The sequence below is a fragment of the Pristiophorus japonicus genome, chromosome 4 (genome assembly GCF_044704955.1).
Source record: "Pristiophorus japonicus isolate sPriJap1 chromosome 4, sPriJap1.hap1, whole genome shotgun sequence".
NCBI lineage: Eukaryota > Metazoa > Chordata > Chondrichthyes > Pristiophoridae > Pristiophorus > Pristiophorus japonicus.
The window spans coordinates 274942547-275086725 of record NC_091980.1 but is presented as its reverse complement, the minus strand read 5'-3'; the positions used below and the strand labels follow the sequence as shown (position 1 = coordinate 275086725).

General features: G+C 44.7%; 2 protein-coding genes across 5 annotated transcripts in view; one reads left to right on the top strand and one right to left on the bottom strand.

The window, feature by feature from the left end:
• Positions 1–30354, bottom strand: part of golga5 (golgin A5) — a 42547-nt gene extending 12193 nt beyond the window's left edge. For 2 of the 3 annotated variants that reach the window (XM_070879501.1, XM_070879503.1), the window contains exons 1-11: positions 30164–30354; positions 24738–25350; positions 21417–21638; positions 18305–18524; positions 16243–16366; positions 7130–7333; positions 5443–5613; positions 3786–3914; positions 2708–2806; positions 1526–1748; positions 78–183 (exon numbers count right to left, since the gene is read on the bottom strand). In XM_070879501.1, the coding sequence (XP_070735602.1) occupies positions 78–183; positions 1526–1748; positions 2708–2806; positions 3786–3914; positions 5443–5613; positions 7130–7333; positions 16243–16366; positions 18305–18524; positions 21417–21638; positions 24738–25308 (2069 nt within the window). In that variant the 5' untranslated portion in view covers positions 25309–25350; positions 30164–30354. Of the gene's footprint in view, positions 1–77; positions 184–1525; positions 1749–2707; positions 2807–3785; positions 3915–5442; positions 5614–7129; positions 7334–16242; positions 16367–18304; positions 18525–21416; positions 21639–24737; positions 25351–26732; positions 26825–30163 lie in introns of all 3 variants that reach the window. The other variant, XM_070879502.1, reaches the window with a different exon arrangement.
• Positions 30355–59761: 29407 nt separating this feature from the next.
• On the top strand, positions 59762–135304 carry lgmn (legumain). Of its 2 annotated transcripts, XM_070879498.1 has the most exons (15): positions 59807–59863; positions 69446–69520; positions 86263–86428; positions 90333–90430; positions 90636–90717; positions 91755–91840; positions 94074–94149; positions 95143–95205; positions 98397–98463; positions 99761–99879; positions 103298–103387; positions 114692–114889; positions 127304–127474; positions 134316–134383; positions 134856–135304. In XM_070879498.1, the coding sequence occupies exons 2-15, from the start codon at positions 69516–69518 to the stop codon at positions 134896–134898; spliced, it is 1332 nt and encodes a 443-aa protein (XP_070735599.1). In that variant the 5' UTR covers positions 59807–59863; positions 69446–69515; the 3' UTR covers positions 134899–135304. The 2 variants fall into 2 exon arrangements, with proteins under 2 accessions (XP_070735601.1, XP_070735599.1); XM_070879500.1 differs by lacking the exon at positions 69446–69520 and having other exon boundaries at positions 59762–59863.
• The last annotated feature ends 8875 nt before the right edge of the window (positions 135305–144179 follow it).

Sequence of the window (144179 nt, the reverse complement as noted above, 5' to 3'; positions counted from 1 at the left end):
TATATATATATATATACTCGTCACAATTACATGCTGTTAAAAAGAAATCTAAACAGGATTTAGCAGCAGAAGTTTACCTGAACCGGTCTATTGTATTTGCTGCTTTGCGGACTTTCCCGTACATTCCTGCTGTTGTGCTGTCCGTTTCACTGAAAAGAACTGGGACATTCCTCATTCGAGTACCTAGTTCAATGCAATATATTCAGTAAAGTATTTCATCAATTCACAGATGTATGATGAAAACATTAGCAAGAATTTCTCTCTATGCCAGGAAAAGATCACTGATTTACGGTACAGTGGGGCAATATTTGTCTGCGGCATGCCATCCAAAATATCAGGATCAAACGACTTGCATCTTCTACAACATCTTGTTATACAGTGAAGCCATTTCCTAATCATCTTTTAGATGGATAATGGTGACAGGTGGATGCTAATCCTTCAGTTGAGGGAAAGCATTAAAAGATTATACTCATTCAAATTAAGTCATTAAATTTGTTCACTATTGCTACTGAAAACTCACAACGCAACAGGGAGAGCAATCCAGATTTTTATTTGACTTGTGAAAAGACCTGGATAAAGTGTGGGTTTTACAGTTGTTTGACAAGTGAGATTCCAGTCAAGTCCCCACTCCTAACCAAGCATCAGCCACTATTACTTTGAACTTGCCTTTATTAGTCGATACAAGAGCAAAGAGGTTATGCTTGAACTGTATAAAATACTGGTTAGGCCACAGCTGGAGTACTGTGTGCAGTTCTGGTCACCACATTTCAGGAAAGATGTGATTGCACTGGAAAGGGTGCAGAGGAGATTTACAAGAACGTTGCCTGGACTAGAGAGCTTTGGCTATAAGGAAAGATTGGAGATGCTGGATCTGTTTTCTTTGGAACAGAGGAGCCAAGGGGAGACCTCATTGAGGTGTATAAAATTATGAGGGGCCTGGAAAGAGTGGATAGGAAGGACTATTTCTTTTGGCAGAATGGTCAACAACCAGGGGGCATAGATTTAAAATAATTGGAGGGAGGTTTAGAGGAGATATGAGGGGAAATTTCTTCACCCAGCGGGTGGTGGGGGTCTAGAACTCTCTGCCTGAAAGGGTGGTAGAGGCAGAAACCCTCACCACATTTAAAAAATAGTTGGATGTGTACTTAAAGTGCCGTAACCTTCAGGGCTACGGACCAAGAGATGGAAAGTGAGATTAGGTTGGACAGTTCTTGGTCGGCCGGCACGGACACGGTGGGCCGAAATGGCCTCCTTCCATGCTGTAAATTTCTATGATTCTACGAACAGCAAACTTGAAACATCAAATTTTACATACTGAGCTAAGAGCAAAGCTGATTTTACACTGGAAATAATAAAAATATATATAGTGTGGTTGAATTAAATTTAAAATCTTTATATTTCTGAATAAGTCCATTTAAAATCAGAAGCGTAATCTTAAGTTAATATAGGCCGCTCTTGAGCCTGGAAGTCTTAAACCAGGAACTTTCCAATATAGCTCCCGTCACTGAAAGGGATAGTTGCCTACCTTCATTGTTTTCCAATACAGATACATTAATAGCAGTGCCATTAACGTTGCTGCCCTGTACACTCTTAAGCTGCTGCTCCAGGCGTTCTAGCTGGAAGACAAGCGAGTTCTTCTCGGTGCTGAGGGCCTCCAGTATCGTCTGTTTCTGGATCAAGGTCTCGGTCAGCTGGTGCAGTCGGTTCTCCAGTTCAGTGTGGCTGCTACTCAAAGCTTTGTTTGTAAGCTGGAGGTGGGAGGAATAGAGAACATTCAGCAGTGAGTAACCATAGAAGTTTACAATACAGAACAAGAGCATTCAGCCCATCAACGCCAGCTCTTTGTTAAAGCAATCCAAAATGAATCCTACTGCACTGCTCTCCCCATAGCCATGCATCATTTTCTGCTTCAAAAATGTATCTGCTTTGTCCTGAATTTAAATGAAATGCAATAGGCTATGCCGCAAACACTCCCTGTGACAAAGCAAAACAATTGAAGAGTTGAAAATGCACTGACAGTTTTGTGAGGAATTGTGTGTTTAATATGTGCTTCTCCAATTGATGATAATGGTCTCATCTTAAAAGTATATAAAAGATAAACAAATTAGGAACATAAAATGCAGACTTTTCTGTAAGTGGGTCCGCCAATATTCTGCACTTAAAAATCACAAAATGTCATTTGGCAGAGGATTGTACCTTTTCTTCCTGAATAGAAGCTGTCTCTCAATTCTGTTGAAAGAGTTAAACTATTTCACAGTGAGGCTATCTGGTAATCCACATGGTTGTGTTCATGACTTTCAAATGAAAAGCCACAAATGCCCCCATTAGCAGGGCAGCAGCAAATACTATCTGCACTTTTACTGTACATATCCCTCAGCAAAAGGATTGCCTAGTCTCCAGACTTGCAGCCCCCTTGATCCAAACTTCATTTCTCTCAGCCTCCCACCTAGAACAGTCAGAGCTTCTGGATCCATATTTTCTTCCTTTTCTACCTTCTAACTCTCGAGTCCCAGATTCAAGCATTTTGAACTGCCTCAACTATCAGCTTGACCATGGCTCATCTACTTCATGGCTTCAGATTCAATACCCCAGAATAACCCCTACAAGGCAGATTACATTGCAGTCAATATGCAAACATTTTGAAGTTGTGATGGTAGAAAATCAAGTTTCACACTAGTGAATACCAACCAGACATTTGAAACAATACCTGGTTCCTGAGTTTCTGAATTTCCTCCTCTCGGTCCTTTATTCTAGTCTGCAGTGTGTTCTTCGTCCGGTGAAGTTCCTCTTCTATGTACTGAAACTCCTGCAAATCCAACCCAGAGCGATAAATGTAAATAGCACGTTATTAATAGTTTCATAAAAATAGATAAAAACTTCAATAGTTGAATAACTACTCTAGCAAGTCCTGGTACAAAATCTCCTACTATACAAATTAACTTTGAAAACAAACACCTGAATATCCGCACACCTGAATGTTACAACTACCCTCTTCCATATGGTTTATCGAGCAAATTCCATCAGACTGAGACAGCTTGCTAACTTATTTTTATATTCAAGCAATGTTCCAACTGAACACAGCTCACTTTTTTTTTTTAAGAAAAGCTCTTTTCTCTCCAAAATGCATGTAGTGTGCTAAAGAGCCACATGGAGTCCAGTGACGCTTTACGAATGCAAGTCTTGAAATAATCATTTTAACCAATCGAATGAAAGCTGTATTTTTCGCAGTTTGCTTGAAAAGTGGGAAAGTAGCAGTTTAAGCATGTGCCCATATCTTTAGGATTAGAATTTTTAAACTTACTTCTAAACAGCTCAATGTTTAGTAAAAAATTAGAAATTTAAAAATATATTTAGTTCATAATACTAATGAGCTTTGTAATTGTTAATGAAAGATTGACAAAACTGCCATTGATCCAATGCTGTAGAGCAACTGCTAAATACTATGTCACGTCATATTAGAGAAGGTAACCTATTTTTTCTTCATTATATCAAACAATAGTTTAAAAAATGTTTTTACAAATTTCTTTCCATCTTACTTTCTCTATTAAACACATTTGCATAGAATACATATATTTATATTTCATGCGTGTTTAGGGAGGGGGTTTTCAATATTTCGATTGTTCCATCAACCATAATGTAGTGCAGTTTTGTGTAATAGAAAACAAACCAAAATAATATAACCAGATGGCAACACCATAAATGTTGAGATCACAGCGGTTTAATAAAGTTAAGGCAACATTAGCAATTTATGTTTTGGTTTGAAAATCCATGGGAGAGGCACTTGCCTGTTTCTGTCGCTCCAGTTCAGCCTCCAGTTCCTTTCTGGTCCCCGTTACTGCATTTATTTGTTCCTGTAGCTCTTGGATTTGTTCCCTGGATGACTCTGCCTCACCCAACTGCTGTGTCTCTGTATCCTGTCAATGCATTCAAGTTCATAAAGTTGATTCAGTCAGCAGAATTTCATTTTTAATATATTATTACACATACCCAGCCTCCACTAAGAAGTAACTAGAACAATTACTCAATTTTTATTCATGTCATTGTAAAGCCTATAGGAATGGAACAGAATTACAAAATTACTATTTATAGCAAAAATAAATTGCATCCATAAAAACAGGAAAACAGCAATAGTGCATAAATATTCAAACGTTAAATTAGCCTGAACACTTTGATCGAGTATGTGCAATAAAACCTTTTGAGGTAATTTTTTCCCATCTCATTTATTAATCTTCTGTATGTTACTCAAGATAGTGTGCACTGAAAATGGGCATTACTTGAAGTCACTGACAGCTGTAAATCAAGCTCGTTTTTTGTTGTTGTTGAGGATTTTGAGCATTTGACCCTTTTCTCTCATCAGTAAACGTTGTTATGGATGTTATTTTCTTTGTAAAATGTCCCTCTTTCTTTTCACCAACTAAAATCTGTTTGCCCAATGTTAATTGCTGGAGCACTCAATTAGTGCTACTGTTGCCATACTATAGAAAATTTCTATTTTGAAATACAGTTTTGCAAATTTCTATTCTATTTTGAAATACAGTTTTGCAACAGTGCATTTTATTGTAGTACCTGATTCAAGGCATTTGGTCATACTGTGTAAACCAGTGCATGACAGAATATTGCTGTACAGAACCCCAATCAGCTGGCTTCTTTAAAAAAAAAATTAATTCACAGGATGTGGGCATCACTAAGCAAGGCTGGCATTTATTGCTCATCTCTAGTTGTCCTGAGAAAGTTGTGGTGGGTCTTCTTCATTAATCACGACAAGTATTTGATACAACCGAGTGAATTGCTAGACCACTTCACAGGGCAGTTAAGAGTCAACCATGTTGGTGTGGGATTGGAGTCACATATTAGCTATAACGGGTAAGGATGACCGGTTTCCTTCTCTAAAGGGCATTCTATATGGATCTGTCAGTAGAGTGGTCCTGTTGCAGGGGTGGGGGGACCGGTTCCTGAGGGGAGGTGTAGAGCGGCAATGGTCTGGAAGATTTTGTGGGACCAGGAGCCAAAAACTTATCTCTTCCTGAATGGCCTGCAGTGGTCCCTTTAAGGATCACGGGTTAGGTTAGTCAACGCCCGGCACAACTGAGATGAGCATGCAAGGGGCATACACCGCCCATTTGCACATCACCATTCCAATCGAGGATCTACAACCAGCATAGGGCCCCGGTTTTCATATTTCAACAGCCGCCCGACTATTTTGGTCAGGAGTGCTAGGCGCCCATTTAAAGGCTTGTCTGAAAACTGAATAATGTGGGCAAATGGGTGTCCAGCGTGACATTTAGATTTTCCTGTGGGAGCCACCTGTTTTTCAGCCGAGAAACGGGTGGACAGCAGTTGAAAATTCCACCCCCCACCCCCTAGTTAGAACGTGGTCAGTACAGTTTTGTTCAATCACTTCTAAAAGCGAGCAACAAAAAACATTCTTTTTTTGAGAGTTACCTGTAGTTCTGTCCTCAGCTGTTGGATGTGACCCAGCAGTTTTTGGACCTCTTCACGTTGCATGTCACGCTCATGCCGCAGTTCCTCCAGTTCCATGGCGCTGAGGGCGTGGTTCTCTAAACCTTCAATCCCAGAGCCCTCTTTTAGGCTGTTAATCAGTTTCTCTTTGGACTATGGGAAACAGGTGTATAAATACTTCATAATACCAAATTTGTTTTTAATTATTTTGGAATATTCACTGAGGAAAAAAAACATGCATAGCATTTCATGAATGTCAGCTGTGGCTCAGTGGGTAGTACACTCGCATTGAGTCAGAAGATTGCAGGTTCAAATCCCACTCCAGGGACTTGAGCACATAAATCTAGGCTGCTACCCCAGTGCAGTGCTGAGGGAGGGCTGCAATGTTGGAGGTGCTGTCTTCTGGATGACACATTAAAGCGAGGCCCCATCTGCTCTCTCAGGTTGATATAAAAGATCCCATGGCAATATTTTGAAGAAGAGCAGTGTCCTGGCCAATATTTATCCCTCAACTAACATAAAAAACCCAGATTATCTGGTCGTTATCACATTGATGTTTGTGGGAGTTGCTGTGCGCGAATTGACTACTGCGTTTCCCACATTATAACAGTGACTACACTCAAAGTACTTCATTGGCTGTAAAGTGCTTTGAGACGTCCGGTGTTCATGAAAGGCGCTATATAAATGTAAGTCTTTCTTTTATTTATAGAATCCTACTTTATAATCACCAGCACTATTGATCCTAAATCCACAACAAAGCACATTCTTAACTTCAAATGAGAATTATCATATTTACATTTTAAATATTCTTTGATATAACTTTGATAAGTTTTATTCAAAATAGTCAAAGTGGATCATTAAATCAGTAATCACATCAAATGCAATATGTTGATTTTATATTTATGAGTTTGACCTAAAATGAGCAATCTCTGGTTACAAACAGCAAAGACTTAAAATGATAGTGATGATACAAATATGGAAATTGGCTCAAGCTACCTAATTTACCTCATTTACTTTTTCCCCACAAGGCACAATTTTGTCATCTCGTGACAAGATTCAAATACTGCAAAGCAAGAGTGAAATGTACAAGTTTTTGTTTTAAGTACACATTTTACTCTCCAGTTTGATCATGAAAATTCAACATTTTTTTTTAGGTTTTAGGTGTTCGCCTCGACATGAAAGGGCACTAATCACAGAATCGAAGTCTCTCAGCAGAGGAGGCCCTTCAACCCACCATAGCTCTTCAACTGCAGCTAATCTAATCCCATTTTCTTGCTCTTTTCCTTTTATATTGTTTCTTTTCTAATACTTATTCAGGGCTCTCTAAATGCTCTAATCTCTGCCTCAATAGTGTTGTAAAGCATTCTGAAATAGTCCTAATGAAAAATTCTTCTAATTCCCCTCATTGTTCTTCTAGTGATAATCCCAAATTAATATTCCATTGTTAATGATTCCCTATTCAGCAGAAACTTGCTGCTATCGAAATAAGTGTCTAGATTGGGGGCTCTTTTGCAGATCCTGGGGCCTGGGACTTAAAATGTATACATTTATGTCTGGGGTCACTGGTTGCACAAAATATACTCTACATATGAAATACCCATTTTACAGTACATTCTAAAGACAAACAAACGGAGAGGTTTTCTGTACTTCTCCATAACCTTGTCCTCACTTGAAGAATTCTGGTAGCCTTTTGCTTGTAGTCCATCAGTTCCTGTTTAGCAGATTCCAAGCTGGTCTTAGCAACTTTGAGCTGTTGCTGATGGTCATCTGCCCTTCTCTTCTCTTCAATAACCTTTCTCTCAGATGCTGTCAGTGTTTCCGCTAAACTTTGACGCTCGAATTCAACCTTACTGAGTCTACTTGCAAATTCATTCTGAACAGAAGATACAGAAGAAGAAGTGTTTCAGATCATCTCAAAACATTTAATATATACTTAGGAAAAGATCAGTAAATTTTACCATTTTCTTGACTTATAGGCAAGCATAAAAGACTGCTAGACAATGTTTGTAATTATAATATAATTTTGTGTAACACACCTAAATACTGCACACTAAGTCCTAGCAATTGCTCACCCTCAGTCAGGTATTCATAGGAAGGTGGCGTTGTACCTGTTTCTTACTCACTGTCTAGGTCACACATGAATGACAGCCCCTTGGACAGTGCACTGGAGGGTGCCCAGCACCCATGGAAGGAGGGGAGAAAATTGGCACAGATTTTTTTTTTTTTTAAGTTTAATTTTATGCTCATTACACAAGGTTTGTCTGTCAATTGAGAAGACAAGGAGCATGAAAAGGAGCTTGGAGCAGAGGCTATATGAAATAATGGCATTCCATGACCTTCCTTGAAAATTCAATGAACAGAGATCTCCAGAAGGTCAGCCATCATGGATGGTTAACTAATCCTTTCTAAAGTTAGCTTTGAGAGCTGGGGCAGGAGTAACTAGAATTTGCCCAAAAATACTTAAGAGACATAGTACTTTTCTTAATGTATGGGAGTGGTTATGTTACTGGACTAGTAATCCTGGTTTGGTGTAAAAACCCATCTGGTTAACTAATTTCCTTTGGGGAATGAAATCTATCGTCCTTACCTGGTCTTGGCCTATATGTGACTCCAGACCCACAGCAATGTAGCTGATTCTTAAATGCCCTCGGCAATGGCCATGCAAGCCACTCAGTTGTACATAACCGCTACGAAAAACAATTAAGAATAAAACCGGACGGATCATCTGGCATCGACTTTGGCACCGGCTATGGACACCCAGCCCAGTAGCCCCTGCAAAGTCCTTCTCACCAACATTTGGGGATTTGTGCCAAAATTGGGAGAGCTGTCCCACAGACTAGTCAAGCAACAGCCTGACGTGGTCATACTCTCAGAATCATACCTTTCAACCAATGTCCCAGACTCCTCTGTCGCCATCCCTGGGTATGTCCTGTCCCACCGGCAGGGCAAACTCACCAGAGGTGGTGGCACAGTGGCATACAGGCGGGAGGGAGTGGCCTTGGAAGTCCTCAAAACTGACTCCTGACCCCATGAAGTCTCATGGCTTGAAGTCAAGCATGGGCAAGGAAATCTTCTGCTGATGAATCAGCACTCCTCCATGTTGAACACCGCTTGGAAGAAGCACTGAGAGTAGCAAGGGGACAGAATGCTCTCTGGGTGGGGACTTCAATGTCCAACATCAAGAGTGGCTTGGTAACACCACTATTGACCGAGCTGGCTGAGTCCTGAAGGACATAGCTGCCGAGTTCTGAAGGTCATAGTGGATAGTGGTGAGAGAACCAACACGAGGGAAAAACCCACTTGACCTCGTCCTCACCAATCTACCTGTTGCGGATGCATCTGTCCACGATAGCATTGGTAGCAGCGACTACCGCACAGTCCTTGTGGAGACGAAGTCCCGTCTTCACACTGAGAACACCATCCATCATGTTGTGTGGCCCTATCACCGTGCTGAATGAGATAGATTCAGAACAGATCTAACAGCTCAAAACTGGGCAGCCATGAGGCACTGTGGGCCATCAGCAGCAGCAGAATTGTATTCCATCACAATCTGTAACCTCATGGCCCAGCATATCCCACACTCTACCATTACCATCAAGCCAGGGAACCAACCCTGGTTCAATGAAAAGTGTAGAAGAGCATGCCAGGCGTATCTAAAAATGAGATGCCAACCTGGGGAAGTTGCAGCACAGGACTACATGCATGCAAAAAAGCGGAAGCAGCATGATATAGACAAGGCTAAGCGATCCAACAACCAAAGGATCAGATTAAAGCACTGTAGTCCTATCACATACAGTCGTGAATGGTGGTGGACTATTAAACAACTAACGGGAGGAGGAGATTCCATGAATATCCCCATCCTCAATGATGGTGCAGCCCAGCATGTGAGAGCAACAGACAAGGCTGAAGCGTTTATAACCATCTTCAGCCACAAGTGTTGAGTGGATGATCTACATCGGCCTCCTCCTGAGGTCCCCAACATCACAGAAGCCAGTCTTCAGCCAATTCGATTCACTCCACGTGATAACAAGTGGCTGAGTACACTGGATACAGCAAAGGCTATCGACCACGACAACATCCCAGCTGTTGTGCCGAAGACTTGTGCTCCAGAACTAGCTGTGCCTCTAGCCAAGTTGTTCCAATATAGCTAAAACACTGGCACCTATCTGACAATGTCGAAAACTGCCCAGGTATGTCCTGTCCACAAAAGGCAAGACAAATCCAATCCTGCCAATTACCGTCCCATCAGTCTACTCTCAATCATCAGCAAAGTGATGGAAGATGTCGTCAACAGTGCCAACAAGCGGCACTTACCGACCAATAACATGCTCACTGATGCCCAGTTTGGCTTCCACCAGAATCACTCAGCTCCAGACCTCATTACAGCCTTGGTCCAAACATGGACAAAAGAGCTGAATTTCAGAATTGAGGTGAGAGTGATTGTCCTTGACATCAAGGCAGCATTTGATCGAGTGTGGCGTCAAGGAGCCCTTGTAAAACTGAAGTCAATGGGAATCAGGGGGAAAACTCTCCACTGGCTGGAGTCATAACTAGCACAAAGGAAGATGGTTCTGGTAGTTGTAAGTCAATCATCACAGCACCAGGACATCTCTCAGGAGTTCATCAGGGCAGTGTCCTAGGCCCAACCATCTTCAGCTGCTTCATCAATGACCTTCCCTCCATCATAAGGTCAGAAGTGGGGATGTTCGCTGATGACCGCACACTGTTCAGTGACATTCGCAACTCCTCAGATAATGGAGCAGTCCATGCCCGCATTCAGCAAGACCAAGACTTGGGCTGATAAGTGTCAAGTAACATTCGCGCCATACAAGTGCCAGGCAATGACTATCTCCAACAAGCGAGAGTCTAATCACCGCCCCTTGACATTCAATGGCATTACCATTGCCGAATCCCCCACCATCAACATCCTGAGGGTTACTATCGTTGACCAGAAACTTAACTGGACTAGCCACATAAATACTGTAGCAACAAGAACAGGTCAGAGGCTGGGTATTCTGCGGCGAGTATCTCAGCTCCTGACTCCCCGAAGCCTTTCCACTATCTACAAGGCACAAGTCAGGAGTGTGATGGAATACTCTCCATTGGCCTGGATGGGTGCCGCTCCAACAATACTCAAGAAGCTCGACACCATCCAGGACAAAGCAACCCACTTGATTGGTACTCCATCCACCTTAAAAATTCACTCCCTCCATCACCAACATACCATGGCTGTAGTGTGTACCATCTACAAGATGCACTGCAGCAACTCGCCAAGGCTTCTTAGGCAGCACCTCCCAAACCCACAACCTCTACCATCTAGAAAGACAAGGGCAGTATGTGAACACCACCACTTTCACATTCCCCTCCAAGTCTCACACTATCCTGACTTGGAAATATATTGCTGTTCCTTCATCGTCGCTGGGTCAAAATCCTGGAACTCCCTACCTACCAGCACTGTGGGAGTATCTTCACCACAGAGACTGCAGCAGTTCAAGGCAGTGGCTCACTACCATTTTCTCAAGGGCAATCAGGGATGGGCAATAAATGCTGGCCTTGCCAATGACGTTCACATCCCATGAACGAATAAAAAAAAAATTCCTACTAATTTCCAGGAATAAAAATGCAAAAAGTGTTTTTTTTAAATAAATGGTTGATATGTATGTATTTCTTTTACATTTGTTTCCCTACACCATTATACAGTGATGAAATATGGAGCTTAAATCAATGCAAGTCCTGTTACATCACCAATAGGGAGAGTGGGTAGCTGGCAGGTGGCAGCCATATGTTTTCACTACTCCAGGCTTTGCCAGTATTCCCACTCTCACACACTCTGCATTTACAGCATCCAGAATAAATGGCACTTGCAAAAAAAGTCTTATGAACAAAATTGTCAAACCCCTTTTTTGTGATTTGGCTTCTTTTTGCAATTATAACATGGAGCACAAAGACGACAAGAAAGGATAATCCACTTATAAAAGTCTCAGACTTTTTTTTTACTTAGTTCTCAAATTTTGATTTCCACATTACAACAACTGACTACACTTCAAAAGTACTTTATTAGGACTTCCTGAGGTCGTGAAAGGCGCAATAGAAACTAAAATGGCAGGGTGATGGGAATCTATGCAGGGAGGCAGAGGAAAATAAAAAGGGGGCAGAAGCAAAAGGTAGGAAGGAGAAAAGCAAGAGTGGAGAGCAGAGAAATTAAGGGCAAAAATCAAAAAAGGCCACATTACAACATAATTCTAAAAGGACAAAGAGTGTTAAAAAAACAAGCCTGAAGGCTCTGAGTCTCAATGCGAGGAGCATTTGTAATAAGGTGGGTGAATTGACTGCACAGATAGCTGTTAATGGATATGATGTCATTGTGATTACGGAGACATGGCTCCAAGGTAACCAAGGCTGGGAACTCAACATCCAGGGGTATTCAATATTCAGGAAGGACAGACAGGAAGGAAAAGGAGGTGAGCTAGCGCTACTGGTTAAAGAGGAGATTAACGCAATAGTAACGAAGGACATTAGCATGGATGATGTGGAATCTATATGGGTAGAGCTTCGAAACACCAAAGGGCAGAAAACGTTAGTGGGAGTTGTGTACAGACCACCAAACAATAGTAGGGAGGGTGGGGATGGCATCAAACAGGAAATTGGGGACGCGTGCAATAAGGGTACAGCAGTTATCATGGTTGACTTTAATCTGCATATTAATTGGCCTAACCAAACTGGTAGCAATGCTGTAGAGGAGGATTTCCTGGAGTGTATAAGGGATGGTTTTCTAGACCAATATGTCGAGGAACCAACTAGAGAGCAGGCCATCCTAGACTGAGTCTTGTGTAACGAGAGAGGATTAATTAGCAATCTGGTCGTGCAGGACCCTTTGGGGAAGACTGACCATAATATGGTAGCATTCTTCATTAAGATGGAGAGTCACATAGTTAATTCAGAGACTAGGATCCTGAACTTAAAGGAAGGAAACTTCAACAGTATGAGACATGAATTGGCTAGGATAGACTGGAGAATGATACCTAAAGGGTGGACGGTGGATAGACAATGGCAGACATTTAAATATCACATGAATGAACTACAAGAATTGTACATCCCTGTGTGGCGTAAGAATAAAAAAAGAGGTGGCTCAACCATGGCTAACAAGGGAAATTAGGGATAGTGTTAAATCCAAGGAAGAAGCATATAAATTGGCTAGAAAAAGCAGCAAGGTCCCACACAAGAGATTAATGTGCAAAGTTAAAGCACATGGGATTGGGGGTAGTGTGCTGACGTGGATTGAGAACTGGTTGTCAGACAGGAAGCAAAGAGTAGGAGTAAACGGGTACTTTTCAGAATGGCAGGCAGTGACTAGTGGAGTGCCGCAAGGTTCTGTGCTGGGGCCCCAGCTGTTTACATTGTACATTAATGATTTAGACGAGGGGATTAAATGCAGTATCTCCAAATTTGCGGATGATACTAAGTTGGGTGGCAGTGTGAGCTGCGAGGAGGATGCTATTAGGCTGCAGAGTGACTTGGATAGGTTAGGTGAGTGGGCAAATGCATGGCAGATGAAGTATAATGTGGATAAATGTGAGGTTATCCACTTTGGTGGTAAAAACAGAGAGACAGACTATTATCTGAATGGTGACAGATTAGGAAAAGGGAAGGTGCAACGAGACCTGGGTGTCATGGTACATCAGTCATTGAAGGTTGGCATGCAGGTACAGCAGGCGGTTAAGAAAGCAAATGGCATGTTGGCCTTCATAGCGAGGGGATTTGAATACAGGGGCAGGGAGGTGTTGCTACAGTTGTACAGGGCCTTGGTGAGGCCACACCTGGAGTATTGTGTACAGTTTTGGTCTCCTAACTTGAGGAAGGACATTCTTGCTATTGAGGGAGTGCAGCGAAGGTTCACCAGACTGATTCCCGGGATGGCGGGACTGACCTATCAAGAAAGACTGGATCAACTGGGCTTGTATTCACTGGAGTTCAGAAGAATGAGAGGGGACCTCATAGAAACGTTTAAAATTCTGACGGGTTTAGACAGGTTAGATGCAGAAAGAATGTTCCCAATGTTGGGGAGGTCCAGAACCAGGGGTCACAGTCTGAGGATAAGGGGTAAGCCATTTAGGACCGAGATGAGGAGAAACTTCTTCACCCAGAGAGTGGTGAACCTGTGGAATTCTCTACCACAGAAAGTAGTTGAGGCCAATTCACTAAATATATTCAAAAGGGAGTTAGATGAAGTCCTTACTACTCGGGGGATCAAGGGTTATGGCGAGAAAGCAGGAAGGGGGTACTGAAGTTTCATGTTCAGCCATGAACTCATTGAATGGCGGTGCAGGCTAGAAGGGCTGAATGGCCTGCTCCTGCACCTATTTTCTATGTTTCTATGTTTCTATGTTTCAAACCTGAGGACTGGGAGAAATTTAGAACTCAGCAGAGGAGGACTAAGGGTTTAATTAGGAGGGGGAAAATAGAGTATGAGAGTAAGCTTGCAGGGAACATAAAAACTGACTGCAAAAGCTTCTATAGATATGTGAAGAGAAAAAGATTAGTGAAGACTAATGTAAGTCCCTTGCAGTCAGAATCAGGTGAATTCTTAATGGGGAACAAGGAAATGGCAGAAATTGAACAAATACTTTGGGGTTCTTCTTCACTAAGGAAGAACATAAGAACATAAGAATTAGGAACAGGAGTAGGCCATCTAGCCCCTTGAGCCTGCTCCGCCATTCAATAAGATCATGGCTGATCTGGCCGTGGACTCAGCTCCACTTACCCGCCCGCTCCCCGTAACCCACGACGTAAGACACGAATAACCTCCCGAAAATACTACGGGACCGAGGATCTAGCGTGAAGGGGGAACTGAGGGAAATCCTTATTAGTCAGGAAATGGTGTTTGGGAAATTGAAGGGACTGAAGGCTGATAAATCCCCAGGGCCTGATAGTCGGCATCCCAGATAATTAAGGAAGTGGCCCTAGAAATAGTAGATGCATCGGTGATCATTTTCCAACATTCCATGGACTCTGGTTCAGTTCCTATGGATTGGAGGGTAGCTAATGTAACCCCACTTTTTAAAAAAGGAGGGAGAGAAAATAGGGAATTATAAACCAGTTAGCCTGACATCGGTGGCGGGGAAAATGCTGGAATTAATTATTAAAGATGTTATAGCAACGCATTTGGAAAGCAGTGACAGGATCGGTCCAAGTCAGCATGGATTTATGAAAGGAAAATCATGCTTGACAAATCTTCTAGAATTTTTTGAGGATGTAACTAGTAGTGGACAAGGAAGAACCCGTGGATGTGGTGTATTTGGACTTTCAAAAGGCTTTTGACAAGGTCCCACACAAGAGATTGGTGTTCAAAATTAAGGCACATGGATTTTGGGGGTAATGTATTGAAATGGATGGAGAACTGATTGGCAGACAGGAAGCAAAGAGTGGGAATAAACGGGTCCTTTTTAGAATGGTAGGCAGTGACTAGTGGGGTGCCGCAGGGCTCGGCTGGGACCCCAGCTTTTTACAATATACATTAATGATTTAGACGAAGGGATTGAATGTAGTATCTCCAAGTTTGCAGATGACACTAAGCTGGGTGGCAGTGCGAGCTGCGAGGAGGATGCTAAGAGGCTGCAGGGGGACTTGGACAGGTTAGGTGAATGGGCAAATGCATGGCAGATGCAGTATAATGTGGATAAATGTGAGGTTATCCACTTTGGTGGCAAAAACAGGAAGGCAGATTATTATCTGAATGGTGACAGATTAAAAGGGGAGGTGCAACAAGATCTGGGTGTCATGATACATCAGTCATTGAAGGTAGGCATGAAGGTACAGCAGGCAGTAAAGAAAGCTTATGGCATGCTGGCCTTCATAGCGAGGGGATTTGAATATAGGAGCAAGGGGGTCTTACTGCAGTTGCACAGAGCATTGGTGAGACCACACCTTGAGTATTGTGTGCAGTTTTGGTCTCCTAATGAGGAAGGACATTCTTGCTATTGAGGGAGTGCAGCGAAAGTTCACCAGACTGATTCCTGGGATGGTAGGACTGACATATGAAGACTGGATCGGCTAGGTTTATATTCACTGGAATTTAGAGGAATGAGAGGGGATCTCATAGAAACATATAAAATTCTGACGGGATTGGACAGGTTAGATGCAGGAAGAATGTTCCCAATGTTGGGGAAGTCCAGAACCAGGGGTCACAGTCTAAGGATAAGGGGTAAGTCATTTAGGACTGAGATGAGGAGAAACTTCTTCACTCAAGAGAATTGTGAACCTGTGGAATTCTCTACCAGAGAAAGTTGTTGAGGCCAGTTCTTTAGATATATTCAAAAGGGAGTTAGATGTGGCCCTTACAGCTAAAGGGATCAAGGGGTATGGAGAGAAAGCAGGAACTAAAGTTGCATGATCAGCCATGATCATATTGAATGATGGTGCAGGCTCGAAGGGCCAAATGGCCTACTCCTGCACCTACTTTCTATGTTTCTAAATGCATGTCTTTTTCTTTTAAAGTTTCAGCTTTAGATGTTTGTAAAGTAGTCTGACGCAGATAATGTTGGTATGAACAGCTTTATCTGAATCTAGATCTGTTTCCGGCTTCAGTCTGCGTCATATGGCAAACTATTTAACTTGTAATGAACTACATCCACATGTCCTGATTTGATGCACTTTACCAAGCCAAGTTAAACCCCTACTGTAAGCAAGCCAAATGCCGCATGCTAGACAGTCAAATTTCATTATTTATGATGTTCAGCTGCCAAGCCAGAAGCATGAACCGGATACTGTTTTTTTCAAACAAACCTGCATTTGATTGTAACTGTCTTGTTCTCGTTTAAGTGATGATTCAGCTTCCAGAAGCCTCTCTTGCATTGTCTGGTAGGCTTGGTTGTGCAAGCTGCTCCCTTCACTATGATCTTGCAGTATTCTTTCAAAAGAAAGAGATACATTACAAAACTGTCTCTGGGATTTCTAGACGTAACATGTAATATTCAGAATGCCTAAATGGATTGGGGCTTTTATATTAACTATATTCCTTACTGTGTCTACAGTTTCCAATTTGTCTACGGAGTGTAATATTGTTAATTAGAAACATAATCAAATTCTAGCCACAGCACAATGTTTTGCTCCTTCAAGAAGGCGGTATGCAAACAACAAGACTTCAGTAAGTGGGTGATTTAGGTGGTGCAGCAATGTTCTATTTTAGGCCTCGAGTCTGAATCCAGTGCAGACTGATTGAATTAAAGCCTCTCAGTCCCAATAGCAAGGATGACAAGGGAAATTATTTTGGCTGATCTCAACCCAGCACATTGTGTTGTAATTGTAGTTTTAACATGAGCAAAACTATTGATACGATAACAAAATACATAAGTTATACCAATCTTGTTTGCCCAATGGGAGAAAAACTAGTTAAGTTAGGAAACCAGCTTATTAACTGCCATAATTGATAAGTATGGACTATCACACGAGTGAAATATATAAAAAGTCGCAGTTTGAATTTGTAAAGGCCTAAGATACTGAGCTCAGAACTGTGGCGCGTTTAGTCCCCAACCAAACCATCATCACATATGGTTGCAAGTATGATCTTTTCAGTGTATGTTTAAGTACTACTGTATTCTTAATAAATCTATGACACTTGATCTCAATGTTGAAGAACCTTATTGATTTGAGGAGTAGATGGAACATCTAATCATAAATAAAACCATCCTAACAATGTTCACACTGTGAAGTTCAAAGTCTGGGGTTAAGGCAGAGTAAAGAGTGCGTTACCCATCTAGTTCTGCAATGTTCAACTTTAGAGTGTTTGTTGACAACGTTGGGTACCCTAAATGGAAAAGTGCTTCATTCACTACTACCAACAATCCTCAGCTTAAAAAGCACAGAAGAAATCATCACCAAAGGACACTGACAAATCAAATTATGCCATAATTAGCTCTAATATCACATATTATTCTTGAGCTGATTGTGTGGGGTGACGCAGATGCTAGGGTGGCAACCTGTGACACAACCATGCCAATCTTCAGAATCTGGAATTTCAACTGGCTAGAAAAGTGCTCTTTAAAGTAGGTTTGCAACCCTCCTTCTTGAAGTATTGCTCTCATCTCTCAAAATCAACAATGGGAGGAGGGAGCCAGAACAAGAAAACTAAGTTAAACATTGGAGATGTTGGAGAGTAAAGTTTTCTTTAAGATGACAAGAGTGAATAGGGAAGTGACAACAGAAGGGAAAAGGAATAGGGAAAGTATAGTTCAAAGTGTTTAATTTTTCTTACTTTAATGTAAAATTATGTTTTGGTGTTTCATTTAGTAGTTTAGGGTCAATATTACAGTCATAAAGGTATTCTTGATGTTTGAGTACTTGTTACTACAATATTATTTATTACAGCATCACGCTGAACAAAAAAACTAAATGACATCCAGGGAAATCACGAGCTTCCTGCAAGTCTAAGAGTAACTGGTTAATGATATATTTTCAAAAATACAAGGACTTTCGTAATTATACAACAGCATAAATCTTTGCTTATGATGCAGAGCACCTGGCAATGGGATAATTTTTTGACACGCAGTTCGTTTCAAGGAATCCTGAACCGGGCACAGCCATGGTCAAAGGCAGATCAGAAATCCCCCTGACAATGTGGCACAACCCCAATCTTTAAAGAGCATCCTTCGATGTACTAATTCATTTCACTTAGGACCTTGTCAATGGGAATTGATGAGTTTATCCCACTTGTCTTAAGCTAAGTTTGAAACAAAAATCTAGTTGAAAAAATCAGTGTTCATATTCTTTCCACCATCTAAACTAGTCACTTTTATGGGCTCTGTGCCAGATTGGAAATTAGTGCCCATGCCAATAAATTCATTAAAACCTGTTTCTTTCATTCTGCAGTGCGTCCATTGCTTCAGTACGCGCCTTCAGAAGCTGATCTGCCTCTTCCAGTCTCACTTTGAGTACAGCCAGCTGAGAATCCTTGGCACCCAGCACCTCGTTCAGGTCATCCACCTGGGAACGCAATTCCCTGCCCATCCTGTCAGACTTCGAGTTCTCAGTATTCCATTTCTCAATCTGCTTTCTGGCTTTATTTAACTCTAGAACCACAAATATTTCAAAAGAAACAGACAATTAGACCAAAATGCAGATGAGGAAGGCCACTCCCTCATTTCCCACATTACAACAGTGACTACATTCCAAAAGTACTTCATTGGCTGTAAAGCGCTTTGAGATGTCTGGTGGGCGTGAAAGGGGCTATAAAAATCCAAGTCTTTCTTTTCATCCCATCATAGCCCAGCCAAGCAAACATTAGTGTACCCCACATCATCTAACTACATCTTGAATTAATCCAGGGTTTTGGGCTCTACCACCCGACGTAGAGGGCCATTCCAAGTCTGTATTACTCTTTGCGTGAAGAATTTGTTCCTACCTTTTGTTCCTTCATCAGCTTTAGTCTATGCCCCCTTATTCTATTGTCTTAGTTTACCTTGCAGTAGTGCTCCTGGTTTACCACATCTATCCCATTTAATACCTTGCATACTTCTTATACAAGATCCCCTCTCAGTCATCTCCTTTCAAAACTAAAATATAAGCAGTTTATCTAATGTTTCCTTGTATCGAAACTGCCTGGTTCCAGGGATCAGCCATGTTGTTGTCCTCTGCACAGCATTGATTACTTGCACATTCCCCAGATATTTTGGAGGCCAAAAGTGAACACAGTATTCAAGGTGTGGTCTGACCAAGTTATTGCACAGTTTTAGCATGATATGCTGCAACTTATACTCTACAGATCTAACAATATAATTCAGCCTTGCATTTGCTTTGCTTTTGGCTGGTGCACGGCAATTTGGCACAGTGAAAACATAACTTCAGTCAAACCTGTGAGTAGCAAATTAATTTATCAGTGTATAGAAAATATTGTGACACAGACTCGAGACTGCCATTGCCCTACATTCAATTTCCAATTCTGACTGCTCCATCAGGGGAAAGAAAGCCCACCGTCAGTAAAATTCCTTAATTGTTTAGTATATTCTGCCAAGCTATTGCTTCTCCCTGCATTTTTCACAGATCCAATGGTATTTTCACTCTCAAACAATACAATTGGGAAGCATTACTTGAGACCATAATAGACTCTGGAATTCTGTTTAATTCATAGTGACTTTGTCACCTCCCTCTCTCAGATTTTGACTCATGTTGCGCACAACTTTTAAGATGCCAGCAACATTTTACGACTTTACCATGGTGATTATTCTTCACTTATAAGTGAGTATTGACAGTGAATAGCTGCTGCCTATGGGGAACATTGTAGCTGAGCTCAATCCCGTCTTCCTCACCTGATCCATATTTGTGCACTTTATAGAAGAGGCCACTGGATAAGCTATCAGAATCAGCAATCGTGGCTGTTTTTCCTCTCCCTAGCCCAGGAATACGGAGGTCATTGTTGTCACAAGGCTAGCAGTGAAGCAAAATGGTGGTGGGGGAGGGGGGAGAAATTTCCAAAAACAACCAGCAGTACAAATAGAAACTCAACGCGGAATGTGTCTGCAGAAAGCTTTTGACTTATATAATAAGTGAAACACACAGTCACACGTCCACCACTTGTGGCTGTCAGCATCAGAACAATTTAAAGGTGGCCGATTACACAAGAGTATTACACAAAAAATGTATTGCACAATACTAAAGCTTATTGGCTTATCGGCTATTTTTCCATTGTACACTGTTACCAATATACCAAATCAGCCTATGTGCTGACAAACAACATTAGCTGAAGCCAATAATGGTACTTAGTACCATTACCCAAGTTGAGATCAACCAGCTCAGCAAGGATCATGGCCCGATATTTACTTGGAGCCATGGAGAGAGCCAGGGGGGGGGGGGGGGGATTGGATTTATGGATGGGGAACCCGGAAGTAAGAGTTTCCAGGACGTCCTGCTGAAATGAACAGCCTGACAGGCTGTCGGGCGGGAATACCTGCGGTTGGGGAGCAGAGAGGAGAGGAGAGATTGGGGGGGGCGGGGGGTGAAAAGAAATCGTGGAGGTGGAGCAGGGGGTAGATTGTGGAGGTGAGGTGGAGGGGGGGGGGGGTGGGGAGATCGTGGGGGGGGCGGGGAGATCGTGGGGGGGGCAGCCGATCACGGCGTCTGTGAAGGGGATTCTTCGTTGGGCCTGGAGGAAACACTCCTGCTCCTCCTGGCCTGCAAGCTATACTGTAAAATGCACTTACCTTATGGCCTTCCTCGCCTCCTTTTACCTGCCGGGTTTCCCTGAGGCCCGGGAAACCCAGCCGAAATTAGTTAAAAATAAAAATCATGTAAAAATGGAGGTACACGGCCTCCTTAAAAGATTTCGAAGACCCACCTGCCCCCTGAAAGCGAATTGGTTTTCTGGAAGTAGGCAGGTTGGGAGCGGATTTGACATTTTTACAATTGTTACTTTCCACTCGCCCCAAATCCACCCGTTCTTAGGGGTTAAAATTACCCCCCATAAGTCAAATCTGGGATCTTTCTTGTCTGTATGGCTCAGTATAACGCCACGTGAAACACTTATTAGCCAACCAATTTTTTAAAAAGCTTTCCTTCAAACATGATCCATGTTTTTTTTTCCCCCTGTTGTAATACAAGTCGCCGAGTAAACTAGCCTTCTTTCTGCCTTTAGTTTTAGTCCTCTGCTGGAATTTGAACAATTGTTCCTGAAACATAACCCAGAAATAAAAACACCTAACTTCGTAGGAGCAAAATACTATTTTAGCTTTGAATTTTTAAGCTCACCTTTGATTGTGGTTCAAACATGACAGCTAAAGCATTTCCTTTTCCTAAACCTAAATTATGGAGTCAATTTAAAAAATAATTTTGTGCAGTTAGAAACACACGAGCCTGGAATCCCAATGATATAACTAGTATCTATAGGGGGCTATTTTCCCGCGGCAAGTTATGGATAAAGATAACCAGTGCATCCCGACAGGCCCTAAAGCTTCATTTTCCTGTCCTACCTTCTTGCGTTTGCTTTGATCTCTGAATCAGTGAAGCCATTTCTTGGTTCAAGGAAGAGACCTCACTACGCAGCAGCTGGTTCTCAAGGCGAAGGTTCGAAAGCTCCAGTGACTGACTCTCATCTTTAGCTGGAAAACTTAGGCTGGCTGTATTGTTCAGTGGTTCCTCCGTTGAAGGCTCCTTTTGAGCTCCTTGACCCATATTAGAGCTTTCTGAGGCATCTGAATATATTAAAAACAATAATCAGTAAATTAAATAAGAGCTGTGCATGAAAATGGATTTTATACTTTTGAAGACTAGTCTGATTTCCATACATATAAAGTTAATATCTACAGTATCAATACAGTATCATTCACTTACCAGATCTGTACATTTTGCAAAACATTTGCAAGGGTCCTGGTGCAAGTCTTACTCAATAGGACTGTGAATTGGATAATTGGAGTGTGGGGGTCTGCATGACTGATTGTTGGCGCTCCCGATTTTATGATCAATTTTATTGCTAGGAAAATTATGTGCAACGTTCAATCGGGAGGGCTGAGCTCTGTGTCCGGTTCTCCAATCTGCTCCCATTGAGCGAGGCTCCATGGTGGGACTGAGGTCTTCCAAAATTCACTGATCTCTAATGTTCAATTAGACAACATAGAGCAACATCAAGTACCAACTGCATCCCACTAGGCATGCATACACGCTTTAATTTGGCCTGCCAGGATCCAAAAAAATAAACAGAATAGGAAATCATATTCTTTTATAATACCAGTATTTAATTACTTGCATAATCAAATTTTGCAAATATTTTATATTGGTCCTCTACAACACTTCAATCGGTAAGAGGAATTCTGTTTTATTTCAAAGGCTGCAGGTCAGAAACACGTTACGACAGCATTCCAAAAAATGTAGCCCTCCCGCTATGAACATTTTGGCTGCTGCTCTGAACCAGAGTCCATTACTTCTATCTCCTTTTATTTTCTCTTGATCCTTTTCAGGCCTCTCTCGTATCCCCACCCCCCCCCCACCCCCCCCCCCCGACACCCAGACTTCCCGTCACTCCCCCATCCAATCCCTACCCCAACCTAGCACTACTGCTCCAGCTTCCTATTCTCTCGGCATTATCCGAGGCTTGAATCCGCCTTGGAAAAGCCCACAGCCACCCTATGTACCTCTCACAGCATTGTCCGAGCAGATGATTGGCTCCCTACAAGCAACAACTCTAAACGCCCCACCTGCTTCTCTCGCCGACCTTCCCACCCCACACGTGCGCTGGGGGCAAATCCTATCAGTGTCCTTTCAGTTACGCTCACCTTACTGTAAATAAGGCCCTTGCCATCACAACGGCTGCATTGACATCATGTCTTTGACTGACACTACCCTCATGGGTGGCAATAAAGTGCCCTTCACTGAATGCTCCCTGCCTGGTTATACTTCCATCATTTGCAGCCCCACCCACACCCCAAATAGCTGCAGTGATGATGTGGTCCTCATTACCAAATCAAACATTATGCAATTAAGAAACTGGTCAGATTTATGGGGAACAGTTACTCCATGGACTAGGTAATTTCTAAGATGCTGGAGCTGGGACAAGTAGAAGCTACATCAAGCAAACATTTGGGGTGTCTGAAGTGTAACAGATTAGCACAATACAACTTTAATCATAGAACTTTTGACAGCAATACTACGGTATCAATAATTATACAACGGATAGGACCACACTGTTAAATAAGCAGCAAACAACTGGATCAATTGCTCCGTTCTCCTGATTAGTGATGAAACCAGAGGCCTTTAGTTCTTGACAGTCAAGTGGGAATTAGTTCTTGATAATCTTGATTTTATCACATGTCCACATTGAGAGTTACTGTCAGTAACTGGGAAGACATGGGGTTGACACACACCTTAATAAAAGCCACCCCAGGAAATTTCTGGTAGACCATTATAGATATTACAAACTCTGAAATGATTTCAATCCTGTAAGCCAATCTCAGCATCCAGGTGAACTGCTCTAACTTCACTGTGAAGTTGATGATATCATCTAGACCCCTTGATCAGATTACCGCCTTAGAAGTACAGGACGATTCTGTTCTTATCTGGGGCCGGTGCTAGAGCAATCCAAAATTAACCTCTCTCCCATCCTCTGCTTCAAACATTTATCTAATTTTCCCTTAAAAGTTGCAGTTGGCTTAACGATTCCTTGTGGCAAACCATTCCACACTCTAACAACTTTAATCATAGAACTTTTGACAGCAATACTACAGTATCAATAATTATACAACGGATAGGACCACACTGTTAAATAAGCAGCAAACAACTGGATCAATTGCTCCGTTCTCTTAATTAGTGATGAAACCAGAGGCCTGTACACAGCCAGGATTATACCCAAGTCACCTCTTAATGGAAATTATGCATAAAGATACTTCGACTTCAGACAAAATAAACAGATATGCAAAGGATTGGTACTCATCAATAGTATTCCCTTTTAAAGTCATGCTGTCTTTTACAAACTAAAGTGAACTAAATTATAGGTAGTAGTTTGTCAATTTCAGAGTATATTGCTCGAAGAGCAAACGATACGGTGGGAAGAGGTGACAAACAGATAATGCAACAAATCCGTTTCAGCACTCAGGCTAAGCAGGAACTAACATTTACTGTTTTTTTTCCCCTTTCCAAGGGAAGGAGGGAAATAAATACGTTTAGAGCAGTATCCGCAGTCTTTTAGCTCCGATGTTAGCTACATAAATAAACCAAAACCTCACAAAGGATAACGGATCTTCTCAAAAAAGCTGCCATTCAATTTGTTTCATTACTTCTAAAAGTTTGAGGAATGGAACATTCTCACTTGTGGCACCTACAAGGGGATAGAGCTTAGGCAGAGAGAGAGAGAGCAATAATGCTCCTTTAATGCTTTAACCCCTACCTTCGATCATATCTGCCTTAATTTCCCATATCAGCCATCCTGATAGCGCTCGAGTTAGATTAAAATTTGCAGTTTTATGCTATATAAAGTGGGAATAGGGTAAAACTGTCTGAACTCATTTGATGCAGGAGCTGTCCAACTAAACAGCAAGAGGCTTTCATTCAATTGGTTTTGGATTAAATTTGGATCCAGATTCCTTTAAAAAGGCAATGTGCAAACCATTAGTACCATCCATTTTACTCACGCACAAAGAACGCTATTTTCTAATTTTGAAATTTGGCAAAATAGCATTTAAGTGATAGTGGTGTTCAACCACGAGAAATCCAAACATTTTGCATGTCCGTACATGTAGAAAATTGAAAGTTATTGGTAAAGAGAAACACAATGATTTATTTTTATTGAAACTATTTCATACCAAGTCCAGCAGCAGAGTCATCCTTGACAACGCTCTCTTCAGCTGTCTTGATACCAATGGTGCCAATAGATACTGAACTGAGACTGGAAGTTCGAGAACGACTTTTTGGTGAGGAAGGCTTTGCTGTCTCTCGTTTGTTGTCCACCCTTCCATTTAATGACTTTTCCGAACTATTTAGGAAATCAAATAGCTGGTCATCATTTGGCTCAGTTTTTTTTGGTCTTACAAACTGTATTGCAGGTCTGCTGAGAGAAGAGCCTGCAGCCGTAGTTTCAAAGGTCCGTGATGACGAGGGTACATTGGAAGCCCCAGCAAGCAGGGTGGCCTTTTGTCGCTTAATGTTACCCGCAGCAGACGAGACATAACTAATATTAGTGTTGACCTGGTGATCAGATTTACTGCTCAGCTGATTCAGGGCAGAATATTGGCTGGAAGAACCAGCTTCAGTGCTGAGAGTGTTTGTGGTCGTTGCGTTTTCAGTGGGTGCAGTTAGCAGTGCTGCTGCTGCCCCCTGGTCCACTTTATTCAAGAAGTCTTCTGCCTTCCCTGCAAGCTCAGCCAACCATGACATCCTGAACTGGTATTCGAGCTGAAGGTTGAATTACAACATGACCTATTCACAAAAGAGCAAAAAGCATATTTTTAATCCAACGACCTAGAGTACATATACAATAAACGGTTAATGGAAAATAGAAAAACAAGCCACTGATCAGCATTAGTTGTAAAAGTGCAGAAAACTACATGACATCTTCTGTTACCCTCAAGGTTATACAAATTGCTGCTGAATTGTGAGCGGCATACTAACGCTTTCAGTACTAAAGCATACTTGGGACAAAATAAAACAACATTACAGAATACAAGTTACACAATGATCATGGTATTAATGAGATTAGTCTCATGGGGTAGAGGGGGAAGAGGGGATCTACGATTAATCTGACCCATTCACCATAACAATGAAGTGTGTCAGAGCACGTCACTGAATTTTGGGTATGCCTAAAAACAAATATATATAGATATACACAGAGTATAAGATTACACTTCTTGCCATTTGCATTATTTAAATAAATGCGTGTATATTTCTTTCACCACTATCATTTGGCACTTAAACATTGCAAAGTACATCACACAATTAATTGCTTTTTGGAGACATTTTGCAGTAGCAATGTCTCACAAGCAGACAGAAATGAGATTAATGATTAATCTGTTTCTTTTGCTGGGAACACTTGAGGGACAGATATTGGCCAGGACAATGTGCCATGGGATCTTTAACATCCACCTGAATCGGCAGATAGACCTCAGTTTAATGTCACTTGAAGAATAGTGTCGCCAATAATACAGTAACTCCTCAGTAATGCACTCAAGTGTCAGCCAAGAAAGAATATGGCCTCTATTTGAACCAATAGCCTTCTGACCCAGACACCAAAGTAGTACCAACTGAGTCAAGCTGGTCCAGATCCAACATCACATTTTATACGATGGATATCAAAACAAGGAAACAAAAATAGCGCAATTAAAATAATGTAGTAAGGTAAAGCAAATCAGTCATCTGGGAAGATGATGCATTTAAATCAAAATAACATAGTAAAGAATAAATATTCAGACAGATTCGAAAAAGGAAAGCAAAGAACCAAAAGTTGGCTCCAGTAAAAAGGTGAAACAATGAAACAAAAAGAAAATAATTGTAATAGTCAACATAATGAAAATTACCTCAAATTCCTAATCCTTCACCTGATAAATGTGGATTCATATCATGAATTCAATATATTTTTAGCATGCTAAAAGTTAAATGATGACAAAGACTAGGTGCTTTCTGGATGGTTGTATGATTTACCCAGAACAGCAGAGAACAGAGCCTGGATGAGTGCAACTCCAGCAACACTCAAAACGTTCAACACCATCTAGGATAAAGAAGTGTGCTTGATCGGCACCCCCTCCACCACCAGCGCACCATGGCTGCAGTGTGCACCATCAACAAGAAGCACTGCAGCAACTCACCAAGGTTACTTCGACAGCACTTCCCTCCGCTGCAGTTCATGTAGTGGAAGCACTCCCAAAATGCTGTCAAGTAGAGGTCCAGGATTTTCACCCTGTAATGATGAAGGAACAGTGATATATGTCCAAGTTAGGATGGTGTGTGATTTGGAGGGGAATTTAGAGGTGATGGGCATTCCCATGCACCTGCTGCCCTTGTCCTTTTAGGTGATGGTGGCCACGAGTTTGGGAGGTGCTACCAAAGAAGCTTTGGTGAGTTGGTGCAGTGCATCCTGTAATAATATACACTGCAGCCATGGTGCACCAGTGGTAGAAGGAATTGATGTTTAAGCTGATGGATGAGGTGTCAATCAAGTGGACTGTTTTGTCCCAAATGATATTGATCTTCTTGAGTGTTAGAGCTGCACCCATCCAGACAAGTGGAGAGTATTCCATTACACTCCTGACATATCTTGTAGGTGGTGCAGAGGCTTTGGGGAGTCAGGAGGTGAGCCACAGGAGGGAAGTCAGCAGAATAACTAGCCTTTAACCTGCTCCAGTAGCCACGGCATTTATATGGCTAGCCCAGTTGAGTTTCTAGTCAATGGCAACCCCAGAATGCTGATGGTGGGGGATTTGGTGATGAAAATGCCACTGAATATCAAGGGGAGATGGTTAGGCTCTCCTGTGGAGCTGGTTAGTGCCCAGCACTTACATAAGAATATAAGAACATAAGAAATAGGAGCAGTAGGTGGCCATACAGCCCCTCAAGCCTGCTCGGCCATTTAATACGATTATGGCTGATCCGATCATGGACTCGGGTCCACTTGCCTGCCTGCACTCCATGACCCTTTATTCCCTTATCGTTTAAGAAACTGTCTATTTCTGTCTTAAATTTATTCAATGTCCCAGCTTCCACAGCTCTCTGAGGCAGCAAATTCCACAGATCCACAACCCTCTGAGAAGAAATTTCTCCTCATCTCAGTTTTAAATGGGTGGCCCCTTATTCTAAGATTATGCCCTCTAGTTCTAGTCTTCCCTATCAGTAGAAACATCCTCTCTGCACCCACCTTGTCAAGCCCCCTCATAATCTTATCTGTTTCGATCAGATCACCTCTCATTCTTCTTTCACTAAATATATTCAAAAAGGAGTTAGATGAAGTCCTTACTACTAGGGGGATCAAGGGGTATGGCGAGAAAGCAGGAATGGGGTACTGAAGTGCATGTTCAGCCATGAACTCATTGAATGGCGGTGCAGGCTAGAAGGACCGAATGGCCTACTCCTGCACCTATTTTCTATGTTTCTATGTTTCTGAATTCCAATCAGTAGAGGCCCAAATTACTCAACCTTTCTTATAAGTCAACCTCCTCATCTCTGGAATCAACCTTGTGAACCTTCTCTGAACTGGCTCCAATGCAAGTATATCCTTTCATAAATATGGAAACCAAAACTGCACGCAGTATTCCAGGTGTGGCCTCAACAATACCCTGTACAACTGTAGCAAGACTTCCCTGCTTTTATACTCCATCCCCTTTGCAATAAAGGCCAAGATACCATTGGCCTTCCTGATCATTTGCTGTACCTGCATACTAATCTTTTGTGTTTCATACACAAGTACCCCCACTGTACTGTAGCACTTTGCAATCTTTCTCCATTTAAATAATAACTTGCTCTTTGATTTTTTTCTGCCAAAGTGCATGACTTCACACTTTCCAACATTATACTCCATCTGCCAAATTTTTGCCCACTCACTTAGGTCTACGTCCTTTTGCAGCACTTGTGTGTCATGAATGATACTTCCCATTTTGCCTGGACATTGCATGTGGACATTGACTACCTCATTATCTGAGGAACTGTGATCATCAGAAAACTTCTGACCTTATGATGGTGGGACGGTCAGTGAGGAAGTAGCTGACGATAGATGTGACTACAAAGCTGCCCTGAGGAACTCCTGCAGTGATTTTCTCAGGCTGAGATGATTGGCCGTCAACAAACACAACCATCTTCCCTTGTGCCGGGTATGACCTCTGCCACTGGAAAGTCTCACCCTCAGATCCCCACTGACTTCAGTTTTACTAGGGCTCTTTGGTGCTACACTCGGTCAAATAGGTGCTTACAGACTGACTGTATAATCATCATTATAGGCAGTCCCTCGGAATCGAGGAAGACTTGCTTCCACAATTAGAATGAGTTCTTAGGTGGCTGAACAGTCCAATACGAGAGCCACAGTCCCTGCACAGGTGGGACAGATAGTCTTTGAGGGTAAGGGAGGCTCTTTCCGCTGCCTGTGCTTGATTTCTGCATGCTCTTGGCGATGAGACTCAAGGTGCTCAGCGCCCTCCCGGATGCACTTCCTGCACTTAGGGTGGTCTTTGGCCAGGGACTCCCAGGTGTAAGTGGGGATGTTGCACTTTATCAGGGAGGCTTTGAGGTTGTCCTTATAACATTTTCTCTGCCCACCTTAGGCTCGTTTGCCATGGAAGGAGTTCCGAGTAGAGTGCTTGCTTTGGGGGTCTCGTGTCTGGCATGCAGACAATGTGACCTGTCCAGCGGATCATGTACAGTCCGCACCTCAAGTCGCTAGACACTTGATCAGCTCCACTGACATTATAGTGCCATGTATGGCAGCAGAAAGCAGGTGTTTGAAGAGTTACTGTACATCCTGCCACGTTTTATATTGCAGGTGGTTTATTTACATACTGTAAACAAATCACTCAAACAGGTAGCCGATGTGCCTACTAAAAGGGCTTTTACACAATCCTCAAAAGCTCCTGCATAGTCAATTTGAATACATAACAATATTGATTATATGCAACACAGTGGGCTAATTCACAGAAGATTCAGGTTTTTCAGGATTAATAGGGCCTAATCTCTGCTGAATACAAGTCACACAACGGTGATAGCTGTGGCTCAGCATCTAAAAATCTAAGCTGACACTCCAGTGCAGTGCTGAGGGAGTGCAGCACTATCAGAGGTGTCATCTTTTGGATGAGACATTAAACCTGCTTTCTCAAGTGGATGTCAAAGATCAGATTACACTATTTTGAAGAGCAGGGGAATTAGCCCCAATGTCCTGGCCAATATTTATCCCTCAATCAAATTCGCTAAAAAGTTTATCTGGTCATTATCACATTGCTGTGTGTGGGAGCTTGCTGTGCACAAACTGGCTTCTGCGTTTCCCACATTACAACAATGAGGACACTTCAAAAATACTTCATTGGCTGTAAAGCGCTCTGGGACGTTCAGAGGTGGTGACAGGCGCTGTATCAATGCAAGTCTGTCTTTCCTTGCAGTATATGTGAAGTCGGATGATACTGACGGGCAATACATTGCAATCCGCTGCCCGGGAGACGCAGACTCACCGCGGCTCGATACCCCAGTGAGGGTAACACAGCGAGGCCCGGCCTTGGGGCCCAACGATGGTGAAGAAACCCGGCCCTCCCGGGACACTTACCCGCTTTGAGAGAGACTGAGTCCGCACAGGGGCGGACTGGCGGGGAGGGAGGGAGTGGTGGACGGAGTTACCGTGTCCGAATGCCGCTTTTTACAGCTGTCTGACCGAGGTCCAGGGGAAATACAGGCTGCCGCGCCGCCTCCGCCTCGCTGGAGACGTGGACGAGGACACGGAACTGCTCGATCAGGACCCCAGACACGGAGCGGCCGCGCAACTCGCCTGACAGAAAATGGGGCGCAGGAGGCGACGTGAGCGCGTGATGACGTAATGTCAGTGAGGAGGGATTGAAATGGCGCTGCGCTGCTGAGCTTCCCGGAGGAAGGATAGACATGCATTTCTATAGCGCCTTTCAAATCGTCAGGACACCCCAAAGTTTTTACAGCCAACAAAGTACTTTTTGAAATGTCATCATAGGCAGTCGCTTGAAACGAGGATGACTTCTGAGTTCACAATGTGGGACCTAATATTCCAGGTTCTGAACTACATGTTGAAGGGTGGAAGATGCCTGTGCGTGGATTTTTTTAACGTGTGGTGGCCGTTGCACAACATCCACCACATGGGCTTGACAGAGCTAGGTCTTGGTCCAGTGGCAAGGATTAGGTCTGCTGCACGGATCTAGTGCGCACACATATTGCAGTGTGGGCTGGCCCGTGCTGCCCCTGGGCCCTCGCCTCTTCCGGGCCTCGAACTCTCGCCTCTCCTGGGCCCCAATCACATCCCTCTACGAACTCTTGCCGCTCCTTCGCCCCGACCTCGCCACTCCTGCTGTACCTGCCTGTACTGCTGTCAGCCATTGCCCTCCTGCAGCAGCAAGCACTGCTCCCTGAAGTGGCATGCCGCCGAATGTAGTCACTGTTGTAGTGTAGCCACTGTTGTATTGTAGGAAATGTGGCAGTCAATTTGTGCACGGCAAGCTGTCACAAACGGCATTGTGATAATTACAATCTTTTTTTTAGTGATGTTGATTGAGGAATAAATATTGGCCTGGACACCGGGGATAACTCCCCTGCTCTTCTTCAAAATAGTGCCATGGGAGCTTTTACGTCCACCGGTTTAAGGTCTCATCTGAAAGACAGCACCTCCAACAGTGCGGCACTCCCTCAGCACTGCACTGGAGTCTCAGCCCAGATTTATGTGCTCAAGTCTTTGGAGTGGGACTTGAACCCGTGATATATTTACGACATCACTGACAAACACACTCTGCTAGATGGCTCTTAACACAGAAACTGTCTTCATGTGACTTTGCCACATGATCCTTTTATTATAGGTGGAGCAGTAGTCCACTCAGGAGAGCGATATTACACTTCTCCCTCCTTAATGAAGAAGTAATCATAACAAAATAATCATCATACATAACTTGCATGGTTATACACAACAAAAGACACAGACTTATTTTGCCATATTTATAAATCAAACTTAACCACTTGTTTTCTGTTTCGAAGCGGATACCTTCGCTCTCGAGCAGAATTTTCCAAACTTGGTGTCGAACGTAGATTCATTCTAGGCTGAGCCTTAGGAGAGTTTTTCTCCCAAGGGCAACTCTTGATCTACATTTTGACTCTACAACTTCAGACTATTTGTCTGCCTGACTCAGACTTAAATTCTGACTTTCTCTTGAACTTGTTTCTAGTAGATCTGATGTAGGATTTGCTACTGGTATTCTACTTGTAATAAGACTATCTGTCTCATCAGAAATAATCAAATCATTCCAATTTTCAACTCCTTCCACATCTGTCGGTAAAATATGATCAATGTGAACAAATTTAACCTTTCCATGATCAAACACCTGGACCAAATATGTGCGAGGGTCACATATCTTCTCTTCTTGGTAACCACTTTAACCATTTATGGGGATGGTTCTTCACTCTCACCTTCTGATTCAATTTCACACTTCTCTTTCTTACTCTACCTCTATCATGACTCTCTTTCTGTCTTCATATTTTCTCTTCTACAGACTGTGCCAAGTTTGGCTTTAACAACAAGAATCTGGTTCATGGCTGTTGTTTGAGAAACAACTCTGCTGGTGTTCTACCAGTAGTTGTATGAGGAGTATTATGATAAGTAATTAGAAAATTTGCCAATTTGTGGTCCAACGACAACTGCCATTTCTTTAAATTTGGATCTAACATTTGTTTGATGAGAGCATGTTTTACAATTTGTACTGGGCGCTCTGCTACACCATTTGAAGCAGGGTGGTACGGTGAAACTTTGGTATGTTTCACACCGTTTCTGCTCATGAAGTGTGCAAATTCTTCTGATTAAAATTGTAGTCCATTATCAGACACAATTTCTTCTGACGGCCATATGAAGAAAACAATCTTCACAAATTGTCTAGTGTTTTACTTGTTATTTTCTGCATCGGAAACACCATTTCGAATGCCTATCAATCGCTATAAACAATTGTTCTCCCTCTAGCTCAGCAAAATGTACTTGTAACCTTTGTCACACCCTGCGAGGCCAGTTCCATTGCTGTAATGGTACTGATGGTGGATTCTTGCTTATCAATTGACATGTTGTACACTGACTGACGGTGTACACGATATCTTTATCTAAACCTGGAAACCATAAGTAACTGCGTGCAAAACTCTTGGTCAAGCACATTTACAGGTGCTAGTCATGAAGATCCCCTAACAATTTGGACCTGAACTTAGTTGGGATAACTACTCTTCATAATTCATTCCTATGGATGAAGTATGGATGAATACCTTTCTCTATTTACAATCTATATTAACGACTGGAAGAAGGGACCGAATGTAACGTAGCCAAGTTTGCTGACGATACAAAGATGGGAGGAAAAGCAATGTGTGAGTAGGACATAAAATAATCTACAAAAGGACATAGACAGGCTAAGTGAGTGGGCAAAAAATTGGCAGATGGAGTATAATGTTGGAAAGTGTAAGGTCATGCACTTAGGCAGAAAAAAAATCAAAGAGCAATTTATTATTTAAATGGAGAAAGATTGCAAAGTGCTTCAGTACAGTGGGACCTGAGGGTACTTGTGCATGAAACACAAAAGGTTAGTATACAGGTACAGCAAGTGATCAGGAAGGCCAATGGAATCTTGGCCTTTATTGCAAAGGTTGTGGAGTATAAAAGCAGGGAAGTCTTGCTACAGTTATACAGGCTGTTGGTGAGGCCATACCTGAATACTGCGTGCAGTTTTGGTTTCCATATTTACGAAAGTATGTACTTGCTTTGGAGGCAGTTCAGAGAAGATTCACTAGGTTGGTTCCAGAGATGAGGGGGTTGACTTATGAGGAAAGGTTGAGTAGGTTAGGCCTCTACTCATTGGAATTCAGAAGAATGAGAGGTGATCTTATCGAAATGTATAAGATTATGAGGGGGCTTGACAAGGTGGATGCAGAGAGGATGTTCCCACTGATGGGGGAGACTAGAACTAGAGGGCATAATCTTAGAATAAGGAGCCGCCCATTTAAAACTGAGATGAGCAATTTCTCTCAGAGGGTTGTAAATTTGCCTCAGAGAGCTTTGGAAGCTGGGTCATTGAATAAATTTAAGACAGAAATAGACAGTTTCTTACACAATAAGGGGTTATGGGGAGTGGGCAGGGCAGTGGACCTGAGTCCATGATCGATCAGCCATGATCGCATTAAATGGTGGAGCGGGCTGGAGGGGCCGTATGGCCAACTCCTGCTCCTATTTCTTATGTTCTTATGGACATTAGCTTGGATGATGTGGAATCTATATGGGTAGAGCTGCAGAACACCAAAGGGCAAAAAACGTTAGTGGGAGTTGTGTCCCGACCTCCAAACAATAGTAGTGATGTTGGGGAGGGCATCAAACAGGAAATTAGGGGTGCATGCAATAAAGGTGCAGCAGTTATCATGGGTGACTTTAATATGCATATAGATTGGGCTAACCAAACTGGAAGCAATACGGTGGAGGAGGATTTTCTGGAGTGTATAAGGGATGGTTTTCTAGACCAATATGTCGAGGAACCAACTAGGGGGGAGGGCATCTTAGACTGGGTGTTGTGTAATGAGAGAGGATTAATTAGCAATCTCGTTGTGCGAGGCCCCTTGGGTAAGAGTGACCATAATATGGTGGAATTCTACATTAGGATGGAGAATGAAACAGTTAATTCAGAGACCATGGTCCAGAACTTAAAGAAGGGTAACTTTGAAGGTATGAGGCGTGAATTGGCTAGGATAGATTGGCGAATGATACTTAAGGGGTTGACTGTGGATGGGCAATGGCAGACATTTAGAGACCGCATGGATGAATTACAACAATTGTACATCCCTGTCTGGCGTAAAAATAAAAAAGGGAAGGTGGCTCAACCGTGGCTATCAAGGGGAATCAGGGATAGTATTAAAGCCAAGAAAGTGGCATACAAATTGGCCAGAAATAGCAGTGAACCCGGGGACTGGGAGAAATTTAGAACTCAGCAGAGGAGGACAAAGGCTTTGATTAGGGCAGGGAAAATAGAGTAGGAGAGGAAGCTTGCAGGGAACATTAAGACGGACTGCAAAAGTTTCTATAGATATGTAATGAGAAAAAGGTTAGTAAAGACAAACGTAGGTCCCCTGCAGTCAGAATCAGGGGAAGTCATAACGGGGAACAAAGAAATGGCAGACCAATTGAACAAGTACTTTGGTTCGGTATTCACTAAGGAGGACACAAACAACCTTCCGGATATAAAAGGGGTCAGAGGGTCTAGTAAGAAAGAGGAACTGAGGGAAATCCTTATTAGTCGGGAAATTGTGTTGGGGAAATTAATGGGATTGAAGGCCGATAAATCCCCTGGGCCTGATGGACTGCATCCCAGAGTACTTAAGGAGGTGGCCTTGGAAATAGCGGATGCATTGACAGTCATTTTCCAACATTCCATAGACTCTGGATCAGTTCCTATGGAGTGGAGGGTAGCCAAATGCAACCCCACTTTTTAAAAAGAGAGGGAGAGAGAAAACAGGGAATTATAGACCGGTCAGCCTGACCTCAGTAGTGGATAAAATGATGGAATCAATTATTAAGGATGTCATAGCAGCGGATTTGGAAAGAGGTGACATGATAGGTCCAAGTCAGCATGGATTTGTGAAAGGGAAATCATGCTTGACAAATCTTCTGGAATTTTTTGAGGATGTTTCCAGTAGAGTGGACAAGGGAGAACCAGTTGATGTGGTATATTTGGACTTTCAGAAGGCTTTCGACAAGGTCCCACACAAGAGATTAATGTGCAAAGTTAAAGCACATGGGATTGGGGGTAGTGTGCTGACATGGATTGAGAACTGGTTGTCAGACAGGAAGCAAAGAGTCGGAGTAAATGGGTACTTTTCAGAATGGCAGGCGGTGACTAGTGGGGTACCGCAAGGTTCTGTGCTGGGGCCCAGCTGTTTACACTGTACATTAATGATTTAGACGAGGGGATTAAATGTAGTATCTCCAAATTTGCAGATGACACTAAGTTAGGTGGCAGTGTGAGCTGCAAGGAGGATGCTATGAGGCTGCAGAGTGACTTGGATAGGTTAGGTGAGTGGGCAAATGCATGGCAGATGAAGTATAATGTGGATAAATGTGAGTTTATCCACTTTGGTGGTAAAAACAGAGAGACAGACTATTATCTGAATGTTGACAGATTAGGAAAAGGGGAGGTGCAACGAGACCTGGATGTCATGGTACATCAGTCATTGAAGGTTGGTATGCAGGTACAGCAGGGGGTAAAGAAAGCAAATGGCATGTTGGCCTTCATAGCGAGGGGATTTGAGTACAGGGGCAGGGAGGTGTTGCTACAGTTGTACAGGGCCTTGGTGAGGCCACACCTGGAGTATTGTGTACAGTTTTGGTCTCCTAACCTGAGGAAGGACATTCTTGCTATTGAGGGAGTGCAGCGAAGGTTCACCAGACTGATTCCCGGGATGGCGGGACTGACCTATCAAGAAAGACTGGATCAACTGGGCTTGTATTCACTGGAGTTCAGAAGAATGAGAGGGGACCTCATAGAAACGTTTAAAATTCTGATGGGTTTAGGCAGGTTAGATGCAGGAAGAATGTTCGCAATGTTGGGGAAGTCCAGAACCAGGGGTCACAGTCTAAGGATAAGGGGTAAGCCATTTAGGACCGAGATGAGGAGAAACTTCTTCACCCAGAGAGTGGTGAACCTGTGGAATTCTCTACCACAGAAAGTAGTTGAGGCCAATTCACTAAATATATTCAAAAAGGAGTTAGATGTAGTCCTTACTACTAGGGGGATCAAGGGGTATGGTGAGAAAGCAGGAATGGGGTACTGAAGTTGCATGTTCAGCCATGAACTCATTGAATGGCGGTGCAGGCTAGAAGGGCCGAATGGCCTACTCCTGCACCTTTTTCTATGTTTCTATGTTTCTATTAATGATTTAGATGAGGGGATTAAATGTAGTATCTCCAAATTTGAGGATGACACTAAGTTGGGTGGCAGTGTGAGCTGCGAGGAGGATGCTATGAGGCTGCAGAGCGACTTGGATAAGTTAGGTGAGTGGGCAAATGCATGGCAGATGAAGTATAATGTGGATAAATGTGAGATTATCCACTTTTGTGGTAAAAACAGAGAGACAGACTATTATCTGAATGGTGACAGATTAGGAAAAGGGGAGGTGCAACGAGACCTGGGTGTCATGGTACATCAGTCATTGAAGGTTGGCATGCAGGTACAGCAGACAGTTAAGAAAGCAAATGGCATGTTGGCCTTCATAGCGAGGGGATTTGAGTACAGGGGCAGGGAGGTGTTGCTACAGTTGTACAGGGCCTTGGTGAGGCCACACCTGGAGTATTGTGTACAGTTTTGGTCTCCTAACTTGAGGAAGGACATTCTTGCTTTTGAGGGAATGCAGCGAAGGTTCACCAGACTGATTCCCGGGATGGCGGGGTTGACATATCAAGAAAGACTGGATCAACTGGGCTTGTATTCACTGGAGTTCATAGAAACGTTTAAAATTCTGATGGGTTTAGACAGGTTAGATGCAGGAAGAATGTTCGCAATGTTGGGGAAGTCCAGAACCAGGGGTCACAGTCTAAGGATAAGGGGTAAGCCATTTAGGACCGAGATGAGGAGAAACTTCTTCACCCAGAGAGTGGTGAACCTGTGGAATTCTCTACCACAGAAAGTTGTTGAGGCCAATTCACTAAATATATTCAAAATGGAGTTATATGTCGTCCTTACTACTAGGGGGATCAAGGGTTATGGCGAGAAAGCAGGAATGGGGTACTGAAGTTGCATGTTCAGCCATGAACTCATTGAATGGCGGTGCAGGCTTGAAGGGCCGAATGGCCTACTCCTTCACCTATTTTCTATGTTTCTATGATATCTGGTTTGGCCAGTCATTTGATATATAATCATACACCTTTGACATAACTGGGTCACGTTTGGTTGCTCTACCAATCACTTCAGCTGTGACTGGTAGCTCATTAACATATGAAAGATAGAACAATTCTTCCCTATTGGGTGTAACTTGTGATGGGGATGGCAACCTGGACATAGCATCAGCATTACTGTGATCAACTGATCGTCTGTACTCAATGTCATTTGTATCTGCTGGCAAAATGAAAGCCTATCTCTGCATTCGGGCTGCAGCTAAGGTTGGAACTGGAGACTTTGGATGGAGGATTGCTGCCGGGCTTATGGTCAGTAACGATGGTAAACTTACGACCATACACGTATTTGTGGAACTTCTTGACCCCAAAAATCAATGCCAAAGCTTCCCTTTTGATCTGCACATAATTACGCTCACTGGCACTGAGAATTTGTGAAGCAAAAGCAATTGGTCTCTGTTACACTCATAATAAATGGTCAGACTGAGTACTGTGTGTAATGAGCAAGTGTGACCTTAGCTCCTTTATTAAGATTCCCGAGTGCAGGTACCTCGTGGGTGGCCTGCTTATATACTGTGCTCCCAAGGGATGCTGGGATCCCTTGGGACTCCAACAGGTAGACCCTCTGGTGCTCAGGTGTGATGCAGGTTACAAGGGGTTAAATACATAACATCACTCCCCGTGACGTCAACAGTACATTTATTTACAAGGTGAGACGATCTGGGGCTTTGTACTCCCTTGTCGATCGTCTCGGTACAAAAGCTGGTGTGGGTGGGTTGGTCAGTTCTTCACTGGGGATGTTGGGCAGCCAGCCTTGCCGGGCTGCTGGGGATGATGAGTTCGGTTTCGTGGTCAACTGTGATGTCAGTTGCCACTTGTGTGTGTGTTGGAAGGTCAAAGTTGATGGTGTCCTCTTCAGGTTGTTCGTAGCTGTTGGTGAACCGCAATTTGATTTGGTCCAAGTGTTTTTTGTGCATTTGTCCATTGGTCAGTTTGACCCAAAACACCATTTTTGGCTGTGACCATGCCAGCGAGCCATTTGGGACCATGTCCATAATTGAGCACAAACACAGGATCATTGCTCTCAGTATCGCATGACAAATTTGCGCGGTCATGGTACAAACTTTGTTGATGCCGCTTGTCCTCCACGTGATCAAATAGATCAGGGTGGACAAGCGCCCTTTTCATGAGCAGCTCAGCTGGGGGAATCCCGGTGAGTGAGTGGGGTCTGGTGCGGTAGCTGAGCAGTACTCGGACAACCGGGTGTGGAGGGAGCCTTCCGACATGCGTTTCAAGCTTTGCTTGATGGTGTGAACTGCCCGTTCTGCCTGGCTGTTGGATGCGGGCTTGAACGGTGCAGATGTGACATGTTTGATCCTGTTGTAGGTCATGAATTCCTTGAATTCAGCATTGGTGAAGCACGGCTCATTGTCGCTGACTAGGACATCAGGCAGGCCGTGCGTGGCAAACATGGCTCGTAGGCTTTCAATGGTGGCTGTGGATGTGCTTACAGACATTATTGCACATTCAATCCATTTTGAGTAAGCGTGCACGACAACCAAAAACATTTTGCCGAGGAATGGGCCCACATATTCTACATGGATCCTTGACCACGGTTTGGATGGCCATGATCACAAACTTAGCCGTGCCTCTCTGGGTGCATTGCTCAACTGAGAGCAAGTGTTGCACTGGCGCACGCATGACTCTAAATCTGAGTCAATGCCAGGCCACCACATGTGGGATCTGGCTTTGGCTTTCATCATTACTGTTTGTATTTGTAAAGCATGCACTCCCATGTTCTGCCACCAGGGAATGCATGCCCTGAAGTCCCAAGGGATCCCAGCATCCCTTGGGAGCACTGTGTATAAGCCGGCCCCTAAGGCCTGTTAGTCACTCTGGAGTGTCTTAATAAAGACTGAGGTCACTGTTACTTTAACCTCCATGTGTGCAGTCTCATCTGTGTTAGGAACACAACAACTGGCAACGAGGATACGAATCCAACGCAAAGATGCAGCAAACTGTGGGCATCCTGGAGAAGTTCTCGGAGGGTGAGGACTGGGAAGTCTATGTCGAATGGCTAGACCAGTACTTTGTAGCCAACGAGCTGGACGGAGAAGGAAGCGCTGCAAAAAGGAGAGCGGTCCTCCTCATGATCTGCGGGGCTCATGAAGAATCTTCTAGCTCCGGTGAAACCCACAGATAAGTCGTATGAGGAGCTGTGTACACTGGTTCGGGAGCATCTGAACCCGAGGGAGAGCGTGCTGATGGCGAGGTATCGGTTCTACACGTGCCAGCGATCTGAAGGTCAGGAAGTAGCGAGCTACGTCGCCGAGCTAAGGCGACTTGCAGGACAATGTGAGTTTGATGGCTACCTGGAGCAAATGCTCAGAGACTTTTTGTACTGGACATTGGCCACGAGACCATCCTCCGAAAACTTTTAACTGTAGAGACACCGACCCTCAGTAAGGCCATTGCGATAGCACAGGCATTTATGTCCACCAGTGATAACACCAAACAAATCTCTCAGCACACAAATGTTCATAAATTAATTGGAACTGTGTTTGCGAGCAGAAATGTACAAGCCAGAAACCACGAGTCTGCAACTGCCAGCAGGCCTCAGGTGACCCAGATGACTCAGAGTCCACAACAAAGGATGAATGCAAGACAATTCACACCTTGTTGGCGTTGTGGAGGCTTCCATTCAGCCTATTCATGCCGCTTCAAAGGATATGTTTTCAAGAGCTGTGGAACAATGGGGCACCTCCAATGAGCTTGTAGATGAGCTGTAAGCTCTGCAAAACCTAACCAGCATGTGGTAGTGGAAGATTGGTCCATGGTGGATCAAAGCAATTTCGAGCCTCAGAGAGAGGAGGCAGATGCTGAAGTACATGGGGTGCACACATTTTCGACAAAATGTCCACCTATAATGCTAAATGTAAAATTGAATGGCTTACCCGTAGCCATGGAACTGGACACAGGCGCTAGCCAATCCATCATGAGTAAAACAATGTTTGAGAGACTGTGGTGCAACAAGGCACTCAAACCAGCCCTGAGCCCCATCCACACGAAACTGAGAACATACACCAAAGAGCTTATCACTGTCCTGGGTAGCGCCATGGTCAAGGGCACCTACGAGGGCACGGTGCATGAACTGCCACTCTGGATTGTCCCGGGCGATGGCCCCACACTACTTGGAAGGAGCTGGCTGGGCAAAATTCGCTGGAACTGGGATGACATCCGAGCGTTATCACATGTCGAGAGGCCTCATGTATCCAGGTTCTTAACAAATTTCCTTCCCCTTTTGAGCCTAGCATTGGAAACTTTTCCGGGGCGAAGGTGCGGATCCACTTGGTCCCTGAGGCACGACCCATTCACCACAAGGCACGAGCGGTACCTCACATGATGAGGGAGATAGTGGAAATCGAGTTGGACAGGTTGCAACGCGAGGACATCATCTCCCCAGTGGAATTCAGCGAGTGGGCCAGCCCGATTGTTCCAGTACTCAAAAGTGATGGCACGGTCAGGATTTGCGGCGATTATAAGGCAACTATTAATCGTTTCTCGCTACAGGATCAATACCCGATACCTAAAGCAGACGACCTATTTGCGACGCTGGCAGGAGGCAAGATGTTTACCAAGCTCGACCTGACTTCGGCCTACATGACGCTGGAGCTGGAGGAGTCTTCGAAGGGCCTCACCTACATCAATACGCACAAGGGACTGTTCATCTACAATAGATGCCCATTTGGAATTCGGTTGGCTGCAGCGATCTTCCAGAGAAACATGGAGAGCGTCCTCAAGTCGGTACCACGCACGGTGGTTTTTCAGGATGACATATTGCTCACGGGTCGAAAATAGCTCGCCACTTCCTGGCCCTCCCATCGTTGACAAAACTTGGAGGAGGTCCGCCAGTGACTGGATCGCGTAGGGCTGCAGATGAAGAGGTCAAAATGCATCCTTATGACAACAGAAGTCGAGTTTTTGGGCAGAAAGATCGCGGCGGATGGCATTCGGCCCACAGACGCCAAGACCCAAGTGTAGAACCGATATCTCGCCATCAAAGTGCTTTCCTTATAACTTAGATGCTCCCGGACCAGCGTACACAATTCTTCGTAGGATTTCTCTGTTGGTCTCTGTTACACTCATAATAAATGGTCAGACTGAGTACTGTGTGTAATGAGCAAGTGTGACCTTAGCTCCTTTATTAAGATTCCCGAGTGCAGGTACCTCGTGGGTGGCCTGCTTATATACTGTGTTCCCAAGGGATGCTGGGATCCCTTGGGACTCCAACAGTTTGGCCCTCTGGTGGTCAGGTGTGATGCAGGTTACAAGGGGTTAAATACATAACAGTCTCTCCTCCTCACTAACTAGTACATGAGAGATCACTGTCCAAACTCCATACAGAGCAATGTCACAAGCTAGCTTGATCACCTTAGATATGTCATAGTGAACTAACATGGTACTCTTTACCAACTGGCTTTTACACTCTTCAGTCGGCACGCCTTTGCAAGATGCCTAGTTTTCTTGCATCAGAAACACTCTTCCTTCACATATGGACAGCTTTGAGCAATGTGCTGTCCCAGGTACCGATAGCATGACTTCAATTCACTGTTACCTTGGCCAGTTGCTGATACCTTGGGGCCCAACTGCCTTTTACTTTTAACCTGCAGGCGATTCACCTCACTTGCCTGACAACTGGAAATGGCGTGAAATTCTCGGGAGTATTGGTCGGCCATATCCATCGACATAGCTGTCTGACAAGCTAAATCAAAAGTCAAGTTAGGTAGGGGTTGTCACCAACTTTCTTTTAATTAATTCATTTTTCATCCCACAAACAAAGCGGTCACGCAGTGCTCAGTCCTGAAAGTTTCCGAAATGACAGTGAATGGATAGCTTTTTTAAAGCTACAATGTACTCACTGATACCCGCGTCATTCAATTGATCTCGTGTTCCAAAACGATAACTTTCGGCAATTTCCAGGGGCTCAGAACTGTAGTGCTGTCTCTGTCAGTGGCATGTTCTTTGGCTTGATGGGAACAAGCAAATTTTTCAGGGTTTCATACACCTTGGAGCCTGCTTTAGCCAAGAATATAGCCAGTTTCCTTTCTAAAACCTTTCGGTTATGGTTTTCATCATCAGGGACTTCGACGATACTATTCGCGGTTAAAAACATTTCTAGCCCCTCCCCATATGCTCCAAAAGAGTCTCGGTCATGATGGAACTCACCCAAGGCCCCTATTATTCCCATAGGCGCGGCCATGTGGACTCGCAACATCGACAGTTCAGACAAGTGTGCTTGGATTTTTAGCTGTTCTGCAAAACAAAGAACCTCTCAAAGTCTCTCTGATGATTGGCTGGATCATCCACCAACAAAAATTTTAGCTAAGGAATCCAGAAATCCTATCATCGTCAATGTGATATATTCTTTACATCACTAACAAACACATTCTACAAGGTGGCTCTTAGCACAGAAACTGTCATCATGTGACTTTGCCACATGATCCTTTTATTATTTACATCAGTAGTTGCATTACCACAGTAGTCCACTATGTGGAGCAGTAGTCCACTAAGGGCAGCTCTATTACAAAGCCCACAGCCTTCTGACTCAGAGGCACGGCTGAAAGTGCTCCCCACTGGTTCAAGTTGTATATCTTGAAGTACAAATTGTTCTAGTTGAATGTCTTTTTTTAAAATGACCTCGCTGTAATTTAAAAAAAATTATTCACGGATGTGGGCGTCGCTGGCAAGGCCAGCATTTATTGCCCCTCCCTAATTGCCCTTGAGATGGTGGTGGTGAGCCACCTTATATAACTTGTGTCACTTGCCAGACCATTTCAGAGGGCAGTTAAGAGTCAACTACATTGCTGTGTGTCTGGAGTCACATATAGGCCTGACCAGGTAAGGACGGCAGATTTCCTTCCCTTAAGGACATTAGTGAACCAGACGGGTTTTTACAATAATCCGGTAGCTTTATGGTCACCATTACTGATACAGTACCTTGTGAGAACTGTTGGAGATGTCTGGAAGTGGAGGGCCAGCACTGGCCCAGTGACATTAACCAGCAGTTGGATTGGTGCAAGGTTGCAAATCTGTTTAAAGAAAGACTTGCGTTTCTGTAGTGCCTTTCACGACCTCAAAAGGTCCCAAAGCACTTTACGGCCAATGAAGTACCTTTGAAGTGTCATCATAGGCGGTCCCTCGAAACGAGGATGGCTTGCTTCCACGCCAAAAAAAGGACGAGTTCGCAGGTATTTCAATGAAGGAACCGAACTACATCCTGAAGGGTGAAAGATGCCTGTGCGTGCATTTATTTAACGTGGGGTGGCTGTTGCACACCAGCTACCATACTGGCTTGACAAAGCTAGGTCTTGGTCCACTGGCAAGGATTACCCAAGACAACTGGAGACCAGCTCTGCTGCACGGACCTAGTGCGCACATGTATCGCAGTGTGAGCAGGTCCGTGCTGCCCCTGGGCTCCTGGCCCCGAACTCGCGCCTCCCCTGGGCCCCGATCACGTCCCTCCACAGTCTCTCGCCGCTCCTTCGCCTCGACCTCGCCGCTCCTGCTATATCTGCCCATGCTCCAATTGTTGTGTCCTTACACACTACTGTAAATCACACGAGGCACATTCTGCAGACAAGGTCACTCTGTGACCTGTACCTTTATTCACAGGACCAAGAAGTGATGACCCTGCGTGGGACCTCCCTTTATATACCTGGATGACCAGGTGAGGAGTGTCTCCCATAAGTTCACCCCTGTGGTCAAGGTGTGCATTTCTTAGGTGCATACAGTGTATGTACAGTGTTGTTACATGAAGGTTACAGTTACATGAAGGTTACATACATGACATCATCTCCCCCCCAACGTCTTTGGGTCAAAGATTGAGTCTTTCAGGCGGTCGACGCTCTCTCGTGGAGCGCCGCAGTTGGGGCTCTGGTTGTTGAGCCTTGGCATGCGTCTTTGTCACCTGTGGTGATTCCGGCTTGTCGGGCTGGCCGCAGGGACTGTGCATGCTGCTGAAGGTTCTTGTTGCTCGTTCATTGGCAGCGGTGTGGGCAGCATCTCATGATTTTCCTCAGGTTCCTCAGTGTCCATACTGAACCTTTTTTTTACTTGGTCCAGATGCTTGCGGCATATCTGTCCATTGTTAAGTCTGACTACTATGACCCTATTTCCCTCTTTACCAATTACAGTATCCTCAAGCCACTTGGGCCCCAAAGCGTGATTAAGAACAAATACAGGGTCATCGATTTCTATACATCTCCCCTTTGAGTTGCGGTCATGGCACTCATTTTGAGACTGGCGCTTGCCCTCAACAATGTCTGACAAGACTGGATGAATGAGGGACAGCTGAGTTTTAAGTGTGCGTTTCACGAGTAGCTCCGCGGGCGGGACTCCCATGAGCGAATGCGGTCGGGACCTGTAGGCCAGCAGGATGCGCAATAGACGGCATTGAAGGGAGGGTCCTTGAATCCGGAGCATGCCTTGTTTTATGATTTGGACCGCACGTTCCACCTGACCATTGGAAGCCGGCTTGAACGGTGCTGTCCTGACATGTTTGATGCCATTACCCGACATGAACTCCGGAAATTCATAGCTAGTGAAGCACAGGCTGTTGTCGCTAACCAGGATGTCCGGCAAGCTGTGGGTCGCAAAGACCGCACTCAGACTCTCCACTGTGGTGGATGTCATGCACAAATTCAATATGATGCACTCGATCCATTTCGAGTACGCATCGACAACAATGAGGAACATTTTCCCCATGAACGGGCCCGCGAAGTCTACGTGAATACGTGACCATGGCTTGGTGGGCCAGGGCCACGGGCTGAGTGGGGCCTCCCTGGGGGCATTGCCCAGTTGGGCACACATCGTGCACCTGCGAACACAGTGTTCCAGGTCTGAGTCAATCTCCCGGCCATCATACATGTGACCGGGCAATAGCCTTCATTAGCACACTGCCTGGGTGTTCGCTGTGGAGTTCCCTGATGAATGCTTCCTTTCCCTTCTGGGGCATGACTACCCGGTTGCCCCATAGTAGGCAGTCGGCTTGGATGGAGAGTTCATCCATCCGTCTGTGAAACGGTCTGACCTCTTCAAGGCATGCTCCGTGTGCAGGCGCCCAATCCCCAGTCAGGACACATTTCTTAATCAGGGATAGGAGGGAATCTCTGTTGGTCCAGATTTTGATCTGGCGGGCTGTGATGGGGGAGCCTGTGCTGTCAAAGGCATCGACAGCCATGACCATCTCAGCGCTTTCCTCCGCTGCCCCCTCGGCGGTGGCCAGTGGTAGCCTGCTGAGCGCATCAGCGCAATTTTCGGTGCCTGGCCGGTGCCGTATGGTGTAGTCATACACAGCCAGCGTGAGAGCCCATTGCTGTATGTGAGCTGACGCATTGGCATTAACAGCTTTGCTGTCTGACAACAGGGATGTTAACGGCTTGTGGTCCGTTTCTAACTCTAACCTTCTGCCAAAAAGGTATTGGTGCATCTTTTTCACCCCGTAGACACATGCGAGTGTTTCCTTTTCAACCATCCCATATCCCCTTTCTGCTTGGGAGAGCGACCTGGAGGCATAGGCCACAGGTTGGAGTTGGCCCTCATCATTACTCTGCTGCAACATGCACCCAACCCCATAGGATGATGCATCACATGTCAAAACCAATTTCTTACAGGGGTTGTACAGGGTCAACAGCTTGTTAGAACAAAGCAGGTTCCGCGCCCGATTGAAAGCCCGTTCCTGACAGTCCCCCCAAAACCAATCGCAGCCCTAACATAGGAGCACGTGTAGCGGCTCCAACAATGTACTTAAGTTCGGCAGAAAGTTCCCGAAATAGTTCAATAGTCCCAGAAATGAAAGCAACTTCGATGTGTTGCCGGGTTGTGGAAGTGTTCCTCAGTGTCTCGACCCATGATAAGGATGTCGTCCTGAAATATGATTGTTCCAGGGATGGATTTGAGCAGGCTTTCCATGTTCCTTTGAAAGATAGCGGCTGCTGAATGAATGCCAAACGAACACCTGTTGTAGACAAACAGCCCCTTGTGCGTGATGATGGTGGTCAATAGCTTGGATTCTTCGGTCAGTTCTTGAGTCATGTAGGCCGAAGTGAGGTCCAACTTGGTGAACAGCTTGCTGCCTGCCAGCGTGGCAAAAAGATCCTCTGCTCTCGGAAGCGGATATTGGTCTTGTAGTGACACTCTGTTGATGGTGGCCTTGTAGTTGCCACAAATCCTGACCGAGCCATCCGTTTTTAGAACAGGGACGATGGGGCTTGCCCAGTCGCTGAATTCCATGGGCGAAATTATGCCCTCTCTTAGCAACCTGTCCAACTTACTCTCAATTTTCTCCCGCATCACATATGGCGCAGCTCTGGCTTTATGGTGCACTGGTGTGGCGTCCGGGGTGATGCGTATCACTACTTTGGTACCTTTGAAAGTTCCGACACCAGGTTGAAATAGTGACTCAAACTTTTGTAGGACTTGTGAGCATGAACTTCGCTCCACAGATGAAATGGCATGCACATCCCCCCATTTCCAGTTCATCTCGGCTAGCCAGCTCCTCCCCAAAAGCGCGGGACCATTTCCTGGGACAATCCAGAGTGGCAGCCGGTTCTCTGACCCATTATGTGTGACCACCAACATTGCACTACCTAGCACTGGGATGATCTCTTTGGTGTACGTCCGTAATTGCGTGCCAATGCGTTCTAGCTTGGATCTGCTAGCTCTGAGTGGCCATAGTTTCTCGAATTGTTGGACACTCATAAGTGAGTGGCTGGCTCCTGTGTCCAGCTCCATGCGTGCCGGGATGCTGTTTAACAGTACTCTCATCATCATTGATGGCGTCTTTGTGTTTGAGCTGTGGATGTTTGCCACCTGAACCCGCTGAACTTCAGCGTCCATTGCTGTGTCCCAAGCATAACCTTGTCTTGCAGACCCCTCTTGTGGTTCATCCGCTTCGTAAATCAGCCTCGCTGTGGGCTTTCTGCACATTCTGGCTAAATGTCCACTGAAGTTACAATTTCTGCAGATAAATTGTTGAAACCTGCAGGTTTTCACAGCATGTCTGTCCCCGCACCTCCAGCACGAGCTGAGATTGTTGTGAACAAAAGGGCTGTTACCAGGCATTCCTCTCTGATTGTCTCTTTGATTACTCTTGAGCACTCTGTTAGTGGGTGTCAATGGCCCCAGCCCGGGACGTATTGTCCCTTGTGATGGTGTAAATGTCCGTTCAACCTGCCATTGTCTCTGTTGAGAACCCACCCTGTAGTCTGTTACTGCCTGGTTGGTGTCGAATTGCCCTTGCCTGCCTGCGGGGTTCTGAGTCGCGTTTACCATGTTAACTCCCTGCTTCATCGCCACGTTGGGAGCAGAGTTGCGCGCGTATATGATCTTGGTTTCCTCCTCCCCCGCCATGAAGGTTTGAGCCATCAATGCCGCTGCTTCCAAGGTCAAGTCCTTGGTCTCAATTAGCTTCCTAAAAATCCTGACATGACCAATGCCATCAATGAAGAAATCCCATAACATCTCCCCCCTGCAGGCTTCTGTGAACTTACAAAGGCTGGCCAAGCGCCGAAGGTCCGCAACGAAATCCAATATGCTCTGCCCTTCCCGACGTCGGTGCGTATAGAATCGGAGTATACTGCTCGCCAGTTTGATACTGCTGAGCTCCTCAAAGATCTTGTCCACCGGCTTCTCGGGTGCGAGCAGGTCTTTCATCAGCGTGTACGTCTTAGGTCCACAGCTGGTCAGTAGATGCGCCCTTCGCTTGTCAGCCGTTGCCGCTCCCAGCCAGTCCTTTGTGACAAAGCTCTGCTGGAGCCTCTCAACAAAATCGTCCCAGTCCTCACCAACACAGTACCGTTCCTCTGTGCTACCGGTGGCCATTCTCATGAGTCGTTGATTCCCGTTTCTCGTCGCGAAATGTTGTGTCCTTACACACTACTGTAGATCACACGAGGCACATTCTGCAGACAAGGTCACTCTGTGACCCTACACTTTTATTCACATTGAAGCAGAAAGTTTAGATGATGTGCCCCAGATTCAATATCTTGCATCTATGCATAATGTATAATTCAGTGCAGTGTGACAATTGGATTGCTCTTTCTGGTGCAGGGACGCTGGGCAGCATGGCCTTCTTCTGAATGATTCTATGATACTCCCTTCCTCTGTACTAACTTCTAAAAGACAGCATCAGTTATACAAAACAGAACAGTAAATGCATTGGTTAAACTGCTTGAATTGCATACAAGCCTACCTATAAAGATGGGCAAATACAGGTTGAACCTTCCTTATCCAGAACTCCCTTATCTGGAACCACCCCACGTCCCGAACCATTCCCGACCACCGGGTGGCGCATGCGCAGAACATCGATATGAACAAATTATACAAATTGAAGTCCTTCCTCGCTGCCGACTCCCACAATCGTTGGCCTGACCCCGTGATCCATCACCTGCCCTCCCCCCCCCCCTCATAATCTCTCTGCCGCACTCCCAGCCCTAAGGCAGCCAGCCCCGATATCCCCCCCTTGCTCAGTACCTGTACCATCCAATTTAATGTGACCACCCCTTGTCCGGAAAAATCCATTATCCGGAACATGCCAGGTCCCAAGGGTTCTGGATAAGGGTGGTTCAACCTGTATTCATAATTCCTGCCCAAAAGAGTGTATTGCTTTCATTATGCAAATGTATTCTCTTTTGGATCCACCAGATGTCAGTGATGCATCAAAAACATTACAAGAAACACAGATGTATATATCAATGCTAATGTACTTCCCATGACATTGCTTGTGGTTAAATCAGGTATTTTTGGAATAAATGTACAATGGGATGGTTGTTCAATCATAAGAAACTCATGACATTTTTCTGTAGTTTAGAAATAGCTACAGGTGGGTTTTAGGTAGAATGAATGAAATAGAAGTAGAATGTTTACATCCAATTTACTTAGGTCAGCTCATTAGCGTGACTTTGGATGTATATTTTGGCAATTTAAAGAGATTAGTGGTGGAAGAAGAAAATGGTTATTAGTTAAATTTAAGGCGATAGGAATAATTCAAAGGGGGTGTCATAATATGGAACACAAATTCTGAAAGTCTTTGGAAAGCCTTTCAAAGTCACTTAAGCCAGCTTTTGCCAAGACTGAAAGGATTAAGAGGAAAAAATGAAAATGAAGGAAAATGAAACCCAAGGTGTAAACTTGAATTTGCAATTAAGTGAAGAATATGTCCAGTTCAGTCCAAAAATGGTATTAAGGTCCAATTGACATCATAGGACTCCAATTTTAAATATTTTAATCAGCTGGGTGCCCTCTGCAGGTGGCCACCTACTCAGAACACCCCAGCAAATGGCGACAGCCACAATGGGACAGATTTTTAAAGAAACATTCAATAAACTGTTGTAATGCATCAAGCTTTTAAAAAATATATACAAATATAAAATTTGCTACCGTCCCATTTCTCCTTGGTGGCAAGGCTTAAAAATTCAATATTGTTCAGAATTCTGAGGGTTTTTTTGATAAGGTAAAGCAGGAAAAACTTTCCCCTTGAGTCAGTAGCTAGAAAACCTGAATTTAAGATCATGACCAAAGAATGGAGGAAGATGTTGGGAGAACTTTTTTCCCCCCCGAACAGGATTGGTACAACATGGAATGCACTACCAGAAACGATGGGGGAAAACACCTTCTAAAATAGCTTTTATAAGGCAAGTAGAATAATATTTGATAAAGAAAAAATGTAAACGCTACGGAGAAAGGGCAAGCTTACTATGTAAGGGTTATCAGTGTCTGTAAGATAATCTACAATGATGTGCCAGGCAGTTCATGCTACACGAAAGCTCCTTTGTGCCCATCTACCAGCACTCGTACCTGCAGACAGAGGTGAACACAGATGTGGTGCTCAATGCATCAGTAAGATAATGTGAATATCTGACTAATTTTCTCTGAAGCACCCAATCACAATTTGTCCTGATTTCAGTGACAGTCAGTACACGAAAGAAAGTACGCCAGGGTGACCAATAACCAATGTAGTATCACCTGCCAAACTCCATCAACCATTTTGTAGGCCCTACCACACTTAACCAGCAATGACTGGGGAACTCTTCTCAGGGTCTGGATTAGCAGAGAGGCAGATGCAATGCTATGCCATCTCCTGCAAGGACACTACACAGCATGGGGCTGGCACATTCAAGGACAGTAATGGCCTGAAACTTGGCTTCACATCTATGCCCTGCTAACCTTATGGGGATAATAACCGCGGGGTGGCACAAAGGACATCCTCCTGCCCGCAGCACCAGCTCAACTTCAGCAACCAAACGGGCTGTCGCTATTTTGCTGGGGTCCTCTGAGTAGGTGGCCAGAGCGCATCCAGCCAATTAAAATATTTAAAATTGGAGTTCTATGATGTCAGTCGGATCTCAATGCCATTTTTGGACTGAATGAGCGGAGAGTGTGCCGACCGTGCATGCTCCGACATGTGTCAGCTGGTGGCTGGGCCAGAGAAGAGGCAAAAGGGAAGATAGACTTTAATTTTGTGGGGCCGGGAAGGGCAAGGGTTCTCCTCCAGGTTCCACAAAACCAGCCTGGGCCATGCTGCTCTGGCTCTTCTGTCTCCAGAGATGACCCACCCAACAACAACAACTTGGATTTATATAGCACCTTTAACATAGTAAAACATCCCAAGGCACTTCACAGGAGCGTTGCAAAACAAAATTTGATACCGTGCCACATAAGGAGATATTAGGACAGAAAAGAGGTAGGTTTTAATGAGTGTCTTAATGGAGGAAAGAGGTGGAGAGATTTAGAGAGGGAATTCCAGAGCTTAGGGTTGATACGTCCTTACTACACAGTATAAATGCACACGAGGCCCATGCTTGAGAGGCCAGTCTGTGACCTGTCCTTTATTCCTTAGCACTCAAGTCATGAAGGTGGGTGGAGCTTCCCCTTTTATACCTGAAAGTCCAGGTTAGGAGTGTCTCCCACCTAGTGGTCAGTGTTCTCACGGTGTACAACTTAGGTCAGTTTATACATGGGTTACAATGCTGGTTGAATACATGACATCACCTCCCCCCCCAAAGTCTTATTGGGATCACAGGTTGAGTCTCTCTGGTGGTTTACACTCCCTTGTAGAGCGCCTGAGTTGGGGCTCCGGTTGTTGGGCGCTGGCCTGGGTGTCTGCTGTTTGCAGTGCCTCAGGCCTATCCAGACTGCCCACAGTGACTGGGCTCTCCTCCCTTTGGTTCCGGTGTTCGGTCACCTGTGGTGGAGTGAACTCTATATCGTGTTCTTCCTCTGCTTCTTCTATGGGGTTGCTGAACCTCCTTTTTGTTTGATCCACATGTTTGCGGCAGATTTGTCCATTGGTAAGTTTAACTACCAGAATCCTATTTCCCACTTTGGCAACCACAGTGCCTGCGAGCCATTTGGGCCCTGCAGCGTAGTTGAGGACAAAAACAGGATCATTTACATCAATACATCGCGCCCTCGCATTCCTGTCATGGTAGTGATATTGTGACTGGCGCCTGCTCTCGATAATTTCTTTCATGGTGGGGTGTATAAGGGATAATCGGGTTTTGAGTGTCCTTTTCATTAGTAGCTCTGCGGGTGGAACCCCTGTGAGCGAGTGTGGTCGGGATCTATAGGCCAACAGGAGGCGTGATAAGCGGGTTTGTAGGGAACCCCCTTGGATTCTGAGCATCCCCTGTTTGATTATCTGCACTGCTCGTTCTGCCTGGCCGTTTGAGGCCGGCTTGAACAGTGCCGTTCTAACATGGTTAATTCCATTGCCTGCCATGAAGTCCTGGAATTCAGTGCTTGTGAAGCACAGGCCGTTGTCGCTGACCAAGATGTCCGGTAGACCATGGGCGGCGAACATTGCCCGTAGACTTTCTACCCTGGCAGAGGATGTGCTTGAATTTAAAATGTCACACTCGATCCATTTGGAGTAGGCGTCTACTACAACCAAAAACATTTTCCCCATGAAAGGACCTGCGTAGTCCACATGGATGCGTGACCAAGGCTTGGCGGGCCAGGGGCTAAGGGGGGCTTCCCTGGGCACATGGCCCAGCTGGGTACACGTGTTGCACCTGCGAACACAAAGTTCCAGATCTGCGTCCATCCCTGGCCACCAAACGCGTGACCTGACAATTGCCTTCATCGTGACAATGCCCAGGTGCCCATTGTGGAGTTTTCTGATGAACAGCTCTCTGCCCATCTGGGGCATGACTACGTGGTTCCCCACAGTAGGCAATTGGCCTGAATCGAGAGTTCATCCTTGCGCCTGTGAAATGGTTTAAATTTCTCAGGGCATGCCCAGTCCCCATTCAGGACACATTTCTTGACTAGAGACAATAGCGGGTCTCTATTTGTCCAGACTTTAATCTGACAGGCTGTCACGGGTGAGCCTTCGCTTCCGAAAGCTTCAACAGCCATGACCATCTCAGCACCATGCTCGGTAGCCCCCTCAGTGGTGGCTAGTGGGAGCCTACTGAGTGCATCGGCGCAGTTTTCGGTGCCCGGTCTGTGCCGAATTATGTAGTCATAGGCAGCTAACGTGAGTGCCCACCTCTGTATGCGGGCCGATGCGTTTGCATTTATGGCCTTGTTGTCAGCCAAAAGGGACGTTAGGGGTTTGTGATCTGTCTCCAGCACAAATTTCCTGCCAAACAGGTACTGGTGCATTTTCTTTACCGCATATACACATGCGAGCGCCTCCTTTTCTACCATCCCGTAGCCCCTTTCTGCCTGGGACAGACTCCTGGAGGCATAAGCTACCGGCTGTAACTGACCCTTGGCATTGACATGCTGCAACACACACCCGACACCATAGGACGATGCATCGCACGTTAACACAAGTTTCTTACATGGGTCATATAGCGTTAACAGATTGTTGGAACATAACAAATTGCGTGCTCTATTAAAAGCCCTTTCCTGGCTGTCCCCCCAGACCCATTCGCGACCTTTGCGTAGGAGCACGTGTAGCAGCTCTAGCAGCGTGCTCAATTTGGGAAGAAAGTTACCAAATTGGTTCAGGAGCCCCAGGAACGAACGCAGCTCCGTCGTGTTACGATATCTGGGTGCTCTCTGGATCGCTTCCGTCTTGGATGCAGTAGGGCTGATCCCGTCTGCTGCTACCCTCATCCCCAGAAATTCTACCTCTGGAGCTAGGAAGACGCACTTCGCCTTTTTCAGTCGCAGACCTACCCGGTCCAGTCTGCGTAGCACCTCCTCCAGGTTGTGGAGGTGTTCTTCAGTATCGTAACCCGTAATGAGGATGACGTCCTGAAAAACCACCGTCCCTGGAATCGACTTGAGGAGGCTTTCCATATTTCGTTGGAAGATCGCGGCAGCCGAGCGAATCCCGAACGGACATCTGTTGTACTCAAACAACACCTTGTGTGTCGTGATAGTGGTCAGCTTCTTCGACTCATTCGCCAGCTCCTGGGTCATGTAAGCTGAGGTCAGGTCCAATTTTGAAAAAAGTTTGCCACCGGATAGCGTCGCAAAGAGGTCCTCCGCTCTCGGTAGCGGGTACTGGTCTTGGAGTGACACCCGATTGGTGGTGGCATTGTAATCGCCACATATCCTGACCGACCCATCCGACTTGAGCACCGGCACAATCGGGCTCGCCCAGTCACTGAATTCGACTGGCGAGATGATGCCTTCCCTCAGCAGGTGGTCCAATTCGCCTTCTATCTTTTCCTGCATCACGTACGGCACCGCTCTGGCCTTGTGGTGTACTGGCCTGGCGTCCGGGTTTATGTGAATCACTACCTTGGCCCCCATGAAAGTGCCAATGCCGGGTTGAAATAATGAGTCAAATTTGTCCAGGACCTGTGAGCATGATACTCGCTCCACAGAGGAAATTGCATTGACATCGCCCCATTTCCAGTTCATGACAGCAAGCCAACTCCTCCCCAGCAGTGCGGGACCATCCCCTGGGACAATCCAGAGTGGCAGCCTGTTCTCCGAATCTTTGTGGGTCACGACTACCGTGGCGCTGCCTAGCACCGGAATGATCTGCTTTGTGTAAGTCCGTAGCTGTGCGTCAATCGCCGATAATTTTGGCCTCCTGGCCTTGGATGCCCACAACTTTTCGAACTGTTTGATACCCATCAGGGACTGGCTGGCACCCGTGTCTAACTCCATTGATACTGGGATGCCATTGAGGAGCACTTTCAGCATTATTGGTGGCGTCCTGGTGTATGAACTGTATACGTGCTCATCATGAACTCGCTGAACTTCAGCTTCCAGCGATTTCCCCCAGTGTCCATTTCTGCAATTTCTGCAGGTATTTTGCTCATCTCTGCAAACTCCGGCTGAATGTATGCCTCCACGCCTCCAGCATGAGTTGCGGTTTGAAACAAAAGATCCCTTGCCAGTCGATCATCCCTGACTGCCCCTGTTATTGTCCTTGAGTGCACCATTAACAGGTGTTGATGGCCCCATTACTGGCCGCATTGTCCCTTGCAATGGCGTGAATCACTGTTCAGCTTGCCATTGTCTCTGTCGAACTCCCCCTCTGGGTTCGACTACATGTTGGGGCATGCCTGACTGCCCTTGTCTGCCTGGAGAACTGTGTGCTGCTTTAACAATGTTGAATCTCTGTCCCAACCATTCCTTAACACAGTACCTCTCGTCTGTTCTGCAAGTGGCCATGCTCGCGTGGTTTAAATCCCAGTTTCTTGTCGCCATTGATACGTCCTTACTACACAGTATAAATGCACACGAGGCCCATGCTTGAGAGAAGGTCAGTCTGTGACCTGTCCTTTATTCCTTAGCACTCAAGTGATGAAGGTGGGAGGAGCTTCCCCTTTTATACCTGAAGGTCCAGGTTAGGAGTGTCTCCCACCTAGTGGTCAGTGTTCTCACGGTGTACAACTTACGTCAGTTTATACATGGGTTACAATGCTGGTTGAATACATGACAAGGGTCTTGGCAGCTGAAGGCACGGCCAGCAATGGTTGAGCAATTAAAATCAGGGATGCTCAAGAAGCCAGAATTTACTTATCTTAGTCGAGTGTAGGATTGCTCTAGAGTCTCCAGAAATCCCCTGAACACTGATGTGAGCAACCCTGGGGAAAATTGGGTCGTTAAAAAATGTCTTTACAAATTTTCTTTGAACACTTTCATTAATTAGGTGTGAATAGATCAGAGATGGTGAAAAAGAAGGCTGTTTGACTGGTTTGAGATGGGAGGTCAAGTGATGACGCCCCCGAGGAATATGGCCAACAAAAGTTGGCAACTGTAGTTTTGCAGCAGCCTAGAGCCAGCGAGCTGCATCGGGGAGTTCTATCTCTGGCTGCAGCCCACCAGGCCAATCCAACAAGGCCTGACTCTCAAATTGTACTGGGTGGCGGGTCGACGCATTACATCTGCTGGTTAGCCAACCAGAGTCTGCTTGGGAGAAAAATCAAACCCATTATTTGTAGGCAAATGTCTGGGCAAATTTCTGACAAGTGCAAAAAAAATAGGGCAGTAATAGTAGGGGATTTCAATTACCCTCGTATTAACTGGGATTATATCAGTGTGAAAGGCACAGATTTCCTAAATTGCATTCTGGAGAACTTTTTTAGCCAATGCGTAGCAAGGCCAACAAAATTGGGGGTGCGGGGGCAGTTCTGGATTTAGATGTTAGGGAATGAAGCTGGGCAGGTGGAAGCAGTATCAGTGGGAGAGCATTTTTGTGGTAGTGATCATATTCAGTTAGTTTTAGCATAATTATGGATAAGGACCAAGAAAAAGCAGGAGTAAGGTTCTAACTTGGGGAAAGACCAATTTTACTCGGCTGAGAAGTGATTTAGCAAAAGTGGACTGGAAACAGTTATGTGAAGGTAAATCAGTGCCAGAGCAGTGGGAAGCACTCAAGAGGGAGGTACATGGAGTTCAGGGTAAACATGTTCACACAAAGGAAAAGGGTAGAAATGCCAAATTTAGAGCCCCCTAAATGACAAGGTGCATACAGGGTAAGATAAGGCAAAAAAGGGAAGTCTATAACAGATATCATGAGCTCATTACTGCAGAAAGCCGAGAAGAGTATAGAGAGTGCAGGGGTGACATAGGGAAGGAAATTAGGAAAGCAAAAAGAGGGCATGAAAAAATACTGGCAAATAGAATCACAGAAAACCCAAAAATGTTTTACAATTACATAAAGAGCAAGAAGATAACTAACAAAAGAGGGGGACTATGCCGACGTTGAAGTTCTGGAGGAAGATAGTGAAATATATATATATTTTTTATTTGTTCATGGCATGTGTGCGCGCTAGCGAGGCCAGCATTTATTGTCCATCCCTAATTGCCCTTGAGATGGTAATGCTGTTGAACGTCAAGGGGCAATGGTTAGACTCTCGTTTGTGGAGATAGTCATTGTCAGGCACTTGTGTGGCATGAATGTTACTTGCCACTTATCAGCCCAAGCCTGAATGTTGGCCAGGTCTTGCTGCATGCGGACATGGACTGGTCCATTATCTGAGGAATTGCGAATGTCACTGAACATTGCGCAGTCACCAGCGAACATCCCCACTTCTGACCTTATGATGGAGGGAAGGTCATTGATGAAGCAGCTGAAGATGGTTCGGCCTCGGACACTGCTCTGAGGAACTCCTGCAGCGATGTCCTGGGGTTGTGATGATTGACCTGCAATTACCACAACCATCTTCCTTTGTGCTAGGTATGACTCCAGCCAGTGGAAAGTTTTTCCCTTGATCCCCATTAACCTCAGAGAGGAAGTATTAAGGGGTTTAGCATCCTTGAAAGTAGATAAATCACCAGGACCGGATGAAATATATCCAAGGCTATTAAAAGTAGCAAGGGAGGAAATTGTGGAGGCTCTGACCATCATTTTCCAATCCTCCCTGGCTACAGTAGTTGTTGTACCATTGTTTAAAAAGGGAGGAAGGGATAAACCGAGAAATTACAGGCTAGTTAGTTTAACCTTGGTGTTGAGCACATTACTGGAATCAATTCTGAGCGACAGTATAAACCTTCATTTAGAAAGACATAGATTAATCAAGGACAGTCAATGTGGATTTGTTAAGGGAAGGTCATGTTGATTGAGTTCTTTGAGGAGGGTTGATGAGGGCAGTGCCTTTGATGTAGTTTACATGGATTTTAGCAAGGCTTTTGACAAGGTCCCACATGGTAGGCTGATCAAAAAGCCCACGAGATCCAAGTGGGAGTGGCAAATTGGATCCAAAATTGGTTCAGTGGCAGGAAGCAAAGGGTAATGGTTGAAGGGAGTTTTTGCGACTGGAAGGCTGTTTCCATTGGAGTTACACAGAGCTCAGTCCCTTACTTTTTGTAGTATATATTAATGATTTAGACTTTAATGTAGGGGGCATGATAAAGAAATTTGCAAACTATACAAAAATTGGCCGTGTGGTTGATGGTGAGGAGGAATGCTCTAGACTGCAGGAAGATATCAATAAATAAGTCAGTTGGGCAGAAAAGTGGCAAATGGAATTCAATCTGGAAAAGTGTGAGGTATTTGGGGAGGGCAACAATGCAAGGGAATACATAATAAATGGGAGGCTACTGAGAGGTGTGGAGGAACAGAGGGACCTTGGAGTAAATGTCCACACATCTTTAAAGGTAGCAGGACAGGTCGATAAGGTAGTTAAAAAGGTATATGGAATGCTTTCCTTTATTAGCTGAGGCATAGAATACAAGAGCAGGGAAGTTATGCTAGACTGTATACAACACTAGTTACGCCAGAGCTTGAATACTGTGTGCAGTACTGGTCACATTATAGGAAGGATGTGATTGCATTAGAAAGGGTGCAGAGGAGATTTCTGAGGATGTTGCCAGGTCTGGAAAATTTTAGCTATGAGGAAAGATTGAATAGGCTGGGGTTGTTTTCCTTGGAATAGAGGAGGCTGAGGGGAAATTTAATTGAGGCGTATAAAATTATGAGGAGCTTGGATAGAGTGGATAGGAAGGACCTATTTCCATCAGCGGAGGGGTCAATAGCCAGGGGTCATAAATTTAAAGTAGTTGGTAGAAGGATTAGAGAGGAGATGAAGAAAAATGTCTTCACCCAGAGGGTAGTGGGGGTCTGGAACTCACTGCCTGAAAGGATGCTAGAGACAGAAATCCTCATCATATTTAAAAAGTACTTGGATGTGCACTTACAGAGCCGTAATCTACAGGGCTACGGATCCAGTGCTGGAAGGCGGGATTAGGCTGGGTACTCTTTTTCGACCAGTGGGCCGAATGGCCGCCTTCTGTGACATAATTTTTCTATGATTATATGATTATCTCTACCTCAGCTTCAAATGATTTAAATTTAGATTTATTGCATGATATATTAATCTCCCTTTCCTGTCCTCTTGATCTCTTCATGCCACACACTTGTTCAAAACAATAAAAAAGCTGATAACATACAATTATGGTCATAGTTTAAAATTAAGATTTTAAGATGCTGACCCCTTTGCATTTCCCAAATATACAACTGCACGTCAAATATTGTTCATTTTCTTACTCTCCCTAACTGGCAGAGGGGGATTTTTTTATGGTTTCATTTTTAAAATGTCATAGAATAGTTCATGAGTTTCATAAATTAAAAATTGTTTCTAAGCAAGAGGTTTATTGGCAAATAGGGTTGTCAACTGTGGTTGGGTGTATTCCTGGAGTTTTCACATGACTTCCAACTCGAATTTCCCCATCTAGTCAGACAGCTTATTTCCCCATTTCAATAGTTTTATAACAAATAAATAGTGTTCAAAGAAGATGGAAAAAAAAGCATGTTTTTTAATACCCCTGTGATTTATCTCCCGGGTTACTCGCAGCAGTGTCCAGGAGATTCATGTTTAATTCCAGGACGGTTGGCAACATATAACCTTAAATGACAGCACAACTGAGATTAGTTAACAGAGTTGTCTATTTTGTTAATCCAATTGATTGAAAACAATAACGAGCGGTTCCACGTAATAAACTGCAAAATAATGTGAAAAACGACTATTTTAAAGAAAACAGACTTTAACAGTTTTAACAATCTCCTAGTTGAAAAAAAACCCGAACAATAACTTTTTACAATGAGGCAGCTTTAATCATTCGTAGCGCACGGTGTGAATCCATATCTCACCTTTACATGGCATTGGTTGAACTAGAAACCCATCACCCCCCCCAATAGCAGATGTACACTTTTTTTATATTTTTATTTTTTTAAGCTTGATACATTACAACAGTTTACTGAATGGTTCTCTAAAAAAAACAACACCCCTCCTCCCATCCTTTCCTTTCCAGATAATTGCCGTGGTCAGGGATTTGCTGATAGGGTTTAACTGGTTGATACAAGTGTCAGTCTGTGGCGATTTCCTCTTTGACTGGAACTGAAGCGGAGACTGCGCAGACTGACAATCCGTGCGAGCAAAGGAGCCAGGGGGGGAATGCGGAGTACAGTAACGCAGGAAGGTAAGGGTGCGTTTGGCTCATCGCACCGTGCACAAGGATTCAGCAAATCCCTATTTAATACAGTCAGAGTTACAAGTATTAACTTCAAGGGAGAAGAAAAAGGCGCAAAGCTGTGTTTAAAAGGACGTGAGCTGGGTTTACGAGTCTGTTTTCAATACAGTAGGGAATACAAGGATGAGGAAACGAAACGAAACAAATGTTGTACATTGGTAATCTGCAGACAGCTTTCGTCGGATTTCCTCTCGTTTTAAAAATATGAAATATAAATAGTTCGTTACTATATTTACTCGTATTTTATAAAAATGAACAAAACAACTACTAGTCATCCCTAATCGGTATCGTACAATAACAGGGAGGAGGGGGAGGGATGATCTCGTTTTATTTAACATTCACAGGGAATACATGTTTTAATCAAACGTGCTTTGTTGCAAGTGTTTACCAGCACAGTAGGCAGGGTTCAATACTCGTGCTTTATTTCCAACTGCAATCAGAGGGTGATCAATTTCTTGTTTGAGTAAAAAAGAAAAGCTGCAAATCTCAAACAAGAATGTTGGAAATATACAGTGGGCCCTTCAGCGTGTGAAAGTTGGTAAGGTTGATGTTTTGTATAAAGACCTTTGGTCAGAGCGCTTTTATATTTACAAGTGAAACATTACTCTTGATTGATTAGCATAGTGTAGCTTTCAGTAAGTTGGACGGTAAGCTCCTTTTGTACAGATCATGTAATGCAGAATGTAGAATTCCACTCAAGTAAATCGCTTGGGTATCTCTTTAAGGATGTAAAGTCTAATTATTAAGTAGGCTCTTGGTGAAGTAAGTGCTCATTTGCTTTTGAGGCTGAAAGTTATAACCTTGGCTTTTAAAAGTGTTGGCAATGTCATTCAGATTACATTCTTGCAGTTGTGAGAAATTATTGCTTGTCCTTTTATCCTTTTTTTGAATTTGAAGTATGACACTTAAATTTGTTTGATATTTATTTGAAGTGTGACAGTAAGGAAATATGTGCTAGATGTACTGCTTTTATAATAGGTGATTTCCAGTCATGTTACTTGTGGTTAACTCTGATGTGTTGTTTTATAAGGGTAGGAGTCTTGTACCACATGTCATGTTTTGGGATTATTGACTATCTGGCCTAAAATAAATTTTGGTTTGATTTTATGTTAAGATGGTGCTATTAAGTTAAATTAGCTCACAATGCATTCAATCCCCACAACATGCAAACTGCTGGAAATGCAGAGTAGTTCCAGATGAAACATTTGTCAGAAATGGTGCTTCTCACTTCTTGTCAGTTTGTAACAATGAGGTTCAGTATCATTTACACAATATTTGGGTGCGGGGTGATGTACACCTAGGAGGGCAGTGGCAGGTTTGATTTAGAAGCGCAGCTGGCCAATCACCAACCAGTTTTATCAATCACTGATTAGGTCTCAGTGGAGAATTGCAGGCAATTCTGGGCACCACGCATTAGAACGGATGTCAAGGCCTTGGAGAGGGTGCCGAGGAGATTTACTCGAATGGTACCAGAGATGCGGGACTTCAGTTATATGGAGAGACTAGGGAAGCTGGAATTGTTCTCCTGGGAGAAGAGAAGGTTAATACAGGTGTTCAAAATTATGAATAGTTTTGATAGTTCCTCCTTGTTTATGCTGTTTCCTGTGGCAGGAGGGTCAGTAACTAGAGGATACAGATTTAAGGTAATTGGGAAAAGAACCAGAGGTGAGATGAGGAGAATTTTTTTTACTTGAAGAGTTATGATCTGGAATAAACTGTGCTGCCTGAAAGAGTAGTCAACGCAGATTCAAAAGTACATTTTTTAAAAGGGAATTGGATATACAGTATACTTAATAAGGAAAAAAATTGCAGAGCTATGGAAAAAGAACAGAAGAGTGGGACTAATTGGATAGCTCTTTCAAAGAGTTGGTGTAGGCACATCACCATCATAGGCAGTCCCTCATAATCGCGTAAGTCTTGCTTTCATTCTAAAAGTGAGTTCTCAGGTGGCTGTACAGTCCAATGCGGGAATTACAGTCTCTGTCACAGGTGGGACAGACAGTGGTTGAAGGAAAGGGTGGGTGGGGAGTCTGGTTTGTTGCACACTCCTTCCGCTGTCTGCGTTTGATTTCTGCATGCTCTTGGCAATGAGACTCTAGGTGCTCAGCGCCCTCCCGGATGCTCTTCCTCCATTTTTGGGCCGGGGATTCCCAGATGTCGGTGGGGATGTTGCACTTTATCAAGGAGGCTTTGAGAATGTCCTTGAAATGTTTCCTCTGCCCACTTGACACTCACTTGCCGCGTAGGAGTTCCGAGTAGAGCGCTTGCTCATGCGGAAGATGTGGCCCGCCCAATGGAGCTCGTCAAGTGTGGTCAGTGCTCTGATGCTGGGGATGTTGGCCTGAGCGAGAACAGTGACGATGGTGCTTCTATCCTCCCAGTAGATTTGCAGGATCTTGCGGAGGCAGCGTTGGTGATACTTCTCTAGCACTTTGAGATGTCTGCTGTACATGGTCCATATCTCAGCCATGTAGGAGGGTGGGTATCACTACTTGAAGGCACTATGGGCCGAATGCCAACCTGTATGATTCTACGATTCAATAAATACAGCTCTGGTTATCTGAAGTGAGGTTTTTGTGTTCTGGAACATAAGATAGTCAGCTGAAGCTTGTTGTGGGAAACAGATGCTGCCTGACCTTCAGGATATTTCCAGCATTTTCTCTCTCTTATTACAGAAGCAGGTTTGAGATGAGTAATTGCAGATGTTTGCTAGTCTCGGAAGTGAATTTAGCCCATTAACGGTGGAGTGGCATGACTTGTTACTTTCTATGTCAATAGATTGAAATTCATTGACAACTATGCCTTTTTTGCTCATATTTACATCTAAAATAAATCTGCAAATGGCCTTGTCTAACTGTTTCAGTCCTTTTTCAGGACGATAGTATAAATGCACATGGGTAGGGGAAACATCGAAGATTACAGTATTCAGTAATACAACAAATAAATATTACTTATTTATCCAAGTCTTGCTAACATATGACTGGGCAGTATAGAGAATGCAAGATCTGCTTACAAGAGGAACCAATGATGCTGATCCCAAGAGAATATCAAGTGCAGACCAGAAATTTGTAAACCATGCAATAAAGAATGTGTTGATTTAAGGGCAGAAAGTCTTGTAGCCATTAAGTGCTGGGTGATTTCATAGAGGTCAGCTAGGAGGCTGCAGACATTCTAGCTCTGATTGTCTCTGGACAGTTCTTTTCTTTATACTATGGGCTAGGAATTTGCCGATTTTTATGACCAGGTTTTGGCGAAAAACTGGTCAGCGGGAAATTCGATAGGGAAGAAACTGTATTGCAGCCTTGCCAGCAGCAGAAGACCTGCAAAAAAGGGTAAGTTGAAGTTTTTATTTTTTAATTCTTTTTCAGCGATTTAGTAAGTGAGGGTTTTGTGAATGTTTTGTGATTTTTTTTTTGTTTCCCCCCCCCCCCCGCCTCCCAAGGCCTCTCTCTTGCAGCGGTCTCGGACTAACATTGCCGAAAATCGCGTTTTGTGCCGCGAATCCTTGTGCAACGCCGATTTTTACCGCTGTGCAAATTAAAGGCTGAATATCCGGCCTACCAAATTTGAAAAGTGACGGTCAGGGAATGCAAACTAGATGCACCATCTTTTATAATAGCCAATCCCCAATGATATTGCGCACGCTAAGTTGAAGGATATCCTGTGTTTTAACAGGAGGGATGTATGGCATATCGGGGCCACTGATTTATAGTGACCGAACAAGTGAACTAGCTTTTGGTGTTTTGGAATTCATTGAAGTTCTGAATTCCCTGATTTGGTCCATTTTTCCCTGAAGACTGTAAATTCAGTGGCTCTGATAATGATTATGCACATTCCATTAGCTAGGTACTCCATTTTTAATCTCTTACCTTCTCTTTAAACTGAAGCTACACACCAAACATGTGTAAAGATGGGGGGAATGCTGGATAAATACGCCGCCGTCCAAAGGCCGGGTTACTAAATTGAACAGGATTTACTGTGATTGTCTGCGCGGTCCCTGGCCTGCGAGCACCACCGGAGCAGGCCGGGGAGCGGAAGGAGCAGTGTGGCAGCATACCACTCCAGGGAGCAACACGTGCTAGAGCAGGAGAACAATGGCAGCGAAGAGTGACATCATCAAGGTCCAGGTTGTGGGCAGGTACTGCAGGAGCGGCGAGGTCGGGGCGAAGGAGCGGCGAGAGATTGTAGAAGGATGTGATCGGGGCCCAGGAGAGCCGAAGCCCACACTGTGATGTGTGCACGCACTATGTCCGTGCAGCAGAGCAGGTCTCCAGTCGTCTTGGTTAACCCTTGCTACTGGACCAAGACCTAGCTCTGTCAAGCCCGTGTGGTGGCTGGTGTGCAACGGTCACCACACGTTAAAAAAAAAAATCCAAGCACAGGCATTTCCCACCCTTCCAGATTTATTTCGGACTTGAATTTTAGGTCCATCATTGAAACATCTGTGTACTTTTTGATGTGGAAGCAAATCATCCTCGATTCGAGGGACTGCCTATGATAAGGATGGGGTAGATACATGACATTTAATAGCGCTGGAAGCACTGGAGGTGGTCTTGGGCTGTACAAAATTGATTTGGGTCCTCTAAATTTTCTTATATACTGGGCGGGCTACACACTCCTGAGCACTACTTTTTTGTCCATGGGCATTTTACATTACCCGTTGGTGCACGCCACGACGAAGTTGTGTGCAGCCTATTTATTTCAATGCGCGGTACATTCCAGAGCTCTTCAGTACAGCCCTGACCGTGCATCCAGATTTGCAGTTGTCTGCTGCATAAACTTTCCATAATGATGAACTACCCCTTATCACTATTTCTGGCCTGTTTCTGTACTGTACACACTACATAATCTCTCCCATCTCGAATATACCCAACAGTCCCGCAATCCTTATCACCACCAACCTTACTACTACCATCCAATTACCTTCCTTCAGTCCAGCCTTATGGGTTTCTCCCTCACTTCACTACAAATATATTGCCATCATAGTGCAGGCTAAAGTCCAATTCCACAGAAGCATGCTCAACCATGTTTATCGGCATTCGCCACAGATTAAACTTCATCATGCATTAGCTCTGACAGTTCAATACTGCAAGAATGTGTGCTTTGTATTTCCCAAGTATATGCCTGATATCCGATGCTAAAGAAATGTTAATGGGCTCAATTTTCCCTAGTGATTTGCACCGTTTTTTGGTGTTCGCCGCTTTTTTTGGCCTAAATTTTAAAAATCCAAGTTTCCATCATCTTTGTGCGGCAGTGTAAATCAGTTAGTTAACGATTTCTTAGGTTAGTTTTTTTGTGTCATGGGGGCGTAACCTGATGTCTGTTTCAGTTTTTCACAATTATAGAAGTTTGACTCTCGAGAAACCAGTGCACATTAAAAAAAATCGGTGCAGAAAAATGCCATTGTTTTTGTGCAAAGTTTTGGAGGGAGTCAAAAACACACAAATATCCATAATCAAGCTTAAATTTTTAAAACTTAAAACGCAAGAAATGGAAGTTTAATAGAATTCTTTAAATTTTCATTTTTTTAAAAACTGACACACCACCACAGAACATCTCCAAACCGGGCTTGAGGGTCGGAGCATCGACCGGCAGAATCGATCCCTCACCCGGACACGGGCTCGGCGCTCGCTTGAAAAGAAACCCAAGGGGGGAGGGTGGGGACCTGTGGAAGGCGAACGGCAGGCATGAGAAGCCTACATCATGCATGAAATGAAACCCAGGGGGGTGGGGCAGGGAAGCTGTGGAAGGCGAACGGCAGGCATGAGTAGCCTATGCACCAAATGAAGCCCGGGGGGGGAGGAGGAGTCCCCGATCATTGCGCCTGCTCAGACCTGGCTATGGTCCATACTAGGGCGTCGACCTTGGGAGGGGTGGGGGGGGGGGGGAGAGAATAAAGAACCTTGTCCTGCCTGTCATTTTGAGCTTCTAGCAAAGGTACAATTTAATCATGGGGGCAATACTGACTATCGTACCTTGTGCAAGCTTTCTGCATGATGGTGCTGCGAAGGAGATGATTGATTCAATGTCATCGCATGAGGAACCTTAGAGCACGTAGGATGATGGGCAGGAGGCCTTACCCATATCGGGTATATCGAGACAGGCATTCGTACCTGCACCTGAGTGATGCAGACTGTGTCAGAAGGCTGCGTTTCCGCAAAGAAGTTGTAACAGACCTGTGAGTAAAAGCAACCTAGAAGCGTCAGGGGGACTGCTTTGTCAGTTGAAGTGAAGGTTACAGCTGCACTTTCATTCTATGCATCTGGATCTTTCCAGGCTACAACTGGGGATGTGTGCACCATTTCTCAACATGCAACACACATCTGCATTCGGCAGGTGACTGCTGCACTATATGCCCAAAGGAATGACGACATAAAGTTCCCCATAACCGCCCAGGCAATGCGTGAAAGGGTTGTTGGCTTCTCCAGGATTGCTGGTTTCCCTGTAACCACATCACCTTGCGAGCACCTTTTTTGGAGGATTCCGAGATGTACAGGAACAGAAAAGGCTTCCACCCCATTAATGTACAGCTCGTTTGCGACAACATGCATCGCTTCATGCCAGTTGATGCAAGATACCCTGGGAGCACCCATGATGCATCCATCCTATGCGAGAGCATTATATCTGCCATGTTTCAGCAGCAGCCAGAAGGGCAGAGCTGGCTACTGGGAGACAAAGAGTATGGCCTTGCACCTGGCTCTTGACGCCCCTAAGCGTAACCCGGATGGAAGCTGACCGGGAATACAACATGTCGCCCATTGCGACGTGCAGCATAATAAAGAGGACCATTGGCGTCTTGAAAGTGTTTGTGATGCCTGGACCACTCTGGAGGCTACTTGCAATACTCCCCTGAGATTGTCGGTCAGTTCACTGATGTGTGCTGCATGTTGCATAACTTAGCCATCATGAGGCAGCAGTAGCTGATAGTGGAAGGCCCACCTGAGGTGAGAGTGGCTGATGATGACTAGGAGGAGGACGAGGAAGCCATGCAACTATCTGAACCCTGAGCACGACGGCGGTGGATAGCCCCTTTAATGATTGCTTGGGCCTTGCGCCAGCAGCTCATCCGTGAACGCTTTGCTGCCTGAAGGCTCAGCGACAACTATTCCACATGGACCATCTTTACTGTTTGGACCTGTTCCATAATGTTCTGTTAATGGAACAAATGATGGAATTGATTCTTGTTTACTTCAAAAAGTTGTTAATAATGGAAATGATTCAGTTATAATGTAAAATATATTTTATTCAAAAGTTTAACAAACATTTGTTTGTACTTAACTTAACTTTAAATAAAATATTCTTGTATCAAACTTTAAAGTTTTCAGTTAACATCGCTTACAAACTTGTAAATTTACAAAAAACTTTTAATTTGAGAACAGTTAAAACAGTAACAACAACAGCAGCAGAAAAGAAAGGCTGCAGCCATCTCTCCTCCACCTTATTCTAAGATCGCCCGCTGCGCTTGCTTTTGGTGACTCCACCCCTGCCCGCAGACGGTGGCGCAGCATTTCTCGGGTTGGTACCAAGCTTATTCGTTCGAACATCTCTGGTAATGCGCACTCCCTTGATTTGGAGGGGGCGCGGAGGGGGGGGGGGGCGGTGGCAGGCAGTAATGTGGTGGTCCCGGCTTGGGCCTCTTCAGAGGCTGTTGTGGGGATTTGGGTGGGAGTGGGAATGGCAGTTGATTCTGTCAATGGGTGTGGGGCCTCGTTGTGTTCTGTTATTGCAGCAGCTAACTCCGACATTCCTTCCCTCGTGCCCTGACAGTGTCTCAACTACCTGAAATATTCCCTCCCTCATGTTCACTGACAGCGTATCAGCTACCTGCGACATTCCCTCCCTCATGTTCTCGGACAGTGTTCCCATTTCTCGTGAGAGTGTTGTTACTTCTCCCGACTTCATCACCCACCCCACTGATGGTGTCCAGGAGTGATCGGGTAAGGTCAGTGCTCTCCGCACTCATTGGCATCATCTGAACCACATCTGTTAGATCCTGCACCTCAGGAGAGCGCTGTCGAGCTCTCTTTCCTCTCCTTCCCCTGGGTGTGCAGCATCAGACGGTGGAGCCCTGGGTGTGCCTCACTGCACCCCACTGGAATCCCCAGCCTCGGACGGTGGGAAACCACGGAATGTCCCACCAACATTCCAACCACTCACGGAAGGGGCTGCCACCTCAATGTGTGGCACCTGCACCACCTCCAGAGTGAGTACAACAGTGGGGCCTTCATCTATCCCCTCTCCCTCAGCCCCATGCTCTTGGTCTGGAAGGTGGGATTGGAAGATGTTCTCCTCTTCAGGCTCGTCCGTGTCTGAATCTTCTGCATTGTCCGGGTTGGCCTCGAGTTCTGCAAAATATAACAGACCAGACAAATGGTTAGCAGCAAGGAGGGGGCAGGGTGGCTTGAGTAGGCTTACACAGCGCAGGCAGCAGGCTGATTTTGAAGGACCATGATGAATGATAGAACATTGCATCAACCAAAGCATAGCTGACGGAGACATCCCCATGAACCGAAGCATGGCTAGCCCGCGTAGTACTTAACATTTAGCAAAGCCAGACTCTGGCATTTGCAGGACTTACCCTCTCCCTCGAGTGTGGGCCCAGCTTGTGCAGTGGTGGTTACTTTTCTCCAGGCAGGACCCTGTCTTCCAAGGGTGTCAGTGGCTGCAGGTTTGCCGGGCCTCCTCCTGTTCGAGTTCTTTCTCGTTTGTTATGCGCCACTTTCCTCTACAAAGAAGAAATTTTAACTTTTTAGAGTTGATGTCTTTCTGTTGGGTGGGACATACAGCTGGTCACATTTATAATTGCAATTCCATTGAATAAATGAAAATATTACTTACACTAACTACTTGACAAAGGTCCACTTTTTCCACAGGCCTCCAGACCTCGGGGTGGTCACCATTGCACAGTAATCTTCTGCAAGTTGGTTCCAGCGTTTCTTCATTTCTTTTGGTGGAACTTTTATGTGACCTCTGCTGGTGTCCAGCTCGTGCCATCTGGCCTCAATCACAGTAACTAGTGCCTCCACTTCATCCTGTAAGAAATTCTTGGTCCTTGTGCCGTGTTGCATCTGGTATTGCAGCTCCAATTTTTCCATGAGAATTAAAGTTCTCTCACACAACTGTCTCTTTAAAAATGGCCAAATGCAGACCGGGAGCTGTACTGGGCATGTGCATCCATAGGAATCACGTCAAAAACTTTCCTTTTTTTTCGCACATTTGCAGAAGTGGGGGGGGGGGGGGGCATCATTTTTTTGGCAGAGACATTAGGCTCTATCCCCTGAGGCTACAGGACAGGCTGCGCGGCACCAATTTCAAAAAATAGAACGGGGAAGCTTGCTACTTTTTTTGGAGTAGTTGGGGCCCAAAAAAATGGCATAACTCTGGCAATATGCCAAAAAAACAACATTGGGGAAAATTGAGCCTAAAATTTCCGACTGAAGTACACTGCTCACAAGGTGATTTCTTGCCACAAATTGTTCTATTTAAGTATTCTCTGCTATAATTGTGTGCGGGAAATGTATCCAACTGCAGCTCCTGACAGACCGCATTGCGACACTGAAGCTGTGCATGGATTCACTCTGGAGCATCCGCAATACTGAGGATGTCGTGAGTAGCACATTTAGTGAGTTGGTCACACCGCAGGTAAAGGTTACACAGGTAGATAGGGAGTGGGTGACCATAGGAAGAGCAGTGGAAGGAAGGTAGTGCAGGGGTCCCCTGCAGTCATCTCCCTCCAAAACAGATGTACCACCTTGGGTACTGTTGGGGGAGATGGCTCATCAGGGGAGGGCAGCAGCAGCCAAGTTCATAGCACCATGGGTGGCTCTGCTGCGCATGAGGGCAGGAAAAAGAGTGGGAGAGCTATAGTGATAGGGGATTCTATTGTAAGGGGAATAGGTAGGCATTTCTGCGGCCACAAACGAGACTCCAGGATGGTATGTTGCCTCCCTGGTGCAAGGGTCAAGGATGTCTCGGAGCAGCTGCAGGGCATTCTGGAGGGGGAGGGTGAACAGCCAGTTGTCATGGTGCATATAGGTACCAATGATATCGGTAAAAAGCAGGATGAGGTCCTACAAGCTGAATTTAGGGAGTTAGTTAAATTAAAAAGTAGGACCTCAAAGATAGTAACCTCAGGATTGCTACCAGTGCCACGTGCTAGTCAGAGTAGGAAACAGCAGGATAGTTAGGATGAATACTTGGCTTGAGGAATGGTGCAAGAGGGCGGGATTCAAATTCCTGGGACATTGGAACTGGTTCTGGGGGTGGTGGGACCAGTACAAACCGGATGGTCTGCACCTGGGCAGGACTGGAACCAATGTCCTAGGGGGAGTGTTTGCTAATGCTGTTGGGCAGGATTTAAACTAATAGGGCAGGGGGATGGGAACCTATGCAAGGAGACAGAGGGAAGTAAAATGGGGTCAGAAGCAAAAGGTATAAAGGAGAAAAGTAGAAGTGGAGGGCAGAAAAATCAAAGGCAAAAATCAAAAAGGGCCACATTACAACATAATTCTAAAAGGACAGAGTGTTTAAAAAAACAAGTCTGAAGGCTCTGTGTCTCAATGTGAGTTAATTCATAATAAGGTGGATGAATTAACTGCACAGATAGCTGTTAACAGATGTGATCTAATTGGGATTACGGAGACATGGCTCCAGGGTGACCAAGGCTGGGAACTCAACATCCAAGGGTATTCAATATTCAGGAAAGACAGACTGAAAGGAAAAGGAGGTGGGGTAGCGTTGCTGGTTAAAGCGGAGATTAACACAATAGTAAGGAAGGACATTAGCGTAGATGAGGTTGAGTCTGTATGGGTAGAGCTGCGGAATACCAAAGGGCAGAAAACGCTCGTGGGAGTTGTGTACAGCCCACCAAACAGTCATATAGTGAGGTTGGGGATGGCATCAAACAGAAAATTAGGCATGCATGCAATAAAGGTACAGCAGTTATCATGGGTGACTTTAATTTCTATATAGATTGGGCTAACTATTGTGTTCCTAACACAGATGAGACTGCACACAGGGAGGTTAAAGTAACAGTGACCTCAGTCTTTATTAAGACACTCCAGAGTGAGGAACAGGTCTTAGGGGCCGGCTTATATACAGTGCTCCCAAGGGATGCTGGGATTCCTTGGGACTTCAGGGGATGCACTCCCTGGTGGCGGAACATGGGAGTGCATGCTTTACAGATACACAACACTAACCAAACTGGTAGCAATACGGTGGAGGAGGATTTGCTGGAGTGTATAAGGGATGATTTTCTAGACCAATATGTCGAGGAACCAACTAGAGAGCTGGCCATCCTAGACTGGGTGTTGTGTAATGAGAGAGGATTAATAAGCAATCTTGTTGTGCGAGGCCCCTTGGGGAAGAGTGACCATAATATGGTAGAATTCTTCATAAGATGGAGAGTGACACAGTTAATTCAGAGACTCGAGTCCTGAACTTAAAGAAAGGTAACTTCGATGGTATGAGACGTGAATTGGCTAGGATAGACTGGCGAATTATACTTAAAGGGTTGATGGTAGATGGGCAATAGCAGAAATTTAAAGATCACATGGATGAACTTCAACAATTGTACATCCCTGTCTGGCGTAAAAATAAAACGGGGAAGGTGGCTCAACCATGGCTTACAAGGAAAATTAGGGATAGTGTTAAATCCAAGGAAGAGGCATAAAAAGCAGCAAACCTGAGGACTGGGAGAAATTTAGAATTCAGCAGAGGAGGACAAAGGGTTTAGTTAGGAGGGGGGAAATAGAGTATGAGAGTAAGCTTGCAGGGAACATAAAAACTCACCGCAAAAGCTTCTACAGATACGTGAAGAGAAAAAGATTAGTGAAGACAAATGTCGGTCCCTTACAGTCAGAATCAGGCGAATTTATAATGGGGAACAAAGAAATGGCAGACCAATTGAACAAATACTTTTGGTTTGGTCTTCACTAAGGAAGACACAAATAACCTTCCGGAAATACTAGGGGACCAAGGGTCTAGCGAGAAGGAGGAACTAAAGGAAATCCTTATTAGTCAGCAAATTGTGTTAGGAAAATTGATGGGATTGACGGCCGATAAATCCCCAGGGTCTGATAGTCTGCATCCAGAGTACTTAAGGAAGTGACCCTTGAAATAGTGGATGCATTGGTGGTCATTTTCCAACATTCTATAGACTCTGGATCAGTTTCTATGGACTGGAGGGTAGCTAATGTAACCCCACTTTTTAAAAAAAGGAGGGAGAGAGAAAACAGGGAATCATAGACCGGTCAGCCTAACATCGGTAGTGGGGAAAATGTTGGAATTAATTTATTAAAGATGAAATAGCAGCGCATTTGGAAAGCAGTGACAAGATCGGACCAAGTCAGCATGGATTTATGAAAGCGAAATCATGCTTGACAAATCTCCTAGAATCTTTTGAGGATGTAACTAGTAGAGTGCACAAGGGGGAGCCAGTGGATGTCATGTATTTAGACTTTCAAAAGGCTTTTGACAAGGTCCCACACAAGAGATTAGTGTGCAAAATTAAAGCACATGGTAATGGGGATAATGTACTGACGTGGATAGAGAACTGGTTGGCAGACAGGAAGCAAAGGGTAGGAATAAACGGGTCCTTTTCAGAAAGGCAGGCAGTGACTAGTGGGGTAGCGCAAGGTTCAATGCTGGGACCCCAGCTATTTACGATATACATAAATGATTTAGACAAAGGAATTGAGTGTAATATCTCCAAGTTTGCAGATGACACTAAGCTGGGTGGCAGTGTGAGTTGTGAGGGGGATGTTATGAGGCTGCAGGGGGACTTGGACAGGTTAGGTGAGTGGGCAAATACATGGCAGATGCTGTATAATGTAGATAAATGTGAGGTTATCCACTTTTGAGAACAAAACAGGAAGACAGATTATTAGCTGAATGGTGACAGATTAGTAAAAGGGGAGGTGCAACGAGACCTGGGTGTCATGGTAAATCAGTCATTGAAGGTTGGCATACAGGTACAGCAGGTGGTGAAAAAGGCAAATAGCATGTTGGCCTTTGTTAGCGTTAGTGTTTTCTCAGAAGAATCACTCAACACTCAGAGTCGGTTCCAACGCCTGGCGGCCTTTATTACGCTCAGCGGGGAGGAAAACTCAGGACCGTATCCAGGTTTCTCTCCACAGAACAAAGGGTTACATGCACCTTTATATGTTTTACAACAGTTACAAACAGTTTACTACAGCTACACAGCCCATCACGGCTGGACACAAGCCAATCACAACGATTATAGATTACATATAGGTTCTTTTAACCCAATAGAATTCCCCTCGTGTCTCGGGAACCATATGTTCGATTATTGTCAGCTTGGGCTGATTGATGACTTTACTATAGGAGATAGGTTCTCTCACTAGTTCTTTCTTCTTGGAGAAATAATTGGTTTATAACCTTGTTTACAGGAGATGGGTTCTCTTATCTCTTTCTTCCTGGGGAATTAATTGGTTTATGGCCTTGAATACGGGAGATGGGTTCTCTCCTCATTATTCTTATCCTGCATCCAAGGCATTCCTATAGTGGGCCTCACAGGGTTATTGCTCGGTCATTGAACATTCAACAGTTCACAGCTTGACTACCTGATTTCCCATCATGCCTGGGCAGCCATTTTATGTGTGGCCACTTTAAACTTATATGCGGTTAGATATATCTAGCAGGTGCCTAATGCCTAGTGTTCTGGTATATTCTAAAGGTGCCTACCTCCTACAACAGCCTTCATAGCAAGAGGATTTGAGTATAGGAGCAGGGAGGTCTTACTACAGTTGTACAGGGCCTTAGTGAGGCCTCGACTTGAATATTGTGTACAATTTTGGTCTCCTAATCTGAGGAAGGACATTCTTGCTATTGAGGGAATGCAGCGAAGGTTCACCGGACTGATTCCCAGGATGACAGGACTGACGTATATGAAGAACGACTGGATCAACTAGGCTTATATTCACTGGAATTCAGAAAAATAAGAGTGGATCTTATCGAAACATAAAATTCTGAGGGCATTGGACAGGTTAGATGCAGGAAGAATGTTCCCGATGTTGGGGAAGTCCAGAACCAGGGGTCACAGTCTTAAGGATAAGGGGTAAGCCATTTAGGACCGAGATGAGGAGAAACTTCTTCACTCAGAGAGTTATGAGCATGTGGAATTCTCTACCACAGAAAGTTGGTGAAGCCAGTTCATTAGATATATTCAAAAGGGTGTTAGATATGGCCCTTACGGCTAAAGGGATCAAGGGGTATGGAGAGAAAGCAAGAATGGGGTACTGAAGTGTATGATCAGCCATGATCATATTGAATGGTGGTGCAGGCTCGAAGGACCGAATGGCCTACTCCTGCACCTATTTTCTATGTTTCTCTGAAGCAAAGTGTTTCAGCCTTTGCATGTTGAAATTGGGGACCATAGTGAATGCTCCCAAAATTGGTATTAAATCAAATGGTTGTTTAAAGCTCAAATTATTAGTGTTTAAAGCTCAAATGCTTTTAGATCAAAGGGTAACAGTTACATTTGGGTTAAGTACTGCAGAATCATTGACATCACTTGCTCAACAGTTTTTTTTCTAAAAGGGCCAATCAGCTCCCTTGTAAAGGGGGATTGATTTTCTGCTAATACTTGCATTTTTGGCTAAGACCCATGCCTGGACCCTCTGCTAATGGCTTGTTGGCTGGTTAATGCTGGCATACTGGCTGCTTTGCATAAACCAGGGTAAGGATGAGGAAATTCCTGACCTCAGGCCACTTTGGGGGCAGATGGAAGTTCTGTCTCAAACAAATCCCCACAGAAACTACCAACAAAGACTGAGGCTTCTTGGATCCACGTCCTGCACAATTTCTGACCTCTCCAAAGGACTTCAGGGGACTTACCAGTGTAGTCAAATAGCTCTGCAGATTAATAAAATAATATTTCTTTAACTTAATACTACGCTTGCTACTGGCCAGGTTGTGTGCTGACAAACATGTTGTATGAATAAATAACTTCATAAAGATATTCATTCATGCATGTTTTATGAAGCCATTGTATGATTCAGGGTACAGATAAATTCTGAGGTAATTTGTTCATCTAAATAAAGACGTATAGACCTTGAGTACATTTCCAAAACAGTGTATGAAGTCTCCACACTGCCTGACTAGACGGTATCTGCAGAAGGAATGTAATGATCTATCTAGGCTACTTGCACTGTAAGCGATGCCAATTGAGAGGTCTTTTGCTCCTGGGTGTGTGCGGATTAGTCAGGCTTGGGGATAGCACGGATGGTCATATTGGTTGAGGTTGGTTCCCCTCATGGCCAGTGGGTGGGTTGCAGTATTTGGGATTGTTTATGTTGAATGGATCTCCTAAAGCAGGCCCCAGACTGTCCTGAATTTCTTCAGTTCCAGGTGGAGGTCAGATACCACTTGTTCTGATCCGCAGATGCCCCATGTGTTTCATCCACCTGTTTATTGTGGTTGGGGATGTATCAGACTTATGGTCTACGGCCATACTAGTCTGAAAATGCCCGTTCTCATCAGATTTTCAAAGCCTAAGCAGAGCCAGGCCTGGTCTGTACTTGGATGGGAGACCGCATTGGAATACCAGGTGCAGTAGGCTTTAGGTGGCTATTAACCATTAAGTGGGCGGTCGAGGGGGTCATTCAGCCTAACTGCCTGCCTCTCTTCCGTGGCTACGTTCATGCCAGGGTATCACTGGAGATGGAGCACGCGGTGTCCACCGGTACGCTCGCAGTCTTTCACGAGAGGTGGGCACCGGTGGGACTGGAGTGCATCATTTCAACAGGAAACAGAATTTAATTTGATTTGATTTGACCAAGGTTCCCTTTAATGTTCAATTATTAATTTGTGGTTTTTGGTGCCCTCAAAAGAAAAAGAAAAAAAAAGAAAGGGAGGCACTTGCTTGAAAGTTACTTTTAAAATAATTTTAGAGCTGTTGGGATTCACAAAGTCTTTTTTGTTAATTTGTAGGTTCTAATGCCCTTTTGATAAGGGGGCACTCGGCTTTATAGTTTAATTAAAATAGTTGTATCAGAGTTGTGCTAGTTTGCTCATTGATGTGGGTACTGACCACACTCCCTCCAACAGTTGCCTGATATGAAGGGATGGAATTTCTGGAGTCTGTGCCTGGTGTGGTATGTGTGATGTATGATTTTGAGTTGGTCTTCATGCATTTTGCTGCAGGTGGTGATATTTAGGATCTGACTTCATACCTTTTTTGTAATTCCTCCTCCCGTAATGGTTGGCCATGGCCTCGTTCCCAGGCTTTCCACCATTAGTCATGGAGGTAAACCTGCCACTTCATAAACCATTTGGGCGACTGCACTTAGAACGCTAACATTCTGATCGCCACATTACAAAAAGGTATTGTAGCCATTGAAAGGATACAGACGAGAGCAACCAGAATGATTGAGGCAATGGATTATGTAAGCCGATAACTTTGGATCTATGGTTCCCAAAGCTCTCCAACACTGGGATGGTCCCTCATATTTTGTCTGGGGATATTGTAGATGTATTGATAGAGATTGATTAGTCAATAATTCCAATCTCATTGTATCATGTGACTACCAAGATGGTAGAATGTGTACTAGATGGACCTTGGTCTTTTCTCATCTAGTATTTCCTATGTTCATAATTGTCCTCTGGGTATGGTTGTTTATGCAAAAAGTGGGGAGTTGAAGAACAGTCCCAAGCGGGTTAACTCCTGATGAAGTCTGTAAAGTAGTGGATGATTCTGGGGATGGCAGTACTGGTCATGATGAAGGGTCTATGCACTTGAAATGCTACCTTATCTGTGTTCCCCATAGATGACTGGCTTATTCAGTGTTCCCGCATATTCTGTTTTGGTTTCAGATCTCCAGTATCTGCTTTGTAATTGGTCAATTTGGATGAAGTGACATTTTTTTACCAATGTATCTATCGTCAAATTTTTCAAAATAATACTACCCTGTATAGCAAAGTATCAAGAGAACCAGTAGAACTATATTGAACTTGTCATGTATTCAACTATCATTGTAACCCATGTATAAGCTGACCTAAGTTGTACACCTTGAGAACATTGACCACAGGGGGTGAACTTGTGGGAGACACTCCTAACCTGGACTTTCAGGTATAAAAGGGGAAGCTCCACCCACCTTCATCACTTGAGGTCTTGGTAATAAAGGTAACTGGTCACAGAGTGACCTTCTCTCAAGTATGAGCCTCGTGTGCATTTATACTGTATAGTAAGGACATATCATTGGCGACGAGGATGGGATTTAAACCACGCGAGCATGGCCACTAGCAACACAGAAGAGAGGTACTGTGTTGGTGATGATTGGGATGACTTTATTGAGAGACTACAGCAAAGTTTTATCACTAAGGAATGGTTGGGACAGGATTCGGCCAACAAACGCAGGGCTCATCTCCTGACGGTTTATGGATCCAGAACGTACTCCCTGATGAAGGACCTTCTAGCGTCAGAGAAGCCAGTGGACAAGACATTCGAAGAGCTCAGTAAGTTGATCGGGGAACACCTTAAACTGGCGAGCAGCATGCACATGGCGAGACACCGGTTTTACACGCACCAGCGGCGAGAAGGGCAAAGCATTCCTGACTTCGTGGCAGATCTCCGGCGACTGGCGAGCCTATGTAAGTTCCCAGATGCATGCAGAGCGGAGATGCTGCGAGACTTTTTTATTGAGAGCATCGGGCATGCTGGGGTTTTCAGGAAACTGATTGAGACCAAAGACTTGACCTTGGAAGCGGCGGCTCTGATAGCCCAGACATTTATCTCCGGGGAGGAAGAGACCAGAATGATGTATGACAAAAATCTTGGCTCAAATGCGGCAAACGACCAGGGAGTCAACATTGTTAACGCGGCACACAGTTCTCTAGGCAGACAAGGGCAATCGGACATGCCCCAGCATGTAGTCGAACCCAAAGGGGGAATTCAACAGAGACGATGGCTAGCTGAACGGCGATTCATGCCATCGCAATGGACAATGGGGCCAGTAATGGGGCCATCAACACCTGTTAATGGTGTGCTTAAGGACAGTTACAGAAACAGTCAGAGGTGCTCGACTGGTAATGGACCTTTTGTTTCCAACAACGGGGCCTCCAGCTCATGCTGGAGGTGTGGAGGCAAACGCCCAGCCAGAGCTTGCAGGTATCAACAATATACCTGCAGAAACTGCAATGTCAGCGATCACTTGGTGCGTATGTGCAGGAAGCCTGCAGCCAGGTTAATGTATGAGGAGGACGGGCCTGATATAAGTCCTACGAGACCAAATGAATACTGGGGGAAATCGCTGGAAGCTGAAGTTCAGCGAGTTCATGTGCAGCACATATACAGTTCATATACCAGGACGCCACCGATAATGATGAAAGTGCTCCTCAATGGCATCCCAGTATTAATGGAGCTAGACCCGGGGGCCAGCCAGTCCCTGATGGGTATCAAACAGTTCGAAAGGTTGTGGGTGTCCAAAGCCAGGAGGCCAAAATTATTGCCGATTGATGCACAGCTACGGACATATACAAAGGAGATCATTCCGGTGCTAGGCAGCGCCACAGTAGTCGTGACCCACAAAGATTCGGAGAACGGGTTGCCACTCTGGATTGTCCCGGGGGATGGTCCCGCACTACTGGGGAGGAGTTGGCTTGCTGTCATGAACTGGAAATGGGGCGATGTCAATGCAATTTCTTCTGTGGAGCGAGTATGATGCTCACAGGTCCTGGATAAATTTGACTCATTATTTCTACCCGGCATTGGCACTTTCATGGGGGCCAAGGTAGTGATTCACATAAACCCGGACGCCAGGCCAGTACACCACAAGGCCAGAGAGGTGCCGTACGTGATGCGGGAAAAGATAGAATGCGAATTGGACTGTCTGCTGAGTGAAGGCATCATCTCGCCAGTCAAATTCAGTGACTGGGCGAGCCCGATCGTGCCGGTGCTCAAGGCGGATGGGTCGGTCAGGATATGTGGCGATTACAAGGCCACCATCAATCAGGTGTCACTCCAAGACCAGTACCCACTACCGAGAGCAGAGGACCTCTTTGCAACCCTATCCGGTGGCAAACTTTTTTCAAAATTGGACCTGACCTCAGCTTACATGACCCAGGAGCTGGCGAGTGAGTCGAAGAAGCTGACCACCATCATGACACACAAGGGGTTGTTTGAGTATAACAGATGTTCGTTCGGGATTCGTTCGGCCGCTGCGATCTTTCAGCGAAATATGGAAAGCCTCCTCAAGTCAATTCCAAGGACGGTGGTTTATCAAGACGACATCCTCATCATGGGTTGCGATACTGAAGAACACCTCCACAACCTGGAGTAGGTGCTACGCAGACTGGACCGGTAGGGCTGCGACTGAAAAAGACGAAGTGCATCTTCTTAGCTCCAGAGGTAAAATTCCTGGGGATGAGGGTAGCAGCAGACGGAATCAGACCCACTGCGTCCAAAACGGAAGCAATCCAGAGAGCACCCAGACCCCGTAACACGATGGAGCTGCGTTCGTTCCTGGGGCTCCTGAACTATTTTGGTAACTTTCTTCGCAAATTGAGCACGCTGTTAGAGCCGCTACACGTGCTCCTACGTAACGGCCGCGATTTGGTCTGGGGGGACAGCCAGGAAAGGGCTTTTGATAGAGCACGCAACTTGTTATGCTCTAACAAACTGTTAACGTTATGTGACCCGTGTAAGAAATTCGTTCTAACGTGCGATGCGTCGTCCTATGGGGTCGGGTGTGTGTTGCAGCATGTGCATGCCAATGGTCAGTTACAGCCGGTAGCTTATGCCTCCGGAAGTCTGTCCCAGGCAGAAAGGGGCTACGGATGGTAGAAAAAGAGGCTCTAGCATGTGTATGTGCAGTAACCAAAATGCACCAGTACCTGTTTGGCAGGAAATTTGAGCTGGAGACAGATCACAAACCCCTAACGTCCCTTTTGGCCGACAACAAGGCCATAAATGCGAACACATCGGCCCGCATACAGAGGTGGGCACTTACGTTAGCCGCCTATGACTACACAATTCGGCACAGACCGGGCACCGAAAACTGCGCCGATGCACTCAGCAGGCTCCCACTAGCCACCACTGAGGGGGCAACTGAGCATGCTGCTGAGATGGTCATGGCTGTTGAAGCATTCGAAAGCGAAGGCTCACCGGTGACAGCCCATCAGATTAAAGTATGGACAAATAAAGACCCGCTACTGTCTTTAGTTAAGAAATGTGTCCTGAATGGGGACTGGGCAGCCACAGACGGGGCATGCCCTGAGAAATTTAAACCGTTTCATAGATGCCAGGATGAACTCTCGATTCAGGCCGATTGCCTACTGTGGGGAAACCGAGTAGTCATGCCCCAGAAGGGAAGAGAGGTGTTTATCAGAGAACTTCACAATGAGCACCCGGGCATTGTCATGATGAAGGCAATTGCCAGGTCACATGTTTGGTGGCCAGGGATAGATGCAGACCTGGAACTTTGTGTTCGCAGGTGCAACACGTGTGCTCAGCTGGGCAACGCACCCAGGGAAGCCCCCCTTAGCCCCTGGTCCTGGCCCACCAAGTCATGGTCACGCATTCATGTGTACTACGCAGGTCCTTTCATGGGAAACGCCTACTCCAAATGGATTGAGTGTGCCATTTTAAATTCAAGCACATCCTCTGCCACGGTAGAAAGCCTACAGGCAATGTTCGCCACCCATGGTCTACCGGATGGCTTGGTCAGCGACAATGGCTCGTGCTTCACAAGCACTGAATTCCAGGACTTCATGGCAGCAATGGAATCAACCATGTCAGAACGGCACCGTTCAAGCCGGCCTCAAACGGCCAGGCGGAACGAGCAGTGCAGATAATCAAACCGGGGATGCTCAGAATCCAAGGGCATTCCCTACAAAGCCGTTTATCACACCTCCTGTTGGCCAATAGATCCCGACCAAACTCGCTCACAGGGGTTCCACCCGCAGAGCTGCTAATGAAAAGGACGCTCAAAACCAGGTTATCCCTTATACACCCTACTATGAAAGAAATTGTTGAGAGCAGGCGTCGGTCACTATGTGACTACCATGACAGGAATGCGAGGGCGCGATGTATTGATGTAAATGACCCTGTTTTTGTCCTTAATTATGCTGCAGGGCCCAAATGGCTCGCAGGCACTGTGATTGCCAAAGAGGGGAATAGGGTTTTGGTTGTTACCAATGGACACATCTGCCGCAAACACGTGGATCAAACTAAAAGGAGGTTCACCAACCCCATAGAAGAAGCAGAGGAAGAACACGACGTAGAGTTTACTCCGCCACAGGTGACCGAACACCGGAACCAAGTGGAGGAGAGCCCAGTCACTGTGGGCAGTCCGGACAGGCCTGAGGCACCGCAAACAGCAGACACTCAGGCCAGCGCCCAACAACCGGAGCCCCAACTCAGGCGCTCTACAAGGGAGCGTAAACCACCAGAGAGACTTAACCTGTGATCCCAACAAGACTTTGGGAGGGGGAGTGATGTCATGTATTCAACTGTCATTGTAACCCATGTGTAAACTGACCTAAGTTGTACACCTTGAGAACGTTGACCACAAGGGGGTGAACTTGTGGGAGACACTCCTAACCTGGACTTTCAGGTATAAAAGGGGAAGCTCCACCCACCTTCATCACTTGAGGTCTTGGTAATAAAGGTAACTGGTCACAGAGTAACCTTCTCTCAAGTATGGGCCTCGTGTGCATTTATACTGTATAGTAAGGACATATCAGAACTTATTTATGGAATGGCACAGTTTTCCATATTATCAGTTGCATAAGAATTTTAACTATGATATGCTGGTGTTGTTTTCTTTGGAACAGAGGAGACTGAGGAGAGATTTGATTGAGGTATATAAGATTGAGGGGCTTAGATAGGTCCTTCCTAGCCACTCTATTTGCCTTAGCAGAGAGGTCAGTAACCGGGGACAGGGCATAGATTTAAAGTAATTGGGAGAAGGATTAGAGGGGAGTTGAGATTTTGTTTTCACCCCGAGGATGGTGTGGGTCTGGAACTCTCTGCCTGAAAGGGTGGTAGAGGCAGAACCCCTCACCGCATTTAAAAAGTACTTGGATATCAAGGCTACGGGCCAAGAGCTGGAAAGTGGAATTAGGCTGGAAAACTATTTTTCTGTAGGCGCGGACACGATAGGCCGAATGGCCTCCTTCTGTGCTGTAAACATCTATGATTCTATAACCACCGCATGTTGCACCAATAATTAAACAAAGTCTGATGTTAGTAAAAATGTGTTTTGCTCTGATAGTGCTGAGGTTGTACGCGGGTAACGTATACAAGTAATTTATCTCTGCTGCACCAGTTATCTTAGAGTGATAGTGTACCATGGAAATTGTTGCAAATTATGTCCTTGGCAGATACGAGTAGGCCAGCAAACCAAAACCGACTCCTAGTTCCTTTTTGAAACTTCTAGCCAAAAGGTTCCTGTATTTTCTTGTACATATTGTTTCAAGTCAAAATGGATCAAAAGCTTGTGTATGCTCTAATCTAGAGCAATCAAGCGGCACTTACTCACCAATAACCTGCTCACCGATGCTCAGTTTGTGTTCCGCCAGAACCACTCCGCTCCAGACCTCATTACAGCCTTGGTCCAAACATGGACAAAAGAGTTAAATTCCAGAGGTGAGATGAGAGTGACTGCCCTTGACATCGAGTCAGCATTTGACAGTGTGGCATCAAGGAGCCCTAGTAAAACTGAAGTCAATGGGAATTAGGGACAACTCTCCACTGGCAATGCCTAGCACAAAGGAAGGCCAATCCTTCCAGCCCCTAAACATTGCAGGAGTTCCTCAGGGCAGTGTCCTAGGCCCAACCATCTTCAGCTCCTTCATCAATGACCTTCCCTCCGTCACAAGGTCAGAAGTGGGGATGTTTGCTGATGATTGCACAGTGTTCAGTTCCATTCGCAGCTCCTCAGGTAATGGAGCAGCCCATGGCTGCATGCAGCAAGAACTGGACGACATTTAGGCTTGGGCTGATAAGTGGCAAGTAACATTCGCGCCATACAAGTGCCAGGCCAGGACCATCTCCAACAAGCGAGAGTCTAACCATCTCCCCATAATATTCAACGGCATTACCATCGCCGAAGAACTGAAGGAAATCCTTATTAGTCAGGAAATTGTGTTCGGGATATTGATGGGATTGAAGGCCGATAAATCCCCGGGGCCTGACGGTCTGCATCTCAGAGTACATAAGGAAGTGGCCCTAGAAATAGTGGATGCATTGGTGATCATTTTCCAACATTCTATTGACTCTGGATCAGTTCCTATGGACTGGAGGGTAGCTAATGTAACACCATTTTTTTTTAAAAGGAGGGAGTGAGAAAACAGGGAATTATAGACCGGTTAGCCTGACATCGGTGGTGGGGTAAATGTTGGAATCAATTATTAAAGATGAAATAGCAGCGCATTTGGAAAGCAGTGACTGGATCGGTCCAAGTCAGCATGGATTTATGAAAGGGAAATCATGCATGATAAATCTTCCAGAATTTTTTGAGAATGTAACTAGTAGAGTGGACAAGGGAGAACCAGTGGATGTGGTGTATTTGGACTTTCAAAAGGCTTTTGACAAGGTCCCACACAAGAGATTAGTGTGCAAAATTAAAGCACATGGTATTGAAGGTAATGTATTGACATGGATAGAGACCTGGTTGACAGACTGGAAGCAGTGAGTTGGAATAAACGGGTCCTTTTCAGAATGGCAAGCAGTGACCAATGGGGTGCCGCAGGGTTCAGTGCTGGGACCCCAGCTATTTACAATATACATCAACGATTTAGATGAAGGAATTGAATGTAATATCTCCAAGTTGCAGGTGGCGGTGTGAGCTATGAGGAGGATGCTAAGAGGCTGCAGGGTGACTTGGATGGGTTAGGTGAGTGGGCAAATGCATGGCAGATGCAGTATAATGTGGATAAATGTGAGGTTATCCACTTTGGGGGCAAATACTGGAAGACAGAATAATATCTGAATGGTGACAGATTAGGAAAAGGGGAGGTCAACGAGACCTGGATGTCATGGTACATCAGTCATTGAAGTTTGGCATGCAGGTACAACAGGCGGTGAAGAAGGCAAATGGCATGTTGGCCTTCATAGCTAGACGATTTGCGTATAGGAGCAGGGAGGTCTTACTGCAGTTGTACAGAGCCTTGGTGAGGCCACACCTGGAATATTGTGTTCAGTTTTGGTGTCCTAATCTGAAGAAGGACGTTCTTGCTATTGAGGGAGTACAGCGAAGGTTCACCAGATTGATTCCCGGGATGGCAGGACTGACATATGAGGAGAGACTGGATTAACTGGGCTTGTATCCACTGGAGTTCAGAAGAATGAGAGGGGATCTCATAGAAACATTTAAAATTCTGAAGGGATTGGACAGGTTAGAGGCAGGAAGAATGTTCCCGTTGCTGGGGAGTTCCAGAACCAGGGGTCATAATCTAAGAATAATGGGTAAGCCATTTAGGACCGAGATGAGGAGAAACTTCTTCACTAAGAGTGGTTAAGCTGTGGAATTCTCTACCACAGAAAGTTGTTGAGGCCAGTTTGTTAGATATATTCAAAAGGGAGTTAGATATGGCCCTTATGGCGAAAGGGATCAAGGGGTATGGAGAGAAAGCAGGAAAGGGGTACTGAGGTTGAATGATCAGCCAGGATCTTATTGAATGGCGGTGCAACTCGAAAGGCCGAATGGCCTGCTCATGCATCTCATTTCTATGTTTCTATGAATCCCCCATTGTCAACATCCTGCGGGGTCACCATTGACGAGAAACTTAACTGGATCAGCCACATAAATTCCCTGGCAACAAGAGTAGGTCAAAGGCTCGGTATTCTGTGGTAAGTGTCTCTCCTCCTGACTCCCCAAAGCCTTTCCACTATCTACAAGTCAGGAGTGTGAAGGAATACTCTCCACTTGCCTGGATGAGTGCAGCTCCAAAAACACTCAAGAAGCTCGAAACCATCCAGGAGAAATAGCCCACTTGATTGGCACCCCATCCATCACCTTAAGTATTCTTTCCCTCCACCAGCGACACACCATGGCTGCAGTGTGTACCATCTACAAGATGCACTGCAGCAACTTTCCAAGGCTTCTTTCGCAACACCTCCCAAATCCGTGACGTCTACCACCTAGAAGGACATGGGCAGCAGGTACGTGGGAGCACCATCCTGACTTGGAAATATATCGCCGTTCCTTCATTGTTGCTGGGTCAAAACCCTGGAACTCCCTCCCTAACAGCACTGTGGGAGTTCCTTCACAAGGACTGCGGTGGGTCACCACCACCTTCTCGATGGACAATAAATGCTGGCCTTACCATCAACACCCACGTCCTGGAACAAATTTTTTTTTAAAATCCACCTCGCCATAACGTGTGCATCACAATAGCAAATCTCTTTTGGTGTTCACAGTGCCATCGATTATACACTAATTTCGAAGGGAAGTAGAGCTGTGCCTTGTAATGCGCACTGTTCTGCTGGAAGGTGGATCTGTGTCCCCTTAAGACCAAAAGTGTAACCAGAAGTCTCGGGTCATTGAGTTTAGTTGTTGTTTGGCCAGGGAGCTTTAGAAATTGGAATGTATTTGCTCATTTGAGGGTCGCGCTCAAAAGCCATCAGCCTCTTTAGATTGTTTTACATCTGTGTAACAATGCAATTTCTGCACGCCTGGATGTGCTGATTTGATACTAATCAATCTCTCATGGTATTGCTAATGGTGAGTTGGCTCCTATAATCTATTCACTAAGGTACAGCCATGTAAGGCTAATCCCACAAATTGGCACTTGTAGAATGTGGCGAGTTTACAGGGGAAAGTCCATGCAGGAGTCCGCCTAATGTAATGTCATGCTTGACAATAAATATTTATCTAACAGGCTACCATTTGGAGTGTCTTCCGCTCCCATCATATTCCAAGGGGTAAATGAGAAAACTATTGAACCCATGTTTTTAAAAAACAAGTGCCTTGCTCATCAAAAATGCACCTTTATGTTTTGAGATCTTGTAACTTTCCGAGTTTAGGAGGTGTGATTCACGGATATATTTGCATCAATCCACAGCTATTGTAGTCGGTGTGTTTTTTTTGAGATGGGGGGGATTTATTGAATAATTCTTCTTTAGTTTGGAGACAATAACACATTCCAACACAATTGTGTATGATGACAACGACAAAGGTGATGTAAAACTGTCCTGACATCTCAGCTTCCTCACAAAAAGTTCAATAAAACTTTTCCAAAAGGTTTTTTTTGTAAACAACTTGTTTCTATGCTGATTATCTTGGTTTCCTGAAATACAAAATGATGAAAACTTCTTCCATTTGCAGCAGTTTCTGATGCATTAATATTTGTGATTCAACTTAATTTACACTTTTTAAAATCAACAGACAATTGATCCACGGCAAAATGCAATACCTGGCAATAGGAATTTTAGTGCTAAACCATTTCCTGGTTAAGGTCAACACTGCTCCACTGGAAGAGCTGGAAAATGGAGCCAAACACTGGGTCGTACTTGTTGCTGGATCCTCTGGCTGGTACAACTACAGGCATCAGGTACTGAACTAGATAGAATAAGTGGATCGTTCATGTGTTGGTTTGTTTTATTCTCCTGTGTTCCCAGCTGCATCTCTATCCTGTTCAGAAGTATTTTGAGCAACCACCTCTAGGCATTTTAAGCGAGCCTGAATTATTTCTAGCACTACATTCAATTAGCCTTTCCCACTGAAAATGTATATAACTCATCAAGCTTAGTGACTTGAATCCGGATATCACACACACTTGCGCTGGAGAGGGGTACAGAGGGGATTTAGAAGGATGTTGCCTGGACTGGAGAATTTTAGCTATGAGGAAAGATTGGACAAGAACATAAGACATAGGAGCAGGAGGAGGCCATTTGGCCCCTTGAGTCTGCTCCACCAATTAATAAGATCATGGCTGATCTGATCTTGGGCTCAGCTCCACTTCTCTGCCTGCTCCCCATAACCCTTCACTCACTTATCACTCAACAATTTGTCTATCTCCAACTTAAATTTATTCAATGACCCAGCCTCCACAGCACTCTGGGGCAAAGGATTCCACAGTTTTACAACCCTCTGAAAGAAGAAATTCCTCCTCATCTCAGTTCTAAATCGGCGACCCCTTATTCTTAAACAACGCCCCTAGTTCTAGATTTCTAGATATCCTCTCTGCATCTACCTGGTCAAGCCCCCTCAGAATCTTGTTTGTTTCAATAAGATCACCTCTGATTCTTCTAAACTCCAATGAGTATAGGCCCAACCTGCTCAATCTTTCTTCATAAGTCAACACCTTCATCTCAGGAATTAACTTTTTTTGAACTGCCTCCAATGCAAGTATATCCTTTCTTAAATAAGGAGACTAAAACTGTACGCAGTACTCTAGGTGTGGTCTCACCAATACCCTGTACAATTGTAGCAGGATTTCCCTGCTTTTATACTCCATCCCCCTTGCAATAAAGGCCAACATTTCATTTGCCTTCTTGTACCTGCATACTAACTTTGTGTTTCGTGCACAAGGACCCCCAAGTCCTTCTGTAATTCTGCACTTTGTAATCTCTCTCATTTAAATAATTTGCTTTTTTATTTTTCCTGCCAAAGTGGATAACCTCACACTTTCCACATTATACTCCATCTGCCAAATATTTGCCCACTCACTCACTTAGCCTGTCTATATCGCTTTGCAGATTCTTAGTGTCCTCCTCACAACTTGCTTTCCCACCCATCTTTTTATCATCAGCAAACTTGGCTACATTGCACTCGGTCCCTTCATCCAAGTCATTAATATAGATTGTAAATAGTTGAGGCCCCAGTACCGATCCCTGTGGCACTCCATTAGTTACCGTTTGCCAACTGGAAAATTACCCATTTATCCCGACTCTCTTTGTTTTCTGTTAGTTAGCCAATCCTTTATCCATGCTAATATATTGCCCCCAACTCTGTGAATTTTTATCTTGTGCAGTAACCTTCTATGTGGCACCTTATCGAATGCCTTCTAGAAATCCAAATACACCACATCCACTGGTTCCCCCTTATCCACCCTGCTCGTTACATCCTTAAAGAACTCCAGCAAATTTGTCAAACTTGATTTCCATTTCATAAAACCATGCTGACTCTGCTTGGTTGCATTATGATTTTCCAAATGTCCCACTACTGCTTCCTTAATAATGGACTTCAGCATTTTCCCAATGACAAATGTTAGACTAACTGGTTTATAGTTTCCTGTTTTCTGTCTCCCTCCTTTTTTAAATAGAGGCATTACATTTGCAGTTTTCCAATCCGCTGGGACCGCTCCAGACTCCAGGGAATTTTGGTAGATTGCAACCAATGGACCCACTATCCCTGCAGCCACTTCTTTTAAGACCCTAGGATGTAGGTCATCAGGTCCAGGGGACTTGTCCACCTTTAGTTCCATTATTTTACAGAGCACTTTTTCTTTAGTGATAGTAATTGTTTTAAGTCCCCCCCCCCGCCCCGCCAAGCCCTTGATTATCCATTATTGGGATGCTTTTAGTGTCTTCTACAGTGAAGACCAATACAAAATAATTGTTCAAAGTCTCTGCCATTTCCCTGTTCACTATTATTAATACCCCGGTCTCATCCTCTAAGGGACCAACGTTTACTTTAGCTACCCACCTCCTTTTTATATACCTGTAGAAACTCTTACTGTCTGTCTTTATATTTCTTGCTATGGTTGTTTTCTTTGGAACAGAGGAGGCTGAGAGGAGATCTAATTGAGGCGTATAAAATTATGAGGGGCATATATAGAGTGGATAGGAGGGACTTATTTCCCTTAGCAGAGGGGTCAACAACCAGGGGGCATAGATTTAAAGTAATTGGTTTGAGGTTTGGAGGGGATTTGAGAGGAAACCTTTTCACCCAGAGGGCGGTGGGGATCTGGAACTCTCTTCTTGAAAAGATGGTAGAGGCAGAAACGCTCTCCATATTTAAAAAGTACTTGAAGTGCCGTAACCTACAAGGCTACGGACCAAAGCTGGAAAGTGGGATTAAGCTGGATAGCTCTTTGTCGGCCGGCATGGACACGATGGGCCGAATGGCCTTCTTCCGTGCTGTAAATTTCTATGATTCTCTGATTTTTATGAGAAACTGCCCTTCAGATACATTACATTGTCTCTTACACCACTCTACCTCATTGTCAGTTAATCAAACTCTCAAAATAAATAATGTTCCATTGCATGAGTTGGAGTAAATATTTTAGACATTCGACTTTTCTTTGCTGTTTTTAGCCATCCTGCCTCCAAATACCTTTATTGTGCTCGGAGTGTTTCTAATATAATAAGCTTTTGAGGTGCATTTCCTCCATTCATAGTTTACTGAAATCTATATGGAAACTTAAAACCTCTGCTGTCAGAGATAATCCCACCCACCACTCCGATCGTGCTCTGCAATCTGATTGATTGCCAGTGAGAATGGAGGTAGCCAGAGGGGTGTAATTGGAGGAGGCAGCTACCAATCAGAGATGGGGGTTGGAGGCCACCATTGCTTCCAACTGATGCTGCACATCTTCATCCCATTTAATTATTATAATTTGATGCGAGACGCCGGCCATTAACGCCCATATGATTTTTTTTGTTTGTTTTGGTCGCTAGCAGTAGTGTATTGGAGATTAATCTTTAATTCTGGTTGACTCCTGAACAACCTGAGAGGGTTGACAATCCCAAACTGCACTCTATAGCAGGGGTCCCCCAAACTGTGGCAAGGGTACGCTAGACATCGCTGGAGGGTATGCGAGAGAAATTGCCTAATGCTGGATTTTATTTATTTTATTTATTGCATTTTAATAATGAGCCATTCAGACAAAGCTTTAAAATTCTGGGAAGTTGTTATATAAAGTAATGAATTTACTTCAAGTTTTACCAATGAGAACACATAGACAGACGATGACGTACATAGCCCACACCTCCAATCACTGTACATTAAATTGTATATTATAATTTGTACATTTTATACAGTGCTTGGGCATTAATGGGGTTAAAACATTAAACCTTTGTGCTGCTGGGGCTATCCAGGCAGCTGGTAGATCTGGAAGGGGTACGCAATAAGTTTGGGAACCTCTGCTCTATTGGGTAAATTTAGTGTTCTCCGTGGGAAGCCATGTTGGGAGGGAGTGTGGTTCCAATCACCAGTACAGCCTTGTCGTACTTTCTCCCTTCAGCTATAGTTTCCCAGTGGGAATGCAAGATTGTTGGGTTTAACCCTCAGTTACTTGTGTTGGGAAAGCAATTAATCCCTCGCTGTTTACTTTCAGGTGTGTCTTTAATTTGGTACATACTTTTCTCATTCTATTTTGTACATAACTATAATGGTCAGGTAAAATTTTCATGAGGCCTTACTACTATAAATTTTTAAAATTCAATGCACTTTATAACCAGAGAAAATAAGTGTTTTTGGTCTAATGGAATCGAGGTTTGTCCCACCCATAGGCCGATGTATGCCACGCCTACCAGATTGTCCACCAACATGGTGTTCCTGATGAGCAGATTATCGTCATGATGTATGATGACTTGGCCCTGAATGAGGAGTAAGTACATTATAAAACAGTTGCAGCAAATTTTGTTTGTGAATGCAATCTTAACCAATAAGGGGTTATGAGAACGGGCAGTGAAGTGGAGCTGAGTCCATGATCGGAGGGCCGTATGGCCTATTGCTGCTCCTATTTCTTATGTTCTTATGTTCTTATGCACAGCAACTGAACAGCTTATGTGTTTATTTTGCTTGTCCGGCAGGAATCCTACGAAGAATATTATTATTAACCAGCCCAATGGAAAAGATGTATACAAAGGTGTACTCAAGGATTATGTACAAGAGGTAACCCTCACGTTGGACTAGGCTTGTAAACAAGTGTGATTATTTTATTTAAAAAAAAATGAAACTTAAAATGTCAGCTTCCATTCATTTGATAACCGTTCAATACATTAAATGGTTACCAGTGTTTTTTAAGCTTTAAGACCCACATCACATGAATGCAGTTTAATATACAAGTATGGCTGATTCAAACAAAATGTTAGCAGTTGTATTTAAGGGATATCGTAATTTTATCCTATGTATTAAATATTAGGAATTGTAAAGTATGGACAGTTTAATTGTCTGTGAATGTACATGAACATTTGACTGAAATGTTTTTTCACTATTCTGTAACTTTGCCCCAGATCTTTGCAAATGCTGACTTGAACAAGCTGCTGCATTGTGCACTGAATTCCTCACCCTTGTAGGAAAGGCATTGATCTACTCACTGCCTTGCTATGAGAACTGGGCAAGTACATCAGTGCCCTAATGCTCTGTCTCTGCAGCTACCCTGATTCCACTTTTTTTTTTTAAGCCAGTTCTTGTTTGTAAGCATTTCTCATAATGTTCATCCTATATTTTGGTGTCAGCCTTGGCTCAGTGGTAGCATGTGTGCCTCCTGAGTTAGAAGGTTGTGGGTTGAAGCTCCACATCAGAGTCAAGCACATAATCTCGGCTGACACTCCAACGCAGTGCTGAGTGAGTGCTGCACTGTTGGGGGTACCGTCTTTCAGATGTGACGTTAAACCAAGGCGGTGCCTGCTGTCTTAGCTGGACGTGAAAGAAGGACTGGGGCGTTCTCCCAGTGTTCTGGCCAAAATGTATCCCTCAACCAACGTTGCTATGTGTTTGTGGTCACATATTTACTTGCTATTTGTGGGTCTTTGCTTTGGGTAAATTGGCAGGCTTGTTTCCATAAATTACAACTGTGATTACACCTCAAAAGTAGCTAATTGGCGGTGAAGGGTTTTAGGACATCCTAATATGAATACACATTCTTTCTTCATTCTCACCTCATTTCATGCATTATATTATCTCCTATATCTAACCCTGGTATACAGCATGTGACCCCAGAAATCTTTTTGGCTGTTCTCAAAGGAGATGAAGAAGCCGTAAAGGACAAAGGTTCTGGCAAAGTTTTAAAAAGGTAAAATGACAGTACCTTAACTAGTTTAATGGCTTGGATAGATTCATATTTTTGGTGTCGAGGAGATGTGTATAATTTGATAAGGCTATTGGACTGAAATAACTGATTAAAGTATCTTTATTTCCAACAGTGGTCTTTTTTTCGATCATTATTTAAAATAAACCTGCCTGATGTTTGTAGTTGTGTATAAATATAGCGACATATAGTTATGAAGATCACTTTCTTCACATAATCTCAGATTATGCTCCCAGAATCATGTTTCTACCATTTGTTATGTGCAGCCGAAATGGGAAATACCTGTATGGGCTGCTGAGTGCTCGTTTAACATATTAGCAAATTCGTTCCAGTAAAATTCCTATGTGCTGTATTGGGCTATCTATGTAGTTAAAATGGCATCCACAGAAATTTTGTATAAGTGCATTAATTGATGCACCAAAAATCCTGCTCAGCAGTGTACTAAGTGAACTTCATCTGCTGAGTACTGGATATAGTGGGGGTGAAATTCTACTTCGGGGACAGTGACGGGCGGTAGTGAATCGATCGCCTGTGTACACCCCACCCTATTTTCCATTCCATTAACGCCAGTGAAATGAAAAAAATATGCGGCTGTTTAACGGCCGGCCGATTTGTAACTGCCCGTTTTGCACGCCCGCCAAAGTTGAATTTCCCCCCCAGCATTTTTCGAACACCCCACTAATGTATTTTATGATTTAATTGAGTTGTATAATGTTCTGTACTTTGGACACTTAAACATCTGATTTGTATTGTGTTAAAATGAAAAATAGACGTAACAATTTAATAGTAGGCAGTGAGTCACTATGCTGGAGCTCCTTTATGGCAAGCGAGCCAAAGGTGGACAGTGGAAACGTTACAAGAACGCCCCCAAAGCCTTCACCACTGACACTCTGGCCGAAAACCACCCTAGGTGGAGAAAGTGCATCCGGGCGGGTGTTGAGCTCTTCGAATCTCAACGCTGCGAGCGTGAAGAGGTCAGGCGCAGGCAGCGGAAGGAGCGTGCGGCAAATCAGTCCCATTCCCCCGACGAATGTCTGTCCCACCTGTGACCGGGTCTGTGTTGGACTGTTCAGCCACCTAAGATCTCACTTTAGTAGTGGAAGCAAGTCTTCCTCGATTGTGAGGGACTGCCTATGATGATGATGATGATGATCTACAGCACTCCATAATGCAATTCTTGTGTGTTTGTTTCTCTCCCAAGCCCTTTACTATAATGGCGCTGAAATTCCGGTCGGAGGCTTCTTTCGAACAAACGCCTCCGACCGGAGAATTTTCACAAAATGACCTGGTGGTCCCGGAGGTGCCTGGGATTCCGGTGGGGATGCCTTCTCTTCCCGCGCAACGAAGTGTGCCCCCGACCTCCAGTTTTAGACGCAGTGTGACTGCACAACCAATTAAGTATTCCACAGCATTCTCATTAATAGCAAGAGAACTCCATATCTACAAGCTTTCATTGCTATTAATGAGAAAAAGAAACAAACACACTAAACATCATAAAATAAAAAACACACCTCACAATTAAAATTAATAAATGTCTTAGAAAAATATAAGTTTTGTAATTAGAGTTAAAAATAAACTTACCTTAGTGGGCAGGGTTTTTAACATTAAAATGTGTTTTTTAAAATTTTATTTTGATATGTTTTTGTATGTGTTAAAACTCTTAAGCTCGTAAAAGTAGGCTATGCGCCTGCTTTTACCAGGCGTAAGAGTGTTCAGGACATTTGCTGGGCAAGAGATGGATAAATACCACAATCTTGCCCATGTGAATGTCCTGGCTGTGGGGATACGGAGGATCTGTCAAGCCAGAGCTTGACAGATCGAAAAGCCGGTTTTCGGCGCATGCGCATTGCGCGCTGAAAACCAGCTTTTGCGAAGATTTCCTGGGTCCGTATGCATTCCCGAGGAGGCCGAGATTTTTGCACCGAACCTCAAACTATTGAATGTAAATTTACTTGGGCCTGGTTAAGTTTCTGAACTACATGTATTCTTGTTAGGGAAAGTTTACTTTGACATTTTTTCTCTTGTAAATTCTTCAATTTGCTAAGTTGAAAGTCATCCTGAATAGTTTATTGAATGCCATTTCACTAATTATGGCACAATCTTTTCAAAAATATTTATTTCTATAAATGTTGGCTTTAATTTAAAAAAATGGTACAAAATGCTTGAATCACTTACAGCAGTTTGAGACTGATAAATGACCCGAGTTTTGTTTTGGCAGTGGCCCCAAGGATCATGTATTTGTTTATTTTGCTGATCATGGAGCAGATGGAATATTGGCATTTCCCAACAGCGATGTGAGTAACCTCTCCTGAAAGTAACACTTGTCACTTTCATTTGAGCATTAGGTGTAATTATCTGTTAAAGGCTTTTTCACTATGTTCAGTGTCAAAAGTGCTGCAATTGCTCTTTAATTGTAAGAATTGAATTCTTTTCCCAGAATAGAACAAGTGGTTCATGGTTTTGATCTAAAGATCAGTATCGGACATGTTATTATAGCAGTCCGATATCCTTTCTGATTTCCATTCTTTTAACGAGCACACTGCCCAAACAAGTCATGTCTTGCACAGATCGATTTACTGGTTCCTCTTGCCACTGCTGCAACTGTTCTTAATGTTTGTGTATGTGAGTGACCATGCCTTTCCTCATACCTATAGTTAATTATACACCCCTTGTCTTATCTCCTCGAGTGTCATTGTCTTCCTATTCTGAATGTGTCTTATGAAATAAACGGATATTTTCACACAATATAATGCCCTAGCTTTAGTTTTCTTTTGGTTAATCTATCAGTTGGTCCACCTTCACGTGCAAAAGAAACCTTGTATTATGATTTTTTTTTTTAATCATTAAATGGTGTGTAATGCAACTAACACAACATCATCCACTTGTGAGAGATCCATCATGTTTAATCCACAGCACTTGTGAACAACGCAGTTATTTTCTGTAACTGCATTTTTCTAATGGCTATCCTATGTACTCACGCGTTCTTTCTATGTACTAAGCGGATCTCCTCCACCTTTAGTTTACCACAGTTTTTGAAGCAGCACGTGGTATTCTGAGAAATTAAATAGATTCACTTGTGTACATATCTGTCCTACTGATGTGGAGAGAGCTGGGTCTGGCTGTGTTAGGGAAGCCAGTCCTTTCCAGTAAAATAATTGACCACCATCAAAGTCAATACTTTTGCACTGTTAGTATAACTCAGAAGAGTTTTGCCCCTGTTTTTAGAACCTTTATTTCATTCTAGTATTCTACAAGAAGTGCTGAATGAAGTGTTTTCTTCTTTTCAGCTTCAAGTTGATGACCTGCAAGAGGCCATTAAGTACATGCATACACAGAAGATGTACGCTAAGGTATTGTAGAGCTTTAAGTTCTTCCATAATGTGGGGGGGGGGAGGTGGCGGGTGGGCGATGCGAGAAATTATGGAACCTGTTAAAAGTTTGTCTCACCAAGACTTGAAGAAACCATGCGCATCACATCAAGGCGAGTCTCAAGTGCAACCTTCCCCTCCCCAAGGTAGGAGGCCGCATCGATCGGAAGGTCCCGCACTGGCTGCTCACCACCTGTTGCCATTGGAAAAGATATCGCGCATGCGCAGCCCTGCAGCAAATTCAAAGGGACCGCACACGAAAAAAATACCATTAGAGGGAACGTTGCTCAGGACTGCATTGTACTTGCTGTGGGAGATGGAGGAAAGAGCAATATTTGTAGCAACCTATGATTTTTTTTTTAAAGAGAGAAATAGGTGCAGGCAGCCAAGATCATTTATTTTATTGTATGTGATGTTTATGCCCTGAGCTCTGGAGTACAGTATTTGCCTTTGTGAGACTGGCACCCACTGAAGTCGTCGCATGTACTTATTTGCTAACAGTGAATCAGTATCTTGTATAGTGTTGAATTTAATCGTAATTTAACCTGTCAGGGGCTGGGTGTCCCATATATTTACATACTGCAGAAGACAAACTGCAGCCAAATGTGACTTCCAATTTCTATTCTCCAACCACCTCGGGCCCCAAACTGAGAATCGGTGAATTGATATGCCAATGCTTCTCTCTTCCTCTACAACTGAAAGCAATAATGGGAGATTTTTCACAGTGCAATTACATTAAGGTAAAAGTATACCTCCAGCACAGCTAGAGGAACATCACTCTGTAGGAAAATGTTTTAGAGTCACCATTTGTTCTGTAGCAATCGTGTGATTTTTCTAAATTATTCCGCAGGTGTTTAGCCAGAAATTTGCACCAAAGGTTGAATGCTGGCATCATTGGTGCTGAGTTTCAAATGGGAAAGGATTTTGGAGAGTGGGGAGGGAGTGAATGAGGAAAGGAACATGATAGTTGTTAGTGATGACCTTTAATTAACAAAAAGGAAGATTTTTGATCTTTTGTATTTTAGTCCTCTTTCTTTCTAATCTAATGTGAAGCCATCAGTCCTTCAGATTAAAGAGATACGAGACTGGAATTGTGTGTAAACAACAATTTGCATTAATGTAGCACCTTTAATTAGTATAACGTTCCAAGGCGCTTCACAAGAGCCTTGCCAAACAAAACTTGACATCGAGCTGCATGCGATATTCGGGCAGGTGAGGTAGGTTTTAAGGGGTGTCTTGAAGGAGGAGACAGAGGTGGAGAAGTTTAGGGAGAGAATTACAAAGCTTGGGACTTGGGTAGCTGAAGGCACCAATGGTGGAGCAATTAAAATTGGGGATGCGCAAGAGACCTAAATTAGAGGAGTGCAGAGATCTCTGAGGATTGTCGGAGGTTAAAATTACAATTTTCATCCTTGTTTACGAATCCCTCATGGCCTCACCCCTCCTTATCTCTGTAATCTCTTTCAGCCTCTCAACCCCACAATATGTCTGCACTCCTCAAATTCTGCCCTCTTGAGTATCCCTGATTATAACTGCTCAACCATCGGTGGCCGTGCCTTCAGCTGCCTGGGCCCTAAGCTTTGGAACTCCCTCTCTAAACCTCTCCGCCTCTCTACCTCTCTCTCCTCCTTTAAGACGCTCCTTAAAACCTATCCCTTTGACTAAGCTTTTGTTCACCTACCGTAATTTCTTCTTGTGTGGCTTGGTGTCAAATGTATCTGTTTTGTCTTATAACACTGCTGTGATTCGCCTTGGGACTTTCTACTACGGTAAAGGTGCTATATAAATATTTGTGGTTGTTGTTACAGAGATAGGGAGGGGTGAGACCATGGAGGGATTTGAAAACGAGATTGAGAATTTTTAAGTCGATCCAGGAATGTCGCAGTAATAGCAGGAGAACTCAATGGCCTGAATATTGGTCAGCAGTGGTGTTTCCTTGGTTACCTTAAGTTCTAGTTCTCTGTTATGCTACAAACATCTATTTTTGTCTTCTATGAAGAATTTGTTTTTGGACTTCAGAAAGGAATATAAACTGCTTACTGCAGACAAACAGGCAGCTGTGCAAGAACAGATTGCTTGCCCCACAGGATGCTTTCTAGTGAGCAACTCTCTGTTTTTTCATGGATGCTCATCTGCAGCGGAAATTTGAGCATGCTGGATCTGTGTCAAAAGATGGTGTCAAATAAACACTGAGTTTACGATACTAAGTATGTCAAAAAGTGGCTTTTTGTCTCACGACTTTGTTCACTCTGCTGCACTGTATCTCCTTCCATGCAAACTCTTTATGCCTAAAGAAGAACTGAACTCTAATTAAAAACGATGGGTGAGTTTAGTTTCTGTTTTGCTGAGGCAAGTGTAAAGCATAAATTTTACCAGCGGCTGTAAACAGATGAGCACATTTGAATTTAAAACTTGATTTGCGGTACTTAAAAAGCAGCCTCTGAGCTTCCTGCAAGTAGAAACGAACGGCATCATTTTTTATTTCTTGCACGTCAACTTTATCTCTGGTTAGATCAGCACATCTAAAGAAGAAGCTAAGTAGTATCAAAGTAATTATTATTGAGCACATTTAAGCACTAGCTTTTGAAGCATCTAGGTTTTTCTTTGCCTATTGCGACTTAAGAAAACAGACTACATGGAAATAGGAAGATCTTAATAGCTGTATAAAATTGTTTACCAGTAACATATTAACCAGTATCCGAAAGTGTAGTGTGCTACTAAATCAAATAGTTCTCACTCACTCAGGTCTTCTAGCTATCTATGATCTGTCCATTTCTGTTTATTAAGCGTTGGGTTGAATATTAATTATATTGTTGCCCACTTTACTCAGAAAATCAGTTTGCTTTAATATGTCTTATGAAAAATGCAGTATGTATCAATATGTTTTGACGTGGCAGTGTACAGCATATCTTTGGAAGTTAATCTTTGTATAAATGGGTTGATGGGTACCCCTGTGATTGAAGTGAAATTGGGAGTGGTGTCGAGGGTTGTTCGATGGTTTTGTTTATATTCCACAACTGTAACATAAACCTTAATTTTGTGTTAGGTCCTAAATAACTAGTGGGTCAAGGTTTTGGTGTCTTTCTGTATTCCAGAGCAACATTTCAGGATGCATTCATGAGCTTATGTATATTGTGGCTCAGATTTACTGACTCATTAAACTATATCCACAGATGGTGTTTTACATTGAAGCTTGTGAGTCTGGATCAATGATGTTGGACCTGCCAAAGGACATTAATGGTATGCACATTATAGCAGTTTAACGTTTTATCTTGAGTGGGAGCTATAAAAATCAAATCTCAGTGTCAAAAAGTCACTTTAAAATTTGATATGATTTGGCTTTTTTTTAATAAAAGCTTTCAAATGTTCTAGAAGTGTGAGCATGAGCTGTTCATATTTTCGCCATCTCATTTTTTTCCAGGTGTTCTAAAAGCTGATTATATTAAATGCAGGAGTGCTTCACCCAGCCCTATATTCAAAGAGTGCGGTCAGTGCTGGCCACCTCTACCAGCCCCACCCCATCGCCACGCTTCCTTCTCGACCCGGTTGTGGCTCGACCCCCACCCTCCCCATCACTTACCGAGGGTTACAGCTAGTGTCGCAGTGGCCTGATCTTCAATCAACTGCCTGTTGCTATCTGCTGTTTGCCGGCCCGATGGTAATGAGGTCTGACACCCAATAACGGGCGCACCTCGGGCCTCACCATTCCAAAAATGCCATGCTCTTGTCACCGACCGCATCTTGTTCCTCCCACATTCTATCCAAATCACTTGCTTCTGTCTCAACAATTTACCCAACTCTGCCCGTTCCATGCTTCTCCTTTATCATTGCTGTCATTACCTTTTTAAGCTTGACTTTTCCAGGGCTCCTCTTGACAGCCTTCCAAGCTGCACTCCTCACAAACTGCGATTTGTCCAAAACTCAGCCGACTGCATTCTGTCCCTCTCTACCTCCCACGGGCTCCCTGTCCTCCAAGGCATCAAAACCCTCATCCTTATTTAGAAATTGCTACATGATCTCAGCCCTCCGCAACCTCCTTCAGGCTTGTGTCTCAGCCAGTGTGCTCTGGTATCACACTCTAGGCTTTGGTACAACTTACCCTCCACTATTGGTGACAAAGCCTTCATCTAACTCGGCTCTGCTCTCTGGAACATTGTCCCTAAACTGCTCTATCTTTCTACCCCTCTTCCTGCCTTTCCTCCTCACAACCCATCTCTTGGACTCCTAACTGATGGGCGGTGCCATTTCTCCTCTGTGAAGTGCCTTGGGTGTTTTCTACATTAAAGATGTTGTATAAACACTTATTGTTACAAGTGTAGTGTAACTTTCAATAAATTTTAGCAATAACTTAAATTATTTTTAAGTAGTATAATGCCAACTTGAAAGCACTGTAGATGTTTTGGTATTGAAATGGGAAATGCATAGCTTTTCTAGCATTTTCCTTCACTGTTTGAGAGAGAACATCTTGTCTTTAACCACCATTCTCTTGATCACTTTTTTTTCCTTGTCCATTTGAACTCTACCCATCCGATTACAGTATTTGCCACTACTGCTGCCAATGAAGAGGAATCATCATATGCCTGTTACTATGACGCTGCAAGACAGACTTATTTGGGTGACGTGTACAGTGTTGTGTGGATGGAAGACTCTGACCAGGTATGTAGGAATACATCAAAGTAACAATGCTAAGCCTTCAGGTTACAATATAATTAATAATTTATTTAATGTTCAAAGATATACACAAATTGGCCGTGTGGTTGATAGTTAGGAAGATAGTTGATATGCAGGAAGATACCAACGTACTGGTCAGATGGGCAAAAGTGGCAAATGGAATGCAATCTGGAGAAGTGTAAGGTCATGCATGTAGGGAGGGCTAACCCGGCAAGGGAATACACAACAACAATCACTTTTATTTATATAGTGTCTTTAACGTAATAAAATGTCCCAAGGCGCTTCACAGGCGTGTTCTAAAACAAAACAAATAAATTTGACAGTGAGCCACATAAGAAGAAATTACGGCAGATGACCAAAAGCTTGGTCAAAGAGGTAGGTTTTAAGGAACGTCTTAACATAAGAACATAAGAAATAGGAGCAGGAGTAGGTCATACGGCCCCTCGAGCCTGCTCCGCCATTTAGTACGATCATGGCTGATCCGATCATGGACTTGGGTCCACTCCCCTGCCCGCTCCCCATAACCCCCTATCCCCTTATCATTTAAGAGACTGTCTATTTCTGTCTTAAATTTATTCAATGTCCCAGCTTCCACAGCTCTCTGAGGCAGTGAATTCCACAGATCCACAACTCAGAGAAGAAATTTCTCCTCATCTCTGTTTTAAATGGGCGGCCCCTTATTGTAAGATCATGCCCTCTAGTTCTAGTCTCCCCTCCCCTATCAGTGGAAACATCTTCTCTGCATCTACCTTGTCAAGCCCCCTCATAGTCTTATACGTTTTAATAAGATCCCTCTCATTCTTCTGAATTCCAATGAGTAGAGGCCCAACCTTTCCTCATAAATCAACCCCCTCATGTCTGGAATCAACCTGGTGAACCTTCTCTGAACTGCCTCCAAAGCAAGTATGTCCTTTCGTAAATATGGAAACCATATTCCAGGTGTGGCCTCACCAATACCCTGTACAAATGTAGCAAGACTTAGCTGCTTTTATACTCCATCCTCTTTGCAATAAAGGCCAAGATTCCATTGGATCTTCCTGATCATTTGCTGTACCTACATACTTACCTTTTATGTTTCATGCACAAGTACCCCCAGGTCCCGCTGTACTGCAGCACTTTGCAATCTTTCTCCATTTAAATAATAACTTGCTCTTGGATTTTTTTCTGCCAAGGTGCATGACCTCACACTTTCCAACATTATACTCCATCTACCAAATTTTTAACCACTCACTTAGCCTGTCTATGTCCATATGCAGATTTTTTGTGTTCTCCTCGCACATTGCTTTTCCTCCCATCTTTGTATAGTTGGCAAACTTGGCTACGTTACACTCGGTCCCTTCCTCCAAGTCATTGATATAGATTGTAAATAGTTGGGGTTCCAGCACTGATACTTGTGGTTACTGATTGCTAACCCGAGAATGAACCATTTATGCCTACTCTCTGTTTTCTGTTCGTTAGCCAATCCTCTATCCATGCTAATATATTACCCCCAACCCCGTGAACTTTAATCTTGTGCAGTAACCTTTTATGCGGCACCTTGTCAAATGCCTTCTGAAGTCCAAATACACCACATCCACTGGTTCCCCTTTATCCACCCTGTTCGTTACCTCCTCAAAAGAATTCTAGCAAATTTGTCAAACACGACTTCCCCTTCATAAATCCATGCTGACTCTGCTTGACCAGAAATTTGCTTTTCCATATGTCCTGCTACTGCTTCTTTATTAATGGACTCTAACATTTTCCCAACCACAGATGTTAGGCTAACTGGTCTATAGTTTCCTGCTTTTTGTCTGCCTCCTTTTTTAAATAGGGGCGTTACATTTGCAGTTTTCCAATCTGCTGGGACCCCCCCAGAATCCAGGGAATTTTGGTAAATTAAAAGGAGGAAAGAGGTAGAAAGGTGGAAAGGTTTAGGGGAGGGAGTTCCAGAGCTTGGGGCCCAAGCAGCTGAAGGCACGGCCACCAATGGTTGAGCAGTTATAATCGGGGATGCTCAAGAGGACAGAATTTTTACACAATGAATTATAGAGGAACAAAGGGATCTTGGAGTACAAGTCAACAGATCCCTGAAGGTAGCAGGACAGGTAGATAAGGTGATTAAGAAGGCATACGGGATACTTTGCTTTATTAGCCGAGGCATAGAATATAAAAGCAGGGGGGTTATGCTTGAACTGTTTAAAACACTGGTTAGGCCACAGCTAGAGTACTGTGTCCAGTTCTGGTCAACACATTACAGGAAAGATGTGATTGCACTGAAGAGGGTACACAGGAGATTTACAAGCATGTTGCTAGGTCGGGAGAATTTTAGCCATGAGGAAAGATTGGTCAGGCTTGAGTTGTTTTCTTTGGAACAGAGGAGGCTGAGGGAGACTTGATTGAGGTGTATAAAATTACGAGGGGGTAGATAGAGTGGATAGATAGGACCTAGTTCCCCTAACAGGGAGGTCAATAACCAGGGGGTCATAGATTTAAAGTAATTGATAGAAGGATTAGAGGGGAGTTGAGGAGAACTTTTTTCACCCAGAGGATGGTGGGGGTCTGGAACTCACTGCCTGAAAGGGTTGTAGAGGCAGAAATGCTCATCACATTTAAAAAGCACTTGAAGTGCTGTAACCTACAAGGATACACACCACGAGCTGGAAAGTGGGATTAGGCTGGATAGCTCTTATTGGCCAGCACAGACATTATGGGTCGAATGGCCTCCTGTACCATAAATTTCTATGATTCTATGATATATCTCTCTAATGTTCAAAGATCTATGTCCTCACAAAGTAGATACTCTGAAATAGAATTGGTGAAAATATAGACACCCCTGCCCAAATCTCACTGGCAAGATATCCGCATAAATTGCAATCACTTGGTTTTCTGTTATAATTAAAATTTCCAGATAATTAGAAGTCTCCAAACTTGGATCTTGCATGTGTGGTGCAGCAACACCCAAATGCAAGTAACAAAAGAGAAATGATTTACTAATATATTCATCAAGAAAAGGTAAACCGAAGACGCTGCACAGTGAGGCAGTGTCTCGTGCAAGGCTGAGAACATGCTGGTGGATAATGGGAGATTCCATTATAATTGGAATATGGGGAGTCTTGTTTATGAAGGAAACCATTCTATTTCTTTCAGTCGTAGGACTGCTAAGTAACACTGGGGAAAGAAAGTATTTTGGTTATTAAATTGCCTTGACTCAGATGGTTATAAATGCAGTCAAATGTACAATTGTTAAAGCATTACTGATTGTGCAGTTTCATGTATAACTTGAGGTATTTTTATGCTTGATGCCAGAGTTCTGCACCACAGGGCTAGGTAGATTTGAAATCAGATCTGCTGACTGGTATTAATATGTGGAAATAGTAGTGTGGTACAGAAGAGCTCCATTTGCATTTCTCTTGTATTTTTTTAGGAGGACCTGAAAAAAGAATCACTGCATCAGCAATTCAGAATTGTAAAGAAAAAAACCAACACGAGCCACGTGCAAGAGTATGGAAATCTGGTAAGGATTTGACTTTTATAGTTCACTAACTTTGGGAAGAGGCGGCTGTGGCAGATGATCGTGTTGCTTTTGAGCTAGCTGCTCAGGTGTGTGAAAGAAGTCCATTGTGTTGTTTTCCCCCTTTTGTATTGTTTTCATACTTCCTGTGATCTTCAGTGCCTCCCTACTACACAGTTAAAATCAACATTCTGTGATGCTTGAATCCCATTGGTCCAGGTGCTTCTGTGTATGCATATTAACTGCTTTTTAAAAGATTCTTCTTTACTTTCTTTCCAGTCCTTCACTGTAAATGTAGAATTTCAAATCCAGATTGGGAAAGGAATAAAAATGTTTTTAACTTGAAGATTGGCATTCACTAAGGAATGTTTTCTCTGCTAAGGCTAAAAATGTTGGCCCGGAATTTACGATCAGCAGTGAAGCGGAGGCGCTCACTGCTGGCCCCAAAGTACGCCTCCCACAAGGACCTCACGGTCTCTATCTCGAGAACTTCGGGTTTTCCGACCTTTAATTCAAATCAATAAGATGAGGAGAAACTTTTACACCCAGAGAATTGTGAACCTATGGAATTCTCTACCACAAAAAGTTGTTGAGTCCAGTTCGTTGGATATATTCAAAAGGGAGTTAGATGTGGCCCTTATGGCTAAAGGGGTCAGAGGGTATGGAGAGAAAGCAGGAGTGGGATACCGAGGTTGCATGATCAGCCATGAATGGTGGTGCAGGCTTGAAGGGCTGAATGGTCTGCTCCTGCACCTATTTTCTATGTTTCTATCTATGGGGCGCCTTTGTGCGAAGTGTTTTGATGTCAACAGGTTGTCTAAGCAGCCAATCAAAATGCAGAATTCTCACAGACAGCAAACAAGGAAGTGAGTAAACTTTTAAAATTCTAACTTTTTCAAATAATTAGAGAGCAAAAGAAAGATTGGGGCACTTGCTTGGGGAAAGAGAGAAAACTGAAATAAAAATGGACAAACTTAAGAAAAAAAATTTGGTTCAGAAAATCTTTTTTAAAAAGTTTCTTAATTTTAATTTTTATGACAGATGAAATAAAGTCTTGCATTTATATAGCGCCTTTCACGACCACCAGATATCTCGATGTGCTTTACAGCCAATGGTGTGCTTTTTGGAAAGCAGTCACTGTTGTAATGTAGGAAACGCGGCAGCCAACTTCTGCACAGCAAACTCCCACAAACATCAATGTGATAATGACCAGATAATCTGTTAAATTGGACAAATTTCATACTGCACAAAATTAAAATGAGTTTTCCAGGCCCTTAATATTGTTTAGCAGTAATAACGCTGTCAAAACCCCAGTTACACCTAATCGCTTTGGACCTAGAAACATAGAAATTAGGTGCAGGAGCAGGCCATTCGGCTCTTCGAGCCTGTACCGCCATTCAATAAGATCAAGGCTGATCATTCAACCTCAGTACCCGCCTTTCCTGCTTTCTCTCCATACCCCTTGATCCACTTAGCCGTAAGGGCCATATCTAACTCCCTTTTGAATATATCTAACGAACTGACCTCAACAACTTTCTGCGGTAGAGAATTCCATAGGTTAACCACTCTGAGTGAAGAAGTTTCTCCTCATCTTGGTCCTAAATGGCTTACCCCTTATTCTTAAACTGTGAACCCTGGTTCTGGAACTCCCCAGCAACGGGAACATTGGGCCCAAGTTTCCACAACAAAAAAAAGAGCGCCCCTCCGAGCTGGGCGCCCGTTTTTCGCGCCTAAAACGGCGCCTAAAAAAATCTTCGGTATTCTCCACCGACTTACAGGTCCTGTGGCACTCGGCGCAGCCGGCACGAGCTGTGGGGAGGGCGGAGCCAGGTCCCTGCGCTGAAAACAGTGCCGGGACCTCTGCACATGCGCGCTACAGTCGGCACGCAAGTGCAGTAGCTCCAGGCCCCGAACTGTGTGGGAGGGGCCCGAAGCACGCAGCCCCTAGCCCTGGCCCAATGGCCTAACTGGGGCTGTGTGAATGAGGCTCCTCCCACGGCCAGCTCCTGCTCCCCGCCCCGACCAGACCCGACACTCGCTCCCCCCCCGCCGCCGACCAGACCCGACACCCGCTCCCCCCCCCCCCCGACACCCGAGACCTGCTCCCCCCCGTCCCGACCGAGACCCGCTCCCCCGCCCCGACAACCGCTCTCCCCACCCCGACCCGACACCCGAGACCCGCTCCACCCCGCCCCGACCGAGACCCGAGACCCGCTCCCCCCCGCCCTGACCGAGACCCGAGACACGCTCTCCCCCCCCCGCCCCGAGGCCCGCTCCCCCCACCCCCCCCCCGACCCGACACCCGCTCCTGTTCCCCTCCCTCTCTCCCCTCCCCCCCTCTCCCCACCCTCCCCTTCTCCCTCTCCCTCTCTCTCTCTCTCTCTCTCTCTCCCCTTCTCTCTCTCCCTCCCGCTCTCCCTCCCTCTCTCCCTCCCTCCCTCTCCCTCCCTCTCCCTCCCTTTCTCGCTCAGCGGCACGAACAGCTGCAGAATTCTCCCTGGCTGAAGCACTTTCACACAGGTAGGAAGATGGTTTATTTAATCTTTTCTTGGCTTATAAATGTTTATTCAGGTTGGATTTATTTGTATAATATTTGTAGAAGTATAAATAAGGATTTATTGTCGAATTTAATGAGTTCCCTTCCCCCCACCTCGTTCTGGACGCCTAATTTGTAACCTGCGCCTGATTTTTTAATGTGTAGAACAGGTTTTTTCAGTTCTACAAAAATCTTCACTGGCGCTATTCTACTTTAGTTTGGAGTACATTTTCACTGTGGAAACTTTCAAATCAGGCGTCAGTGGCCGGACACGCCCCCTTTTGAAGATAAAATTCTGTTCTAAACTAGAACTGTTCTACCTGACTAGAACTGCAGAAAAAAAAATGTGGAGAATTGCGATTTCTAAAATAGTCCGTTCTCCACCAGTTGCTCCTAAAAATCAGGCGCGAATCATGTGGAAACTTGGGCCCATTATTCCTGCCTCTAACCTGTCAATCCCATCAGAATTGTATATGTTTCTATGAGATCCCCTCTCATTCTTCTTAACTCCAGTGGATATAAGCCCAGTTGATCCAGTCTCTCCTCATATGTCAGTCCTGCCATCCCGGGAATCAGTCTGGTGAATCTTCGCTGTACTCCCTCAATAGCAAGAACGTCCTTCCTCAGATTAGGAGACTAAAACTGAAAACAATATTCCAGGTGTGGCCTCACCAAGGCTCTGTACAACTGCAGTAAGACCTCCCTGCTCCTATGCTCAAATCCTCTAGCTATGAAGGCCAACCTGCCATTTGCCGCCTTCACCGCCTGCTATACCTGCATGCCAACCTTTAATGACTGACGTGCCATGACATCCAGGTCTTGTTGCACCTCCCCTTTTCCTAATCTGTCGCCATTCAGATAATCTGTCTTCCTGTTTTTGCCCCCAAAGTGGATAGCTTCACATTTATCCACATTATACTGCATCTGCCATGCATTTACCCACTCACCTAACCTGTCTAAGTCCCCCTGCAGCCTCTTAGCATCCTCCTCACAGCTCACACCGCCATTCAGCATAGTGTCATTTGCAAACTTGGAGATATTATATTCAATTCCTTCATCTAAATCATTGATGTATATTGTAAATAGCTGGTGTCCCAGCACTGAACCCTGCAGCACCCCACTGGTCATTGCCTGCCATTCTGAAAAGGACCCGTTTATTCCGCCTCTCTGCTTCCTGTGCCAACCAGTTCTCTCCACTTCAATACATTACCCCAAATACCATGTGCTTTAATTTTGCACACTAATCTCTTGTGTGGACCTTGTCAAAAGCCTTTTGAAAGTCCAAATACACCACATCCACTGGTTCTCCCTTGTCCACTCTACTAGTTACATCCTCAAAAAATTCTAGAAGATTTGTCAAGCATGATTTGCCTTTCATAAATCCATGCTGACTTGTACTGATCCTGTCACTACTTTCCAAATGCGCTGCTATTTCATCTTTAATAATTGATTCCAACATTTTCCCTACCACCGATGTCAGGCTAAGCGGTCTATAATTCCGTGTTTTCTCTCTCCTTTTTTAAAAAAGTGGTGTACATTAGCTACCCTCCAGTCCATAGGAACTGATCCAGAGTCAATAGAATGTTGGAAAATGATCACCAATGCATTCACTATTTCTAGAGCCACTTCCTTAAGTACTCTGGGATGCAACCTATCAAGCCCCAGGGATTTATCGGACTTCAATCCCATCAATTTCCCTAACACAATTTCCTGACTAATAAGGATTTTCTTCAGTTCCTCCTTTTCGCTAGACCCTCGAACCCCTAGTATTTCCGGAAGGTTATTTGTGTTTTCCTTAGTGAAGACAGATCCAAAGTATTTGTTCAATTGGTCTGCCATTTCTTTGTTCCCTATTATAAATTCACGTGATTCTTACTGCAAAGGACCTACGTTGGTCTTCACTAATCTTTTTCACTTCACATATCTATAGAAGCTTTTGCAGTCAGTTTTTATATTCTCTGCAAGCTTACTCTCATACTCTGTGTTCCCCCTCCTAATTAGAACCTTTGTCCTCCTCTGCTGAATTCTAAATTTCTCCCAGTCTTCAGGTTTGCTGCTTTTTCTGGCCAATTTATATGCCTCTTCCTTGGATTTAATACTATCCCTAATTTCTCTTGTTGGCCACGGTTGAGCTACCTTCCCTGCTTTATTTTTATTCCAGACACCAATGTACAATTGTTGAAGTTCATCCATGTAATCTATAAATGTCTGCCATTGCCTATCCACAGATACATAGAAACATAGAAAATAGGTGCAGGAGTAGGCTATTCGGCCCTTCGAGCTGCACCGCCATTCAGTGAGTTCATGGCTGAACATGCAACTTCAGTACCCCATTCCTGCTTTCTCGCCATATCCCTTGATCCCCCTAGTAGTAAGGACTACATCTTTTTGAATATATTTAGTGAATTGGCCTCAACAACTTTCTGGGGTAGAAATTCCACAGGTTCACCACTCTCTGGGTGAAGACGTTTCTCCTCATCTCGGTCCTAAATGGCTTACCCCTTATCCTTAGACTGTGACCCCTGGCTCTGGACTTCCCCAACATTGGGAACATTCTTCTTGCATCTAACGTGTCTAAACCCGTCAGAATTTTAATCGTTTCTATGAGATCCCCTCTCATTCTTCTGAACTCCAGTGAATACAAGCCCAGTTGATCCAGTCTTTCTTGATATGTCAGTCCCGCCATCGCGGGAATCAGTCTGGTGAACCTTCGTTGCACTCCCTCAATAGCAAGAATGTCCTTCCTCAAGTTAGGAGACCAAAACTGTACACAGTACTCCAGGTGTGGCCTCACCAAGGCCCTGTACAACTGTAGTAACACCTCCCTGCCCCTGTACTCAAATCCCCTCGCTATGAAGGCCAACATGCCATTTGCTTTCTTAACCGCCTGCTGTACCTGTATGCCAACCTTCAATGACTGATGTACCATGACACCCATGTCTCGTTGCACCTCCCCTTTTCCTAATCTGTCATCATTCAGATAAAAGTCTGTCTCTCTGTTTTTAGCACCAAAGTGGATAATCTCACATTTATCCACATTATACTTCATCTGCCATGCATTTGCCCACTCACCTAACCTATCCAAGTCACTCTGCAGCCTCATAGCATCCTCCTCGCAGCTCACACTGCCACCCAACTGAGTGTCATCCGCAAATTTGGAGATACTACATTTAATCCTCTCGTCCAAATCATTAATGTACAATGTAAACAGCTGGGGCCCCAGCACAGAACCTTGCGGTACCCCACTAGTCACTGCCTGCCATTCTGAAAAATATCTACTGTCAACCCTTTAAGTATAATTTTCCAGTCTATTCTAGCCAATTCACGTCTAATACCATCAAAGTTACCTTTCCTTAAGTTCAGGATCCTCGTCTCTGAATTAACACTGTCACTTTTCATCTTAATAAAGAATTCTACCATATTATGGTCACTCTTCCCCAGGGGGCTCGCACAACAAGATTACACAACACCCAGTCTAGGATGGCCAGCTCCCTGGTTGGTTCCTCAACATATTGGCCTAGAAAGCTATCCCTAATACACTTCAGGAAATGCTCCTCCACCGCATTGTTACCAGCTTGGTTAGTCCAATCTATACGTAGATTCAAGTCGCCCATGGTAACTGTGGTACTTTTATTGCACGAATCCCTAATTTCTTGTTTGATGCCATCCCCAACCTCACTACTACTGTTTGGTGGTCTATACACAACTCCCACTAGTGTTTTCTGCCCTTTGGTATTCCGCAGCTCTACCCATACAGATTCCACATCGCCTGAGCTAATGTCCTTCCTTACTATTGCGTTAATTTCCTCTTTAACCAGCAACGCTACCCCACCTCCTTTTCCTTTCTGTCTATCCTTCCTGAATGTTGAATACCCCTGGGATGTTGAGTTACCAGCCTTGGTCACCCTGGAGCCATGTCTCCGTTCCCCATCATCCCGACCGCAAATTCCTGGCCACTATTCACTTAAGAACTTTCTAAAGATAAAGAGAGTCGGATCAGCCCAGCCCTGTCATTGGGCCGATGTATGTTTTATTTCACAGACTGTAACTGAGAGTTACAGTTTTCTTCATAAGTGTAATGGAAATTTGACGGGTGCAGAGGACTTTAGTGTTGCATATTTAGTATTTTCAAACTTGTGACATTTAGTGCTTTGTTTTGCGCCCCCACTTTAAATTAGGTACCCTGTATGCCTAAAAGCAAAAGATCCTACAGTGATGTCTTGTGTTTTGCCTTTTTAAAGGTTCTGCGCTGCCTTTTGGAAAATCCCCTAGATCAAAAGTCTTTAAGCAAAGCCCAAAATTATATAAAGAAAATGAGTTTTAAAATAACCAGCCCTGTGATTGATTGAATTGGAGGTGATTTTTTTTCCACAAATTCAGACTGCATTTACGGCCTTATCACTAATGATCTCTGTTCCAGAACATGTGGCATCCCTCCCCAACTCCAATCCAAAACCAGGGAGGAAAATTAATGAAGTAATCATCTTCAGAGTTTGATCAAGAGGGGAAAAAATATAATCTAGATTGCCAGTATTGTGTCAAAACCAACTATGAAAAATGCAGCACCAGAACATAAGCATTAGGAGCAGGCCCTCGAGCCTGCTCCACCATTCAGCAAGATCATGTCTGATCTTCAACCTCAACTCCCACTTTCCTGCTCTATTCCCATATCCCTTGATTCTTCTGGAGTCCCAACATCTAACTATCTCAGCCGTGAATATACTCAACGACTTAGCATCCACAGCACTTTGGGGCAGAGAATTCCAAAGATTCACAACCCCCTGAGTGAAGAAATTCCTCCTCATCTCAGTCTTAAAAGTCCTGTTCATTATCCTGAGACTGGGCCCCCTAGTTCTAGACTCTCCAGGAAACCACCTCAGCATTTATCCTGTGAACCCTCCTCAGAATCATATCTGTTTCAATGAGATCACCGCTCATTCTTCTAAACTCCAGAGAGTATAGGCCCAAACTACTCAATCTCTCCTCATGGGACAACCCTCTCATCCCAGGAATCAATCTAGTCTACCTTCGTTGCACTGCCTCGAAGGGAAGTATATCCTTCCTTAAATAAGGAGATCAAAACTGTGTGCAGTACTCCAGATGTGGTCTCACCAGAGTCCTATGCAATTGTAGCAAGACTTCCTTACACTTGTACTCCAACCTTCTAGCAATGAAGGCTAACATACCATTTGCCTTCCTAATTGCTTGCTGTACTTGCATGCTAACTCTGTTTCTTGTACTAGGACACCTAAATCTCTCTGAACACCAACATTTAAAAGTTTCTCACTATTTAGAAAATATTCTATTCCCACCAAAGTGAATAACCTCACATTTCCCCACATTATACTCCATCTGCCAGCTTAGTTCCCACTCACTTAATCTGTTTAAATCCCTTTGCAGGCTCTTTGTGTCCTCCTCACATCTTAATTTTCCACCTAGCAAATTGGATACATTGCACTCTATCCCTTCATCTAAATCATTAATATAGATTGTAAATCGCTGAGGCCTAAGCACTGATCCGGGCAGCACCCCACTAATTATAGCCTGCCAATCTTAAAATGACCCATTTATCCCTACTCTCTGTTTTCTGTCAAATCAATCCATCATCCATGCTAATACCATACCCCTAACCCCATGAGCCCTTATCTTGCTTAACAACCTTTTACGTGGCACCTTATCAAATGCCTTTTGGAAATCCAAATATAATACATCCACTGGTTTCCCTTTATCTATCCTGCCAGTTACATCCTCTAAAAACTCATTATTTGTCAAACACGATTTTCCTTTCATATGACTGCCTCATCATATGACTTTGAGCGCCCTTATTTCAGCATTTTGCCGACTACTGATGTCAGGCTTAACTGGCTTCTCGCTCCCTCCTTTCTTGAAAAGCGGTGTTACATTTGCTACCTTCCAATTTGCTGGGACCATTCTCGAATCTAGGGAATTTTAGGAGATCACAACCAATGCATCCACTATCTCTGCAGCCACCTCTTTTAGAACTCAAGGACATATGCCATCAAGTATTGGGGATTTGTCGGTTTTTAGTCCCATTAGTTTCTCAAGTACATTTTCTCTACTGATATGAATTACTTTAAGTTCCTCGCTTTCAGAAGCCCCTTGGTATACTTTTTGTGTCTTAAAAACATAGAAACATAGAAAATAGGTGCAGGAGTAGGCCATTTGGCCCTTCGAGCCTGCAACACCATTGAAGACTACTATGAAACCGATACAAAATATTTGCTTAAAGTCTCTGCCATTTCCTTGTTCCCCAATATAATTTCACCTGCCTCAGCCACTAAGGGACCAATGATTACTTTTGCTACTCTCTTCCTTTTTATATACTTGTAGAAGCTCTTGCAATCTGTTTTTATATTTTTTGATAATTTACTCGCTTTCTATTTTCTCCCGTTTTATCAATTTTTTGGTCATCCTTTGGTTTCTAAAGCTCTCCCAATCCTCAGACTTACTACTATTCTTTGCAACATTATAAGCCTCTTTTAATCTAATGCTATAACCTTCTTCAGTTAGCCACAGATGGATCACGTTTCCCATGGAGGTTTTATTTCTCAATGAAATGTATATTCATTGAGAATTTTGGAGTATTTCTTTAAATGATTGCCGCTGCTTATCTACTGACACATCTTTTAATCTAATTTCCCAATCTAAGCCAACTCGCCCCTCATACCAACGTAACTGGCTTTGTTTATGTTCAAGGGGCTGAAATTGCCCCTTCCTTTAAGGCCTGTTCCGCTCAAAATCGGCGGCCACGCTGCGGAGTGGAATGGTCGCCGATTATTCATGGAATGGCCGCCATTTTGGAAATTCCGCTCTTGCGGTATCCCAGCGGTGACCCGCTCCGCTGCTGCTGATCCGTCCAAAGTGCGTCATCAGAGCATGCACCGCCGATATGCCCCCTCCCCTCGATCGCGTAATTCCACCGAGAAAATCTTGCTCCCGCCGCTCGGTGCCATCGACGGCTTTTTGTGCTGGTGCCGGTGCTTGGAGTGCGCTCAAAATGGTGCAGCTGCCATTAAAGGGGTGCACCAACAGGCAGCCTGGCAACCCCTCTTGGCTGCCAGGCCGCTGGCCCGGCCAAAACCCTCCTTGGTGGCCCAGTGGACCTAACTTAAATAATGCCAGCGGCTCTCCCCTTTTAAGTGAAGGGGAGCGATGTGGTGGCGCGCCAACTCGATGACCTCAGCAGCGCTACGCTGATGAGTGAGCGGAGGACAGTCCATCTGCCCCCAACTTCTTACCAAACTCCTGCTCACTGCCGCACTTCCGCCCCATTATGACTGACTTTCCGGGCTGCTGAAAAAAAAAGCCAAAGAGCAGAATTTCGCTCGAGGCCACCTAATCAACCGCGCTGGTAAAAACAACTGAAACAGAGTAGGTGCGCCGCATTTCCGGCAGTGGGCAATTTCGGCTAAGACTCCAGTGTTGGACTTAAGAATGTCACTTTCAAACTCGATGTGAAATTCTATCACACTGGTCACTCTTCCCTAGAAGATCCTTTACTATGAGATTACCAATTAACCCTGTCTCCTTACAGAAAAGAAGATCTAAAATAGGCTTTTCCCTGGTTGGTTCCATGAGGTATTGTTCTAGGAAACTGTCTTTCATACATTCCATGAACTCGTCCTCCAGATTACCCTTGCCAATTTGATTTGCCCAATCTATATGCAAATTGAAGTCCCCCCCATGATTATTACCTCTGTCGCAAGCTCCTATTATTTCTTGATTAATACTCTGTCCAATGGTATAGCTATTGTTAGTGGTGGGAGTAGTTTATAGGCTCCCTGTTTTCTGCCCCTTGTTATTTCCTATCTCTACCCATACTGATTCTACTTCCTTATCTTCTGAGTCAAAATCCTTTTTCACTCATGTCCTTATGTCATCCTTAATTATTGGGGCTACCCCCACTCGTGTTCCAATCTGCCTGTCTTTTCGATTATATCAAGTACCCTGGAATATTTAGTTCCCAACCTTGGTCACTTTGCAACCATGTCTCTGTAATGGACTACTCAATCATACGCATTTATCACTATTTGTGCCACTAATTTGTCTTATCTTGTTACAAATGCGTTGTGCTTTCAGGTAAATAGCTTTTAGTTTTAACCTTTCATCATTATTCTGTGCTTTCATCTTATTTGCTGATGCACGATGACCCTTAAACTATCTGTCCCTTCTTGTCACACACTGCTTATCTTTACCCAAATCGTTGTTCCGTTGCCTTGTCTTTTCTCTTTCAATTTTGCCCCCGCACCCCCCCTTTTTAGTTTAAAGCATAATTGTAATGTTATGGCAAATTTTCGAAGAAAGGATTTGTATTTATGGAGCATCTTTCACATTCTCGCAGACAATAAATAACTATTATTATGCAGGCAAATGTGGCCACTATTTTGACACTGCAAAGTCCCACAAATAATGACCACTGGTGTTGTCTGAGGAATAAGTGACCAGGACAGGACACCGGGAGAATTCTCCTGGTTTCCTTTTGAAGCGTGTCATAGAATTTCTTCACGGCAAGCAGAGCGCATCTTATCCGGAAGACTGAACATTCAACAGTGCAGCACTCCCTCAGTACTGCATTGATGTATCAGCCAAGATTGTGTGCTCAAGTTCTGGAATGGGGCCTGAATTCACAAACCTTCTGCCTCCGAGGCAAGAGTGTTAGCACTGAGCAAAACTGACGCTGTTGAAAATTGCTCATTAATGGTAATATTAAATATCGGAATTTTTTCATATTTTTTTTCCACTTTCCTCAGACACTGTCCCACATGAAACTGAATGCATTCCAGGGCTCTAAGAAGGCTTCCCCCACCACATTCCAGCCTCCAGTAGATATTGTGGATGCAGTACCAAGTCCAGATGTTACTCTTGCCATTCTTAAACGGAAGTATATGGCCACAAATGACGTTGAGGTAGCTCAGAAGCTCCTGATGGAGATCAACGCACATTTGGAGGTGAGCAGAACACACCAAATTCATGCAGCTAGAAACTCTTCTACTTTTTTCTTTCTCTTTGAAATGGAGGTTCTGGGAAATGCTTGAGAGGCTGATCAATTAATTAAATCCCATTTTGTCTGCACAGCACTATATCTAGTGATAATTCCATTAGTATTCTTTTATCCATGGACTCTACAGAAACTGAAATAGCAGGATTGCAGATTATTGCATTGATGATATAAATTTATATTAAGCTGCTTGATGTATAATAGAATTTACTCTGACATTAGGTCTCGGATCTTTGAACGGTAAAGTGTGTGATCAGTTTACAGAACATGTTAATATTTTTTGGAGGGGAAGAGATCAGTCAAGTCATGCAGTGTTAACTGGCCATAAATCTCCTGCAGTAATCAGTGTTTGCTCTCTCAAAGTGGATAGCATTTAAATTTATGTAGATACTAACATCAAAATTAGCTTGTGCCAAGAATTATATTTTTGGAGCTTCAATGTAATAACTGAAGTTGTTTGGTACTCGGAGCTCCTTTTACTTCTAAAATAGTCTGTTACCTTTTATAGCAGGGGTGGGCAATTAACAAGTGCCACTTGAGCTGGAGGGCCACTTAACAAGTTGTGGTGAGCTGTTGAGGGCTGCCCACCAATGTCCCCCCTAAGGCGTTGCGGTCCCGCGCAGGCTGCTCCCCAGCTCCTGCCACTGGAAGCGAGACTACGCATGCGTGGCTGTGTAGTGGCTGGCCCCGCTGCAAATTTAAAGGGATGCGCATGAAAAAAAATTAGATCATCATCATCATAGAGGGAACATTGCATAAACATAAAAATTGCATAAACGTAAATTCAGATAGTGATCAGATGCTATCTTACATGCACAACATGTATTCGATAGTGCTTAGAAATGATTCAAAGATAAAAGTTGAAAATATTGTGGTAGCTTGTGGTCTATGTAAATCAGTGCTGTGAAATAGAATTGTACCCTCTTCCGAGCCTGTGTCATCATCAAGTTCACACCTCAGTCATCCTTATGACCCTCTGCAAAGATTACTAATGCCGTCCCAATTGGTGCCAGATGAGAACATCCCTGCCATCGTACTCTGGATACCGGGAGAGGAAAGATGAGCGCCGGCCACTTTCTTCGGTAAAAGATTTGTGGAGATGAGCAGCTATGACTCCACTCTAAAATGAATAGGGCATATTCTAGTATGCAGTGCATTTTGGATACGGACAACCACCATTGGGGCCCAGAATCACGGAACGGATCATTTTAAGATCAGGCCAGGGAGAATTGCTTTTGCGAATTATTAATTTAAATGAAATATTACTATGTTTCCTCCTTGGCTGCAGTTTGGATCTGTCTCTGACCCACGAGAAGTGAAAGTGGATAGACAAATGTGCAGCTCGAGCTCCGGCTCGCATTCTATTTCTGTCCCATCCAGCGGGCCGGATAGAATGACTTGGCGGGCTGGATGTGGCCCGCGGACTGTATTTTGCCCACTACTGTTTTATAGTATTGTTCAATAAATTCCCTTTGATACTCGTGTTAGAGGATCTTAAAATACATTGTCCAAAGCTTATTGGTGTAGGGAGATTCAAAAAGCTCACAGTTTTAACCTACATTAAAGATACACAATTCTGAAATAACCAGTATTGAAGATCTTTCAGTCTCCCTCCCCAGCATTTGAGACTTTCTGCTCAGAAAGTTCACATCAGTCTCCACAATGTATCTTGACGGAATCAACATTTTCACCCTATATAAGATGCAGGGATTTTTAATATTTTTATGACTTTAATATAAATGGGAATTGAAAATTGGCTTCAGCTAGCTGTATCCAATTATATCCAGCTTCAGTGCGACAGACAGCCTTTTAGTGCCACTGCCTGTAGTTAGAAATGGATCAAGCCAAAGCCTGCTTGGTTACTTACTGGGCAATCTGCCGTGGAATGTAAAAGTATGGTCTCTGCAGACCAAGGGACATGGACCAAATTCATTATCTCTTACTCAACCACCAAGGGAGCTTTGCTGAAAAAGGAGTCTGCTTCGACATTATTTAACAGTATTGACGGATATGTAAGAACTGGACAAGGTGAAGTTTAGGTGCTGTCAGGTGTTAAAAGCAAATGAATCCTCCAATGTATTAGACGCAAAAAAAAATCTGCCTGACCATCGAGAAGAATTTGTTAAGTCAGCAAATTAGTCTGTTTTAATATCAAAATAAAGAGAAACTTATAACCTCTCTCCTTTTACAAATCCGAGTTGTCTGCTTCACACTCTCAACCACAACTGGGCACTCGGTGAGGTTAATCTTCCCGGTAAACCCAACAGAGACTCTTTCCAGAAAAAAAAGAAAGACTTGCATTTCTATAGTGCCTTTCACGACCACCGGACGTGTCAAAGCACTTTACAGCCATTGAAGTACTTTTGGACTGTTGTAATGTGGGAAACGCAGCAACTCCCACAAACAGCAATGTGATAATGACCAGATACATTTTTTTGTTATGTTGATCGAGGGATAAATATTGGCCAGGACACCAGGGATAACTCCCCTATTTTTCTTTGAAATAGTGCCATGGGATCTTTTACGTCCACCTGAAAAGGGCAGACTTGGCCTCTGTTTAACGTCTTATCTGAAAGACAGTGCAGCACTCCCTCAGCACTGCACTGGAGTGTCAGCCTAGATTTATGTGCTCAAGAGCCTGGAGTGTGATTTGAACGCACAACCTTCTGACCCAGAGCCACAGCTGACACTTAAAAGAATCACAGGGATTTCAGATGATGATTTATTTTCAAACAATTTATTGGGCCCAAGTTTCCACAAGAAAAAAAACGGGCGCCCCTCCGAGCTGGGCGCCCGTTTTTCACGCCTAAAATGGCGCCTAAAAAAATCCTCGGTATTCTCCACCGACTTACAGGTCCTGTGGCACTCGGCGCAGCCGGCACGAGCTGTGGGGAGGGCGGAGCCAGGTCCCTGCGCTGAAAACAGTGCCGGGACCTCTGCACATGCGCGCTACAGTCGGCATGCAAGTGCAGTAGCTCCAGGCGCCGAACTGTGTGGGAGGGGCCCGAAGCACGCAGCCCCTAGCACTGGCCCAATGGCCTCACTGGGGCTGCGTGAATGAGGCTCCTCCCACGGCCAGCTCCTGCTCCCCGCCCGACCAGACCCGACACTCGCTCTCCGCCCCCCGCACCCCGCCCCCCGCCGACCAGACCCGACTCGACACCCGCTCCCCCCCCCCCCCGAGACCCGCTCCCGACCGAGACCCGACACCCGAGACCCGCTCCCCCCCCCGACCCGACACCCGCTCTCCCCCCCCCCCCCCCCCCCGCCCCGACCCGACACCCGAGACCTGCTCCCCCCCGCCCCGACCGAGACCCGCTCTTCCCCCCCCCCTCCGCTCCCCCCCCCGACCCGCTCCCTGCCCCGACCCGAGGCCCGCTCCGACCCGACACCCGCTCCCCCCCCGCCCCGGCCCGACACCCGCTCCCCCCCGACCCGACCCGACACCCGCTCCCCCCACCCCCCCGCTCCTGTTCCCCGACCCCCCTCCCCCTCTCTTCCCTCCCTCTCTCCCTCTCCCTCCCCTCTCTCCCTCCCTCTCTTGCTCAGCGGCACGAATAGCTGAAGAATTCTCCCTGGCTGAAGCACTTTCACACAGGTAGGAAGATGGTTTATTTAATCTTTTCTTGGCTTATAAATGTTTATTCAGGTTGGATTTATTTGTATAATATTTGTAGAAGTATAAATAAGGATTTATTGTCGAATTTAATGAGTTCCCTTCCCCCCCACCTCGTTCTGGACGCCTAATTTGTAACCTGCGCCTGATTTTTTAATGTGTAGAACAGGTTTTTTCAGTTCTACAAAAATCTTCACTGGCGCTATTCTACTTTAGTTTGGAGTACATTTTCACTGTGGAAACTTTCAAATCAGGCGTCAGTGGCCGGACACACCCCCTTTTAAAGAAAAAATTCTGTTATAAACTAGAACTGTTCTACCTAACTAGAACTGCAGAAAAAAAAATGTGGAGAATTGCGATTTCTAAAATAGTCCGTTCTCCACCAGTTGCTCCTAAAAATCAGGCGCGAATCATGTGGAAACTTGGGCCCATTAATTGGGCAACTGAAGCATGTGGACAAATACATACTAAGGACTAGTAAACAGCAACAACAACTTGTATTTATATGGCGCCTTTAAAACATCCCAAGGTGTTTACGAGTATTATAAGACAGAGATTTGACACTGAGCCACATAAGAAATTTGGGCAGATGGCCAAAAACTTGGTCAAAGAGGTAGGTTTTAAGGAGCCTTCATAAAGGGAGGTAGAGAGGCGGAGAGGTTTAGGGAGGGAGTTCCAGAGCTTAGGCCCTGGGGAACAGAAGGCATGGCCACCGATGGTTGAGTGATTATAATCAGGGATGCTCAAGGGCAGAATTTTAGGAGTGCAGATATCTCAGGTGGGGTGGTTGTGGGGCTGAAGGAGACTGGAGATGGGGAGGGACGAGGCCATGGAGGGATTTGAAAACAAGAATCAGAATTTTGAAATCCAGGCTTTGCTTAACCAAGAACACAGGGGTGATGGGTGAATGAGACCTGGTGTGAGTTAGCACACGGGTTTTGGATGACCTCAAGTTTACGTTTACAAGCAATTTGTCAATTTAGAGACTGTGGAGGCGTCAAGAGAAGTGGTAGTGAGGTAGAACATAAGAATTAGGAACAGGAGTAGGCCATCTAGCCCCCCGAGCCTGCTCCGCCACTCAACAAGTCATGGCTGATCTGGCCGTGGACTCAGCTCCACTTACCCGCCCTCTCCCCGTAACCCTTAATTCCCTTATTGGTTAAAAATCTATCTATCTTTGACTTGAAAATATTCAATGAGCTAGCCTCAACTGCTTCCTTGGGCAGAGAATTCCACAGATTCACAACCCTCTGGGAGAAGAAATTCTTTCTCAACTCGGTTTTAAATTGGCTCCTCCGTATTTTGAGGCTGTGCCCCCTAGTTCTAGTCTCCCCTACCAATGGAAACAACCTCTCTGCCTCTATCTTGTCTATCCCTTTCATGATTTTAAATGTTTCTATAAGATCACCCCTCATCCTTCTGAACTCCAAGGAGTAAAGATCCAGTCTACTCAATCTATCATCATAAGGTAACCCCCTCATTTCTGGAATCAGCCTAGTGAATCGTCTCTGTACCCCTTCCAAAGCTAGTATATCCTTCCTTAAGTAAGGTGACCAAAACTGCACGCAGTACTCCAGGTGCGGCCTCACCAATACCTTATACAGTTGCAGCAAGACCTCCCTGCTTTTGTACTCCATCCCTCTCGCAATGAAGGCCAACATTCCATTTGCCTTCCTGATTACCTGCTGCACCTGCAAACTCACCTTTTGGGATTCATGCACAAGGACCCCCAGGTCCCTCTGCACCACAGCATGTTGTAATTTCTCCCCATTCAAATAATATTCCCTTTTACTGTATTTTTTTTCCAAGGTGGATGACCTCACACTTTCCAACATTGTATTCCATCTGCCAAACCTTAGCCCATTCGCTTAACCTATCCAAATCTCCTTGCAGCCTCTCTGAGTCCTCTACACAACCTGCTTTCCCACTAATTTTAGTGTCATCTGCAAATTATGTTACACTACACTCTGTCCCCTCTTCCAGGTCATCTATGTATATTGTATACAGTTGTGGTCCCAGCACTGATCCCTGTGGCACACCACTAACCACTGATTTCCAACCGGAAAAGGACCCATTTATCCCAACTCTCTGCTTTCTGTTCGTCAGCCAATTCTCTATCCATGCTAATACATTTCCTCTGACTCCGCGTACCTTTATCTTCTGCAGTAACCTTTTGTGTGGCACCTTATCGAATGCCTTTTGGAAATCTAAATACACCACATCCATCGGTACACCTCTATCCACCATGCTTGTTATATCCTCAAAGAATTCCAGTAAGTTAGTTAAACATGATTTCCCCTTCATGAATCCATGCTGTGTCTGCTTGATTGCACTATTCCTATCTAGATGTCCCGCTATTTCTTCCTTAATGATAGTTTCAAGCATTTTCCCCACTACAGATGTTAAACTAACTGGCCTATAGTTACCTGCCTTTTGCCTGCCCCCTTTTTTAAACAGAGGCGTTACATTAGCTGCTTTCCAATCTGCTGGTACCTTCCCAGAGTCCAGAGAATTTTAGTAGATTATAACTAATGCATCTGCTATAACTTCCGCCATCTCTTTTAATACCCTGGGATGCAATTCATCAGGACCAGGGGACTTGTCTACCTTCAGTCCCATTAGTCTGTCCAGCAATACCCCCCTAGTGATAGTGATTGTCTCCAGGTCCTCCCTTCCCACATTCCTGTGGCCTCCAAATTTTGGCATGGTTTTTGTGTCTTCCACTGTGAAGACGGAAGCAAAATAATTGTTTAAGGTCTCAGCCATTTCCACATTTCCCATTATTAAATCCCCCTTTTCATCTTCGAAGGGACCAACATTTACTTTAGTCACTCTTTTCCGTTTTATATATCTGTAAAAGCTTTTACTATCTGTTTTTATGTTTTGCGCAAGTTTACCTTCGTAATCTATCTTCCCTTTCTTTATTGCTTTTTTTAGTCATTCTTTGCTGTTGCTTAAAATTTTCCCAATCCTCTAGTTTCCCACTAACCTTGGCCACCTTATACGCATTGGTCTTTGATTTGATACTTTCCTTTATTTCCTTGGTTATCCACGGCTGGTTATCCCTTCTCTTGCTGCCCTTTTTCACTGGAATATATTTTTATTGCGCACTATGAAAGAGCTCCTTTAAAGTCCTCCACTGTTCCTCAATTGTGTCACCGTTTAGTCCTTGTTTCCAGTCTACTTTAGCCAACTCTGCCCTCATCCCACTGTCGTCCCCTTTGTTTAAGCATAGTACGCTCGTTTCTGACACAACTTCCTCATCCTCAATCTGTATTATGAATTCAACCAAAATGTGATCACTCATTCCGAGAGGATCTTTTACGAGGAGATCGTTTATTTTTCCTGTCTCATTACACAGGACCAGATCTAAGATGGCTTGCTCCCTTGTAGGTTCTGTTACATACTGTTCTCAGAAACAATCCCGTATGCATTCTATGAATTACTCCTCCAGGCTACCCCGTGCGATTTGATTTGACCAATCGATATGTAGGTTAAAATCCCCCATGACTACTGCCGTTCCTTTTTCACATGCCTCCATTATTCCCTTGATTATTGCCCGCCCCACCGTGAAGTTATTATTTGGGGGCCTATAAACTACGCCGACCAGTGACTTTTTCCCCTTACTATCTTTAATCTCCACCCACAATGATTCAACATTTTGTTCATTGGAGCCAATATCATCCCTCACAACTGTCCTGATATCATCTTTTGTTAACAGAGCTACCCCACCTCCTTTCCCTTCTTTCCTATCTTTCTGAATCGTCAGATACCCCTGTATGTTTAACTCCCAGTCTTGGCCACCTTGCAACCATATTTCTGTAATGGCCACCAAATCATACCCATTTGTAATGATTTGTGCCGTCAACTCATTTACTTTATTTCGAATGCTGCGTGCATTTAGGTAGAGTGTTTTCATCCTAGTTTTTAAACCATGATTTTTAGTTTTGACCCCTCCTGCAGCCCTTTTATATTCAGTGGCCCTTTTTGTTTCTTGCCTTTGGTTTCTCTGCCCTCCACTCTTACTCATCTCTTTTCTGTCTTTTGTTTTTGTCTCCTTTTTGTTTCCCCTCTGTCTCCCTGTATTGGTTCCATCCCCCTGCCATATTAGTTTAACTCCTCACCAACAGCACTAGCAAACACTCCCCCTCGGACATTGGTTCTGGTCCTGCCCAAGTGCAGACCGTCCAGTTTGTACTGGTCCCACCTCCCCCAGAACCTGTTCCAATGCCCCACGAATTTGAATCCCTCCCTGCTGCACCACTGCTCAAGCCACGTATTCATCTGCGCTATCCTTCGATTCCTACTCTGACTAGCACGTGGCACTGGTAGCAATCCTGAGATTATTACTTTTGAGGTCCTATTTTTTAATTTAGCTGGGTGTCGTTACCATACATGTGAAAACTGACGCCGTGTTTTCAGATGATGTCACAAGGGGCAGCATGTAGATGAGAAATCGGAGGGGGCCAAGGATAGTTCCTTGGGGGACCTTAGTAGTAACGATGCAGGAGCGGGAAGTAAAGACATTACAGTTGATTTTCTGGCTACGATTAGATGTTTAAGAATGGAACCAGGCGAGTGCAGTCCCACCCAGCTGGACGGCGGTGGAGAGGCGTTGGAGGAGGATGGAGTGGTCAACCGTGTCAAGAAGAATGAAGAGGGATAGTTTATCTTTGTCACAGTTACAAAGGATGCCATTTGAGAGCTGTTTCGGTACTGTGGCAGAGGTAGAAACTGGATTGGAGGGATTCACACATGGAGTTCCGGGAAAGGTGGGCATTGATTTGGGAGGCGACAACACGTTGAAGGTCTTTTGAGAGGAAAGGGAGGTTGGAAAAGGGGTGGTAGTTTTCAAGGACGGAGGGATCAAGGATTGTTTTTTTGAGGAGAGGGGTGATGACGACAGATTTGAAGTAGAGGGGGACAGTCCCCGAGGTGAGCGAACCATTAACAATGTCCGCTAACATGGGAGCCAGAAAAGGAAGTTGAACGTTCAGCAGTTTAGTGGGAATAGGGTCGAGGGAGCACGAAGTGGGTCTCGTGGACAAGATGAGCGTAGAGAGGTCAAGAGGGGAGATCGGAGAGAAACTGGAGAAAAATGCCCGTTCAGGGTTAGGGCAGGGAGGAACCTGAGTGGAAGTGGGCCCGGTGGGTTTGGAGAAAGAGGGGAACTGGCAGAGGCAGCTGATCGGATGGTGTCAATCTTAGCGACAAAGAAGTCCATGAGCTTCTCGCACTTGTTGGTGAGTGTGGAAGAGACAGGGGAGAGGGGTTTAAGAAGATGGTTAGCAGTAGAAAATAGTAGCTGGGGGTTATCTTTGCATTGTGGAATGATCCTGGAATAGTGAGCAGTTTTGACAGACAAGAGTAGGACCTGATAATGCTTTATGTGGACTAGCCAGATCTGGTAGGTGAATGGCTAAACCAGTCATCCGCCATATCTGTTCAAGTCTGCGTTCTTTGGACTAGAGGGAGCAACAATGTGGGCCGGAGTGGTTTTAATAGGGACTTGGGGCATCAAAGGTGGTGGTGTGGTTGAGCAGATCGGTAGCTGCAAAAATGTCACGGTGAATGGCTGGCCAACGGCTGGACAGTTGGGATTTAGTAAGTGAGTTGGGAGAGAGTTTTTTTCCAGGGACAGAAACGGAAGGAAGTTTGGTTGGGTTGGGGAAGGGGGATGTGGGAAGGAGAGCAATACAAGGAAGTGGTCAGAGAAAGCCTTCTCTTCGATTGACACGGTGGGAATAGCGAGGCCAAGAGAGATGGCAAGGTCAAGGGGGTGGCCGTGAATATGGGTTGGGGAGTTTACATGGGAGAGACTAAGACAGGATAGGAGGATAATGAACTCTGAGGAGAGAGAGCATGATGAATTGAGATAGAGGTTGAAATCACCGAGATTGAGAAGTCACTCGGTGCAGAGGGAGGTGTTGAAATGTTTATCATACTTGGGTAGTCGGTAGAGAACGAAAATTTTAAATGATAGGTGAGAGGGGTGGAACAAGGTGAGCTGCTCAAAGGAGGAGAAAGTGCCAGTGGGATAGGGGGACAGATCCATGATGAGCATCACCTCCACCAAGGCGGTCTGAGTGGGACAAGTGGTGGAAGGTATAGCTACGTGGGGAGGCTTCATTTATGGGTAAGGTGTCGTCGCGGCCATGATGTCGATGCAATCATCCACAATAGGCTCATGGATGGCAAGGGCCTTGTTCGCAAGTGAACGGACATTCTGGGGGGAGCTGCAGAGAGGGTTGGTGATGGCTGATCCACAAGGTCAGCGCTTGGAGGGGTGTGTTAGACAGGGAGGTGATTGGCAAGATTAACCCCCCACAGACATGCTGGATGGCAAGGTCGGTGAGAGAGTTGGATGGGACAGTTGGGGTTGCTACTCATGAGGAGACAGCGACGAATGCCAGGGTGGGCGTTTTGGAGGATGCCAAAAGAGGCACAGAGGGAAGCTGTAGACTTGTCTTGGAGGGAGTTGAGCTTAGGATGGCGGCAAGAGAGTAGGAATGTCAGAGTATTGAAGCATTGGGGTAGGGATTTGGGAGGGCATCGTGATCATCATCATAGGCAATCCCTCGAATTGAGGATGACTTGCTTCCACGTCAAAAAGTTCACAGGTGTTTCAATGATGGACTTAAAATTCCAGGTCTGAACTAAATCTTAAAGGGTGGAAGATGCCTGGGCATGGATTTTTTTAATGTGTGGTGGCTTGACAGAGCTAGGTCTTGGTCCAGTTAACCAAGACGACTGGAGACCAGCTCTGCTGCACGGACCTAGTGCGCACACATATCGCAGTGTGGGCAGGCCCGTGCTGCCTCTTCTGGGCCCCGATCACATCCTTCTACAGTCTCTCGCCGCTCCTTCGCCTCGACCTCACCGCTCCTGCTATACCTGCCCACTCTCCAATCACCGACCTGGACCTTGATGACATCACTCTTCACTGCCGTTGCTCTCCTACTCCAGCTCGTGCTGCTCCCTGGAGTGGTATGCCGCCACCCTGCTCCTTCTGCTCCCCAGCTGCTCTGATCGCGCTCGTAGGCCGGGAGCCGCACAGATTGCTGGGCTAGCAGAGTATCCGAGAAGGGAGAGATGAAGGGCGGCATGATGTCAGGAAAGACCGGTCAGGGAGAGATAGAGAGAAAAGAAAAAGGGGGATTTGCGGAAGTGGAAATAGAAGTGAACAGCTCAGATCCGGAGCGGTAGCCAAAATTCATACACAAATGGGCACAGGAAAACACAAGTTACACGGGCCTGGTTATGTAGCAATGATGGGGATATATATTTCCTGATGGTAGTAGCAGCACATAGGTTGGTGACCATAGCAGGGAGTCCAGAGTTAAAGTTGAAAATCCCGTGGAGGGAAAAAGTTGACATAGGCAGGATGAAGTCGGCGTGGAGCAGCGACTAACCGTTGTCCAAGTTCGGAGACCGGTGTGGCAGGCAAGAGTAGGCCAGAAGCTATTTGAAGCTTAGAGAATTGAAAGGTGGGGTTTAGTGCCATGGTAATGAGAATTGGTTGCGGTGCAGGAAGATGATGGCGAAGTTGATGCGAAGCTGGAGGTCACGGTAGATCAGAAGCAGCAGAAAAAATGTAAAACCACCAGCCAGTGACCGACAAGGCAGAAAAACCAGTAGAACGAATCAGCCAGCGCAGCAGAAAAACAGCCACAGTGGGAAAGAGAATTTTTTGAAGCAAAGTTTTGAAACAACAGGTGAGTTTTATGCAGAAGCTGAGTCCAATCCAGAAACATAGTCTCAATGTCCTGAGAAGTTCAGGAATTCGGAAACCAAATTTAAGAAGCAGACAACAAGGGTGGGGAATGGGTATTGGAGGTTTAAAGCAGATCACTTTAGCTAACTTGTAGTTAGGGCTACAATGCACCAACTGATGGAGGCAAGGAAACTTTGAACAGTGGAAGCAAGGCGATTTGGGAGAGAAAGGGCAAAGGATGGCAGGAGATTCCCCTGGATAGTACTGAAGAGCTCCAGAGCTCCTTATGAAAATGCCAGCCTAGCGGCAGCCAACTTCACAATAATTGATTAATGAAGTGTGCTCCAAAATAGATTAACAAGATAAAAAGAAATACTACAAAACCTGTTGGGTGAAAGTACTAGGAAGAATGTGGAGTCAATGTTGAGGACTCCCAGGAATGGCGATGGGAGGAGTCTAGGACTTTGGCTAATAAGTATGATTCTGTGCATATGACTGTCAGGTGGCTGTTTGAGCAGTCTGTAGGACAGCTCTCCCACATTTTGCATTGGTCCCCAGAGGTTAGTGAGGAGAACTTTACAGTGCGTCTGGGCTGGGTGTTGTCAGAGTCCAATGCATAGGTTGCAGCCGAATAGTCCATCTGGTTTTATTCTTAGCAGTGGTTTGATACAACTGAGTGGCTTGCTAGGCCATCTCGGAGGACAGTTAAGAGTCAAATATGTTAGTGTGGGACGGGTTACATTTGAAGAGAAGTCCTGAATTATAACCATATTAACCAAGAACTCTTGTCTAAAATGTGACATTACAAGTGCCTTCCTGTTTTTTTGAAATAATTATTGTAATACCCATGCTTGTTAGGCAGTGAATTTTTTGAGGTAGAATTTCTAATGACGTCTCTTGGTAGATATCTGGCAGGAAAGTAAGCTAATGCAAATTCCCATGCATCTTTAGTGAATCTAATCAAACCTTTTGCTGTTTCTTTGTGGAGTACTGCTTTCCAAATACTCCCTGACCAGTGTATCTGCTCTTTGTAGAGGAAGCACCTAATTCAGGAGACCATGGGGACCATTGTGTCCATTGTCACAGGATCTGAGGAACATGCAGTGCGCATTAAAAACTCCCGAAATCGTATCCGTGATCATGCCTGCTATCAAGCTGCAAACTATCAGTTCAAAACTCGCTGCTTCAACTGGCACACACCACTGGTAAATGTATAATTAGTCCATTTAAAAATGCTGCATGTTTGTTTGATCATGTATTGCTTTACTGGGGCACGTTCTGGATTTGGAGTTGCCAACAAAATGTTTCCACCCGAATTTCTTTTTGCTTGATGTTCTGCAGAATGGCAGCAAAAGAAAAAGATGACCTTTACTCGTGGCTTGTTATAAAGTAGAGATCACACCACTCTCTAGCTGTTACAGAAGGATGGGTTTAGCATAGCTTAAACAAATGCACGCAAACTGGGAGAAACGTTTCTCAATTATGATTCCCGTCTCCATCATGGTGCTATGCACTTTTAGTGGTATCGTCTCAACCAAAAAGAATTCTTCCATGTCTGAGCCTGGGTACTGAATGCTGGCTTGCTGTTTGATCACGGGGCACACCATAGCAGAGTTTAACCTTGTCATTGTCTACCATCCATGCCATCAGTAGGATTTTCAGGAAAGAGATCTGAAGCAGATGGGCCAGGATATTCTGTCCCAACTCCCATCCACTTCCCCAGCTTACAGGTGTGAAGAATCTAGATGTGTGTTGCTCACTGCCAGGATATTTTAGCAACTCGACTGTAACTCGAGGTTAATCAACTCCACACAGATCACTGCTGCTAATTGTATAATAATCCTTGCTGGAAATGCAGTATGTGAATGTTTGACTAAGATAACATTGGGTTCAGTTGTGGTGGTCCTCCTCACCCCTCTCTGGGTGGAATAGCCTACTGACTCTTGCTGGCATGATTTACCAGCAAAAAAAATAACACCTTGGCTGAAGTGCTAGAGGGCATCTGCTACCATTTGAACTGCAATCCAACACGTCATTGCAATCAGGAAATAACAGGAAAAATACATCAATAAATGATGCAAATCTTAATTGTGTAATATGTAACCTAACGTACTGATCTTTTGATGTAGCACCCATTGCTTATTGATTTTCCATAAAGAACAATGTGTACATAGAAACATAGAAAGAAATAGAAAATAGGTGCAGGAGTAGGCCATTCGGCCCTTCGAGCCTGCACTGCCATTCAATGAGTTCATGGCTGAACATGCAACTTCAGTACCCCATTCCTGCTTTCTCGCCATATCCCTTGATCCCCCTAGTAGTAAGGACTGCATTTAACTCCTTTTTGAATATAATTAGCGAATTGGCCTCAACAACTTTCTGTAGTAGAGAATTCCACAGGTTCGCCACTCTCTGAGTGAAGAAGTTTCTCCTCATCTCGGTCCTAAATGGCTTACCCCTTATCCTTAGACTGTGACCCCTGGTTTTGGATTTCCCAACATTAATAAGAACATAAGAACATAAGAATTAGGAACAGGAGTAGGCCATCTAGCCCCTCGAGCCTGCTCCACCATTCAACAAGATCATGGCTGATCTGGCCGTGGACTCGGCTCCACTTACCCACCCGCTCCCCATAACCCTTAATTCCCTTATTGGTTAAAAATCTATCTCTCTGTGATTTGAATATATTCAATGAGCTAGCCTCAACTGCTTCCTTGGGCAGAGAATTCCACAGATTCACAACCCTCTAGGAGAAGAAATTCCTTCTCAACTCTGTTTTAAATTGGCTCCCCCGTATTTTGAGGCTGTGCCCCCTATCTAGTCTCCCCGACCAGTGGAAACAACCTCTCTGCCTCTATCTTGTCTGCCTCTATCCCTTTCATTATTTTAAATGTTTCTATAAGATCACCCCTCATCCTTCTGAACTCCAACGAGTAAAGAACCAGTCTACTCAATTTATCATCATATGGTAACCCCCTCATCTCCGGAATCAGCCGAGTGAATCATCTCTGTACCCCCTCCAAAGCTAGTATATCCTTCCTTAAGTAAGGTGACCAAAACTGCACGCAGTACTCCAGGTGCGGCCTCACCAATACCCTGTACAGTTGCAGTAGGACCTCCCTGCTTTTGTACTCCATCCCTCTCACAATGAAAGCCAACATTCCATTCGCCTTCCTGATTACCTGCTGCACCTGCAAACTAACTTTTTGGGATTCATGCACAACAAAGTCGCTAAAAACAGCTCTGGGCCCTGACTCCGTTAGGTGCATCGAGGAGGCTCAAGCACGTGGGGAGATCCCGTCCGAACTGACCCCCGTCCGGACGGAATTCCTCATTGGCGCCAAACCCCGGAACCTCCCTTGGGGGCCGGCGCCTCACAACTTGAGCCGCCTCGGGGAAATCCCCTCCATGCCTTTCAGTTCCGCGCGGAGGGGTTTCCTGTACGGGCTGCTCCTGCACACCCTCAACTTTGCCATCCTCGCCGGCCGTCCGGACACGCCATGGCGTACCATCTTGCCGTCCGGAGGAGGCGGGGGTCCCCGATGGAGGGCACTCTACGCAGGGGTCCTCCCACTATTCATCGGGGACTTGGCCTGGAGGGTGGTGCACGGAGCAGTGCCGTGCAACAAATTTTTAAGCCGGTTCACGGACTCCCAGGCCGCCTGCAATTTCTGCGGTCTGGAGGAGTCCGTGTTCCATGTTTTTATTGAGTGCACAAGGTTGCAGCCCCTGTTCCATTATTTGAAGGGGCTGCTCCTGAAATTCTGGCTGCACTTCAGTCCCACTCTCCTGATCTTTGGGCACCCTGTGCGGAGGGGAGCGGGTAGGTCCGAGGGCCTCCTCGTAGGACTGCTCCTGGGCACGGCCAAGGGTGCCATCAGCCGGTCCAGGCAGCGGGCGGTCGAGGGGGTCGTTCAACCTGACTGCCTGCCTCTCTTCCGCTCTTACATCCGGTCCAGGGTGTCCTTGGAGATGGAGCACGCGGTGTCCACCGGTACGCTCGCGGCCTTCCGCGAGAGGTGGGCACCGGAGGGACTGGAGTGCATCATCACGCCCGGCAACCAAATTTTAATTTGATTTTACGTTTTAAAGTTTAATTTGTTTTCATTGCCGGTGCTTTTAGTGTCCCCCTCCCCTTTTATAGGGGGCACTGGAAAAATTTGATTTTAGCGCCCCAAAAAAACCAAAAAAAAAAAAATTAAAAAAAAAAAGGGGCCTTGAAAATGTCTGCTGTGTCACCCAGGTCGGGTGGCATGGTTTTAATGTTTATGTTTTTGCAGGTAAACTCAAAAGAGTTTCATGCACAACAACCCCCAGGTCCCCCTGCACTGCAGCATGTTGTAATTTCTCCCCATTCAAATAATATTCCCTTTTACTGTTTTTTTTTCCAAGGTGGATGACCTCACATTTTCCGACATTGTATTCCATCTGCCAAACCTTAGCCCATTCGCTTAACCTATCTAAATCTCTTTGCAGCCTCTCTGTGTCCTCTACACAACCCGCTTTCCCACTAATCTTTGTGTCATCTGCAAATTTTGTTACACTACACTCTGTCCCCTCTTCCACGTCATCTATGTATATTGTAAACAGTTGTGGTCCCAGCACCGATCCCTGTGGCACACCACTAACCACCGATTTCCAACCCGAAAAGGACCCATTTATCCCGACTCTCTGCTTTCTGTTAGCCAGCCAATTCTCTAACCATGCTAATACATTTCCTCTGACTCTGCGTACCTTTATCTTCTGCAGTAACCTTTTGTGTTGGCACCTTATCGAATGCTTTTTGGAAATCTAAATACACCACATCCATCGGTACAACTCTATCCACCATGCTCGTTATATCCTCAAAGAATTCCAGTCAATTAGTTACACATGATTTCCACTTCATGAATCCATGTTGCGTCTGCTTGATTGCACTATTCCTATCTAGATGTCCCGCTTTTTCTTCCTTAATGATAGCTTCAAGCATTTTCCCCACTACAGATGTTAAACTAACCGGCCTGTCTTTTGTCTGCCCCCTTTTTTAAACAGAGGCGTTACATTAGCTGCTTTCCAATCCGCTGGTACCTCCCCAGAGTCCAGAGAATTTTGGTAGATTATAACGAATGCATCTGCTATAACTTCCGCCATCTCTTTTAATGCCCTGGGATGCATTTCATCAGGACCAGGGGACTTGTCTACCTTGAGTCCCATTAGCATGTCCAGCACTAACCCCTAGTGATAGTGATTGTCTTAAGGTCCTCCCTTCCCACATTCCCGTGACCAGCAATTTTTGGCATGGTTTTTGTGTCTTCCACTGTGAAGACCGAAGCAAAATAATTGTTTAAAGTCTCAGCCATTTCCACATTTCCCATTATTAAATCCCCCTTCTCATCTTCTAAGGGACCAATATTTACTTTAGTCACTCTTTTCCGTTTTATATATCTGTAAAAGCTTTTACTATCTGTTTTTATGTTTTGCGCAAGTTTACTTTCGTAATCTATCTTTCCTTTCTTTAATGCTTTCCTAGTCATTCTTTGCTGTCATTTAAAATTTTCCCAATCTTCTAGTTTCCCACTAACCTTGGCCACTTTATACGCATGGTTTTTAATTTGATACTCTCCTTTATTTCCTTGGTTATCCACGGCTGGTTATCCCTTCTCTTACCACCCTTTTTCACTGGAATATATTTTTGTTGAGCACTATGAAAGAGCTCCTTAAAAGTCCTCAATTGTGCCACCGCTTAGTCTGTGTTCCCAGTCTATTTTAGCCAATTCTGCCCTCATCCCACTGTAGTCCCCTTTGTTTAAGCATAGTACGCTAGTTTGAGACACTATTTCCTCACCCTCAATCTGTATTACAAATTCAACCATACTGTGATCACTCATTCAGAGAGGATCTTTTACTTGGAGATTGTTTATTATTCCTGTCTCATTACACAGGACCAGATCTGAGATAGCTTACTCCCTTGTAAGTTCCGTAACATACTGTTCTAAGAAACAATCCCGTATGCATTCTATGAATTCCTCCTCCAGGCTACCCCGTGCGATTTGATTTGACCAATCGATATGTAGGTTAAAATCCCCCATGATTACTGCCGTTCCTTTTTCACATGTCTCCATTATTCCCCTGATTATTGTCCGCCCCACTGTGAAGTTATTATTTGGGGGCCTATAAACTACGCCCACCAGTGACTTTTTCCCCTTACTATCTCTAATCTCCGTCCACAATGATTCAACATTTTGTTCATTAGAGCCAATATCGTCTCTCACAACTGCCCTGATATCATCCTTTATTAACAGAGCTACCCCACCTCCCTTCGCCTCTTGTCTATCTTTCCGAATCGTTAGATACCCCTGTATGTTTAAGTCCCAGTCTTGGCCACCCTGCAACCACGTTTCAGTAATGGCCACCAAATCATACCCATCTGTAATGATTTGTGCCGTCAACTCATTTACTTTGTTTCGAATGCTGCGTGCGTTTAGGTAGAGTGTTTTAATACTAGTTTTTAAACCATGATTTTTAGTTTTGACGCCTCCTGCAGCCCCTTTATATTCATACATAATGTCCCTTCCTATCACCTTGTGGTTTACACTTACCCCAGTGCTACTCTGCTCTGTTGCCTCCTGCCTTTTGCATTCTTTCTTGGGGTTCTGTTCATCTGACCTCTCACCCACCCTAACTAGCTCAGAGCCCTCTCCTGAGTTCCCATCCCCCTGCCAAGCTAGTTTAAAGCGCTCCCAACCGTACTATCAAAACCACCCCCAAGAACATTGGTCCCGTCTCTGTTGAGGTGTAACCTGTCCGACTTGTACAGATCCCACCTACCCCAGAAGCGGTCCCAATTGTTCAGGAAACTAAAGCCCTCCCTCCTACACCAACGGGAGAGTGGAGAGCACCAGTTCCAACTGTCACAGGACGGGAGAGTGGAGAGCACCAGCTCCAACTGTCACAGGACGGGAGAGTGGAGAGCACCAGTTCCAACTGTCACAGGACGGGAGAGTGGAGAGCACCAGTTCCAACTGTCACAGGACGGGAGAGTGGAGAGCACCAGTTCCAACTGTCACAGGACGGGAGAGTGGAGAGCACCAGTTCCAACTGTCACAGGATGGGAGAGTGGAGAGCACCAGTTCCAACTGTCACAGGACGGGAGAGTGGAGAGCACCAGTTCCAACTGTCACAGGACGGGAGAGTGGAGAGCACCAGTTCCAACTGTCACAGGACGGGAGGGTGGAGAGCACCAGTTCCAACTGTCACAGGACGGGAGGGTGGAGAGCACCAGTTCCAACTGTCACAGGACGGGAGAGTGGAGAGCACCAGTTCCCACTGTCACAGGACGGGAGGGTGGAGAGCACCAGTTCCCACTGTCACAGGACGGGAGAGTGGAGAGCACCAGTTCCCACTGTCACAGGACGGGAGGGTGGAGAGCACCAGTTCCAACTGTCACAGGACGGGAGGGTGGAGAGCACCAGTTCCAACTGTCACAGGACGGGAGAGTGGAGAGCACCAGTTCCAACTGTCACAGGACGGGAGAGTGGAGAGCACCAGTTCCCACTGTCACAGGACGGGAGGGTGGAGAGCACCAGTTCCAACTGTCACAGGACGGGAGGGTGGAGAGCACCAGTTCCAACTGTCACAGGACGGGAGAGTGGAGAGCACCAGTTCCCACTGTCACAGGACGGGAGGGTGGAGAGCACCAGTTCCAACTGTCACAGGACGGGAGAGTGGAGAGCACCAGTTCCAACTGTCACAAGAGAGAGAGTGGAGAGCACCAGTTCCAACTGTCACAGGACGAGCTACATGACTTCCTAATCACTTTGAAGTCTAATGTTGTTAAGAGCACACTATAAACAAAGAACCTCAATCATGATAGATTTCTAGATTTGTTGTGAAAAGTTCCTGTTCAGGGAGAGGACTTGTAAATTATTTATAATCATGTTTTAAAATTAGACATTAAATCCATAAATTCCTTGCAGTGAAACGTTGTTCTAATTTAATTCCTGATACAGATAGTCGCAAAGAACTGCTAATACCTATTTTATTAATGCTGCTGTTTTTTTCCTTTAGTACGAATATGCACTGAGACAACTTTATGCTTTAGTCAATCTTTGTGAAGAAGGTTTCTCAATAAACAGGTAATGTTTGTGTTATTTTGATTTTTAACAGAATATATTAGTTGAGTAATGGCAAAACTGCAACTGATTTCTTGAAGTGTTTGGAAAACACTTTTGTAACCAATAAGTAAAATGGAAATATTCTCTCCGTTACTCATGCACGCGCTCTCTCTCTCTCATAATATACATTGCACAATGCATTAACAAATAAAATGGAGAGGGGTGGAGATAAATTTTTAATCCTGATGACTCCCAGCACCAACTTCTTTGCATGCAAGAGAAGAGAGGCATCATGTGAGCAATTGCAGTACCTTTTTAATGTATTTTTAAAGACCCATCCCCCTGTAATGTTCAGCAGTATTTTAAATCCGGTTCAGTGACAGTAGATATAGCTCTTGGTATCTTCTACTTGATCATCCGTCAATACTTTGTATTTCAAAGTGTGTGCATATAAAACTATTTGAATAACTGACCATCTTATCTCTTTTTACAGTATCCTTGAAGCCATGGATAAAGTGTGCCTATCGAGGAGCTAAAAAGGACTGGATTGTATGTTTTGAAAAGTTTCCTCTCTTTTCGTTTAGGACTTCTGGGATTGAGAATAACTGAACAAATTATGTTTGATTTCTGTTTAATTTGCTTTCGAACAAAATCCTTTTTTTTTTCCCTTGAAGAGTGTTTTTTGGTTCTTTTAATATTGATGGGTTGTCATTTTGAACATTGATTTTTCCGTATGATATTTAGCCTTTCTGACGCAGAGCTATTCTGTCTGTGTAATATGCACTTTGTAACCGAAAGAGATTTATTTTCCATGAGTGCAATCGGCGTGCACGTTATAAGGGACTTGGGGTGAGGGGAAATCACTAATTAGTTGTTGCAGTACTGCTGCCGCTGTAAGAACGATATTGTTCAATTTAAAAATAAATGAATCTGTAAAAACAAGTGTTCTACCTTCTATAGTTATTTAAAACATATATAAATCGGGTCCAATGCTAAAACTTTCAGTAGTAACTCTAGGTGAAATGTTACAAATTATGGTAGTGCTATCAAATACGTTCAAGTAAGTCTACTCATAGATGTCCTCAATGCAGTGTTGATAGGAAGGACCTGTTTCCCTTGGCGGAGGGTCAACAACCAGGGGGCAGTCTCCTTTCCTCTATCCTGAACCGCATGAGGAGAAATTAGGGCAGGTGACCAAGAGCTTGGTTAAAGAGGTAGGTTTTAAGGAGCATCTTGAAGGAGGAAAGAGAGTTAGAGAGGCACTCAACTGTTGGCTTCTGTCACAATGTAACCGTACCTGTGCTTGTCTGCCGGCAGTGGGTGAGACAGAGGTGGGCAGTCTGGGAAAAGTTGATTTCTATCTGCACGCTGCGTTGAAAGTCCTGTTCCACCTCTTTCTCCGTTACTGTCTTTATGGACAAGTGGCCCTCCAGAAGTTGTTGCTGGATAAAAGCCTCTCTTTCCCCCTCCCCGCACTCTACAGAGGAGGCGGGAGCTCGGAGCAGCGCGAGTCCGGGGTCGGCGAGAGGCCTATAAAGGCCAGCGGGAGTCGAGCAGTCAGTCGAGGAGGCGGGAGCTCGGAGCAGCGCGAGTCCAGGGTCGGCGAGAGGCCTATAAAGGCCAGCGGGAGTCGAGCAGTCAGTCGAGGAGGCGGGAGCTCGGAGCAGCGCGAGTCCGGGGTCGGCGAGAGGCCTATAAAGGCCAGCGGGAGTCGAGCAGTCAGTCGAGGAGGCGGGAGCTCGGAGCAGCGCGAGTCCGGGGTCGGCGAGAGGCCTATAAAGGCCAGCGGGAGTCGAGCAGTCAGTCGAGGAGGCGGGAGCTCGGAGCAGCGCGAGTCCGGGGTCGGCGAGAGGCGTACCGGTGCAGCTACAGGGAGAAGGCAAAAAAACAAAGGTGACGTCACAGCCTAGGGGGTAAGTGATTGGCTGGTGATTGGTGAGTAGTTTTTCTTTTTCTTCTTATATTGGTCAGTAACTTTTAACATTGTTATTACCAGTTTAAGTGTATCTAAGGGTTAAGTCATGGCAGGAGAGCTCGGTCGGGTGTTATGCTCCTCCTGTACCATGTGGGAACTCAGGGACGCTTCCGGTGTCCCTGACGACTACGTGTGTGAGAAGTGTATCCGCCTCCAGCTCCTGACGGTCCGCGTTGCGGAATTGGAGCTGAGGGTGGATTCACTCTGGAGCATCCACGATGCTGAGAATGACGTGAGTATCACGTGTAGTGAGTTGGTCTTACCGCAGGGAAAGGGTCCACAGCCAGATAGGGAATGGAAGACCAACAGGAAGAGTAGAGCAAGGAAGGTAGTGCAGGGGTCCCCTGCGGTCATCCCCCTGCAAAACAGATACACCGCTTTGGGTACTGTTGAGGGGAATGACTCATCAGGGGAGGGCAGCAGCAGCCAAGTTCATGGCACCGTGGCTGGCTCTGCTGCACAGGAGGGCAAGAAAAAGAGTGGGAGAGCGATAGTGATAGGGGATTCAATTGTGAGGGGAATAGATAGGCGTTTCTGCGGCCGCAACCGAGACTCCAGGATGGTATGTTGCCTCCCTGGTGCAAGGGTCAAGGATGTCTCGGAGCGGGTGCAGGACATTCTGAAATGGGAGGGAGAACAGCCAGTTGTCGTGGTGCACATTGGTACCAACGACATAGGCAAAAAAAGGGATGAGGTCCTACGAAACGAATTTAAGGAGCTAGGAGCTAAATTAAAAAGTAGGACCTCAAAAGTAGTAATCTCGGGATTGCTACCAGTGCCACGTGATAGTCAGAGTAGGAATCGCAGGATAGCGCAGATGAATACGTGGCTTGAGCAGTGGTGCAGCAGGGAGGGATTCAAATTCCTGGGGCATTGGGACCGGTTCTGGGGGAGGTGGGACCAGTACAAACCGGACGGTCTGCACCTGGGCAGGACTGGAACCAATGTCCTAGGGGGAGTGTTTGCTAGTGCTGTTGGGGAGGATTTAAACTAATATGGCAGGGGGATGGGAACCAATGCAGGGAGACAGAGGGAAACAAAAAGGAGCCAAAAGCAAAAGACAGAAAGGAGATGAGGAAAAGTGTAGGGCAGAGAAACCCAAGGCAAAGAACAAAAAGGGCCACTGTACAGCAAAATTCTAAAAGGACAAAGGGTGTTAATAAAACAAGCCTGAAGGCTTTGTGTCTTAATGCAAGGAGTATCCGCAATAAGGTGGATGAATTAATTGTGCAAATAGATGTTAACAAATATGATGTGATTGGGATTACGGAGACGTGGCTCCAGGATGATCAGGGCTGGGAACTCAACATTCAGGGGTATTCAACATTCAGGAAGGATAGAATAAAAGGAAAAGGAGGTGGGGTAGCATTGCTGGTTAAAGAGGAGATTAATGCAATAGTTAGGAAAGACATTAGCTTGGATGATGTGGAATCTATATGGGTAGAGCTGCAGAACACCAAAGGGCAAAAAACGTTAGTAGGAGTTGTGTACAGACCTCCAAACAGTAGTAGGGATGTTGGGGAGGGCATCAAACAGGAAATTAGGGGTGCATGCAATAAAGGTGTAGCAGTTATAATGGGTGACTTTAATATGCACATAGATTGGGCTAGCCAAACTGGAAGCAATACGGTGGAGGAGGATTTCCTGGAGTGCATAAGGGATGGTTTTCTAGACCAATATGTTGAGGAACCAACTAGGGGGGAGGCCATCTTAGACTGGGTGTTGTGTAATGAGAGAGGATTAATTAGCAATCTCATTGTGCGAGGCCCCTTGGGGAAGAGTGACCATAATATGGTGGAATTCTGCATTAGGATGGAGAATGAAACAGTAATTTCAGAGACCATGGTCCAGAACTTAAAGAAGGGTAACTTTGAAGGTATGAGGCGTGAATTGGCTAGGATAGATTGGCGAATGATACTTAGGGGGTTGACTGTGGATGGGCAATGGCAGACATTTAGAGACCGCATGGATGAAGTACAACAATTGTACATTCCTGTCTGGCGTAAAAATAAAAAGGGGAAGGTGGCTCAACCGTGGCTATCTAGGGAAATCAGGGATAGTATTAAAGCCAAGGAAGTGGCATACAAATTGGCCAGAAATAGCAGCGAACCTGGGGACTGGGAGAAATTTAGAACTCAGCAGAGGAGGACAAAGGGTTTGATTAGGACAGGGAAAATGGAGTACGAGAAGAAGCTTGCAGGGAACATTAAGGCGGATTGCAAAAGTTTCTATAGGTATGTAAAGAGAAAAAGGTTGGTGAAGACAAACGTAGGTCCCCTGCAGTCAGAATCAGGGGAAGTCATAACGGGGAACAAAGAAATGGCGGATCAATTGAACAAGTACTTTGGTTCGGTATTCACTAAGGAGGATACAAACAACCTTCCGGATATAAAAGGGGTCAGAGGGTCTAGTAAGGAAGAGGAACTGAGGGAAATCTTTATTAGTCGGGAAATTGTGTTGGGGAAATTGATGGGATTGAAGGCCGATAAATCCCCAGGGCCTGATGGCCTGCATCCTAGAGTACTTAAGGAGGTGGCCTTGGAAATAGCGGATGCATTGACAGTCATTTTCCAACATTCCATTGACTCTGGATCAGTTCCTATGGAGTGGAGGGTAGCCAATGTAACCCCACTTTTTAAAAAAGGAGGGAGAGAGAAAACAGGGAATTATAGACCGGTCAGCCTGACCTCAGTAGTGGGTAAAATGATGGAATCAATTATTAAGGATGTCATAGCAGTGCATCTGGAAAATGGTGACATGATAGGTCGAAGTCAGCATGGATTTGTGAAAGGGAAATCATGCTTGACAAATCTTCTGGAATTTTTTGAGGATGTTTCCAGTAAAGTGGACAAAGGAGAACCAGTTGATGTGGTATATTTGGACTTTCAGAAGGCTTTCGACAAGGTCCCACACAAGAGATTAATGTGCAAAGTTAAAGCACATGGGATTGGGGGTAGTGTGCTGACGTGGATTGAGAACTGGTTGTCAGACAGGAAGCAAAGAGTAGGAGTAAACGGGTACTTTTCAGAATGGCAGGCAGTGACTAGTGGAGTGCCGCAAGGTTCTGTGCTGGGGCCCCAGCTGTTTACATTGTACATTAATGATTTAGACGAGGGGATTAAATGCAGTATCTCCAAATTTGCGGATGATACTAAGTTGGGTGGCAGTGTGAGCTGCGAGGAGGATGCTATTAGGCTGCAGAGTGACTTGGATAGGTTAGGTGAGTGGGCAAATGCATGGCAGATGAAGTATAATGTGGATAAATGTGAGGTTATCCACTTTGGTGGTAAAAACAGAGAGACAGACTATTATCTGAATGGTGATAGATTAGGAAAAGGGAAGGTGCAACGAGACCTGGGTGTCATGGTACATCAGTCATTGAAGGTTGGCATGCAGGTACAGCAGGCGGTTAAGAAAGCAAATGGCATGTTGGCCTTCATAGCGAGGGGATTTGAATACAGGGGCAGGGAGGTGTTGCTACAGTTGTACAGGGCCTTGGTGAGGCCACACCTGGAGTATTGTGTACAGTTTTGGTCTCCTAACTTGAGGAAGGACATTCTTGCTATTGAGGGAGTGCAGCGAAGGTTCACCAGACTGATTCCCGGGATGGCGGGACTGACCTATCAAGAAAGATTGGATCAATTGGGCTTGTATTCACTGGAGTTCAGAAGAATGAGAGGGGACCTCATAGAAACGTTTAAAATTCTGACGGGTTTAGACAGGTTAGATGCAGAAAGAATGTTCCCAATGTTGGGGAGGTCCAGAACCAGGGGTCATAGTCTGAGGATAAGGGGTAAGCCATTTAGGACCGAGATGAGGAGAAACTTCTTCACCCAGAGAGTGGTGAACCTGTGGAATTCTCTACCACAGAAAGTAGTTGAGGCCAATTCACTAAATATATTCAAAAGGGAGTTAGATGAAGTCCTTACTACTCGGGGGATCAAGGGTTATGGCGAGAAAGCAGGAAGGGGGTACTGAAGTTTCATGTTCAGCCATGAACTCATTGAATGGCGGTGCAGGCTAGAAGGGCTGAATGGCCTGCTCCTGCACCTATTTTCTATGTTTCTATGTTTCTACATCTTCCTGCGTGGTTTATAGGCACCTGACATAAAACTGGTGGAATTAACCATGTAAAAGCCCCAACAGTTAATTGCCGTTACCTCTGTGTGGGAGAGCTTTTCTGATAATTGCAAATCATGTGATAAACTAAATGACCTAGTTCCACCCAGATAAGCTGCAGAAGGAACATGAGTTGTGCAGTTGTTTTTTTTATGAGCAAGTTTTTGCACAATTATCTTGTCTGGCAATCTCCTTTTTCCAGACTTATATATATATATTTTTTTTTAAAAGAGATTTGTACCATCTTGTCTTTCCTGAGACTCTTTTAATACCTCTGAGTTTTCCAAGGTCAGACTTCTTGAAAAGCAAGGCCAGCATCTGTCTTTTGCCATAGAACAATTGCAATGACACTGTAGATATCTGTCCTAAGAGACCGAATGAGACACCTGTTCATTCACCAGCACCTTCGTGCTGTTCAAACACTTCCGTTGTTTTCTTGGCGCCTTCACTTTGAAGGTGTAGATTTATTCCTTCAGATGCATCATCTGTTATCAGAGCCATCATCTTCAGAGAAAGTATCTAGACCATAAACTACACTGGGGGTGGGGGTTAAAGCCCTATTTTATTCGACTTGTATTAATGAATCTGGCAAACTCTAGATTACATTACAACAGTGACTAAAAAGGACATGGGCGGATGTGGCAGTCAGTCTGTTTATCGTGGTAAAAAGTGCTACTATATATTTCCAGCAAGCAGATGTGTGTAACATTTTTTTCCACAAACATTACGAAAATGTATAGTATCACATCTTACCACTATAAACAGAGTGGCTGTCACATCTGTCCATGTCCACTTGAATGGCATCAAAATGAAGCTAAAGTGAAAATCTTCATTAGCAAGGTTTCTCTTGAGGTAATGATTGCGTAAGTATGTGATGATACATTGAGGTAGATTTTAATCCCAGGGCAGGTAGGCAGTTTAAAAACAAGCAGGTTACTTACCAACACAAAAGCAAAATACTGTACTAAATTGAAAGAAATACAAGTAAATCGCTGTTTCACCGGGAAGGAGTATTTGGGGCCCTGGATAGTGGGAAGGGAAAGGAGGTAAAAGGGCAGGTGTTGCAACTCCTGCACTTGCACAGGAAGGTGCTGTGGGAAGGGGAGGGGGTGACTTCACAATGGACCAGGGTGTTGCGGAGGGAGCAGTCCCTTCGAAGTACTAAGATTCCAACTATTTTTGTGAACCTGCAGGTTTTCGCAAGCGGATGAGGTGCCTGCCTAAATTTATGCAAATCTGTGTCCTATGATTTCAATAGGAACCTAATGCAGTTTTACAATGTTTTTTTAAATTCATTCTCAGGATGTGGGTGTCACTGACAAGGCTGACATTTATTGCTGATTCCCTACTTGCCTTGAGAAGATGGTGGTTGATCTTACGACAGTTATTCTTTGTAGCTGTTTGATACAACTGAGTGGCTTGCGAGCAATGTCCCCTTTAAGTTGCGTGGCCGCGCAGCACTTCAGGGCATCCAGTGAGCTGGCTTTTCAATTGGCAAAAAAACACACATGCGCGATATTTTGAATAGGCTGCATGGCCCAAAAAGAATTATAGGGAACATTGCTTGGGAGGCCACTTCAGAGTGCAATTAAGAGTCCCCCATTTTGGTGTGGGACTGAGGGTCACATATAGGCCAGACTGGGCAAGGACCACAGGTTTCCTTCCCGAAAGGACATTAGTGAACCAGTTGAGTTTTTACAACAATCCAATAGCTTAATGGTCACTTTTACTGATACTAGCTTTTTATTAGCAGATTTTTCAAACTAAATTCCAAGCCTCAAACTGCCACAATATTTGAACTCAGGTTCTTGGGATTATTAGTCCAGTAACATAACCACTACACTACTGGGGCCTGAGTGGGGAGCCACTGTGACTTTTCTGCTCAGCAAAAGTAGATCTGCAGCTGGTCTACAGACAGAAGAGGTTCTTCAAGTACATCTAAAACTTATCTTTGAGGGGTTAGGAGGAGCAGGAGTGCTCGTTTTAAGACTGTAAATTCCCTTTAATGGGACGACGCACACCATTATTAATGTGCAAATCAGCCAGCAAGCTCGGGTGGTTAAGAGCGACACCATAAGTTGCAAATTTCCAAAACTTGCTTCTGCCGGGAAGGTGCCGAATACCTCGAGGCTCTTCGCCGGGAGCAAGCGGAAGCGAAGCGCAAACAGCGGAAGGAGCGCGCGACAACCCAGGCTCCCCACCCACCCGCCCCTTCAACCACCGTCTGCCCCATCTGTAACAGAGACTGTAGGTCCCGCATTGGACTCATCAATTACCTGACAACTCATAGTATGGAAGCAAGTTGTCCTCAACTCTGAGGGACTGCCAAAGAAAAAGAAGCAGGAAAGCTGCGGTGGCTTCCCACTTGAGACGCTCCTCCGTTTGCTTCACACAAACAGCATCGCGCCCTTAGTCTCCCCATTATTTTTAGGAAGTTGCTGGATTTGCACATAACTTTCTGTGGTACGTTTAATGGGAAATTAATGTCTGGTAATTGACAGCGCAAGTATACTTTGAACGACGTTATAATTGTTAATGCAGTACCAATCAGCCTCCCTGGCCCAGAAATTGAACAATTGAAACTGTAGAGTCTCATTCCTTCAGGTGGTAGATTGTGCTTTGATATTTTAAAAATGTCATTTTAAATGTAACATTTTTTTCTTACTTTTCCTTTCTGTCTCTCTTCTCAATCCAATCTTTATTTCTCTTTCTGTATCTGATTTGGCTCTAATTCACCCTCCTTCTTGGTCTTTCCCCAGTTTCCTTCACAATTCTTAAATCTAATTGGTTAAGGAGATAGACTGGTTTTCCTTACAGTCACTAAGGTCCCAGGTGCCCGGTTGCCCTTGTGATACCATTAACAGCTCACACTTCCAGCAAGTTATGGCACAAAAAATTCTTGAGCTGGAGGGTGTAGAAAAAAGTAATTTCATGAAATATCAGCTCCCTTTGTTTATATAAGATATTCAATTCCTCAATTTTGCGCATAAAGCATAATTAAAGAGAGCACAGTATCCGACCTTTGTTTCTCTACTTCCTTTATTTCTGGTTATAATGAGAAGTGGTTGGTCAGGCAATTGAGCAAAAGATTCTCGTATTAATTAATAATGATGAAAAATAGAATCCGCATTTGTACTGCAGAATATAGTTTAATCACTCAACAGCAGAACTGTTTTGCTAGAACAAAACAATGCTTCTCGAAGTGTGCTATGAAAACAGTATCATTCTTGGGTACACTGCCAACTGCCCTACTGACGGTCATACCTAACAATTGTAGATGTGACAACCACATGTTAGGTTTGAGTGAAGAAGCTCCTGTGGGCCATTTGATCTCATCCTTTAAAAATGCCGACCCCGGCCAGTAGAGCATTTATCTGTTTCTTAAATGTCACCGCCGTGGCTTCAACCTCCTTTCCTGCTGTTAGTACCCTGCATGTAAAGAAATAGTTCCTGGTGTCTCTTCCAAATTTGTTCTTCACAAACTCCTGAGCCTTCGCTCCCTTGCTTTGTACTGTTGGCTTTTCTGAAGGTATAATTTCAGGTTTAAATTTCCTCTCCATGGCCTCCTCCCCTGAAGGCATTGACTTTTTCTATCACTTCTTCCTGGCAGCAGGGAACTTCCCTCTTGTATCTCACCCAAGTGACCATTATTCATGCACAAACATTGGACAGCGTGTGGCAATAGACTAAGCAACTGCAGGAGTCATAAAAGTGAAATCCAGT

What these genes read in the sequence shown, in the direction of transcription:
- lgmn (XM_070879498.1), top strand. An exon ending in TGGCATTTCCCAACAGCGAT is followed by an intron (nt 94,150 to 95,142) that starts GTGAGTAACCTC and finishes TCTTCTTTTCAG; the next exon opens with CTTCAAGTTGATGACCTGCA. An exon ending in CCTGCCAAAGGACATTAATG is followed by an intron (nt 98,464 to 99,760) that starts GTATGCACATTA and finishes ATCCGATTACAG; the next exon opens with TATTTGCCACTACTGCTGCC.